Below are 121,896 nucleotides of genomic sequence, written 5' to 3'. Positions count from 1 at the left end.
AATCGAATACTACTCAAATTGTTTCTTGCCTATATTTTTTGGAATAGTTCGGAAGAAAAGATAATTGTCCTGCATATGAAAGCATAATCAATACAAAAACTAGATTGCGTTTATTTAGACAATAGGCTCCTAAAGTCCTATCGGGATTCTTGTTTTACACCATTATATATGGTTCAAGAGTACATATTTACTCATTTTTTGACGTTTTTATTAACCCATAGTTGAAAATATATAATTTTTATTTTTTTAACCTTTTGTCTCGTCCCTAGCTTATAACACATACTTTGAGTGATTTTTTTTCACCGTGTATGTCAGATAGGAACATTTTTGAAATCCCAGTGCGAAAAATGTCGAGCTCAGTCACACAAGGTTGACCTCAAATGTCAAAGTAGAACTATTCACCATTTTACTTATTTCGAATTTTCTCATTATTCCTTTGTTTTTCAAGTTCGAGTAAAGTACAATTCCGATTAGAATACCATGCTTGATCGTATTATTCAATATAAGCGAGAATTCGTCTTTAATTTTAGGACCCTATTAATTCACTTTTATCCTCATGGACTAAAAACCGTAAAATCACTACTGTCATGAAGATCTCACGCACGTGTCAGTTCTGTTTCAATTAAAACAAATATCAATATCTTTTTTTTTACTGCAACCCTTATCACCGATCGGTTGGTTGAGGCTGCCTTATTACGCCGCTCGGCACTTCTGCTCTAGCTGTCCGAGTCGGACGAAAGATTCGAACACACGTTATCGGTGCCGGTTGCCGCCAGATCGTTGTTGTGGTAGTGATGGTTAGTATCGTACTTCTGACCCCGGTAGATGACCGAGTTTTTGTCCGTTTCGTAGATCTTCACCTCGTACAGCAGGTCCGGCTTGGGCATTACCAGCTTTAAACTGTCCCAGATGAAGATGGCCACGTTTTCCGTTGTGCTGGCCTGTAAAGTGATGATAGGGGGATATAAAGATGCGACAATATTAAAAAAACATATTTGCAGTTTGTATTTCCCAATATTTTAAGATTGGATTGTATGATAAAGGTAACCTAAGTGTTTAAGATTCAACCTTGGCAACAAGTTGGCGATTCAAGGGACTTACGACCTGGAGAAGATATGCTCTCGATGCTTCAAAGCAAGCAAATTGATCCAAAAGGGAGTGGGTGTACGTTTCGGTAAACAAGGCTGTCGGATTATATCTGGAAACGAAGTTGCTGTTGTAGCCTTTAAGCATGGATCTCTACTGATTGATGGAACATGGTGAGCAAGCAAGCAATCGTCGGACATAACACTCTGGCACAGACGTTTCGGACATGGAGTGATCAGGTCAGACAACGGTGGTGAGTACACATGTGAAGCGTTGAAGTAATTCTATCGACATAACGGGATATTGGCGAAGTACACGACAAGCTATTTGCGTGTTGGCGGATGCTGAATTGAACGACAGATTCTGGGTCGAAGCCACAGTTGTATACCTGCAGAACGTTTTACCGTTAAAATCTGTATCGTCGACACCTCACGAAAGTTGGACTGGAAAAAAAACAGACATGCATCATATGCGTGTTTTCACATGTCCGACATTCGTCCACATACCGAAACAACAGAGAAAGGAGCTTAGTCCAGTATCAAGATCAAAACAACTTTCGTCGGATACTCCGATGATCGTAAAGGATGGCAGTTTAAGGACACGGTGACTGTTGATCGCGCCCATTGTGCGCTATCGCACCTTCCATCATCGTTACGTTGATCCGAGCTGTCATGCTGATATCGACAGGCAAATAATTGTGGGGACATTGTTTGAGAAGAGTGATAGGCAAAACACGTAGAACGTGAACAGACAGTTTAGCATTTATTTTTATAAGTAATTAGTTGATATATTATTCAAGTGAATTTATATCCAATCCTATACTGATTTATTGTCATGGTAAGAATTACAAATTATTTGAATTTATAAAGTCCGTAATCTGTAGGGCTTAACGATTGTAGGTTATAGCGAGCTATTAAGAGCAGCCAGCGAAGTCACCAGAATTAGCTAATTTCTGACTCGCTGAAGGTAACTGTATTTGTCAGAAACTGAATTATCAATCAATTATACTAATAATTATAATGTTACTAATAGGGTCTAAAAGTTGTTTACCCCCAAAGAAGTCGCCCGGGATTCGAATGCTAGAAACTCATAAACGTAAGTAGTTACAACATAACCTGAAGAAAATGGGTGACCTAGTAAAATCTGTATTTCAGGAAGTTTTTAATACTGTCTTCTTGATAAAGCATATTGAAAAACTATGGAGCTCGACTTTATTCGTTGTTAGAAACAACAATTTAAAAACTTCGTTTTCCGGACGACTCCAGGAGAAACCGTATGATGCCACCGCTTGCTCCACCTCCAGACCGCAGCTGCTCGATGTGCCAGTCGGAAGATGACAGCCAAATGATCTGCTGCGATAAGTGTCACAACTGGTTTCACTTTGATTGCGTTGGGGTGACCGGGGCCATTGCAGAGCATCCATGGATTTGCCCAAATTGTGTCAGTGCTAGTACAAAGGAGCTGCCTTCTGCGACTGGCGGATCAACGGCACTATCCTCCATGTTGAGGGAATCCACACCTCACGTAACCCCGTTAACACCAGCCCCGCACATTTCACCCGTTCCGTCTGCTCCACCCGCACTATCAGCTCTGACAGCGCATTCAGTTCAGCCCCCACCACCTCTGCAGTTACCTGTGGATCTGCAGCTGAAAATGCTTGAAGAGGAGCGGGAGATGGAACGAAGATACCTCCAGCGGAAATATCGTTTATTAATGGAAGCATCTGGAGGAGCTAATACTCAGCCATCAACATCCCATGCGGTACACGATTATAGCTTCCGTCAACCGCCTTGTCATTCGTCACCATTGCGACCAGTCCAACCTATTGTACCAGCTCTTCATCTCCTGGAAGGCACACACGGAGCGAACGATACAGTGGTGCTCAACTCGAGCCAAATCGCTGCTCGACATGCGATGGCGAAGGAGCTACCAATCTATGGCGGTGAACCAGAGGAATGGCCATTATTTATCGCTACATACGAGAATACCACGAGGCTATGCGGATATACACCAGAAGAAAATATGGTCCGACTGCAACGTTGCCTCCGGGGTAAAGCATTGGAAGCCGTTAAGTGTCAGCTGCTACATCCAGCCAATCTGGAATTCGCACTATCAACCCTAAAAATGCTTTTCGGTCGACCCGAAATCATAGTGCATACCCTCATCGAAAAGATAAATCGGATTCCAGCGCCCAAAGCAGATAAGCTTAGCACGCTCGTTGATTTCGCCCTAGCCGTCCGAAACATGGTAGCCACTGTAAGAGCCTGTAAACTAGAAGAGCATTTGTACAACATCACTCTTCTTCAAGGTTTAGTCGACCGACTGCCCCCGATGGTGAAGTTAAATTGGGCTACGTATCGAGTACAACTACCTCGAGTCTCGCTTCTAGAATTTAGCGACTGGCTGTATACCGTGGCTGAAGCAGCGAGCACCGTAACTCTGCCGACTCCTATTGCTTCCGATAACAAGCCTCCACGTAGCAGCTTTAAAGAAGACGGATTTCTTCATGTTCACTCCGAACAATCAAGATTCAGCTCATTGCAGCGACCAAGTGGCAGCTGTGTCATTTACCCAATAATAAGGCTATGGCCCTTAGGCGTCACCGCTGCCTCGTGAAGAGAATGAAACGTGAGCCGACGCTTGGTGAAACTTTAAGGAAGAAGATGACCGATTACATTCAAAAAGGGTTCATCCGCAAATTGACACCCGAGGAGCTGCGAATAGGCGGAAACCGCGTCTGGTATTTGCCTATTTTTCCAGTGTTCAACAAAAATAAACCAAACAAGGTTCGCATCGTCTGGGACGCTGCTGCATCCGTAGCAGGAACATCCCTAAACTCGGTTCTATTAAAAGGCCCAGACCAGTTTGTGGTGGATAAAGTGAGTACAATAAAAACTATAAAAAATGAGCCAATCACTTCTCTCCGTGCATATTCTTGGCGAGCTTTCCTTTTGACGTTTGTGCTACCGAAAGCTCACACTCGACGTCCTTCAGTGGAAGCGTATGATTGTGTTGGTGCAATCGAGAATGGAAAGCTGCACACATGCGCGTATGCCATGCATTTTCATGAACGGTGGATGGAAGCATGGAAAAGGAGGCATTAAATTGGCGCGCGACTTAGCTTGCGTGGAAGACTTGGTTGCATGAGTGTGAGTGAGATGGAAAATCTTGAACGAAGAGGAGACGGTTGAATGGAAATAATGCTTCAGTCTTGTAACTACTTTTGCGGCATACGGATGCTGTTGGGATTCAAAGTTGATTTTGGAAAAAAAAAAGTTTTTGATTTTCGGTTACCACACAGTTGAAACCTCTTCCGTCTGTACTCTACAAATTTCGAGAACGGCCCGTCGCTATATGCGGCGATATCGAAGAAATGTTCCACCAAGTTAGGATGAACGTAGAAGACCAGCAGAGCGAACGCTTTCTGTTTCAAGCTAACGCAGATGCAGCCGAACCGGACGAATACGTCATGACGGTGATGACATTCGGTGCTACTTGTTCACCAAGCAGTGCACAGTTCATCATCAACAAGAATGCGGCGCGCTTCGAGACTCAGTTGCCAGAAGCGGTGGAAGCAATTCGAGAAAATCATTATGTCGACGACATGCTTGCTAGTGTCAACACGGAAGCAGAAGCCATAAAGTTGGCCAAAGACGTCCACTTCATCCACCAGGAAGGCGGTTTCAAAATGAGAGGTTGGATCTCGAACTCTCCATCAGTAATGAAAGCACTCAACAGTACAGAAGTACCTGAAAGGAATTTGGACCTCGACGCAGAACACGCACTGGAAAAGGTACTAGGGATGTGGTGGGACATCAAGTGCGACGAGTTCCAGTACAAGCTATCCAAGGAACGGCATTCAGATCTTCTTTTCAACGGCAAGCACCCCACAAAACGAGAGTTACTCAGCGTGTTAATGTCTGTATATGACCCGCTGGGTTTGATTGCAAACTTTCTCATGCCATTGAAGCTACTGCTGCAAGAAGTGTGGCGGTCAGGGGCTGGCTGGGATGAGCCAATCGGTGCCCTACAATTGGAGAAGTGGAAGTCTTGGTTAACTAACCTTCCCCAGGCGAGTTTAGTAAGGATTCCTCGGTGCTACCATCTAACAGCAATTAACAACCAAATGGACATCGAACTACACACCTTTGTAGACGCTAGCGAGACTGGTTATTGTGCGGTGGCTTACTTGAGGTTCCAACTCGCAGATAACATTAGGTGTGTTCTGGTAGGGGCCAAAACTAGGGTGGCACCAATCACCTTTGTTTCTATTCCGCGACTGGAACTCCAGGCGGCCGTAGTGGGTACTCGCATGGCTAAGACTATCGAACAAGGACATTCAATCAAGATATGCCGACGATATTTCTGGACTGATGCTGTGGATGTTCTATGCTGGTTGCGATCGGATCACCGTGCGTACTCACCCTTTGTAGCGTACCGAGCTAGCGAAATCCTAGAATTGACCGACATTTCTGAATGGAAGTACGTACCAACCAAAGAAAATGTTGCAGACGAAGGAACGAAGTACCAGCGATCTCCAAGATTCGATTCGGACAGCCGATGGAATAAAGGACCAGGATTCCTCTGGAGGCAAGAAACGACTTGGCCTCTGGAACCGCACCGCAAGAAAACGACTAGCCTAGAAATGAGACCAAGCGTACTTCACCACTCTGTAACTCTAGCGAGCGACTATCTCCAAGCAGAAAGGTTTTCCAGTTGGCGACGGTTACTTAGAGTCACTGCATTAACTCCCAGATTTCCAACGAACATTCGCAGAAAAATAGCAGGTAAACCAATTGTAGTTGGCCCATTGACTAGTGAGGAGCTGTTCAGTGCAGAGCTTTTCCACTGTAGGCGAGCCCAAGAAGATATCTACAGCGACGAGTTGGCCCTACTGAAGTCATCGAACCGTTCTTCGAATAAACCAGCCCTTCCCAAAAGTAGCAGTCTGTATAAGCTCAATCCTAAAATTGACAACGACGGACTTCTACGTATTCATGGTCGCATTGATGCCTGTGACTATGTTGAGGAGTATACCAAACATCCCATTGTGCTGCCACGAGGACATCCCGTTACGAAACTGCTCCTTCAAGACATTCACGAACGATATCACCACCAATGTTTTGAAACATTTGTGAACGAAACACGTAAAAAGTACTATATTCCTAGGATTCGTTCAGAGTGCAAAAAGACTTTGTCCGACTGCCAGCGTTGCAAAATTCGACGAGCAAAACCAACTTCACCGCCAATGGGCGATCTTCCTTTCGCTCGCTTGGCAGCATTTGTTCGACCCTTTTCCTATCAAGTTGCACTTGGTCGTCGAGTTGAAAAGAGGTGGGGCATGTTAGTGACCTGCCTCACAGTCAGAGCCATCCATATTGAGTTGGTCAACTCCCTCAACACGGACTCCTGTATAATGGCTCTGCGTAATTGCTTCGCTCGACGGGGAGTTCCGGTACAGATCATAAGTGACCGTGGTACCAACTTCATTGCAGCAGAGAAAGAACTGAAGCGCTAATCGCGGTCGATCAAGATAGAATGATGAGGGAATTTACAACGCCCACCACGACCTGGGTATTCAACCCTCCTGCTACTCCTCATATGGGAGGGTCATGGGAGAGATTAATACAATCTGTGAAGAAAATACTTTCGGAAATGCAACTACCCCGTCTGCCGCGTGACGAAGTACTGAGAAGCAGCCTAATCGAAATTGAGAACATTGTCATCTCCAGCCCTAACACCCAACCACTTTCTGGTGGGGTCGTCTAATGGCCTGAAACCTCTAATTCCGTTCAACGATAGTGTCAAGGCATTACAACAGGCTCACAAGACGTCGCAGACACTAGTCAATATCTTCTGGAGACGATGGGTGTCCGAATACCTTCCGACGATTACTCGCCGGACAAAGTGGTTTGCACCAGTCAAGCCCATTTCCGTTGGTGATATAGTGATTATCGTGGACCCTAAACTCCCAAGGAACTGCTGGCCCAAAGGCAGAGTGTTGGATACGAAGGTTTCGAAAGACGGACAAGTTCGACAAGCGACCGTGCAAACGCCGACAGGTATCTTTCAACGATCTGCAGTAAACCTTGCAGTACTGGATGTTGGTGCAAAAGAAAGTAGACCGGAAATAGGTTCGGCTACCGGGGAGACTGTTGATCGCGCCCATTGTGCGCTATCGCACCTTCCATCATCGTTACGTTGATCCGAGCTGTCATGCTGACATCGACAGGCAAATAATTGTGGGGACATTGTTTGAGAAGAGTGATAGGCAAAACACGTAGAACGTGAACAGACAGTTTAGCATTTATTTTTATAAGTAATTAGTTGATATATTATTCAAGTGAATTTATATCCAATCCTATACTGATTTATTGTCATGGTAAGAATTACAAATTATTTGAATTTATAAAGTCCGTAATCTGTAGGGCTTAACGATTGTAGGTTATAGCGAGCTGTTAAGAGCAGCCAGCGAAGTCACCAGAATTAGCTAATTTCTGACTCGCTGAAGGTAACTGTATTAGCGTTAGCGTTAGCGTTAGCGTAGTTACGGTATACTTCGTAGATTGGATACTCACAACATTCATGTACCTTTTGCTAATCTTGCTTGGATTGCTTTTCGGAACAAGGCTGGGGAGTTAACTTCGCTCCAATCTTATACAAGAATACCAAAAGCACAAATGTCATTATTCCCGGCCACGCCCATCTTTACCGTAACTTGGGATAGGGGAAGGAAATGTTGATGTAGCACTTATATAAGAGGCCTCCGACTCAGTGACACTCCCATAAGTACTACGGAGTGGGTGGTTGGGAGATGTATTATGGTAGGTCAAGGATTCGCCTGAAAAGCTGGCGATGGACCCACGGCATTGGTTGTTTAGTTGGTTAAAATTTAATCTTTTGAAAGCCGGCAATCAAAAGAGATTTTTTTTCTTCTGTTTATTGTTTAAATAATTATGTTCCTGCTCAGTAAGCCCAAGCAGAACCGATCCCTCCAGGGTCATCGGAACATCACAGTAAATGTTGGAAATGCATGAAAAAAAAAAAAACAAATTTGGCGATCCGGGGAAAAAAAACTCAATTATATAAAAAAACGCGAAAACAACGAAAAAAAACATCTCAATTTATTAAAAAAAACGTAAAACGAGTTGAAGAAAATAAAATCAAAAGATATTTTTTCTGTTTATTGTATAAACAAGTATGTTTCGGCTCAGTGCGAGGCACAAGCAGAACCGATCCCTCCAGGGTCATCGGAACTTTGCAATAAATGTTTAAAACGCAAGGAAAAAAAAATTGGTGACTCGAAAAATAACAAAATAAAAGAAAAAAAATAACAAAAAATCGCGTTACACAACAACAAAAAACATCTCAATTTATCTAAAAAAATAAATAAAACAAGATCGCGTGAAACGAGTAAAAAAACCATGGTTGGCAATCCGAAAAAAAAAATCAATTTTTCTAAAAAAAAAAAAAAACGCGCCCACACCCGCGACATTACGACACTCGGCTCGAAGAAAGACGACGCGGACAACGTGGTCTACCCGCCACCGAATGATATGATCTTGACCCTTAAAAATAAGAAGGATGTTTCGTCGTCCCGACTGCAGGGTTGCCCGCTTGTACATCTGAAATAGAAAATAGTATTAAAAGGTGATAGGCTCACAACAGTTACATAAATTTCGAAAATAAATCTCTCTTTACATAGACAAAAATTACCTGAATCCTCCTGAAACAAATGGTTTATTAGCAATAAAAAAACATTATACAAAAAAAAAGTAGAACAAATTATGATCTTGGATTTTTTTTTGCATTTAAATTGACAAAGCTAAAAAATTACAAGATCAGAATTTGTTATGGTAGATCTTACACCGTAACGCACCATTATAAGGTGATCTACCCACGTTACGGGGAGACTCGCTGAAGGTAACTGTATTTGTCAGAAACTGAATTATCAATCAATTATACCAATAATTATAATGTTACTAATAGGGTCTAAAAGTTGTTTACCCCCAAAGAAGTCGCCCGGGATTCGAATGCTAGAAACTCATAAACGTAAGTAGTTACAACATAACCTGAAGAAAATGGGTGACCTAGTAAAATCTGTATTTCAGGAAGTTTTTAATACTGTCTTCTTAATAAAGCATATTGAAAAACTACGGAGCTCGACTTTATTCGTTGTTAGAAACAACAGTGACACTGAAGGTCAGCAGGGACTCAGCAGGGAAGCAAATTTCAATGAATTTCATCAGTCGAAGACCAGTAATAACAACCGAATATCGGATGCGCAAGACAAGCCTATTAAGAACATGCTGCAATACAAACTGAAGAGTTCCTGTAGTGAGAATTTTCCAGTAAGTAATCGCAATGAGCAACAACCAACCTGTTGAACAAATTTTGGACGAACATCAAGGAGAAATCCAAATCGAATCGTATAATGATAGTAAACAACTTTAGGGGAATTCGAATCAGCAGCGGATAATTCTTTCGAAACTACCTTGTTAGGCGAAGTTCATGATCTCAACAAGTATGGATCAAGTCGGAGATCAAAGCGTATCAACAAGGTGTGGCCTCTCTTCGTTACCAGGGGCAGCTGTGTATTTGGTGCACGAACCTTGCAACCGCAATGAAGCTATTAGCGAAGTGGAACGGCACCAATGGACAATCGCCATGCAGGAGGAGCTGAACTCGCTTGCGGAAAACGAAGCGTGGGAAATAACAACGTTACCACCTGACAAACGGTGGTGGAAAGCAGACAGATTTTCAAGAAGAAGACTGGCCAGATGACGCATTTGTTCGTCAGCAAGATTTGTTGCGTAGGAAGTTTTACAAGGGTACCGCACTGACTATGAAGAAGTCTTTGCTCCAGTAATTAAACAACCAGCATTCCGGGTACTGATGATCATAGCAATCCAAAGCAAGCTATTTTTGAAGCACGTCGATGTGAACTGCTACCCGCTCTGGATTGAAAGTAGATTCAAATAACGTTTGCTGGACAAACTCCTTTGAGATTCCTTTCAGAGATTCCTCCAAGAGTTTCCCCTAAGATTTATGAACATAACTGAACAATGCTCAAAAGTTTGCTTCGAAAATCCTTCCTTGATTTCTCCAGGGGCTCAATCAGCAATCCCATCAGAGTTTCCTTCAAGAATTCCTTCAGAGACTCCAGGATTTCGATTCTTTTTGGAATTTTTCCAAAAAAAAATCTCACAGGAAGTCATCTAGGGATTACTACAAGTATTTCTCCAGAGATTCCACTACGAAGTCCACCGGGAGCTCCTACTAAGACTCAACCTGGTATACCTGTAGAGATACTAATGGGAATTGTTTCAGAAGTTCTACTATGAGCTGATCAAGATATTTTGCCAAAAAATCCACCACAAATCCTCTATGAATTCCTCCATGAACTGATCATGAGTTTTTTCTTAAAAAAAATCTGCAAAAAATCTGCCAGGTGCTACTCTACTTCCAGGAATTCTTTCAGATATCCCATAAGTAATTTTTACAGAGATTCGTCTAGGAACTGCCAACTTCCTTCAGTAATTCATCCAGGAATTCTTCCACTCCTCTAGTAATTCCACCACGGAGTCCGACGGTATACTATAGTTCCTGCAAAGACTCCTCCTGGAATTCCCCCAGGGGTTCGTCCAAAGATGAAACAAGAAATTCACCCAGAAATTATTCTAGGAACTTACCCAGTGATTAAAAAAAAATTGAGCCAAATTTTTATTTGACCAGCGTTTTCTTTGAAATGTGTTTGAAAAACTCTTGCAGGTGTTACTTTAATTATCTTCCTAGAATTCTTTCAGATATTTTCTAAGAAACTCTGCAACAGCTCCAAAAAATCCTACTGAGGTTTCTCCAGGAATTCCTTCTGAGGTTGCCCCAATAACTCATCCAGAAATTCTTCCAAAAATTTCTCTTGAGATTTCTCTACAAAGTTCGTCAGGAGTTGCTCCCGCGATTCTACTAAGAATTTCTTTCAGGAGTTTCTGCCGGGTGGGATTGAGGAATTCTTCCATAAGTACTTCTAGGAGCTTACTCATTTCTCTACACATTTCTCAAACAAATGCTTCAGCAAATCTTCCAGAAACTACTTCAATTATTGTACCAGGAATTTTCGCAGATATTTCTCTAGGTCTCTAGTACAGATCTTACCAGGAATTCCTCCAGAAGTTCCTGTAATTGTTCTGTCAAGCATTCCTCTAGAGACTTCTCAAAGAGCTCTTTTAATGATTTCTCCAAATCTTCCCGAATGAATTTATAGTACTATTCTTGGAATCTCTGGATGAATTCTTGGAGAACCACTGAACAAAGTATTGTAGTAATTGTAGGAGGAAACGCTGGAATAATTTCTAAAGGAATTCCTGGCGGAAATCCTGAAGGAATTCTCTGGATACCTGGATAATTCCTGGAGGAAATTTGTGAATGAGTTGTTTGAGAATTATTGGATGAATTGCTGAATACGTTTTCAGGAGAAATCCATGAAGGATTCCTGGAGGAATCTTTGAAAAAATCTTGCAGGAATATCTAGAGTAATTCCTGAAAACATTTCTGGAGAAATTACTGAAGGTTACAGGGATATATCTCTATGTGGAAACTGAGGAGAAATTTTACGAGGTACTCTTGGACGAATTCTTGGAGGGACCCGATAAAAGTTTCATAATAAACGGATAACATTCTGTGTTAGCTGATATCAAAAATAATTATCTAAGTTTGTCCTCAACCTTTTGCACCCATGATATCATAAAAATATCTCCTTATTGATAACAAACTTTCGACGTTTTTGTCGATGAAAATGCTTCAGTATTAGACAGGTATGGTAACAATAAGTATCAATTTGATAACACAAAATTGTAAAATGTGTTTTGGAGCGAGCAATACTTATCGTTGTGTTATTTTACTTTGCTCGACGAGCTTTCGAGTAACATTCGGAAGAAGCTTTTGAGAAGCTTCTGGAAAAAAAATCAATGGAGCAATCTCTGTAAGAACTTTCGGATTAAACTTTGGATAATATACTGAACGAAACTTTCGAGAAATTTGTAGACTATTCTCTTCGGGGGAAACGTCTGGAGCAATTCTAATTACTCATAGAAGAATCTATCGAAAAATTCATTGAAGAGTGGTAGGAAGAATTTCTGGATATCTTGAAAGCATTATGAGTTCTGGGAATATCTTAATGAGTTCAAAGAAAAATTCGCACAAGAGTCCAATTGTGGAAGAATATCTGGATTGATTCCTGAATGTGGTTGTTAAGAGAAAACTCTTGAATTGCTTAGATAAAATTCTTGAAGGAAATCCGGTGGAATTCTTGGAAGAATTCATAGAAAAATCTCTTCTTGAGGTCCTAGCAGAATTTCTGGCATTTCCCTGAAGACATATGTTAAGGTGCTCTGGTAGAATCTAGGGGGAATCTTTGAAAGAAGTACTTGAGAGATGTCTTTCTGGACTTTGTGGAGTTTTATATCCTTCAAATGAAGAATAATAAATATGTTAACAAGTCCAAGGCTTATGCAGTCTCTCTTTGTGGTTCAATGCCCACCAGTATTTATACTACCTTAGGTAGACATAATAAATCATACCTAGACATTTAGGTACTGTAATGAATAGTATTCCATTTAGGTACAGTGTATCAAACAATTGTCCGACTCATATTTTTTGTAGTGAATATAAAACCTCAAACGAAGCTGCATATGAAAGCCTTAGGTGTAAGCTATAGCACAAAAAATATTGAAAAAGTTTCATCGTACTCGATGAGGTGGAACTTTTAGTAAAACTTATAAGATTTTTGATCTCATTTTAAAAAAATTATATCTCAATATGTACTCATATTGAGATATAATTTTTTAAAAATGTGTTCAAAAATCTTATAAGTTTTACTAAAAGTTTTATAACTTTCAGAAAACTTATTCGATCTTGCTCAAAGTTTTACCAATGGAGCTTTAATATATGGTTCATGATTGATCAAAATTTCAGCGTATTTGCTTGATGTATAAAAAAAGTTATGATCATTTGAATGATAAATTATTTCAACCAAAAAATTGCTGTACGGACAATTGTTCGATACACTGTAGATATTATACTGCCGCCACTCGCATAACAGTCCCATCTTTGCTAGGTTTCCTATTCATATGGGACTGTTTTGCGAATGGGGGCAGTATATGTACATAACCATTAGATAGACACTACAGAGTAATTCATTATTATTATTTTAAAGAAATTGATAGAGAAAACACAAATTGAGGAAGCTTTTAAAGCATTCCTTATAAAATCTTTGGAATAATTTCTAGAAACATCTATTTTTGGCTTCTATGAAGGGAAACCTGGCAAATTCTTTGGAATACTTCATTGAAGGATTGCTGCAAGAATTACTTTGGGAATCTCTACAAAGGTTTATCAGGAATTCATCCAGGAATTCTTTTAGAAACTCCTGCAAATCCTCCAGGAGTTCCTTCAACGATTTCTTTCAGGAGTATCACCCAAGTTACCTTCAAGAAGTTTTCCAGGAATACTTCTATGAACTTATGTCCCATGGGAATTCCTCCATATATTACTTAATAGTTTTTTTTCTATCAAATGTTTCAGCAAATCTAGTAGAAACTACTCCGGAGATTCTTCCAGGAGTTCTCCCAGATATCCCTATAGGATTTTTCCTGTTATTTCTCTGGAATTTAACTACATATCACATCAGGAATTCCTCTAGAAGTGCCTGTAATGATTCTACTAAAATTCCTTCAGAAATTTCTCGAGAAGCTTTTTTTGGAGATTCCTCCAAATGTTCCCGATAAAATCTATAGCAAAACTCTTGGAATCTTTTTGAAAAATTCTTGCAGAACCACTGAATGAAGTTTTGTAGCAATACTAGGAAGAATCTCAGTAGGAATTCCTTGAGAAATCTCTGTTTAAAATCCCGGAGGAATTCTCTGAAGGTCTGGAAAATTCCTAAAGCGAATTCTGAATTATTGTTTGAAAACTACTAGATAAATATCTGGATTAGATTCCAGAAGAATTCCCTGAAGGGTCCTGGGGGAACCTGTGAATTCTTGCTGGATTCTCGGGAGTAATTGCTCTAAGAACCCTCGGGTTAATCTTTGAAGCAAATATTGAAAGAATTTTTCGATGAATTTCAAACTAACTTTTGTAAGAGCTCCTGGATGAGCCTCTGGAACAACTCCTGGAAACATTTCTCGAGCAATTCCAGTAATACCTTGAAGAATCCATGGAGGATTTCCAGGTGGAATTTTCGAAGGAATCTATGGAGAAACTCTTAGAGGGATACCTGATAGACATCGTGGAAGAATAACTGTGGAAACACTAAAAAAAACACCAGAACAATATAAGGTGGAATTCTTAACGGAAACTCGGTGGAATTCTTGGAATAATATCTGAATGAGTTTCTAGCATATCTAAAGGCATCTATAAATAACCTCTGGAAGAATCTTGAGAAGAATTCCTGGAGGAATCTCTTAACCAACTTCTTAACCTTCCTTTTGCATCACGTTGGCAGCAGCTCGCTGACGGTTTGGGTCAAAAATGACCCTAATGCCAAAGGAGGGTTAAGAGATATCTAAAGGAATTTCTGGAAGAATTTCTAAGAAATTTTAGAGGAAACTTTGAAATTTATTGAGAAAATGCTAGGAAAATGGTGGTTGAATCTTTGAGATTGGCTTCTGTAGCGGTGTTGGGATAATTCCATCGGAAAATCTGTTTGAAATTGATTTTGGGTATTAATATGAAGTGTTGAAAATCTTATAAAAATTATAGTGCTCAGAAAAGGCACTGCTTCGTATAAAATTTAAAAAAATGTGTTTTTTTTTTAATTTAAAACCAAATTCCTCTAGAATTCTTTGAAATAATTTATAGAATCAATCTCTGGGATAATTTCTGCAATATCCTTAGAAAAACACCTACAGCAGGACGCCGTGGAAGACTCTGGAGGATATCAAAATTCCTACAGAATTCTCTGTAAGTTGTTGAGAGAATACTCTGGAGTAGCCTTTCTCAAACCTGTTTACCGACGCGTATTCCTTATGGTACTGGTAAGCCCATAGTTTAAGAAAGGTGGCTTTGGAGGGTTTCCTGAAGGATTCACTGGAAGCTATTTTGGGGAACTCGTGGAATATTCTTAAGAAAAATATCTGAATGAATCTCTGGACTCCAGAGTCTGTAGGTAATACTGCAGGAATTTGCGAAAGAATACATGAAAGAAGTTTTTAAAACTAAAAAAAAAGACTGAAAGTATATATGAATGAACCTCTGTAGAAATTATGGAAAATTTAGAAAATCTAAAACAATACTTGAAAGAGTTTGAACAGCGGATCGTAAACAAATCACAGAAAAAAATCCCAGATTATCATAATGATGGATTCTAAGACAAATATTTCTAGGAGTTCTGAAGGAATCTTTGAAGATGTCCTTAATGGAATCTCCAACAGAATCCCTGGAATCTCTATATTGTTAGCAGAGTGCTACACGTCTTAAAAAAACTGACCACAGAAGCACCAGTTTATTGCTTCAATCCTATCTGTTGTCGAAATATCCAATTCGTATTGAAATCATCAGCCAGAATCAGCAGCTTCTAAATGTTATTGTTTAGGTTTAATTTGGGAATTTTGACTAAGGTTTATTCTTCATTGAAATATGTGAGATCGAATCTTTCAATTCGGGATAGAATTCTAATTTTAACAACACTCTTTTGTATTTAGAAATGAAATAAAAATGAACACCAGATTTCAAAAATCTTATTTAGAAGAAAAATGTGCAAACTGTTCTTGTACCGACTTTTCGAACCCTCTAAGCAGAATACCCTCTTCGAATGAGTGTAATTGAAAGGTACAAAACTGATTAAACACATTCGAAGTGCAAACTGTGTTTGATTGGATTCAAAGGTAGAAGGTTTCATGAACTTCCAGAATATACGACCAATGCCCTAAAAATATGCACAAAATGCAACAATATCATTCTATGTAACACATACCAAATTCTTGAAATACGGAACGTCCTTATCCAAGTTCAGGTGGTCCAACTTTTTCATAATCGTTTGGTCCATGTATTGCTTCAAATCGGTGATGTTCATGACCATCCCGGTCTTATGATCGACCGGGCCTCGGACGGTGACCTCGACTGTAAAAGTTGCAATATGTTTTTTTAATGAAAATCATAAACTTAGCGACATGACAATAAGCATACCAGTATAGTTGTGACCATGACCATTCGGATTGTTGCACTTTCCGTACACCTGTCGATTCGCTTCCTCGCTTAGAAATGGGCTGCAAAATGCACGTATAGTTTTATAGAAGCTAGCTAGTACGCAACTAGTGGTTCTGGAACAACTGTTGATGTTTGTACATTCATTACCTATGCAAACGATGGCAAGCACTGAAGCACTCCTTTCTGGTCAGATACACAAAAGGTGAGGACATTTCGCGCGACTGTTCGAAATTCTTTGTGCCTATTCAATAACGTTTGGTCTTTGAAATTGTTAGGAATTTTGATTAATTTAATAATGCGTTCTAAATGGCACCTTGCTATCGATTCTTCAGTCTCAGAAATTTATATCGCTATCCAACTAACGTCAGTTTGTATTGTACCTTACACATACGCACGCAAACGCTTAAGAGTCCTATGTGCACCCAACCATACGTCTCCTCACGATTGGCTGGACAACAAACATTACCTTCAACGCATACTAGGGCCTGTGGACCGTGCAAAACATGCCTTTCCCCGCGGAATGGTGGTGTGGGTCGTTGATTGATTGCAGAACGCACATGGTAGCGCGGTTTGTGTTCGTTCGTCGCCATACGAATACATTGGTATGGTTGAGAATGCCGGTTTCGCTGAATTGCTTTCAATCTTCTTCACATACTTTGAGGCGCATGCGTTCATTTCGAGAATTCGAGAACGAGGGGTTTGTATATCTTGAAGTTTATTGAGGCTGGAAACAAGACTGAAAGACGAGGCTTTGATTGATAGAATAATCTGGAAAAAATGTGGATGAAGTAGAATTGTAATTGTCACGGAAATGAACTTTGAACTGTTAAATGCTACACTTAGCCTTTAAAATTTCTGTCACAAAAATGCACAATGGTCCACGAACCAGATTTACGAGGAAAGATGCATTCAACGCCTTCAAATGAGTTTTTAGGCAAATATGGTCTTCTACAAAGTTGTCCCTAATAATAAGGCCCTCTTTAAAATGTGCAAGAAAATAAGGGTGGTCCATATTTTCAAAGAAATTGGTAACCAAACTTTTTTATTTGCAAGAATAATTGTATACATTCTTCGGGAAAGTTGTAGATCTATCAATTTTAAGGAAGTTTGCTGAAGACACTTTTCATGTAGCTTTAAAATTGACCGATCTAGAGGTATTTTTCTGAATAAGCTTAGGGTGGTTCAAGAAAAACCGGTTTTCTGGCGTTAACTTTTTCAGTTTTGATTTTTTATCAAAGTCGCCCAAAAACACTTGTAGAGCATTTGAAGACGCGTCGTTTCGTGCGCTGAGATGGTCGTTATCTCTTTTGGTTCAAAAGTTACAGGCATTTTCCTCAAAAAATCATAGTTTTTTAAAAAGGTATTATGACGGGTTGGGGCAAACATAAAAAATATCTTCTGTCCGCATTCAAAAGAAGAAATATTGTTATAAAACATATCAAAAAATTAGAGGGGTGTTATTTTTGTAACTCAAGTGAAAAATACTTGAAAAGTGCCTATTTTTTCTAGAAAATTATCAATATCTGAACGGAATGACGTAGCAACATTCTCAGCGCACGAAAATGTGCGTTTTTTAAAGCTCTAAAAATGGTTCTTAGACAACTTTGATGAGAAATTTGAAACAAAAAAGATAAAGCGTTTAAACTGTTCTGAACAAATTTGGAGCATTTTCCCATAGTTTTCATAGGGTGACGCTAGAACAAATCGTTTTATTGCTTTATCATTTTTGTTTCAAATTTCTCATCAAAGCCGCCTAAGAACCACTTGTAGAGCTAATAACGCGCATTTTCGTGCGCTGAGAATGTTGCTACGTCATTCCGTTCAAATATATTGATGATTTTCTAGAAAACATAGGCACTTTTCAAGTATTTTTCACTAGAGTTACAAAAATAAATTTTGATATGTTTTATAACAATATTTCTTCTTTTGAATGCGGGCAAAAGATATGATTTATGTTTGCCCCAACCCGTCATAACACATTTTCAAAAAACTATGATTTTTCAAGGAAAATGCCTGTAACTTTTGAACCAAAAGAGATAACGATCATCTCAGCGCACGAAACGACGCGTCTTCAAATGCTCTACAAGTGTTTCTTGGGCGACTTTGATAAAAAATCGAAACTGAAAAAGTTAACGCCAGAAATCCGGTTTTTCTTGAACCACCTTAAGCGTATTCAGAAAAACATCTCTAGATCGGTCAATTTTAAAGCTACATAAAAATGGTCTTCAGGAAACTTACTCAAAATTGATAGATCTACAACTTTCCCGAAGAATGTATACAGTTATTCTTGCAAATAAAAAGATTGTTTCCCAAATTCTTTGAAAATATGGACCACCCTAATTTTTATGTACATTTAAAAGAGGGCCTTATTTTTGGGAACAACTTTGTAGAAGACCATATTTGTCCAAAAAATCATTTGAAGGCGCTGAATGCATCTTTCCTCGTAAATCTTCTTCGTGGACCATTGTGCACTGCAGCAACTTTCACGAAAAAAAGAGAGAAAATTGAACCGGAGATGCATGTCAAAAGAAAAATCGAGAAAAAATTCGGTGAATCACACACCACGTGCTAATTTGTGACATTTCTCGACGTCAAAACGTTGTCAGACTTGCTCATTTGAATAATAAAAAAAGACACGGACAACGTCTTCAACTTTCGGCTGTACAGACTGTTTTAAACTTAACATTAGACAACGGACAACGGAGCATGCACCAGTGGAAACGGGGAAGAAAATATTCTCACGAAAAGTTTCAACGCCCGAAGCGGGAATCGAACCCTCACCCCATAGCATGCTGCGATTATAAGCTTGGTGACCCTAACCGCACGGCTACGAGGCTCCATAAGCAATAAAAAATAATATTTTTTTTCTAATTCCATGAAATTTAGCCAAGTTTTACCAAAGCATTTGTAGGTTTTGAAATTTTGATAATTTTCAACATTTTTTTTCTGAAAATTGTTTTACCCCGTTATTCTCTCAAGAAAATAAAATAATATGTTATACAGCATCTATTCTTGAATAGAATAACGAACTCGAAAATTCGAGTCCGATCAGAGAACATCGTAGCAACGTTATTTCGAAAGGAGGTTGAGTTAGTCCATTTTACCCTACTTTCCCCAAATGAAAAAAATCCAATAATTGCATTTCTTGGTCATCATTTTTCTGTTGAATTATTATTGAAGAAAACCCCTTGAAAGTTAAATAACGTTGTCAGAATTTGCGAACACTTCTTTTTTTTATACAGGTAAAATATGGGGTAAAATGCATACCCCGAGAAAACAATTTTTTTTTCGAAATTTTTTAAGTTGGCGCATCTGGGTCACATATCAAATTAAAGCTCTTGGGTAATCCTTCAAAACGTAGTACTCAGTTTTTCGTCCTAGTTCTGTTGGTATGAAATCAGCCGCCCTGAAAATCGTCAATAAAAATATGAAAATAACCTATTTCTTCAAATTAAATATCAAAGAATATCCAACGCTTGGCTTAAATGGAAGTGCCATAGGAATAGAGTGTCCATGCAAAATTTCAGCTGAATCCGTTATCTTTTGCGGAAGTTATTGCTATTATAGTGAGTTTACCTATTTTTAGACATGAAATCTTTGAGGGCTATTTTACCCCACTTCCCTCTAACGGAAAAATCTGAAAATCGGTCAGATATCATCTTTTATATGGAAAACCATACCCTGAAAATTTCAGCTCAATCGGAGCACATCGATTCCACTTCCTTTGGAAAGGGGGTCGCGGTTCTGATTGATTGATTTGTCTTTATTAGAGAGACTTTCAGCCGGGTCGCGGTTCTCGCGAACTGGCTCTTAAATTAACACAAAAATTTAAAAAAAAAATCACACTGAACTGCGAACGCTTACGCACTTTTCGACGTTTTGTCCTTTTGACGTTTTGTCCCTTCGACGTTTTGTCTTTCGACTTTTTGTCACCCATTCGTACAAAATGCCTAAAACCACGTCTGTTTGTTTTTCATCCATAGTTAAAAGTAATGCATTGATTTTTATGAAATTTGGCACAAAGAATAAACATACACCAAAGAGTTCTCAGTCAATTATTTGGCCAGTTTCATCAATTCATTACAGAGCCACAACCGTACTCCTATTGCGGATACAGGCTTTACTGAAGAAATAAATTCAAGAACTCCTTTATAAAACTTTCGACGGATATGTTCCATGGATTTCTTCAGATTAATCCTCCAGGAATTCGTTTCAGATAGTTTTCTACAGATTGTTCTTTTGAACATCTTCCATGGATCGTTTTTTTGTTTCCAGAATATCTTTCACAATTTCCACTAGAGGATGCGTTTGGAATTTCTCCAAGAATTCCTCTTAAAAATGGGTTTCCTCAGAAATTTCTCCAAAGATTTTTTTTCAGAAAGCTTTACGAGAATTCTTTCTGGAGATCATTCATGGATTCCATCAGAAATGCTTTCATCGATTTCGCTAGGTATGAATAAAATAAAAATTACCTTCAGAAAATCAAAAGTTCAGAATTGTTCCAGAAACTTCTCCAAGTAATTCTTTAGGAAATCTTCTATTTACTTCTTCAAATTTTTTTTTCTGGGATTTCTTTAGAAAGTTCTAGAAGTTAGTTAAGTAAATCCTTTGAAAATTTCTTCAGGAATTCCTCCAGTATTTTCTACTGAAGCCCATCATAGATTTGTTCAGGAATTTCTCTAAGGATTCCAATTAAAATTTCCGCATGAATGTTTCCAAAAATATTTTCAGGGATTCATTAAGAAAATCTTGTAGTAATTGCTCTAGAGATTCTTCAATTATCACTTTAAATGATTCAGGCAGGAATTCCTCCAGAGATCTTCATTCCTTCAGGGTTTCAACCAGGTTATTCCTCCAAATTTCCCCCCAGAAATCTGGCATTTCTCTTAACCCACCATTTATCATTTGCATTAGGGATACGTCAGTGTGCTTTTCCCAACGTTATGCAATAGGAAGGCCAAGGGTAACTATAAAAATTTCTCCTCGAACTCCTTAAGGACTTGTTTGTGAAATATTTCCTTAGAACTTTTACAGATTTTTTTTACATACAAGGATCCTTAGGACCCTTACATATGGAAACTAGGTAAACCTACCTCAGATTTTTCCAGGAATAATTCGAAAATCCTCAAAGAACTTTATCGAAGGATTTCTCCAGATTTTTTAAAAATTTCTCAATAAACGTTTCTAAGAATTCCGCCAAGGGTTTCCCGTTTAGATGCTCTAGGACGTTCTCAGACATTCTTCCTGTGATTTCCTCTAGTTTTCTAGAGATACATTTAAGAGTTTTTTAAAACAATCCCTAAAGATTTCACTCCAAATTGTCATCACAAACAACTCGAATCCTGTGCGGATTAATTCTGATTGGATTAATTCTTCCAGGGATTCCACAGACAAACAGACGTAACACTCAACAAAACGGCTTGGCACATGCATTTAACGATCAGTTCAAATTTAATTTGATTTGCGCGATTCTTCCACCAGAGGCGTTAGTGTTCGATCGCTTTGACGTTTGCCAGTGTACACGTTGCTGAATGATGCTAACGAAAATTTCAGGCGCTTTGTTTAGTAGTGTGCGTGTCAGACAAACGTCAAATCACAGACAAACAGACGTGTCACTTGGAACAAAATGCGATAAAATCATCGTCACGCAAACATAATTGCCCAAATGCTAATTATGCTGTGGTACACAAATCCACTGAGTAGATGGTGGTAGTGTGCAAACGTCAAACATGAGTTAACGATGCGAGCGCCATGAGCAAGCGATTTGCGAACTACGGAATATTTGAATAATCCGTTAAAAAGTGAAACGATGGGAAGTGAGTAGAGTGAGACATCTGTTTGTCTGTGGTCAAATCGTAATCCATCATGGCCGACAGTGTCTCGCGCGGTTCTACCAACAGGTGGCAGTGTGCTTATGAAAAAGACACCGGGCAAAAGATTTTGAGGAATTTCCATTAAGAGTTACGTCTGTTTGTCTGTGCTTAAACTGTAGCAATCCTTGAAGGAATTTCTTAAACAATCCCAGGAGGAAATCCTGGCAAAATTTTCAAAGAAATACATGGATTGGAATACACTCTAAAGAGATGCTTGGAGAAATCTTGCTAGGAATTCTTACTGAAATCATTCTGGGAAATCCTAAGAATTTTCTTTTCATAAAACTTTCGGAAAAAGTTTGATAAATCCAGAAAGAATCTCTCAAGGAATTTCTGTCGCAATATTGAGGTCATTTCCATTGGAGCGTACCAGTATAGGGGGCGCTGATATTTGGAAATATTGAGTAACGAGCACTGATTTTACCATGACAATACTGATTTCGTGGAAAATGTTTTATATGGAAAAACGCAAGTAAATGTAAGATCACTTAGAGCAAGTCCAACTTTGTCCCGATTCACCAAAAGTGGAAACAACGAGGTGTGTGTGTTGATCTGCGGTTCACAGGAGTCCTTTAGTAGACAAGTAGAAGTGTTTCTTTTTTTTTTTTTTGTCTTTATTATCGAGACTTTCAGCCCGAGGCTGGTTCGTCTCCGGAATTTGAGTCAAAACAAATAACATATTGTGGAGTTTATTTGTGCTTACTTAATAACCGCTCAATGTTTTTTGCCTGTCTTCGGGACATCCGTTCTCGTTTATCGTTCCACGCTTTGATCTCTTCTGTAGTTGCAAGCTGGAAATCAAGCACCTCCAGATCGCTCTCGCTTTCGCTTTCCTGTTCTGCCTCCGGTTCCCCAATGTAGCTGCGGTTGCTCTGCATGTCATCATCAACGGTGATTATACTATCGCCGTCGTCGTCGCCTTCATTTACCGTCTCCGTTTTCTTTTTCTCCTGTGGCTGGTTATTGGAATCAGAGGAATGGGTAGACAATTGTCGTTTATCCGTCCTCTTTGCAATTTTTTCACCTTTGTTTTGCCGTTTGCGGGTACCAACATTCGCTGCGCCGGTGGTTACTGCCCCGTCCATTCCTGCATCTCCATCATTTATTGATTTGATTTTTGTTGCTGGTGCTGGTTGTTGTTCCCCCCGCCGCTTGAGTACTACTTCACTTTGCTGTGCCCGTTTATTCGGGCAGGCCTTCTTAAGGTGGGTTTCAGATTTACACAAGTAACATTTCGGTTTCATACCATCGAAATATATCCGCCCTTTTCGACCGCAGAAGATGAGCGCTTCTGGGATCTCTTTTTTGATGTCCACGTACAAGCCCCGGACGCCGGAAAACATGTTTAGGCCACTGTCCGCTGGAAAGCGCTCACGCACAACACGTTTCACCGTGCCATACACTCCCAACACAGCAGACAACTCGGCATCAGTTACCTCCGGTGGAAGATCGAAAACTCGAATGTAGCGAGTATTACCTGCCGCCACCGACATTTGCACCATCACTCTTTCACCATTCGTGTAGTAGAACGGCAGCTCGCAGCTATTGTTCTCCAGAACAAACCTCATTGCGTCTTCGCAATTAAAGCGAATGAAGACTGCTTTTTCATCGGATATTTTATAGGCAGTATCCATCTTTGACCGATCACTTTTGAGTCTTCACAAAACGTGCCATGTCCACGATAGTTGGCTGGGCAGCATTTCCAGGAAATTGAAAGGCTAGTGTGTTTTTTATCACAATTTCTTTTTCCATTTCGACGTTGATTTCTCAACCGCGCGCCCGTTAACAAACGAAATCTAGTGACCGTTGAAGAGCGTAGAAAAGCACAACCGATCCCAACAAAAGTTAGCTGTCGACTGAGAAGTGTTTCTTGTTTAAAATGAATGTGTATTGGGACAACGTCAAAAAGAACTTCGAGCACTGCCATGGGAGTTGAGGAGAACGCTACAGACATCGCAATTAAGCACATCCTTTGGAGATGGCCTAACTTTGTTTGGATTATTCTTACTTCGTCGTTTTGACAACATGACAACCATAGGCCAATATTGGTCGAACAACAGCTGTGTAAATCCATTTGATATACTTGGGTTTTAGATCCCAAGCTTTACCAAAAGTTCACCGGCATTTACCGAAATCCATACAAGCTTTCTTGATTCTGAACTCAATGGGGGGTGTCCAGGAAGGCTAGAAATCAATAATAACTCCAACGTACTTTACCTGTTCAGTGACATCGATTTCAGAATCAAGGAGACAAAAAGATCGAACGCCATTATGGTTTTGCCATTTTGTGAAAAGAACAATAGCTGTTTTACTCGGATTAATCGAAAGGACGAAAAGGATGCTGATGCACATACCGACTAACAATGTTAGGTAGTCGTTGGCAAAACCATAAGTAGTAAAACCACTATTATCGAGTTGCCTCAATAGCGTATCTGCTACTATATACCACAAAAGTGTTGCCAAGACACCCCCTTGAGGGCATCCACAAACTCTCAATGTCCTTATCACTGCTAGACGCAATGTCGAGAAGAGATGTCGTTTTTTGAGCATTTGGTATCCAATTGGAAATCATTGGAGATTTACCATGACTCCGTGCGGCTTCCAATATGGCATCGAAAGGCTCGTTCTCAAAGGCATCCTCGATATCTAAGGAAGCACCCAACCAGAATTGCTTTTGAGCAAATGCCTTCTCGATATCGTAAACAACCTTGTGTAAAAGAGTCACATTGGACTTTCCAGATTGGTAGGCATGTTGGTTCACATGAAGAGGCACGTTGGTCAGATGAACATCACAAATGTGATGATTCACAATGCGTTCTAAGCATTTCAGAAGAAAAGAGGTCTGAAACTCATTGCTTCATCATACGACGCTCGACCCACTTTCGGAATAAACTTTAGAGTAATATCCCGCCAGGAGTTGGGAATATACCCTGAACAGAAATCCTTGAACGCCTAAAAGTATGCAATGCCCTTGTTATTTCATGCTGTTTGAAACTGTCGTGTTGAAACAACCTGTTCAAGATGTTTTTCATATTTTTCAGGCATAAACCCTACGAATAGGAGCAGGACATTATAAAAATGACGCGAAAATATTTTTAGCCACCTGTTTGTATGGAGCCGCCCCATAGTGCATCGCTCTGGTTTGCGCAGTAAGGGCAAAATACTGTGGAGGGCGCCCTAGTACTGTACAGGCTCCGTTAGCGGTTGGATTTTTATTAGACACCCCTAGCCATTCATTCTAGGCACGGTAAGCATAACCACATCACACCATGAATTAGAGGTCATCTGTTCAATGGGCTCTTACCACCAGAACAGGCGATCCGTAGTGTTATTCTTAGCCAATTGAGACAATCGATACCGACATTACACAGCTATCTAGGCTGATCAAGAAAAGAAGTTAATATTGATGATCAACTTCATACGGGCTCGAACAGCCTTTGAATTGTTGTTGATCTATAACGCCATATGACGTAGAAGAATCAATGGATGTCATCATTATTTAATTTTTCGAAAAACAGAAGAAAAACATTTAGATTTACATTGCGCGTTGAATAAATATTTATTATTATTTTTTTTATAAATATACATTTATAATATAACAAATTTAAGAAACAATACCCAGCTATTGTTGATACTGGAAGCGCTTCATATCACTTTCCGATACTTGCTTCAATATCGTTTGGAGGAATTTCCTGTAAAATCCTGAGAATATGAAAAAAGTATGTTTTAGCATCAGTATTAGTATTTAAAAACAAAACTTTTAAAAGGCATGAAGTTTTTGATGCTGTCACAAATAGTGTCACCTGAATACATCTCGTACCTTGTTGGCCATCGTATCTTCAATGGATGGGTTAAGTCCACGGGTGTGTCTGGTTTGGTGTCTAGTTCTACCAGCCGTGATGACTAGATTTTGTAGTTGTGGTCGTTGGCTTTTTGGTGGTAGTGGTGGTAGGTTTCTTAGTTGTAGTGGTTGTAGGCTTCTTGGTTGTTGTTGTTCTTGGTTTTTTGGTGGTAGTGGTCGTGGGCATAGGAGTCGTCGTGCTAACCTTCACACAAATACACGTTGTTTCATTGTCTTCAGTCGTGGTGGTTTCTTCTGTTGTTGTGGTTTCTTCAGTAGTCGTTGTTTCCTCAGTTGTTGTAGTTTCTTCAGTAGTCGTGGTTTCTTCGGTAGTCGTAGTTTCTTCAGTCGTTGTGGTCTCCTCAGTCGTTGTTGTTTCTTCAGTGGTTGTAGTCTCTTCGGTTGTTGTGGTCTCTTCAGTAGTTGTGGTTTCTTCAGTAGTCGTGGTTTCTTCGGTCGTTGTCGTTTCCTCCGTCGTAGTGGTTTCCTCAGTAGTAGTAGTTTCTTCAGTAGTTGTGGTTTCTTCAGTTGTAGTAGTTTCTTCAGTAGTTGTGGTTTCTTCTGTCGTTGTGGTTTCTTCAGTAGTCGTGGTTTCTTCGGTCGTTGTCGTTTCCTCCGTCGTAGTGGTTTCCTCAGTGGTAGTAGTTTCTTCAGTAGTTGTGGTTTCTTCTGTCGTTGTCGTTTCCTCCGTCGTAGTGGTTTCCTCAGTGGTAGTGGTTTCTTCAGTAGTTGTGGTTTCTTCAGTAGTTGTGGTTTCTTCAGTAGTTGTGGTTTCTTCTGTCGTTGTGGTTTCTTCAGTAGTCGTGGTTTCTTCGGTCGTTGTCGTTTCCTCCGTCGTAGTGGTTTCCTCAGTGGTAGTAGTTTCTTCAGTAGTTGTGGTTTCTTCTGTCGTTGTCGTTTCCTCCGTCGTAGTGGTTTCCTCAGTGGTAGTGGTTTCTTCAGTAGTTGTGGTTTCTTCAGTAGTTGTGGTTTCTTCTGTCGTTGTGGTTTCTTCAGTGGTTGTAGTCTCCTCAGTCGTAGTGGTTTCTTCTGTCGTAGTGGTTTCTTCTGTTGTAGTGGTTTCTTCAGTAGTCGTGGTTTCTTCTGTCGTTGTCGTTTCCTCTGTCGTAGTTGTTTCTTCAGTAGTGGTAGTTTCTTCAGTGGTCGTAGTTTCTTCGGTAGTCGTAGTTTCTTCTGTCGTAGTTGTTTCTTCAGTAGTGGTAGTTTCTTCAGTAGTTGTGGTCTCTTCTGTCGTTGTTGTCTCTTCAGTAGTTGTAGTTTCTTCGATGGTCGTGGTTTCTTCTGTCGTTGTTGTCTCTTCAGTAGTTGTAGTTTCTTCAGTGGTCGTAGTTTCTTCGGTAGTCGTAGTTTCTTCTGTCGTAGTTGTTTCTTCAGTAGTGGTAGTTTCTTCAGTAGTTGTGGTCTCTTCTGTCGTTGTTGTCTCTTCAGTAGTTGTAGTTTCTTCAGTAGTCGTAGTTTCTTCGGTAGTCGTAGTTTCTTCTGTCGTTGTTGTCTCTTCAGTAGTCGTAGTTTCTTCGGTGGTCGTGGTTTCTTCTGTCGTTGTTGTCTCTTCAGTAGTTGTAGTTTCTTCAGTGGTCGTAGTTTCTTCGGTAGTCGTAGTTTCTTCTGTCGTTGTTGTCTCTTCAGTAGTCGTAGTTTCTTCGGTGGTCGTGGTTTCTTCTGTCGTTGTCGTTTCTTCTGTCGTAGTGGTCTCTTCTGTCGTTGTTGTCTCTTCAGTAGTCGTAGTTTCTTCGGTGGTCGTAGTTTCCTCGGTAGTTGTAGTTTCTTCGGTCGTCGTTGTCTCTTCAGTCGTTGTGGTTTCTTCAGTAGTCGTAGTTTCTTCAGTTGTCGTAGTTTCTTCGGTCGTTGTGGTTTCTTCAGTGGTAGTGGTTTCCTCTGTGGTGGTAGTTTCTTCTGTCGTTGTTGTCTCTTCAGTAGTCGTAGTTTCTTCGGTGGTCGTGGTTTCTTCAGTCGTTGTAGTTTCTTCAGTAGTCGTGGTTTCTTCTGTCGTTGTCGTTTCCTCAGTAGTTGTGGTTTCTTCGGTAGTCGTCGTTTCTTCCGTAGTCGTGGTCTCTTCAGTTGTCGTGGTTTCTTCAGTTGTTGTCGTCGTACCCTCGGTTGTGGTAGTTACTTTCACGCAAATGCATGTGGTTTCATCTTCTTCTGTTGTAGTTGTTGGTTTTGTTGTAGTAGTTCTTGGTCTTTTAGTTGTAGTAGTAGTTGGTTTTTTAGTAGTAGTTGTTGTTGGAGGGGTAGTAGTCGTAGTTGGAGCTGTAGTTGTAGTGGTTGGAGCTGTAGTTGTCGTGGTTGGAGCTGTAGTAGTCGTGGTTGGAGCTGTGGTAGTCGTGGTTGGAGCTGTGGTAGTCGTGGTTGGAGCTGTGGTAGTCGTGGTTGGAGCTGTAGTAGTCGTGGTTGGAGCTGTAGTAGTCGTGGTTGGAGCTGTGGTAGTCGTGGTTGGAGCTGTAGTAGTCGTGGTTGGAGCTGTGGTAGTCGTGGTTGGAGCTGTGGTAGTCGTAGTTGGAGCTGTAGTAGTCGTGGTTGGAGCTGTGGTAGTCGTGGTTGGAGCTGTAGTAGTCGTGGTTGGAGCTGTGGTAGTCGTGGTTGGAGCTGTAGTAGTCGTGGTTGGAGCTGTGGTAGTCGTGGTTGGAGGTGTGGTAGTCGTGGTTGGAGGTGTAGTAGTCGTGGTTGGTTTTGTAGTAGTTGTTGTTGGTTTAGTAGTCGTGGTTGTTGGTTTTTTAGTCGTAGTCGTAGTGGGTTTTTTAGTGGTAGTTGTGGTTGGTTTCTTAGTTGTAGTTGTCGTTGGTTTTTTGGTCGTAGTTGTTGTGGGTTTTTTGGTCGTAGTTGTTGTTGGTTTCTTGGTCGTAGTTGTTGTAGGTTTTTTGGTTGTAGTTGTCGTTGGCTTTTTAGTCGTAGTAGTTGTTGGTTTTTTAGTAGTCGTTGTAGTCCAATGTCTACCGAACGACTCTTCGTAAATTGGATTTTCAGCTCCCACAAATGGATCGTCGTAATATTCTCCGGAGTCACCCGGAGTTGTCTCTGGTGGTCCTGTAATTATGTCTATTACTGTTGTTTCTGGCGTTTCAGAATGAGTCACAGTTTCGGTTGTTGTTGTGTCAGTGGTGGTCTGAGAAGTTGTAGTTTCAGGTTCAGATGTAGTCGTTGTTGAAGGAGTTTCCGAATGAGTCGTAACTTCGGTTGTCGTGGTTGACGTAACAGTCGTGGTAGTAGTTGTAGGGGTTTCTGTCGTAGTAGTAGTAGTTGTAGGGGTTTCTGTCGTAGTAGTGGTTGTTGGACAAGGAGTACTTGTGGTAGTAGTTGTACTACAGGGAGCAGCAGTAGTTGTACTCATTGGACACGGAGTTTTCGTAACTGGCTTACTGCAGGCAAGGCAAGGACATGCTCCATGTACATGAGTGTGGCCACATGTATGATGAGTTTTGGCATCATGCTCATCTAGATAAGGGTATTTACGATCATTAAAAATAATAGCTAAATCGGTAATCTCTGACGATGACAATTGAAATGAAGGTTTATAACTTTCCATACCTGTCATACCGTGGGCAAAGTCAGTGTACGTACACGGATAATCCTCGATCCGCTGGCCTCGCGTTGTTAGAAATCCTTCACAGTGGTCCGACATCCACAATAGCTGGACGGATCTCGTTTTGCTCTGTCCCACAGGACAAGTCTTCAACTCTGCTACCCCATTGTAGACACACTGGAGATATTGTGGCAGGAAAGCGCCAAGCCCAACAAACTTGACGCCGTCCACACATTTGTCACAAGGCACCAGTTGTTTCGTCTGCCATGATCTGATTTCAGCCTCCGTTGCATACCGACAGCGGCCTTGCACCGGATCGAAGGCTATACCAAATGGACACTGGAACTCGTACGCCACACCAGAAACGCATCGATAGTATCGATCCACGTACTCGTCATGCCGGAACACCACTTCTAGGGTCCTGTCCTGTTGTGGGCAGTTGTGACTGGGCTTGGAGGGTTTTCGATCGCACCCACCATCTGATCGACCACCGGTGGCAAGTGACACCAGTAAAAGAACTGTTAACAGTAAACGTTTGATTCCGCACATTTCGGTCCGAACAAACTTTGCGGACTGTTTGCTGTTCGGTGTGCATCGGTGGGTTTAAAAAGCTGTTTTTCCCCTTGGTTTTTTGTGATGAAGAGCGTCTGGCGATTGCTAAGCAGTGCGTTAAGGATAGTTTTTACTCTGTCGGGAACTATAGACCGATAGTGGGCGGTTCTCGTGTTGAAATGTAAAGCATAATTTTCGGGGCAAGAAGTGTCCTTGCGTTGGGCTGTTGATAAGACGCTTCGGAAGTAATTGATATGGGCCAGCTTTGAACTTAGCGGTTCTTTTGTTTCTAAGTATATCTAGAATATGATGTGCAACAAAAAGAGACACTTTGGGACCTAAAACCAACCATGAGTGTGATATTTTTCACAGAAGAAAGCTGGCTATCAAAGCTTTACCAAATTTCTATATTTTTCAATCAATATTTGCAGACATCTCTCTCTCTCTCTCTCTCTTCTTGGCGTAACGTCCTCATTGGGACAAAGCCTGCTTCTCAGCTTAGTGTTCTATGAGCATTTCCACAGTTATTAACTGAGAGCTTCCTCTGCCAATGACCATTTTGCATGCGTATATCGTGTGGCAGGCACGAAGATACTCTATGCCCAAGGAAGTCAAGGAAATTTCCTTTACGAAAAGATCCTGGACCGACCGGGAATCGAACCCGTCACCCTCAGCATGGTCATGCTGAATACCCGTGCGTTTACCGCCTCGGCTATATGGGCCCATAAGGCAGACATCCTACATCCTAAATGTAATCTCAATTACTGTACGTGTATGTTGTATAACTGTAATTCGTTGTCTTTTTCTAGGGACATCTTAACCTTTTTATTGGAATTATTTTGCAACAAACTGGCTAAACATAAGCCTGCACAGTGATACATACCATTTGGGGGAGGGGAATTTGGAATTTACAATAAGTCCACGCACACTAAGGTCTTTTTTACACGTTTTTTACACGGATTCGCGAATTTACACGGGTTTTTCAACTTTCTCGCGCTAAGTGTCCAGAAGGGAACTCTTATTAAAAGGATGAAAGGGAATTTATGGGAAAGGGTTACAAGGGGGTTGAAGAGTGGTATGAGGTGGGGCGGATGATGATGTAAGAGGTCTGTAGGAAAGGAATGTAGGGAGGTGTGAGGGAGGTCTGTTTGGTGAAGTGTGGGGGGGGGGGGGGATTAAAGGTGTTTCCTGGAGTATGGTTCTGGTAAGAACAAAATTAAAAGATGTTTTAGGTTATCCAAGAACTTCCACGAGTAAAGGCCTTAAGATCTACAAGAGTATTCGATGGATTGTATTTACATTACTGATACGGTGCAACATCCTACAAGTCCATAGAGCATAGTTCTTTTGAGACGTAGTTTTCAAAGATATTCTAGGATCTGCAAGAGCTTCCGCGAGTAAAGGCCTGATAATCTACGAGCGTAATCAATTAATTGTTGTTATATTACTGATGCGGTGTAACATTCTATAGATCCATGGAGCATGGTTCTGTAGTTAGCTACATTCCATAGATGTTTTTGGTCAAACAAAAACTTCCGTGAGTGAAGAATTTAAGATCTATAAGCGTAATAAATGGATTTTTGTAACATTACTAATACGGTGCAACATTCTACAGGTCCATGGAGCATAGTCCAAGAACTTCCACGAGTAAAGGCCCTAAGATCTATATGCGGAATCAATGGGTATTGCTACATTACTGAAGCAGTGTATGATCCTATTGGTCCATGGAGCATGGATCTGTAAATAACTAGGCGCACGGTTCTGTAAACGTCTTCTAGATCATACAAGAACTTCTGCAAGTAAAGGCCTGAAGATCTACTAGCGTATTCAATCAAGTTTTGTTACATTACTGAAACGGTGTAAAATCATACAGATTTATGGAACACGGAGATGTAATTTGCAAAGATGTTCTAGGTCATCCAAGAACTTCCACGACTAATGGCCTTAAGATCATAATCAAGCATAATCAATTGATTATTGTAACATTATTGATGCGTTGCAACATCCTACAGGTCCATGGAGCACGGTTTTGTAGAGAACTACTTTTCAAAGATGTTCTATGTCATCTAGAATTTCCACGAGTACAGAGTTTTATATCTACAAGCGTAATCGATGGATTTTTTTACATTACAGTAGACGTTCTATAAGTGCAACATGTTTACGTTTCAGTTATCGAATGAAATTCGCTAACTGCAACGACCGACAGACGTCAAACGCTTGTCAATTGCAGCCAAAATGAACTCAAAAACATCGAAATGCAGCTACAGTGCATCCGTAAATCATCGCAGCTCTGTTGATGTTTTGATTTTGACAGATAGCGGTGCGATAACTGCTAAATTGTTGCACTTAGCGGACTTGCATTTAAAGCGTTTGCACCGAGCGAACGTCTACTGTACTAATACGGTGTAATATCCTACAGGTCCATGGTTTGCAGAGGACCATCCTAGAGGTCCTACAGCATTGTTCTGCAGAGAAGATAGTTTCAAAGCTGATCTGGTGCATCCAAGAACTTCCACGAGTAAAGATCTCAAGATCTATATGCAAAATCAATGCGTAATTGTTGCATTACTGATGCCGTGCAACATCCTATAGGTCCCTGAAGCATGGTTCTGTGGAGAACTATAAAAAAAACTATATCATCCAAGAACTTCCGTAAGTAAAAGCCTTAAGGCCCACAAGTATCATATTGAAATGTTGTTACATAACTGATGCTGTGAAACCATGGCGCATGGTTCTGTTAACGTGTTCTAGGTCATCCAGAACTTCCGCAAGTAAAGGCTTGAATCTACTAGCGTGATTAATCAATAACTTTTACATTACTTATACGCTGTAACATCATACAGATTTATGGGGCACGGTTCTATAGAGAATAAAAAGTAAATCGCGTTAAGTACTGTTCCTTTGAATTCCACTAAGAATTTGCATCCTTTGATAGATACGTATTTCGACCGGTTGTATACCATTTCACCGAAAACCACTTCGCGGAAATTTTTTTCGCGGTGTAACATTTCGCGGAATGCACCATTTCGCCGAATACCATTTCGCGGAACAACTTTTTGCGGAATGTACTGTTTCGCGGAATACCATTTCGCTGAATTGTACTTTGCAAATAATAATGGAATAACACATTATTTTCTCTGCTAAACTTTACTAGCCTCATCACTGATTCATGCGCAATCATAAACACCTCTGCTCTACGATTGTACAAATCGATGTTAAATCTGTTACTTTTCTGAACAAAATTTACCTTCTTTGATTTGTAGGCTGTTCTTAAGAGTTCTGAACGTCAGGTCAAAAGCCATTCGGCCGAATGTCTTTAGGTCGAATGGAAATTAGGCCAAAAAGACATTCGGCGCAATGACCAACAAGCCATCGTTGTCACATAAGGCGAAACTGGAAGCATTTTTTCATTTTTTTGGTTTTTGATTTTTCATTTAATAACGAAGCAATATTTTCAAAATCGGTTTTCGTACACATGTAGAATATGGATCAGGGTATCTTCTGAAATTTTTTGTGGTGGAAAATGTTTTCCATTTTTACAGAAGCCATTTTTTTTGTGAAATTTTGTTCAAAAATGGTTTCTGCAAAAACGAAAAACATTTTCCGCAACAAAATAAGAAAGAAGATACCCGGATCCATACTCTACATGTGTACGAAAGCCGATTTTGAAAATATTGCTTCGTTATTTAATAAAAAATCAAAAACCAAAAAGTGAGAAAAATGCTTCCAGTTCCCCCATCACGCATACCAGGAACCTAAATATTATCGAACTTGCATGAACCTAAAATCTTTTTCCATAGGGTTTCAGCTTATAGTCTTACCTTTCAGAAAAGCCTTTGTTCAGAATATTCTATCGGTAAAAATTGAAATAAATCAAGTTTGAAAATTTTCTATCAAATGAGGTACCTATATTCAGAGCATCGTGCGTAACCTGTCACATGCCCGATGGTCTCTTCTTAGTTTTATAAACATTATATTCACTTGTCATTTCTCCGGCATCTGTGTTATATGATCAGCCCAAGGAGGTCTGCCGTGGTTAATTAGCTCATTTTTTTTATTTTGTGGGCTTCATGGTCATGGGGTTAGTGGAGTTAAACGTTTAGGTGTATATGTAGTAAGTCATTGAGTAAGACTCTGATGAAATTTTTCGTGAAACGAAAAATTCCTAATTAGCTTCTGTGTGTTGTCTGTTATATGGTGGTTATATGGTGGTATTCTGTCTGTTCAGCGTCTGGCAGAAGACGGTGTGAAATGCCAAAAAAGAGTTCATGTAAGTTTGATAATACTTAGGTTCCTGGTATGCGTTTTTTTACGTTTCGGCAATGTTTCTTGTCATCTTCAAAGGAAAAATCTTTGTTCGTTCTGTGTCTGTTGAACTAACCAAATGATTTCTTGAAAGAGTTTATTGACTGCTTAGCCGAAAAATTCAACATTCAGTGCATCCAAAGAGTCGAACACTCAAACTGCCAGTTATACGATACGTTTATCAAAGCCTCCTCCAGAATCCCTATGTTAATACTTGGCGATTTACAATTTCGGATTTCGGCTTAAGCAGTCTTTGGGTTTAGCGTTGATTATTTCTTATCTTCGCCGACGTGTCGGTCCTCGGATCGGACCTTCCTCAGGGTTCGATAATAATAAACTGATCAATTTTTAAAAGCTTTTTAATAAAAATGGCCACAGCATGTTGAAACCCCATATTGGGAATTCATATTGTGTGTGACACCTTGATTCTATTTCGCAAGTTGGTGGGCATCACTTGGTAACGCATTGTAATATATAGTAACGCGTGTAACATTACTTGTTTGCTTACAGTTTTTAGAGTAGCCAACATTTGAAATTCATACACAAAACTTAAGTTGACAATAGTCCTGTTCAACGACGCAGGTTGAACTTGCTCGAGGTTGCTGCATCTTGCTCTTACCCATTAGTCAACAAACGGGTGAGAGTAGGATGCAACAACTTCGAGCAAGTTCAACCTACGTCGTTGAACAGGACTAATTATAGACAACTGTCTGTTCATTGACATATGTTTGTAACGGATTACGCGTAACACACTATGTGTTACGAGTGGGATGTCATATCATAAATAACTAATATACGGAAATTTGAGTAAACGCGTCATACAATATTAACTGTTTATTAAAAACTTAGAACTGAACATGGAACATGGAATTCGTTCCATTGACGTCGGCTTTTCTGCTGCACTGGTGCTTCAATATGGTCAATACGGAGTGAAAACTGTGGGCATCCAAATAAGTACTTCAAATTTGAAGATGGTTGTGGCCCAAATCACTGGATTACAATTATTCAAATTTCGACCACATCATTTCCTATATTTTCTGACGTTGCAGTGAAATTTTCATAAAGCAACTTCAATTTTTCACTAAAATGCGGGTTTTGGAAATAATATGTTCAAAAATGACTTTTTGAACGATCGATTGCTCCTCATCAATTTCATCCGAGTAAAAGGACGATCAGGATGACGTCACAAGTTGACGTCCAAAATTGGAGTTTACATTGTTAAATAGCGTGCCTCGTCTTCTGGTATACTGTGTGCCTCACCACACACACACACACATTGCTGCCCTCGTTAATGCTTCTTAGTTGTTTTCCACCCAATTGTTAGCAGGACGATGGCATAACTTAAGCTAACCACGTAAATGAAGTCTGATGGAAAAAGCTGCGATATTGCGGTAGGGGTAAAGAAGATGGCTGGTGTGGAAATCGCACCGGCGAATGTTCATGATACTTAAAATATTAAACAAATACGGCAATTCACACCGTCTTCATCCAGACGCTGAACAGACTGCATATTACTACCTATCATCATATAATCGACAACACACAGAAGCTAGTTAGGATTTTTTCGTTTCACGAAAAGTTTGTTTCCGAGTCTCACTCCATGACTTCCAACATATACACCTAAACGTTTACCACCACTAACCGCATGACCACGAAGCCCACAAAATAGAAAAAAAATGAACTAATTAACCACGGCAGACCCCCTTGGGCTGATCGTATAACACAAATGCCGGAGAAATGACAAGTGAATATAATACTTATATATATAATATTTATAATACTAAGAAGAGACCATCGGGTATGTGACAGGTCACGCACGATGCCTTGTTGTTTGCAATTCGGGATGATATACAAAATTATGCTCTAAATATACCTCACTTGATAGAAAATCTTCAAATTTCAATTTCAATTTTTACCGATAGAATATTTTGAACAAAGGCTTTTCTGAAAGGTAAGACCATAAGCTGAAACCCTATGAAAAAAGATTTTAGGTTCATGCAAGTTCGATAATATGTAGGTTCCTGGTATGCGTGCCCATAAGTTGTACTTCCAAGCGCTCATATAGCAAACTCTTTCAGAGATTTTTGATTTTCTTAAAAGTCTGTTCTTTCCAGTAACTTTGTTGTTTGGCGACTGAATTGTTAAATTTTTCATCATTTACCTTCTTTTTTCAAAGGCTGTTCATGTGGTGTGTAGTTTTTAATGATCAAATTGATAACTTTATAGGAGATTTGACCTTCTTCTGATAATAATAGGCTGTTCTTTCAAGTTAACTGTTAAAAATGTTGGCTAGTGACCAAACTGCTAACTTATCTGAGATTTTTCATTCTGTCAAAAATGGGCTGTTCTTTAGAGTAACACTGTTGGTGAGTTTTTTTGTGGCCAGGCTGCCGACGTTAGAGATTTATCCTTCTTTAAAATAAGGGCTGTTCATTCAAGTTGCGCTGGAGTTATCTATTGGCGGTCTTATTGCTAACTCTGAGGGAGATATGTTCTTTAGATCTTTCGAGGCCTTTTATCTTTTTTGTAACTAACTAACTAAAACTGTTGTAATAAATATTAGCAAAAATCTCATTTTTGTATCACAGGTTTTTCCATCTTTCAAACAATCACTGTTTTTAACATATATGCTGTTATGTTCAATACGAAACTTTTCCTTCTTTTGGTCAAATCTGTTCTTTCATAATTTGTGTGCATTATACTTATTTTGGCATAACTGCTAAATTAATATTATCAGAGAATTTCCCTTCTTTCATACAAAGGCTATTCTTTCACAGGATACTGCTACAAAAAAAATGAATTTTTGATATGAAATATTCCAGTTTTCATGTGCTGATTTGAATTTCGAATCACATCATGATGTTGTCTCTCGATAAGTTAAATTGTTTAAGGACTGTATCGGAAATTAACTATATATGTTCAAAACATCCTAAAAAATAATTTATTCAAGTTATAAATAATTTTATTTTTTGAGGTACTATATAAATCCTCAGAAAAAGGAATGGCACTTTTGCTTTTGTAAAAATAATCATTTTACATGGTCATCAATCTCAAAGTTTAAACGCATGATCTTGAAATTTTGGACACCTCTTAAAAATTTGAAATTGCGGAAAAAGATTTTTTTTTTGATTTTTGAAAATATTTTAGCGCAAATATATTATTTTCCAGATTGCTCATAATATAGGTAAAAAAAAATTTTCAAGAAAAAATTCGACTACATTTTAGCGCAATTCTTAAAAATGAAAAAAGGTCATTTTTCAGGGACCCTATTTTTTGATGCTTATTCAAAGCACGATTACGCAAATAAAAAATACATCAAATTGATGATTCATTTTTTTTAATTGGAAATGTTTTTAAACTCAACGACGAGGTAGCTTTAGTAGAGAACGGAATTGTATAACCTTTGAAGATATTTAAAACAGACTGTCAAAGTTCGACAAAAAATTAGTTTTTTTTAGGACAGGTCATTTTTTAAATGTTGAGGGTTTTTCGATCATAAATATTTTTTTTTTAAGTTGGTGTTCGGTGATATGTTATGTGTACATAACTGCTAACAATAATTAATATTTTTTGGATTTTTCGCCGTACAGGTTTTATTCGCTATAGGTTATTGAAACGCTGAAAAATCTTTGAAAAACAACAATTTGTCCAAAACTTTAATTTGTGAGATGTATTCATTCTACAATATTTTCAATAATGCTAAACATTTTTCAAATTTTTTCAGGCTGTTCTAAACTTGGCTGTATTGTGAAGATTTGATAGAAGAACCGAAATGATAAGACCAAACATGCTTCGAGATAGAGCACCCTGAACGTTTATAGTTAATTTCCGATACACTCCTTACTCTTATTAACGATTTTCCGCGAAACGATACATTCCGCCAAATGGTTTTCGGCGAAACGGTGCATTCCGCGAAATGGTTCATTCCGCCAAATGTCATTCTGCGACATGTTACACCGCGAAAAGGAATTCCGCTAAATGGTTTTCGGCGAAATGTTATACAATCGTTGAGGTCGAAATACGTATCTGTCAAAGGATGCAAATTCTTAGTGGAATTCAAAGGAACAGTACTTAACGCGATTTTCTTTTTATTTACAGATATTCCCCTAACAAGCCCAGGTAAATCATCATCTATAGAGAAGTTATTTTCGAAGATGTTCTAGGTAATCCAAGATCTTTCGCGAGTAAAGGCCTTAAGATCATTAAGCATAATCAATGGACTTTTGTTGCATTACTGATGCGATGTGACATCCTACAGCGCCATGGAAGACAGTTCTGTAGAATCTGGATTACCAAGGATGCTCTAGGTCTTCCAAGTACTCTTGTGAATATAGACCTTAACAAACAACTATTGACGGTTACATCACGCTTGTGATGTATGTAATAAACGTTATTTTGCAATCATGGATTACCACTACACGATATGCTGGCTTTGGGATTAAATTTTCAAATATTGCATTATGATAAACAATTGGACCGCAATTCCACATGTAGTATTACAACAATGCACCTTATGCATGCTTATGTTGTTATTTAACATTAATTGTTGTTTTAATACGCGTGTTGTTGTTGTTGCAAAAGGCAGCACTACCCGAGCAGAGGAGAATAGAAAATTGATAACTACAAAAACACATAACCTGTTTTTATAACTTGTTTTGTTATTATTAAATTATCAAGGGATAGCTTCTCTATAACAAGTTTTGTTGGGCAATCTTATTTTGTTTTTGATATACATTCAATAAACTGCATTTCAATAACATGTTTTGTTAAAGTACAAGTTTTGTTATTGTTGTACTATTGATCAAACGATCAGCAATAGCACAACAGTAACAAGTTTTGAAATCAAAGCAACATCATTCGAGATTAACTGAGTTCACGTTGTTTTCCATAATGAGGAGTATGTGTCATTTCTTCTTCTATTTCTAGCACTACATCTTAACTGGAGAATCCTTCAGAAGAACTCCTGATGAAATCCTCAAAAAAAATTTCAGAGAAATCTCAGGATGAACTTCTAGAGGAGTCTTTAAAAACCGGAAAAGATTCCGTGGAAGAGCTCTCGGAGAAATTTCTGGAAGATTTTTCGGAGTTATTTATGGACATTTTATGACGAAATCTGTCGAACATTTCTAGAAGAGTTATAGGAAAAAACCTTGAAAAAATCTTCAGAGAAGTCCCTTGATAAACATGGAAGGAATTTCTGACGGTGTCCTTAGAGAAATCAATAGATGAATTTTAGTAAAAAATGCTGAAGAAATTTCTGGTGGAATCATGGATGGAAAATTTTTACGTGCTGCGTTTTTGTCGTGCTGATTGTCAAAAGTTTTTATTCAATTCGACTGATAGTAAAGATTTTTGTTTGGAGAATTTCTTTTCTTTTTTTTGAGTTTTATAACTAATTGTGTCGGTCTTGTTGGCTTGGGTAGCGTATTTATTTCGCGAAGGTCGTCATGTGATCGGATGATTACGTTAACGGAAGTCGAATCGGCCGGGAGTGTTGGTGTGTGCGAGGAGGAAACTTTCAAAAGAGATAGAAATGATCGTGGATGTTGGTGCGACTAGGAGTGACTTGATGGTTCTGGAAAGTTGAAGAGCTGATGTGTTATATGTTCCATCCATGACAGCGATGCCAGTTCCAGCAAATGGGTGAGATCTGACCATTTTTTAATACACCATTATCGGCCATATACATTTTGCGCCCGCTTCGGGTTCGTGCAATGGATGCGTCGTTCGATGGTCATTTCCTATAAGGTGTTCTGCACCTCACTCCAACGGTTGGTAGGATCTTTGTCCAGCACTTCTGAAAGGCTAGCTTGGGGATTGGGGAGGGTCTTATTATTTGTTGTTTGTGGCATTTACCTTTTCGAGAATGACAAATAAAGCGTAGGGGGAAATGAGTGGTAGGGAAAGTGGTGAAGTTTGACCGGTAGTTGTAGATGTATAAACAGTCTCTTGTTCCTTATTAGAGATTGAAGGGAAGTACATAAATAATTGTTTGATTGTTTCTTTTTTATGTTGTGTGATTTACTTAAATCTGGCATTACTTCCAGTTTGTCGCATACTGTATGGATCCGTATGTTGCACGACAGGCATACTCCCCTCCGTTGGGTCTGGGACCTATTCTGGGGGCTTTCTGCTGTGGCTCAGTCAATTTCAAGACCTTTGACTTCATTGTTTGTACATGGGTAGATACTGTGCGTAATAAGTTCTCACTCAACACGTTATATTAGCAAGGCAGAATATTTCCAACAGTTTGATCGTTTGACGTTGATTATTATAAGAATCTTCTACTCCCCCATTTGATTGATAGAGTGACTCGTCAGCAGATTTTATATTTTCACTGCACGACTTTTTGCTACACTATATTTCACTATCATTTTTAATTGCTTATATGTATGTAATCTCATTTTAATATTAAATTTTATCTTTATATATTACTGGCTGAACTTTCATGTGAGGGAGGATGGGTGGATGCTTCTACCATTCAATTTATATTGATTCCAAAGAATTGTACCAACCCAAACATGATGGTAATTCAACAATTATCAGTTCATACACAGATGCAATCCGAGACTACCACAATGGAAAAAGTAAATATCATTCAATTAATTCGATTAATTCATCCTTATAATTGAAATTAAGCACTATTATACGCCAAAAATGGTAGAAACAAACTTCATAACGAATAAAATGAGTGTATTTACAGGTTTATTGTGCTTGGAAAGAAATTTATTGGTCCATTAATTTAAAACCTTCAGAATGTTTTATGTAATTTATGGATAACGTAGCATTCAAACTTAAATTTTGATCTGGCTGTTTCCAGAAAGAAATATTTGATCATAGCAGGATCAATATTTGATTGCTCTATTTTTGCGTTCTGTTTTACTACCTATAACGTTTTATTTCAGGAGGATTCAGGTAAATCTACCATTTTATACAGGAGGATTAAGGTAAATCTATAATTTTTCCTTTTCTATTTCAGATTTGAAGTCGAACACCCAACAAGGATCAAATTGGGAAATGAATCAAGCATCAACCAAAAATATTTGGTGCACCTGAACGTTGACCAAACGTTTCCTTTGAACTTTACCCTTCCCCTAACACCCAAATTCCCGTGACGCCTAGGCCTGAAAGAATGTAGAGGTCTCTATGTACTTTCATAGGTGTCCAACTAATCTTCCTTTCCCATCCCTCAGCTGTCGCAAGGACGTGGCCAGGACAGCACTCGACCGTTGGAGGATTGCGTCAATCTTGTCTAAGAGTCATAGATTAGTCCCAAATCTTTGCGCTTTGGTAACGGACAGGAAGGATGCAACCCTCATAACAGCGATCCAGGGCTGTACCACCTACGAATTTGTGCGACTTGCTTAATGCTAATGCTAATGCTAATGCTAAGAAATTTCTGGTGGAATCATCGGAGGATGTTCAGGAGAAATTCTAGCAAATTTTTTGGAGGAATCCTTGAGAATCTAGGAGAAATTTCCGTTCTAATTTTGGAATCCAGGAAAAAAACCGGAGCAATTAAAACGAACTTTTAAAAAAATTGTAATAATTTGTGAAATATTTTCAATACCACAAAAATGTTCTGTTGAAAATCATGCAGAAAAAAAAACGAAAATCACAAATTTCCAACGACGACCAATCTTTTTCAAGTATAATTACGTGTTGATTTCTAATTACAAAAATAAAAAAATAAAAATTACAACTGGAAGTCTAAGCTCGTATTATGTGAAAATATAGAAATTACTTAAGTTCAATTATCTTGCGTTGTACTGAACAAACTTCAAATTTATTAAAATTAACTTACAGTATTTTTCGATCATTTGAAAATATTTCTTACGGCAGAGTGACGAAACTCGTGTTATTGGCGGGCTTATGCTAGGGTTTATGAAACAAAATATTTTAACTTACTTAGTTACGAGTTTAATATCATAACAAATTTTGCTCTCCGATTATTATCAATAACATATTAATATCAAAATTTGTTATTGAAATCTTTTCCGAATTCACTGTTATTAAGTTGTTATTGAAACTAACAAAACTAGTTATTAAAATGGTTTTGCAGGAACATTTTTTTGTTATGATATTTGTTATTTGCCGCTTATGACAGACAAGTTTATAACATAATGTGTTATTTCCATAATTTAAAAATAATCGATTCTGTTATTTAGTTATTTTATCCAAATAACACAGCTTCTTATGTTATTCCCTTCTGCTCGGGTAGCCAACTTGAACACCAACAACATCAGCACCATCTTCTTGTTTTTGAAATGTGTATGTTGTTGTTTTACGTGTTTTTATACATTTTTAGTTGTTGTTTCACGTATGTTGATATTGTTTGTTTGCAGGGTTGCTGTAAAAATAGGTTGTCTGAGTTGATCATTTCAAAGACGAAGGAAGCGCGGGGGAGGGTGGTACGGGGGGTGGGTTGTTGCTGTTGTTTGTTGTTGTTGGAGTTGTTTGGTGTAGTTTAGTGTTGTTTTGGTGTTGTTTTGGTGTTGTTTGGTGTGGCAACCCAGGAACGCCAACAATATCACAACGTGAAAAGTGCCACAACACCACAACACCGCAACCCAGCAACGAGCAATACTGTGTTGCAACAACAACAAAATCCAAGATGGCAACCCGGCCAAATTGGCGATCTGGATAACCTATCCCTTTAAACTTACCTTGCGACTGCATCGATCGACACCATCGGTCGTGTTCACGGCGTGCTCCCCAGAAAGTAAACTCTAATTGAGTATAAACCAAAAAATAACTGGCAATATAGCGTCAGTCCGCTACGCCATTTTTCGCTCTTTGTTAATACTGAGAGCACTCAGAACCAAGAAGAAGAAGTTGCTTGTTGCATGGTTGCTGTATAGGTTGTCTGAGTTGATGTTTGAGTTGATCATTTTATAGGCAAGGGACGCGCGGGGGGAGGGTGGGGGGTTGCTAGATTGTTGGTGTTGTTTTTGTTGTTGTTGTTGGTTGTGTCTGGTGTTGTTGTTGTTGGTGTTGTTTTGGATTTTTTTGTTGTGGCAATACCACAACACCGCAACCCAGCAACGGGCAACGTTGTGTTGCAACAAAATCCAAGATGGCCGCCCGGCCAAACTGGTGATCTAGTTAACCTAGGTTAACCTATCTTCTTATACTTACCTTGTTATACACAGATAAAAATAATGAGATTTACACGTCGTGTAAATTTCATTTTAGTCATGTAAACTTAATGTTATGATGGTTTACATGATATATCATGTAAATTTGTGTTATATGTCATGTAAACTCTCAGAGTCATGCTGAATTACATGACATATAATGGAAGTTTACATGATATTTCATGAACTTTACATGATATGTCATGTAAACTTCTGTGATATCTCACGCTCCAATTATGTGCATCATATGTCACAGAATTTTACACTCTTTTTTCGATCTGTGTATATGTTGTCGTTGTCGCGCTATGTTGTTGTTCTTATGTTGTTATTGAACCTTAAATGTTGTTTTAATACGCGTGTTGTTGTTGCAAATGGAAGAACTAGCCAACTTGAACCGCAACAACACCAGCAGTTTTTGAAATATGTATGTTGTTGTTTTACATAGGGTCTTGTACCAATTGGGCAGGTGTACCTATTTTGGGCACTTGCGTTAGCGTTAGCGTAGTTACGGTATGGTCCACTGCACGAATTTGTGCTGGCCTGCTTACTCCCACACGAAATTTGACGTTTGAGCGGTGTCGGCACCGCTCAAACGTCAAATTTCCTGTGGGAGAAAGCAGGCCAGCACGAATTCGTGCAGTGGACCATACTTCGTAGATTGGATACTAACAACATTCATGTACCTTTTGCTAATCTTGCTCGGATTGCTTTTCGGAACAAGGCCGGCGAGTTAGCTTTGTTCCAATCTTATACAAGAATACCAAAAGCACAAATGTCATTATTCCCGGCCACGCCCATCTTTACCGTATCTTGGGATAGGGGAAGGAAATGATGATGTAGCACTTATTTAAGAGGCCTCCGACTCAGTGACACTCCCATAAGTACTACGGAGTGGGTGGTTGAGAGATGTATTGTGTAGGTCAAGGATTCGCCTGAAAAGCTGGCGATGGACTCAAGGCATTGGTTGTTTACTTGGTTAAGATTTAATCTTTTGGAAGCCGGCAATCAAAAGAGACTTTTTCTATTTATTGTTTAAATAATTATGTTTCTGCTCAGTGAGAGGCCCAAGCAGATCCGATCTCTCCAGGGCCATCGGAACATTACAATAAATATTTGAAACGTGTAAAAAAAACAGAAAACAAAGTTGGCGATCCGAGAAAAAAAACCTCAATTTACATAAAAAAACGCGAAAACGAAAAAAAAACATCTCAATTTTTTAAAAACAGAAAAAAATCACGTGAACCGAGTTGAACGAAAATAAAATCAAAAGATATTTTTTCTACTTATTGTATAAATAAGTATGCTTCAGCTCAGTGCGAGGCACAAGCAGAACCGATCCCTCCAGGGTCATCGGAACTTTGCAATAAATGTTTAAAACGCGAGGGAATAAAATGGGGGCTCGAAAAATAACAAAATAAAAAAAATAAACAAAAACTCGTGTTAAACAACAACAAAAACATCTTAATTTATCATAAAAAAATAAAATAAAACAAGATCGCGTAAAACGAATAAAAATAAACCTATTTTGGGCACTTGCCGCTATAACTAAGTCAATTTCAAACCGATTGATTTGAAATTTTGTATAGCGTTAGGCACGTACAGTATCCAACTCTGTACAAAATTTCAAATCAATCGGTTCGAAATTGATTTAGTTATAGCGGCAAGTGCTCAAAATAGGTACACCTGCCCAAATGGTACAATACCCTATGTTTTTGTACATTTTTAGTTGTTGTTTCACGTAGGTTGATGTTGTTTGTTTGATGTTGTTGTTGTTGATGATGTTTTTATTTGTTTACGTTGTTGTTGTTTTACGTATATTTTTGTTATCGTGCGTATGTTGTTGTTGTTGAACATTAGTTGTTGTTGTAATACGCGTGAATTTGTTGTTGCAAAAGGCAGCACCAGTCACCTTGAACACCAACTGCACCAGCAGTAGCTTCAGCAACTACAATAGCAACAGCACCTTGTTTTTGAAATATGTATGTTGGTGATGTTTTGCTTATGTTTTTGTATATTTTTAGTTGCTGTTTTACTGATGTTGATGTTGTTTGTTGTTATTGTTGTTGTTATTTGTTTACGTTGTTTGTGTTGTCGAGTTCCATCACGTCAGTGTTGACCTTAAATGTATAACTAGAACTATTTACCATTTTATTTATTTCGAATTTTCTTATTACTCCTTCGTTTTTCGAGTTCAAGTAAAGTACAATTCCGATCTGAATACCATGCTTGATCGTATTATTCAATAAAAGCGAGATTTCTTCTTTAGCTTTTGGACCCTATTGTTTGTTTTTGATTCGCTGCTGTGTTATTCTTAATTCTTGATCGAAAATAAATTCCAATATAAAAGCAGTGACAAAATTGAACATTTTTATATTTTTTGTAACAAGTGTCAGTGTAACACTGTAACGTCCAGTATTGATGTGATTTGTCGCGTGTAGTATTCGTTAAATTTTGTTAAAAAAAAGAAAACGTTTGTAGTTAGGTTAAGTGTAACGTCCCAATAATCCCACGAACGCAGCCACCACTACACTGCCCCAAGGACGACGGTAGTTCCTCTAGCCACCACCAGGCTGCACAGAACTGCACGAATGGGCGGCCATGGGAGGCGAACTGGGTGGCCATCATAAGGAGGATGTACGACGGGTCAATGGCCAAAGGTTCGGGGTCATCGAGCTCCATTACAACATTTCATTAGCCTGGTGATCTTCAGAGCCAACAGTCAAAGTTTTGAAAAGTTATTAGAAGCAAAAATTATTTGGAAAAAAGTCAAGTTGGAGAAATGAAAATAAGTTTTGGAAAGCTCGGAAAGTGGAAAGAAGGAGAAAAGGAAAGTGGAGAAATTGGAGTAATCTGGACATCCAGGTAAATCCCGTAACAATAACCCTGAACCTAGCCATCCGTACAGTGCCTAACCCGCCATTGCGATTCTCCCATTGTGCCCACAGGACCTCGCGGTTTTATATTAAACCCGAAATTTGCGGTATCGTTAGGAGCCACACCGCAGCGTAGATCCTACCTGCTGATTAGTAGTGTGTCCGCAGCATCTCTGTAACCCGATACAACCACCTAACGCGTCGACGAACCCAGGCTTTTTCCAGTGACTCTACGGATCACTGAAGCCTCGAGTCCGTCACCACACACGAGGGGCGCGCGGGACAAGAGGAAGGTCCGCGAGAAGCTGCAGCCAACGAGAAAGAGGAAAGGAGAAGAATTGCCCGCCCCCTGGCCCAGGAAGGAGAGAAGGAGCCAGTGGACAGGTGAAAGGAGCGGAGCGAAGGCAGTGTAGAAAGACCGAAGAAAAGTGAAGAACTTAAGGTAGGACTAGTCCGTAAGAAAGTGGGAGGCGTCGTCCGGTGTTGTTGAGGACGGACGCCAAGAAGTTAGAAGGAAGGCAGTTAGAAGGAGGAATAAAAGTGCACGAGACCCACAATACAGGGAGTTTTCTTAATTGAACCTATAAGTGTTTTCTTTCGCGGAGTGTCACGAGCGTCTTGCCGACCCTGAGGCTTGAAGACGGGGGTTTCATCCTTGCTGGGAGTAACACGGCTCTTGTTAAGTTATATTTTTGACACTTCGCTTGACTAATATAAATATAAAATTGTCTAGTTAGTCGTTGCTCGTATGGTAGAAATTGTTTTCGGTCCGTCAAAGATAAAAAAAGGTGAAGTGTATCATCGAATTACACACTGGTGGTGCGTGGTCTGACGGTAAATTTTTGATTCAGTTTTGTCATGATATGACGTTATAGTAAATAAATGAATGAAGGCAAAGTTGAAGACGTAAAATTTGTAATCATCCAGAAGCATGCCGGTTTCGGTTCAAAATTTTGCAACAGATTATCAGTCGCGGGGTCAACGTGTGTTATTAATTCCCATCGACCAAGCATTCCGCTGCTTAGCTCTGTTTAGTCGTTTCTTCGCGCTTCACTTGTGCGTTTTGTGTTTCTTCAGCAGCTCCAGACGGTTGCGCGCGCTGCGTCATATACCGCCAATGCACAGTGTGAGAGTCAATCATGTGGAAAATCGCTGCAACCCTGCTAATCGCACTCGATTGGTGCAGTCCGATTGACTCATTCTACGGATTCCCTCTGATAACGGAGCCGAGTGAGTATGCAAGCGCACTGGAAAGTGTTAAAGCGTACAACTGAGTTGGCACGCATTCATAAAGCCGTACGTTATTCGCAGAGGAAGTCTGGAACATCCTGAAGGAGAACTCAAGTGCTACGTCCAGGAAACGTGACCAGGAGACTCGAGTATATCCGGGTGAAGAATGTGACCGTCAGTGTACCGTTGGTGAACCGTCAAGGGTTTGCTACTTCCATTGGGTGCTGGAAAATTACTCTGCTATGGGATCGTAAGTACGGTTTTTAGGAAGACATTAAAAAAATGGTGATAAGAAAGGTCGTGGGTAGTTTGTTGACTGTGCCCACATGGGACAGATTGTCGAAAAAAAATCTAACGACACACTGTTGACGGACGTGTATTTACAAGCATACGGAATTTATTCTATTATCACTGTTTGGTTGTAGCGGACCGTATCTTCCAAGGTTTGTTTTTGTGTATTATTAGAAAGTCTAGGATTTGTTTTTGTCTATTATGTTTATAATTGGAAAGCGGCATATGTGCAGACATTGTCCAGACAAGATAAGTAGAACAAGGCCAACGTGCCAGTTATCCCAAAACATGCAGAGGAGTAAAAAGCAGAAAAATCTTCGAAAAAACTATCATACCGGATAGAAAGCTGCAGGCTTTATAAGGTGGCATTCATTTCGCTTGTGGAGAGTACGCCTTGATATTTGTATACATTGTGTGAGCATTTTGTTTTTGCTGTTGGAAAACTGTATCACTTCAACACCTACGTGATTGGTCATTTTCGTTCTGATCAGAGGTAGAACCTAGGGCAGAACGCTTTGTGACATAAATATTTAGGTCAGTCGGTAACCTAGCAGCTACGACGCAAGAAACCCCAGAATTTCATGTTTGGGTCACTGAATACGGTTTATAGTTGTTTGCATGCGTCGCTCGTAAACTCCGTGTGCTTGCAGGTTTTGCTCAAGCATGGCCCAAATTTGGTGTTCGTTGAGGACCAACGGGTTTATAACAGTTTTGTTCATGTGAATTCTTCTCTTTCAGTCCTAGGCACCCGGTGGTGCAGAGGGCCGAATTGAAAGATTTCCATCCTGGGCGATTGCCAGCCATCGCATCGCCTTGACGGGCTGCAGGTACGTAGAGTGTGGTCGACCCACCTCCACTTTCGCCAGGTTTCATTGGCGTAAAGCAGCACAGATCTCACGTTCGAGTTGAAAATTCGGATCTTGGTGCGGGGTCAGCTTTGAGCATCTCAGCTGATATGCGATCGTCCCCTGGGGCCCTGTTCGATTTCATGCTACGGATAGCTGTTTCCATCCTGATCTGATGGAGATTCGGTGTTGACACGGGTAATGCGTCGAACCCTTGGCGGATCACGCTGAGGTGTTGATGGCGTGACCGACACTTGAAAAAGGTTTCCAAAGTGCTCGAACCAGCGTTTCAACTGGTCAGCTGGGTTGGTCAGTAACTGTTCAGACGTGTCTCACGGGCATCGTAGCATTCATCTTAGTCCCACTAAGGCGACGTGAAACATCGTAGAGGAGACGGATGTCACCGGTGTTTGCGGGTTTCTAGCCTTCGTCGCCCACGCTCTTTTGTCCCGTCTACATGAGCGTTTCGACTTCTTCTCGAGAGCCGAATAGCGCTGACGGGCTACGGCTTTGGCTCCTCGTGTTTTCGCTCTCTCTAGCGCGGCTATGGCGTTCCTTCGCTCCTCTGTCTTCCTCCAGGTAGCATCTGTGATCCACTGCTTTCTTCGCGTGCGTAGGTCACACAAATTATTCTCGCCGGTGGCGATGATGGCGTTCTTGATGGCGCTCTATTCGTCTTCTACGCTTCCACCTGCTGGAATATCCACAGCACGGTTCTCTAGCTCCTCGACGAAGGACATTTTCACCGCAGCGTCTTCCGGTCGACGGATGTTGAACCGGCGCCCGATTTTCTCCTCCTGTCGATGGATCCTCAGAATGCGCAGCCGGATCTCGCCGGAGATGACGTTCGGGCGCAGTGTCGGCGATACGTTTATTCCTCACATCAAGAATGTTCCGTCTACATTTTTGGCTTATGTAGATGTGGTCGGTTTGATTTTCCGTGATGCCATCACAGGAAATCCATGTCACTTTGTGCACTAATGGATGGGTAAAAAGCGATCGCCCAATCACCTTGTTATTGTTGCCACAAAACTCTGCAAACAGCTCACCGTTCTCGCTCATTTCTTCGAGACCATGGCGTCCCATATATTGTCTATAGTCCGAGTTGTCGGAAACATCCTTCGCGTTGAAGTTGCCTATGAAGATCTTGAAATCACCTTTTGGAATCTTATTCACGACAAATCAGTTAACTGTAAAAGTTCTTTGTCTGGCAATTGGGTTTTTAAATTAAGAAAAATGTATTGATTTTTTGATTTTATACGAAAGAGCACCTTTTTCTGAACCACTATGATTTTTTTCAGATGTTTAGAACATTATTTTGGTACCTAAAATCAATTTTGAAGAGATGTTTCGAAATCACCTTTTGACAGCTGGGCAACTGCTTGACAGCTCCGCCCAGTACAAAATGCGACGAGGGGTGTTTCGACAAATCGTTCCCATACAAACTTCAAACTGATTTTTAAATAGGTTCCCGGGCACCAAAATTCATGAAAATTTGGATTTCGGCTTAGTTTTGCATGCAGATTCAGAATATGAAATTATCTTAACAACGCTAAAGAAGCCAATTCGATAGCATCGGTTGGCGCGTAACATTGAATCAGGGTAAGGTTTCGAACCCGTGTTCTGAATCTGAGTACAATTACCCTCTCCATCATAGGTTCCCACTTCATGAGCGCAGCGTGGGCGTGAGCGCTGAGCACAGAAGCAACTCCACGGAGGCGAGGAGAGTGTTCACCTCGTAGGCCTGAGTATTGCAGAATTTGACCAGATGCCAATTTGTGTTCACAAAAGTTCGGCCAATGATCTTTGTTCAGTCCTAGGATCTCAAGTTTCAAACAATATGCCTTATTAGCTAGTTGTGCCAGTTTACCATGCTGGGCTAGGGTTTATACATGGCTAAGTTCCAGTTCTTGTCCGTTGTTTCGCGCTAAAAGTCGTTGCCGTTGAATCAGTTCGTAATCTTTTATTTTCGATTTCTGGATTTCGAGAACAGTAGGTTGTTGGCTTAAAGTCCGTGGTGGGGCTGCCATCTTACAATTAGATTAGCTCAAAAAATATACACTGAATGTGATTTGATCATTAATATAAGTGAATGGTGTCAAGATAAGGTGTCAAGAAATCATTGGAATTCCCAATAAACATTGACAACTTCCGGTTTTTCGTGTTTGCAAATTAAGGTTTTCTGGTGATTTTATTCGTCAGAAAAATTCTAGAAACCCATTCAGTAGTTTGAGGATTTTTCGTGAACGTTAGCAAAGGATTCTTCCTTGGAATATTTTTTCATAAATTAAACTAGAACTTTAAAAAAAAATCGGCGATTCATTCGAAAATTCTTCCAATAGCTCCTTCAGGAATCCCTTGGAAAATTTTGTCAGTGGTTACTGAATAAAATTCTAGAAGTTTCCTTTTTCGTACTGTTCCTGTGGGTTCTTCAGGAATATCTTCAGAGATTCCTTCAGAATTTGGGGATTTTTTCTTAAGAAATTACGGGAAATTCCTGGAGATTCCAAGATTTTTTTTCCTGAAGAGATTCATAAAAAAAATCTTTGAAGTAATATTCAGAGGAGTTTTTGCAGAAGTCTTTGGGAAATACATGGAGGAACTCCTTAAGATGACTCTGGGAGAAATCCTAGAATAACTTTATGAGAAAACATCTGCAGTAATTTTTGGAGGAGTTTCTGAAGAAACTCCTGGGGAATACCTAGAGGAATCTCTTCAGATTGCAAGAAGATTTTGATGAGAAACTTTCGGAGGAGTTCAAGAAAAAATTCCTGGAGGGGGACTAAAAAAATCTAAAGAGATGTTCAATGGTCACTCATGAGAAATTTCTGTGAGAAACCTAGTAAAAACTTGTGGAGGAATCCGATAATTTCTGCAGGGAATCTAGCTGACAAAGGTATTGGAGGAGTTCTTGAATAAATCCATCAATAAATTTCTGAAGGGATTCTTGGAAGATTTTGTGAAGCCAACTCTGGAAGAACTGATGGAGATACTTCAGGAGGAGTTCTTAAAAGAATGTCTTGCAAAATGTCGGAAGAAATAAGTGGACAAAAATCCCTGAAACATTTTTTTAATAATCGCTACAGTAATTTTAGGAGGAAACCCAGCAGAGATTAGAAATAAATCTAGAAACTTGACGAAATTACTACTACAGTTCTGAAGAAATTGAATTTTTGTAGGGATGCCTTGGAAATACCAAGAAATAAACTGGAAGTTATTTCTGATAGAATCTCTAAAGCGATTCCTTAAGGGTTCCCGTCAAAAAAAGTCTGACACAATCCCTGAAGAAAGGTCTGAAGTAATATCTGAGAGGAATTGTTCCGGAGATTCTCTAAAAGAGCTGCTATTAAAGTGTTAGAAAGCATTCCTGAAAAAAAAAACCTTAAAGACTACTTAGCTTCTTTTCAGAGGTTACCTCATTTGTTTTTGGCCACCAAACAAGTGAAGCATAAGTAATCTTAGGCTGGATAGATCCAGTGAATCATGTTAGGTCTAAGACCCCAGGTTTTTGGCTGAACGGGCTCGTTTAGAAGTCAACCATCAATGTTAAGTTCTTTTCCCGATCAACCTAGATAGCTGTGTAGTGTCGGTAGCGGTTGTCTTAATTGGCTAAGAATAACACTACGGACCTCCTGTTTCGGGGGCAAAAGTCCACTAAACAGGGAACCCCAATCCAATGCACAGTGGGAAAAATCGACCCAAAAAACGGATCTTTTAACGCCGCTGGTTTCAGTACATGAAGTTGACCGTTTCTGACGTAAAAAAATACGAGAAATCGATTGGTGCTAAATTAATTCACCGCACGGCACGGGAAGTGGTCCATTTTGCCCTTTTTTATACAAGAAGAGATTCAAAATGTACTTTCAAACAACAAGCACGACTGTAGATCGTTGAAAATAGCTGCAGGTATAATAAGAAATTCATAACAATCATAAAAATATAATAAAGATCCTTTCAAATGCTTATTCTGCCCCATATGCCCCCACAACTGCTGGAAATTCACACTTTTACCTAATTATGAATGGATTTTTAATGTAACTGATTTGAAGTTGATTTTTTTGGTATAAACAAAAAGCACTGAATCTATTATCACCAGAATCATCTTCGGGAGTTGTCCAATTTGCCCCATTTTGCCCTATTTTCATAGAAAAAGGAGATTTAAAACGTATTTATAAGAAACAGATACTGCTAAGGAACGTTAAAATTAGTTTTAGGTGCAATTGGCAGCTAACAGTAATCATACTCGTATATGAAAGATCTTTTCCCTATTTTACCCTACAAGCCCCAAAAACTGCTGGATAACATTTTTTTGTGTTGTTTTGTAACATCACTCTACATCATGGTTGCAACATGTAGTAATTTTTAATACATACAAATACGGTTTATCGATTAGCTTTAGAATCACGAGAGGGTAAAAACAGCTGTCCATTTTACCCCGATTCGCCCTGATTTTTTGTCGTCTCATGAATAAATTGATTTCTCGTGTTTGCTTGTGTTCCGAATTCATCGCTTCTGGTACTGAAACCAATGTAATCAAAAGGACAGTTATAATATACCGCATTTAGTTCACTGCTGGACTGCGAACTGCGACTTTATAAGTGCGAAAACGTAAATAAAAGTGCGCGATTGCAAATCAGGTTGATGTCTTCGGCGCACTATTTCTTCAATCTATGGAGAACAAGTGCTCTGAAGACACCGAGTTGATTTGATGCAATCGCGAACTTTAATTAGCGTTTTCGCACTCATGAAAACTAGTGCGATAGTCCAGTGGTAAACTAAATGCGCTATATATAACTTTTTTTTCCAATTCTTGCTTTTGGTGGGAAACTGAGGGCAAAATAAGCATTAATCTTAATCTTAATATGTGGCAAATATGCTCAGAATTGATTAAATGTAGCATCTTTAATATATACATATTGGTACTTTAAGACGGCCTATTTAATCAGTTTTGTTTATATTTGGCACATTTTATAAAATACTTATTATACCCTAATTCCCCAAGAGAAGCTAAAATTATAGAAAAAGTCGTATATATGACTGTATTTTCGTTTACGTTGGTTTCAGCACCAATGAAAATGAGGGAAACTAATTTATTAATTTAATGAATTTATACAGGGTGTTAGGTTCCCGAGTGCAAACTTTTTAAAGGGTGATAGAGGACCATAAATGGAGAAAAAAATTGTTCTACGCATATGGTCAAATCTCAACCGTTACGTAGTTATTGCACTTCCCATGTTTATGACTCTTATTGCCTTAACTGTCAATAACTTGTAAATGGTCAAACATATCGAAGTTTTTTTACCCTTATTCGAAAGATTATTGAATTTTCTAACAAATGGCATCTTTGAATCGATTGGTTTAGTTAAATAACTAAGTTTTCTAGAGCAAAATGTCTAAAAATAGTGTATTTTTATTGGTTGTTGTCAATTATCTTTGAAACCTGCGTAATAAATAAAAATTCTTTCTTTGGCAAAGTTGTGGCCCCTGTTCCACTCTACAATTCGTTCTTTGACGCCAAACTTCTAACTCTTATCGTTTTCTTGCAATTTTGATTTAAATGTGCGGCACAATGCGCAAAAAAGTGCTTTCCATGATAGTTGCAAATTTATGATCTGAAATGCGATGGTCAAATCGAAATTGCAACAAAACGATAAGAGATAGAAGTTTAGTGTCAAAGAACGAATTGTAGAGTGTAACAGGGGCCACAACTTTGCCAAAGAAAGAATTTTAATTTATTACGCATGTTTCAAAGATAATTGACAAAAACCAATAAAAATACACTATTTTTAGCTATTTTGCTCTAGAAAACTTAGTCATTTAACCAAACCAATCGATTCAAAGATGCCATTTGTTAGAAAATTCAATAATCTTTCGAATAGGGGTAAAAAAACTTCGATAAGTTTGACTATTTCCAAGTTATTGCCAGTTAAGGCAATAAGAGTCATAAACATGGGAAGTTCAATAACTACGTAACGATTGAGATTTGATCATATGCGTAGAACAATTTTTTTCTCCATTTATGGTCCTCTATCACCCTTTAAAAAGTTTGCACTCGGGAACCTAACACCCTGTATATTAGCTTATAATTCATTACATAAAAAAAGCATGGCGAATTGGGGTAAAATGGACAGCTGTTTGTACCATTCCGAGAATGATTTTAGTATTAATCGATAAACCGCATTCGTATATATCAAAAATGATCTCATTTATGTTTTGCAATCAGTGACATTGCAAACCCATACAAAATATGGTATTATTCAGCAAGTTTTGGGGCATGTAGGGTAAAATAGGGAAAAGATCTTTCATATACGCACATAATTATTGTTAGCTGCCAATTGCACCTAAAACTAATGTTAACGTTCCTTAGTAGTATCTGTTTCTTATAAATACATTTTAAATCTCCTTATATGAAAATAGGGCAAAATGGGGCAAATTGGACAACTCCCGAAGATGATTCTGGTGATAATAGATTTATCGCTTTTGGTTTATGCCAAAAAAATCAACTTCAAATCAGTAACATTAAAAATCTATCCATAATTTGGTAAAAGTTTGAATTTCCGGCCGTTGTTAGGGCATATGGAGCAAAATAAGCACTTGAAAGGATCTTTATTGTATTTTTATGATTGCTATGAACCACTAATTATATATGCAGCTATTTTCAACGATCTACAGTTGTGCTTGTTGTTTGAAAGTACATTTTGATTCTATTATTGTATGAAAGAAGAGCAAAATGGGGCAAAATGGACCACTTCCCGTGCCGTGCGGTAAATGAATTTAGCACCAATCGTTTTCTCATATTTTTTACGTCAGAAACGGTCAACTTCACGTACCGAAACCAGCGACGATAAAAGATCCGTTTTTTGGGTCGATTTTGCCCACTGTGCAATGTGTCAGGCGACCCGTGCTGATGGATAAATGGTTGAGGGGGTTTAAAATATGCTCGATCTTTAACGGAGCCCGTAACGTTGGTAGATCGCCTTTATGTGTTGCGTTACGGTTCAAGATCTACCAAACCCTTCTGGAATCTCAGAAACCAGCGGGGATATCGCAATTTTGAGCACAAATTTTGTCCAATTGGGTTCTAGAATCACCGATTTAGTCTAGAAATGTTATGTTTAAAAATTAATTTTGAAATGTTTTTTGAAGGTTTGTTCTAGCAAAAATTTCACTTAAATTCTTTGCGCCACCCCTAAATATCAATCGAAATCGCTCATTTTTGTACAAATCACATATTTCGACTAGTAGATACTTTCCACATGGGAAATCATATCCCGGAGAGATTTTTTGAAATTAGCCCCACCCTATCCGGAGATTATCTAAAAGAGCTTCTATAGGGCACTACATGAAATTCTCCCCTTCTCTTTTACTCTTAGAGAAATTTTGCAAACAACAAGGCCACGAAACGTCAAAATCCCATACAAAATCAAAACAGTGCAGTGCCCTATAAAAGTGTCAGAAAGCATTCCTGCAAAAGAAAAACTTGAAGAATGATTGGGGATGAATACTCGGAGGAACCTCTGCAAAATTTCCTGCAAACATCTTTTGAGGAATTACTGAAAAAAAAAACATTGGGGTAACTTTTGAAAGATTTGCATTTCTGCAGGAATTGTTTAATTAAGGAATGGTGGGTTGAAAACGGAGGAATATCCTGAAGAATTTCAGGAAAATTTCTAGATGAATTCATGGGAAAATTCCAAAAATAATCCTGAAAAAAAATCATAAGGAATTCCTGAAAGTATTCTTGGAGAAATTCTTGCAGAAATTATGAAAACGATTCCTGAAATGATCTCAGAATGCTTTGAGAAATGATTAGCAAAATTTCAATAGGAATCTCTAAGCAACTCCTAGAGATAGATTCTATTTTCATTAAACAATGAATTTTGAGCTGCCGGACGAAGGCAGCACATGGTCTTCTAGAAATTTTCCCGTGTCAGAATAATAGAATGGTTGGTCCATACACTACTAGCTGGTACTTGAATTGGATTAAAAAAAACTATCGGTAGAAATTTACAAAATAGAAATTAAAAAATTCACGCTAATTACGCCGAAGCCACCGACGAATAGGGTGTACGGCGTCGCCGCCGCCGCTGCCTTAAATTATTATATACGCTGCCGCCGGTGTAATGTGCTGCGGTGCACACGTACTGTAATACATACATTTATTTGTTCAACATCATTAACACAAGACATAATCAACAATAGTACGCCACAATACTCGGTTTGTGACTGCCGCTCTCCATCCTCGGTCGCGCCCAATGCTCGCCAGGTCACGCTCCACCTGGTCCGCCCATCGTGCTCTCTGCGCTCCACGCCTTCTTGTGCCAACCGGATCACTTGCAAACACCAGCTTTGCAGGGTTGTTGTCCGGCATTCTTGCAACATGCCCTGCCCACCGTATCCTTCCGGCTTTGGTCACCTTCTGGATACTGGGTTCGCCGTAAAGTGCAGCGAGCTCGTGGTTCATCCACACCGCTGAAGATCGTCCTTAGCACGCGTCGCTCAAAAACTCCGAGTGCTTGCAGATCTTCCTCGAGCATGGCCCATGTCTCGTGCCTGTGGAGGACCACCGGTCTTATTAGCGTTTTGTACATGGTGCATTTGGTGCGTGGGTGAATCTTTTTTGACCGTAGTTTCTTCTGGAGCCCATAGTAGGCACGACTTCCACTAATGATGCGCCTTCGTATTTCACGGCTCACGTTATTGTCAGCCGTTAGCAAGGAACCGAGATAGACGAATTCTTCTACCACCTCGAAAGTATCCCCGTCTATCGTAACATCACTACCCAGACGGATCCGGTCGTGTTCGGTTCCGCCTACCAGCATGTACTTTGTTTTTGAGGCATTCACCACCAGTCCGACTTTTACTGCTTCGCGTTTCAGGCGGGTGTACAGCGTTCCAAATGTTCTGGCAATAATGTTCATGTCGTCCGCAAAGCACACAAATTGTTCGGATTTTGTGAAAATCGTTCCCCGGATGTTCAGCCCGGCTCGTCGCATCACACCTTCCAGAGCGATGTTGAAGAGTAGGCATGAGAGTCCATCACCTTGTTGCAGTCCCCGGCGAGATTCGAATGAACTGGATAGTTCACCCGAAACCCTTATGCAGTTTTGCACACCGTCCATCGTTGCTTTAATCAGTCTAGTCAGCTTCCCAGGAAAGCCGTTTTCGTCCATGATTCTCCATAGCTCTGCGCGGTCGATACTGTCGTATGCCGCTTTGAAGTCGATTCGGCATTTCGGCATTTCTGGAGGATTTGCCGTACGGTGAAGATCTGGCCGGTGTCGACCGGCCGTCGATGAAGCCAGCCTGATAACTTCCCACGAACTCATTCGTTTTAGGTGACAGACGACGGAAGATGATCTGGGATAGCACTTTGTAGGCAGCATTCAAAATAGTGATCGCCCTGAAGTTCTCACATTCCAAATGGTCGCCTTTCTTGTGAATGGGGCAGATTACCCCTTCCTTCCACTCCTCCGGTAGCTGTTCGGTTTCCCAGATCCTGACTATCAGCCGATGCAGACAGGTGGCCAACTTTTCTGGGCCCATCTTGATGAGTTCAGCTGCGATACCATCCTTACCAGCTGCTTTGTTGGTTTTGAGCTGGTGAATGGCATCCTTAACTTCCGTCAGCGTAGGAGTTGGTTCATTTCCGTCCTCCGCTGCACTGGCGTCGTCGTTTCCTCCGTTACCGTGAGCTGCCGTTCAGGTGCTGATCGAAGTGCTGCTTCCACCTTTCGATCACCTCACGTCTTTATCCCTGCATATTTCGGCTCGCGGCACGAAGCCGTTGCGGGATGCGTTGAGCTTCTGATAGAACTTCCGTGTTTCTTGGGAACGGCACAACAGTTCCATTTCTTCACACTCCGCTTCTTCCAGACGGCGCTTTTTCTCCCGAAAGAGGCGGGTCTGCTGTTTCCGCTTCTGTTTATAACGTTCCACGTTCTGTCGAGTCCCTTGCTGCAGCATTACCGCCCTCGCCGCGTTCTTCTCCTCCAAAACCGTTCTGCACTCTTCGTCGAACCATTCGTTCCGTCGATTCCGTTTCACGTACCCGATGCGTCGCTATGGTGCTCTCAGCTGCGTCGTTGATGGCTGCTTTCACGGTACTCCAGCAGTCTTCTAGAGGGGCCTCATCGAGCTCACCCTCGTCTGGCAACGCGGCCTCGAGATTCTGCGCGTTTGCTGAGGTGACATCCGGTTGGTTCAGTCGCTAGGTTGTACCGTGGCGGTCGCCGGTACCGTACATTGTTGATGACGGAGAGTTTTGGGCGCAGCTTGACCATCACCAGATAGTGGTCGGAGTCGATGTTGGCGTCACGATAGGTCCTGACGTCGATAATGTCGGAGAAGTGCCGTCTGTCAATCAGAACGTGGTCGATTTGAGATTCCGTCTGCTGTGGTGATCTCTAGGTGTAACGATAAGGGAGGCTGTGTTGCAAAAAGGTGCTACGTATGGCCATATTTTTGGAGGCGGCGAAATCAATGAGTCGTAGGCCGTTTTCGTTCGTTTGCTGGTGGGCGCTGAACTTACCAATCGTCGGTCTGAATTCCTCCTCCTGGCCTACCTGAGCGTTCAAATCTCCTATGATGATCATGACGTCGTGGCTTGGGCAGCGATCGTACTCGCGTTCGAGTGGCGCGTAAAATGCGTCCTTGTCATCATCAGTAGGGTCAAGTGGGGTAAAATGCCATTTTTCAAACTTTCATCGTTTTCAATGATAATTAGTCTCATTTGTTAGGCTTTCAAAGTGGTAACAGCAACTAGACAATATTTGCTCGATACTTCAGCAAAAATATTCACTAAGTTATTGTATTTTCATAGATTTTTAGCGACTTGAAAAACTGATTCGTAAAACGGAAGTGGTGCAAAACGACCATCTGCCGTGGGGTAAGATGCCACTTCATGAAAACATTCAAAAATTACGTCCATCTGTTTTCGGGCATTTCCGACTCCTTTTCCCCCCTCTGTCCCGCTTTTTCGTATACTCAATAAATGGAGTGTTACCCCCCTCCCCGCAAAACGATGGTCGTAATATTTGAATGACCCCTAACATGAAAAGCGTGGACATCAACAACCATGCGTCTCCATACGTGCCTCAATCTCGTTGGAAACATTTGGCTGGTAATAAAATCACCAGAAAACCTTAATTGCAAGCACGAAAAACCGGGAGTTGCCAGTTTTCATTGGGAAATCAAAAGATTTTTCGTGGGTTTCGTGGCCTAGCTTCTAGAAGAATGTTCGATGCAAACGTATCTTGACACCATTCACCAATACTAATGATCTAGTCCCATTCAGGAATGATTTTATGAGTTGGGCCATTTTACCCCATCTTGGCATTTTGGGCTCTGTTCCCCTACTTCTGGATTGTGGGCTGTGCACGTGTATTATGCTGAAGTTGATGAATCGGCCATTGATCCTCAACCTGCACATTCTTTCGTCGATCGGCCACTAACCGATCACGCTCCTCTGCTTATCACCCATCACGATGAAAGCTGTTCCCAGATCGCGTGTGTGGCCGCAGCTCTGGTAGATGGTATGATTACCTCTAAACGTTCGCACCATGGATCCTGTCCAACACACCTCCTGGAGCGCTACGATGCCAAATCCGCGGTCCTTCAGTAGTTCGGCGAGAATGCGGGTGTTCCCAATGAAGTTGAGAGATCGGCAGTTCCATGTACCGAGTTTCTAATCGCAAGTCCTTTTTGTTCGCTGGGGTCGTTGCCGTTGATCTCGGTTCGTATTATTCTGTTGCTGATTTTCCGTTACAATGGTTTTTTTTACGGCTGGCTCGTAGGGCCTGACACCAACCCCCTACTTTCCGGAGGACCATAGTGCACAGTTGAGCTTAGAGTCCTTCCCTGGCACTCGGACGTAGATCAGCCGCCCCTAACATGGGGATCAGACGCTGTTGTGAGCCGCTCCTCCTGGAGAACAGACGCTCAAGTTTTGCCGAAACAAACCCCTCTTTCCCTGATAGTCTATGACCAAAGTTCCCACCGGGGTTGGTTACCCGATCTCCCTTAAGGTTGCTCATAGTTTCCGGCCGGTACCACGAGGAGGTAGGGATAGGAGTTGCTGGGCAGAGGCTAGTGGATCACAATGGGACCTGAATTGCGCAGCATACCCAGCCTTCACCGTGCCGCACACGTACTGTAGTCCTTCTTCTTCTTCTTCTTCTTGGCGTAACGTCCTAACTGGGACAAAGCCTGCTTCTCAGCTTAGTGTTCTATGACCACTTCCACAGTTATTAACTGAGAGCTTCCTCTGCCAATGAGCATTTTGCATGTGTATATCGTGTGGCAGGCACGAAGATACTCTATGCCCTAGGAAGTCAAGGAAATTTCCTTTACGAAAAGATCCTGGACCGACCGGGAATCGAACCCGTCACCCTCAGCATGGTCATGCTGAATACCCGTGCGTTTACCGCCTCGGCTATACTGTAGTCCTCTTGAAACTGAAACACCGAAATAAGATATTCATTTTTAGACCAAAGTTGATTAGAGTTAGTAATTTGTAAGGTTCCAATATTTTTTAACTATGTATAAAACTCAAAATGTTATTTCAATAAAATAGACCCTGAAAAAGGTCCGATCCATGGACCGAAACGTCGGTGACGATGAGGTAGGATCAACGCTTTCTGTACAACCGAAAAACAGAATGTGAAAAGTTATCTAGAAATAAATAGGTTGTTATTTTGAATATATTTTGTACATTATAGAATAATTATTGAAAAATTGAAACATTGATAATGAATAAAAAAGAAATAAACAGATAATGCACAAACAAATTGTTCGTTTTAATAAATTGAACTGTCTTTATTATGTGTTGAAAATATGAATTATGAATTTCCCACAATGGTGCTCTCAAGTAGGTTAATTCCATGCCATAGATTTCGTGTTTTAGGAAATGAAAATTGTAAAACTGACATTTTTGATATGTTGAGATTTTTTTTCCGAAAACTTTCGTCAGAAGTTTCGAATAAACTGTTAGTTTTTGTAATTGAATAAGCTTGCATTATCTGACATCTGAAAATTCAACGACTCTTAATCTAAAAGTTCATAAGAAAAAACAGCTAACGTACATTCAACGAAGCCCCCGCTTTCAGTGCGTGCTGGGATTGCCTCCGAGGGAACCGCGCCCACTGCTTCCACTCGCAATGCATCACCGCCAGTGGAATGGAGCGCGCTATGGTTGCTATCAACCGGAAGATGCCCGGTCCTCCGATAGTGGTCTGTCGAGGTGATACCATCGTGGTTGATGTTTCCAACGAAATGGAAGGCATGTCGAATACAATCCACTGGCATGGCTTTCACCAGGTGGAGTCACCCTGGATGGATGGAGTCCCGATGTTAACGCAGTGTCCAATAGCACCCGGTACCAGCTTTCGGTACTCGTTCCGAGCGGATGATCCGGGGACGCAGTGGTACCACTCGCACTCGGGCTACCACATGGCCAATGGTCACCTTGGGGTGGCCGTGGTGAGAAACCCGCTGGATGTCAATGCGGATTTGTACGATTATGACCTGTCGGAGCATGTGATGCTGCTGTCGGATTGGACGTTGGATTCGGTCGAACGGTGGGTTCCCGGTCAGCAGAGCACGCAGATGAAGGTGGACTCCATTCTGATTAACGGTCGTGGCAGGTATTCTAATGTAAGTCAATTAATTGCACGGTGGATTTAGTTAGCCAAATTATGTGAATAATGTTTTCTACTTGGCGTCATGATGTTTATCAATTCATCAATTATTTCTACTTGGTTTTCGGGGATGAACCAGCATCTGGCTGAATTTCTCCATAACTAAAAGTCAAGGTTTTAACTTTAAAATGGAAGACAGAAGCGTTGGTATTATAAACGAATGACAAGCGCGTGCACACTAATTTCGAAGATTACTGAAAACTACCGTGATTAGTGAACTGGACCACCGTGCAGTATCATATTATGTAAACCACAACTGGGATCAGAAATTAATTACCCGTTTTTTTAGGAAGCAACGGGTGACAAAGTTGATTACGTTCCATTGACGGTATTCCGGGTAGAACACGGCAAACGCTATCGGTTCCGCCTAATTAGCGGTGGCAGTCAGTATTGCCCCTTCCAGCTGCAGGTACTTCTCATCTCATTCCGGTTGAACACATGCCATTCAAACATGCAAATTTTGTGATTCATTTGTTCGCCTTTTTTCCAGATCGAAAAACATCAAAAGACGATAATTTCCACGGACGGAGGTGCTGTGAAACCCCACGCGGTCGACACGCTTATATCGATTTCCGGCGAGCGGTACGATTTCGTACTGACGGCAAATCAACCACCAGGTGAGTGTGTACTCCTCGGGAATGGGTCATTTCACGTGAATTGCCTTCAGCACTTGTGGTGAAATCCATCATTGCTGAATAGGAGGCAATCAGTGAAGTACTAGATTGAAAGTAGTGAGCTGGATTTTTGTATGGTGAGATGATCAATTCTCCATTTCTGCAATGAAATGGTGCAAACAGCGTAGGTTATATGATTTATTGGCTAATTTGATGCTATTTGAGCAAAAGTTTGAATAACTGTGTTGTTGTATTACTTTTTCCTGCAACTTCAACAACACAGTTATCCAAACTTTTGCTCAAACAGCATCAAATTAGTCAATAAATCATATAACCCACGCTGTTTGCACCATTTCATTGCAGAAATGGAGAATTGATCATCTCGCCATACAAAAATCCAGCTCACTACTTTCAATCTAGTACTTCACTGATTGCCTCCTATTGAACGAACTGTCATCCAAATATTTTTTATTGCAAATATCAAACGAAAGCTCATCGTCAGACACAGTAAAATACATACAACGGTACTTTGCTCATGGATTCATGTCAATCGATCAACTGACAAACAGAAACGGACTATGACATCGCCGTGTCCAAGAATATTACAATTCGTAGCAACGTCATTAAAAAAAAACTCCGAAATCGAGCAGATTCTGATTGATGGACGGCACTTCTCTCCGACATTATCGACTTTGATTCCGACCACTGCCTAAAACTCTCCGTTATCAGCAATGTCCGATGCAGCGTTGTCAGATGAGGACGAACCCGATAAGGTTCCTGTGTAGGCTTACTTGCCTTACCGGTCAGACTAAGGCCTGAGTGGCCTTTGCTGCACATAGTAGCCGTTTCCATTCCACTTGGTCCATGGCTGTGTGTTTCCAGCTCCGCACCCTGCGAAGGATCCGCAGATCGTCCTCCACTTGGTACGCAGCTTGCTGCGCACCACGTCTTCTTGTACCGGTCGGCTTCGATAGTCAGCCAATTTGTCATTTTTGTCGGGTTGCTATCCGACATACTGATGACACCCGGTTTTCGCGGTGTGGACGATGATTGGTTCTCTCAGCAGCTGATGCAGCTTGTGGTTCATTCGCCGTCTCCAAGTCCCGTCATCCATCTGCACTTCACCGTAGATGGTACGCAACACCTTCCGTTCGAAAACTCCAAGGGCGCGTTGGTCCTCTGCACGTAGGGTCCATGCTTCGTGCCCATAAAGGACTACCGGTCTAATCAGCGTTTTGTAGATAGTAAACTTCGTGTAACGGTGAACTTTGTTCGATCGTAGAGTTCAAAGTTAGTTCGATTTCCAGCCACAATGCGTATCTGTATTTCTCTGTTGGTGTCGTTGTCGACAGTAAACCCAAGAACACGAATTGTTCAACCGCCTCGATTTTATCACCGTTGATAGAAATTTGGAGTGGCGGGCGCGGTGAATCCTCCCTGGAGCCCTTTGCCATCATGTACTTTGTCTTCGACACATTAATGACTAATCCGATTCGCCTGGCTTCACTCTTTAGTCGGATGTACGTTTACGCCATCGTCTCAAATTTTCTAGCTATAACATCAATATTATCAGTGAAACCAAGCAGCTGAACGGACTTCGTGAATATCGTTCCACTCGTGTTTATCCCCGCTCTCCTTATTACACCCTCTAACGCAATGTTGAATAGCAAGAACGATAGACCATCACCTTGCCGTAACCCTCTGCGAGATTCGAAGGGACTCGAGAGTGTCCCTGATACTCGAACTACGCACATCACTCAATCTATCGTCGCCTTGATCAATCGTATCAGTTTATCCGGGAATCCGTATTCGTGCATAATCTGCCGTAGCTGTTCTCGATCGCATATGTATCATATGCCGATTTGAAATAGATGGACAAGTGATGTGTGGCCACGTTGTATTTGCGGCATTTCTGCCGGATGGCGAACATCATATCCGTTGTAGGGCGTTCATCTATATATCCATCCTGATATTGCCCCACGAATTCTCTTGCACAAGTTCCTATTTCACGCTTCCACGGGTCAAACGATGACAAAGACTGCCAGCTAAGAGTTGTGTGCTTAGCTGCTAGTGTAGTCTGGGAGCTGTTGTCCTTCTGACTTCAGCTAGATTAAGGAAGTACGTCCCGAGCGTCTGTTCACCAAGGAGGTGCGGCTCAAACAGCGTCTGTTCAACGCAATGTAGGCAGCGTGGCCCCGGTAAGGTAGCCTTCTGAAAACCTTCAAGCATCCAGAAAATCAATAGTAGAGTAAACGGATTGATTCAACGGCAACAGACCCGGGAACGAATAATAAAGCACAACGATTGGAAAGTCGGATCTTGGAACGTGAGAACTTTGATTGAACCCGCACGTGTTGGGCTCCTGGCTCGTGAATTGCAGAATGTCGGCGTTAATGTGGCTGCTGGTACGTTGGCCCAAAACTGGAGAACGCTAATTCCAAGCGGTGGATCCCATCGCCAACACTTCATTCAAGTACCACATCTACTACAGCGGCGGCGATAAGGCAGAAAGCGGAGTTGGCTTCATAGTGATCGGGAAGCAGATGAAGTGAGTTATTCGGTGGAAGCCGATTAGCGATCGAATCTGTGTGTTGAGGATGAAGAGCATACCCAGTCAACCAGTGATCGTATAAGATGTAGCATAAGATGTTAAAATGGAGGCAATATGCGTACATTTTACATGCGCCTAGATGGAGGCATGTACGCATATGGCCTCCACTTTATCATCTTCTGCAACATCTTATACGATTACTGGTTGTCTGGGAATTCTTCAACTACAGCCTGATCGGCATCTATGCGCCAACGAACGACAAACACGATGACATGAAGAATGGGTTCTATGAGAGCCTTGATAAGGCCTACGGAGAGTGCCCAAAACAAGATGTCAAAATAGTCATCGGAGATGCAAATGCGCAGAGAAAGTTTCATTCGGCCTGTCATTGGATCGAAAAGCCTTCATTCTGTTACCAACGATAATGGTCTGCGCCTTGTGACATGCACTGCTGCTTGAGGGATGACAATCAGCAGTACCTTCATCGTACGTAAGAATATCGGAAAACACACAAGGCGACACCCGTGTTTGACGAGGACTGCTAACGAGAGACGAACGAAAAGAATGCCGCCAGAAGTCGAATGCTAGTGACCTGTACCCGGCAGAACAGGCAGCGGTACAGGGTGGTAGGAGTAGAAGAGAAACGAATCTACCGCAGAAAAAAACGGCAGCATGAAGAGAGTGTTATTGCTGAAGCGCAGGAAAGTATGGACAGGAACGATATGCGGAGGTTTTATGCAACTGTCAATGGCGCGCGGCACAAGACTGCGCCAGTGCCCGCCATGAGCAATGACAGGGAAGAAAATTCACTAACAGGCAAAACAATGGAGGCAGCCAGGTGAAAGGAGCACTTAGAAGATTTGTTGAATGGTAGCAGCGAAGGAGCACCCAGGAACAGGATTAACATAATGGATGAGGATCATGCAGTGGAGTCATCAACACTGGATGAGGTTAAAAAGGCCCTTAAGGAGCTAAAAAACAGCAAGGCTGCTGGAAAAGACGAGTTCCCGGTCGAACTTCTTAAGCACGGGAGCGAGCAGCAATCAATCCACCAGATTATTATAAAGATTTGGGAGGATGAAGAATTGCCCACCAGCTGGTTGGATGCCTCATATGCCCAATCTACAAGAAAGGGCACAGACTGGAGTGTGCCAATTACAGAGGGATTACCCTTTTAAATTCGGCGTGTAAGATACTGTCGCGTGTCCTGTTCAACAGACTGCAACCTCTTGCGGAGTCCTTCGTCGGCGAATACCAGGCTGGTTTTCGTGAGGGCCGATCAACGACGGATCAAATGTTTATCCTGCGGATGATCCTAGATAAATTTCGGAAATATAACTTGCAGACTCAACATCTGTTCATTAATCTTAAAGCAGCGTACGATTCAGTGAAAAGAAATGAGCTTTGGCAGATAATGTCAGAACATGGTTTTCCGGCGAAACTAATTAGGCTGATACGCGCAACGCTGGATGGATCAAAATCAAGTATTCGGATCGCGGACGAAGTGTCTACGTCGTTTGTGACCTTGGATGGAATGAAGTAGGGGGGTGCTCTTTCAAATTTATCGTTCAACATTGCACTCGAATGAGCGATTAGGAGGTCAGGCGTGCAGAGGAATGGCTGTATAATCACACGGTCGCACATGCTCCTTGGTTTTGCGGACGATATTTATCTCAGCTTATGCTCCTCTGAAGAGACAGTACCAAGACAAAGTACATGATAGCGGGTACAGACAGAAGCAGGCCTAGTGGTGTTAAAGGAAGTAGACCGAAAAGCTTTTGGAGTTTTTGAGCGCAAAGTGCTGCGGACAATTCTCAGTGTAAAACAAGAAAAAGGAGTGTGGCGCAGACGCATGAATCACGAGTTGTATCAAGTGTACGAAGATGCGAATATTGTGAAACGTATAAAATACGACAGACTTCAGTGACACGTAGTGCGAATGTCGGAAGAAAGAATAGCGAAAACAATATTCAGCAGAGAACCCGGTTGAGGTAGGTGACTTCGTGGGCGGCCGCGAACTCGCTGGGTACACGCGGTTGAAGAAGATCTACGCTCGGCCGTGGAATAAAGTTACTTTGTAGCCAACAAGGTATCAAGGTAGGCAACCTCCTCCTCAATCTCTTGGAGGTTAGGGGCTGGAAATGTTTTGTCTTGCGCACGTACTCCTAGATCCGTTACCGCGCCACCTTCGGTGCTTCCAACGCCGCCATGGAGGTGCTAATAGTACAGCTCTTCCATCGCTTCGCGATCTCGTGCTTCCTGCTGGCGCTTCTTCCTCCGGAAGACTGAGTTCTGCTTGTTCCGTGCCTGTCTATAACGTGCCTCATTCGATCTTGTACGGTGCTGCAGCATTGTCGCTCATGCTGCATTCTTCTCCTTTTTCAACTGTTCACATTCTCCGTCGTATCGGTCGTTTCTGTCATTCGGAGTCGCGAAGCCTAGTGCTGTAGCCGAGGTACTACCTATAGCGGATCGGATGTCCCTCCAGCCATCTTCAAGTGTAGCTGCGCCAAGCTGCTCTTCCGTTGGTAGGACCATTGCTAACTGCTGCGCGTAGTCTTGAGCCACTTCTACGTTACGCAACTGCTCGATGTTTAGCCGCGGCGTTCGTCTCCGACGCGTGATAATAACTGTCAAAAGTTTTGAGCGCATGCATACAACGGCTAAGTTGTGATCCGAGTCTATATTCGCACTGCGGTATGTGCGGACGTTGGTTAAATATATCCGAGAAGAATTTACCGTCGACAAGAACGTGGTCGATTTGGTTTTCTGTTTGATGATCTCCAGGTGGCTTTGTGGATATCTTTGCGGGGGAAAAAGGTGCTTCGAACAACCATACCACGGGAGGCTTCAAAGTTTACGCATCGCTGGCCGTTATCATTCGATACCTGCGCGTTCATGTCGCCGACAACGATTTTCACGTCACGCGGCGAGCAACCATCGTATGTTTGCTCTAACTGCGCGTAGAACGCTTGATGATGCTGTAGTTGAAGAAACGGCCCCTAACTCTTAACATGCACATCCTTGCGTTGATCGGCTGTCACCCGGTCACACGTTGTCGCATCTTGCCCAACACTATAAATCCTGTTCCCAGTTCATTGGTGGTGCCACAGCTTTGGTAGAAGGTAGCCGCTCGATGCCCGCTTTTACACACTTTCTGTCCAGTCCAACAAAGTTCCTGCAACGCCACGATGTCGAAGTTGCGGGGATGTAGTTCGTCGTAAATTATCCTGTCACATCCTGCGAAACCAAGTGACTTGCAATTCCATGTTCCAAGTTTCCAATCGTAGTCCTTATTTCGTGGCGTGGGTCTTTGCCGATTGTATCGAGTCGTATTTTCTCCTATGTTATTCGCAATGGGGATTTTTACGGGTGGCTTATTGGGCCTACGCCAACACTCCTGTCTCGCCGGAGGGCCATCGTGCCAGTTCTGTTTAACGTCCCAACCAAAATTGGGACGACCACGCTGATGGGGCTACCACCTTTGATCAAGCTGGGCGTGATGCAGCCTTTACATTCGATTTAAAAATATCAACTTTTTTCCGAATGCACTGTAAAATTACCCATTAAAAATGTACATATAATCGAGGGTCTATATAATCTAGGGTTAACTAGATCGATGCATACCTGTATATCTCAGGTTTCTTGGGAAATTCCTCCCAGAAGTCTAAGTGAATCTTACTCAGGATTCTGGAGGAGTCCTGCTTATGGTCTAGAGTCCCTTTCAGGGTTCTAGCGCTTCCTTCTTAGGATTCTTGACCAGTCCATCTCTGTATTCCGAACATTTTTTTTTTAGAATCCTTCTCAGGATTTTAGATGATTTTCTCTTAATAATGTGGAAGATCCCTCTCAGGGTTCTGGAGCAATCTCTTTCAGGACACTAATGGGATGCCTTTCGTCACTGCAGGAGAATTTCTCTCAGGATTCTAGGAGAATCGCTCTCAGGATTCTGGAAGATTTCGCCAGGGAGTTCTGGGGATATCCGTCTAAGCATTCTGCGAGAATCCCAAGGAAAAACTTCTCTCAGGATTTTGAGGCAATCCGTCACAGGAATTAGGGAGAATTTATTTCGGGAATCCGAAGAAATCCCTCAGGATACTGGAAGAATTCCTCTTAACATTCTGAGAGAATCCATCTCAAAAATTTCTCCCAGGATTGTAGAATAGAATTTTAGGTGAATTCCTATTGGATTATTCTTGCTCTCTTTTCTGGGATAAGGTCTCTCAGGATGCTGGTGTGATCATTTTCAGCATTTTGAAGGAATCTCTCACAAAGTTTTAGAGGAATCCTCTTAGTTATGGAAGAGTCCCATTAAAACTGTTGGAAGAATTTTTCCCAGCAATATTGTATGAAAATTCCTGTCAGTATTCTTGATTCTAAGAGAATTAATTTCACGATGTTGGGGTATTTCCTACCAGGGTTCCCTACCAAGGGATTCTAAGAAATTTCTGGATAATGTGGGTTGATTTCTTTAAGGATTCTGGAGGATCCTCACTTAGGATCCCGCTCAGAATTCTGAGCAAAATTTTTCTCAGTATTCTCAGGAACTTCTCTTAGACTTCTTGGAGAATCATACTCAGAATTCTCAGAATTGTGGTGAAATTCCTCTAAGAGTTCTGGAAAAGTATTTCTTAGGATTCTAGTGGTATCTTTCCTAGGATTCTGCGTTAGATTCTTTTACGATTCTGGGGGAATATGACTATGTATTCTGCGGGTACTCTTCCCAAGATTCTCTGAAAATTCGGCTCCAGATTCTGGGGAATTTGTCTCATGATTCTGAGAAAATCCTTGGGATTCTGGGGCTATATTTTTCAAGATTCAAGGCACTTTATTCCAGAATTATTAATTATTGATGAAACTCTTACGAGATTCTGGGCAGAATTTTCTAGATAAATTCGGATTTTGGGAAATCCTTCGAATAGATTTTGTGTATCCTCTTAGAATTCGGAAGAAGTCCTTCTCAGCAGTCAGCATTCTACGAGAATCCCAGTAGAATCCTATTTTCTGTATTCTGGAGCAGTTGCTCCCATAAATCCCTTCCAGATTGCTGGGAGAGTTCCTCTTAGTAATCATGGAAAATCCCTAATAAGGTAATAAGATTCTCTTTAGATTCTTGTGTAACAATTTGAAGTATTCTGCAGGAATCACTCTCAGATATCTGGGACAATTCGTTTCAGGATTTTAATGAAGTCCTTTGAATTATTCTGGGCAATGTCTTTCAGGAATCTGCGGTAATTTTCCAAAGAATTTTCTCAGAATTTTCTTAGATTTTTCTCAGAATTCCAGAGAATCCTTCTTAGGATGCCGGGGTAATCCATTCTAGAAGTTTTCGAAATCCCTTTCAGGGAGAAACCTAATCAGATTTTCGAAAAAATCCTTCTTAGTTTTCTAGATGAAATTCTCTTAAGAATCTGAAAGAACCTCTCTTATGATCCCCCTCAGGATTCTAGGGGAATCACTCGTAGAATTCTGGGGCATACCTTTCGGGATTCTGGCAGAATTATTCTCACCATTCTAAAGGATTCCACCAAGGTTATTAGGGGAATTCTGGGAAAATACTTAAAAGGATTCTAGAGGAATTCTTCTCAGGGAATCCTATCTTTCGGATTTCTGAGAGAGTATGTCTCAGGTTCCTTTGGCAATCTCGTCCAACATTTTGAGGGAACCTTTCTCATGATTCTGGAGTAATCTTTCTTAGGGTTATTAGCTATCCTTTTCAGAATTCTGGGTCATATTTCTTGAAAAATCCAGCATAGAATTCTGAAAATCTTTTGTGAGAATCTCTCTTAGTATTCTAAATGAATTTATCTCAAGAATGTGAAAGAACCGCTCTTGGATTTCCTAACAGGGCTCTGCGAGAATTCATTTTAGCATTCTGGGATAATCCTTCTTGAGATTCTGGAACATTTTGGTAGCATTCCATGGGAAAGCTTCTCTTAGGATTCTGTGGCAAGCTGTCACAGGATTCTGGGAGAATTCCTCTCGGGATTCTGAGACAATTCGTCTCATAGATATAGAGTAATCTTTCTCAGGATTCTAGGAAAATCCATAGTTCAGATAGAATTCCTACCAAGATACCGGAAAAGTCTTGCTTTCTTTTCTAGCTAATGATACTCAGGACTCTGGTGTAATGATTCTCAGCATTCTGAAGAAATCTCTCACATAAGTCTAGAGGAGCTCCTTTCAGAATACTGGAAGAGTCTCTTTAAAGATTTGATTCAACAACATCAAATTTCATTTTTTTTCAGAATGCACTGTATCAACGTTTTATCCACATCAATTTTCAAATCAGTGTCGCGAAATGTTCGATGTGCAATCTCAACCATGAACTTGAACTACATGCAGCAAACTAATCATTTATAGTTTTATATTATTTTATAATATCGAATCGATGTGAAAACATCGATTCAAAGCATTCGATTAAATCAGTGAATCGATTCTGCTGATCCGATTCCAATCGATTCACAAAAATCGATGTCTCAGCCAGATTTGCCCATCCTCAATCTAGCTGAAGTCAGAAGGACAACAGTGCCCAGGCTGCACTACCAGCTAAGCACACAAGCTGGCGGTCTTTGTCATCGCTTGACCCGTGGAAGCATGAGGTAGGAACTTGTGAGGACCAGAGCTATGTTGAACGCTCTCCTTATCGACTCACCGTTTTGCAGCTTAAAAGTTTTTTTGACTTATTATCTTTTAAATGAGATCTAAATAGTTTTTTTTTAATCTGACGTAAATAGCGGAAATATTGGCCTAAAAATATGACATGTTCTTGAGGGGTGACCCAAAACTTTTGATCGGCGTAAAGCTTTGAACTTTATCTAGTTTCAATTTGCATTAATGCCATCTACGGAGAACATTTTGAATCGGAATTTTAAATTAAATTTTTATAGTTACGCAAATTTACAACATTAACTATTCTCTACAGGCAACTACTGGATCCGCGTCCGTGGCATCGGCTTCTGCAACATTCAACGTGTGGAAGGCTTTGCCATCCTATCCTATGCCGACTCGAGCGTTTCCACCGAGAAACTGATGTTCCCGGAGCAGGCACCACCTTTGTACGACAGCCCGTATCCGCTTGGTCGCACACTGAACCACCACATGACGGAATGCTATACGGAGGGGGATGACTTCGCTTGTGCAGCAGATCTGGAATCGCACGAAGTTCATCGAGATCGAGAGCTTATAGAATCTAAGCCCGATGTGCGGTTGTTTTTGGGGTTCAAAGTAATTGAAGCTGACAATAGCATGCTGTTCAAGCCACCTTATACTAAATTTGCTAGTAAGTATCCTTACCTAGATCCTTACTTTTCATCACTTTTATAAGTCTCTCAATACTAACCATTAATTTTTCCAGCCGTGCGAAATAAGTTCAACACGATTGGAGTGGCAAACAACATAAGCTTCATATCTCCCAGTTTTCCACTGCTTGTACAACCAGAGCTGATCGTCGATGAAAATACACAATTTTGCAACAATACTCATCTACCGGCAGGATGTGACCAATCACACACATGTTATTGTACCCATCGGCTTCAAGTCCGGTACAACGATCTCGTCGAGTTCGTCCTTTATGATACTGCATTTGGTAAGTGGTGCATCCATTTCAATCATTACATAATCAATAACTTCAAAGAATAACTCATTCATTACAATTCTGGCTGGAACCAGGCCACTTTATATAGTAATACAGAAATTTTGGAAGAAACACCGCCAGAAATTCTTCAAAAGGTTACTCCAGTTCACCCTGACTCTGTCACTAAATTTGTCCAGTATTTTTTGTTTAGCAATTGTTTTTCAATCGTCACACTAAAAACTAACTCAAATGGATAAAAGCCAGCGTACATAGGTGTAACGTGGGTGAAAATATGCGCTCTAAGGGTACCGATTGTACTTGTGACCTGTTCGGTGGCGTAGTTGGTTAACGCACCATGTCTAGCGAATTAGGAAGTCATGGGTTCAAATCCCCCCAGAATTGCGTAAATTGTTAGCTGAACTTTTTTTTTAATTTAAAAACGTATGCCTTTGCTTCACATACGTTTGTAACATGCTCTCATTAATCTTTATTGTTACTAATTTGCAGAAAAGCAAGACTTCTACCATCCCTTCCACCTGCACGGGCATCGATTCATCATCACAGACATGGGCAAGCTGCCCGTCGAAGCGACCAAAACCCGGCGGCTAAAGTTCCTTCAGGAACGGGAATTCATTCGAAGGCCGAACAGTCACAATCCACCCTACAAGGACACGATATCGATCCCGAACGAGGGCTACGTGAAGGTGCGCTTCCGGGCAAATAACGCGGGTAAGTGCGGATGAGAATTCTCACTTTTGACGAACAGTAGCTGTAACTCTAGAACATATTTCATTAAATTCTGCTCTTTTCGAAACGAATTACCCACATGTTTCCCTCCCGCAGGATTCTGGTTGGTACACTGCCACTTTGAGTGGCATCTCGGCACCGGAATGGGACTGGTTCTACAGGTGGGCGAAACGCATCAAATGTTGAAAGCCCCTCGGGATTTTCCCCGATGTGGCAACTACGGAACGGAATTGCAAGGACCGGGCAATTTCTGAAGGTGGGCTGCACGTGGTACAGTGACGTTGCAACATTGCTGCATTGGTTTTGCTTACGTGGGTTGGTACTTAAATAACGGGTGGATGACGTTTGTTCGTTCGTTGGAAGGCGAAGGTGAAATACACATGTATAAATAGGGACCATGTTCTATTATAGTTCTGGTTGAATTAATGATTGATGACATGCCCAAAAATAGCAATCACATTAACATTTTCCGTAGGCGTATACCTATTACAGTTTTTTTTAAAACGAGTATGTTTATTTGGTAAAATTTTTGATTATTACTAAAAATACATAACATAATTTCATTCATGCATGCATCATGCATCGAAAAGATTTCCATTTAATTCCTTTATAAATTTGGAGCCCTTCTAAGATTCCTTCATTGATTCCTCTCGAGATTCATTAAGGTATTTCTACCGGGATTCTTTCATGGATTGTAACCGAGATTGCGTTAAGGATTATTACAGGATTCTTACTGGGTTTTCTCCCGGGATTCATCCCAAACTTTCTTTAGGGGTTTTTTACGAGATTCATTCAGGACCCCTGGTTGGAATTCTTCGCAAGTTTCTTTTTAGGATTCTTCCAGATATTTATTCAAGGATTCTTCCAAGAATTCTTCCCGGGTATCCTTTATGGATTCTCTCCAAGATTAATTTGGAAATTCTTTAAAGAATTCTTCCGGAAATAACTTAAGAGATTTCTCCCAGAATTTTCACCGATTTTTTCCGGGATTCCTTTAAGACGTCTCCTGTGACTCCTTTCGGCATTTTTTCAGGTATTCCACTTGAGGTTCATTTAGTAATTCCTCCTAGATGTCTTTAGAGATTTCTCTCTGGATTCCTTAAGAGATACTGAGATTTCTTCATTGATTTCTATTGCGGTTATTTCAAAGATATTTTCGGCATTTTCCAGAGATTCTTTCAGCGATTTCGCTGGGATTTCTTTCGATTTTTTTCGGTATTACTTCATTCAGTATTTGAAGAGCACATTCCGAGATTTTTCCTGAGATTCCTCTAGGACACTGTCAAAGTCTCGTCCAGGAATTCTTCCTTGAATTCTTTCTGGAATTCACATTGAGATTCCTTTATTGATTCCTCTCGGGATTCCCTTTGGAATTCCAAAGGGATTCTTTCAGGAAATTCCCCTTGGATTCCTTCAGGGATATTTTCCGGCACTACATCATGGAGCCCTTAAAGGCTTCTTTCACGGATTGTTCCCGAGATTCCTCCAGAATTCTTCCTGGGTTTTCTCTCGGGATTATTCCCGGATTTTCATTCGAGATTCCTTCAAAGAATCATTCCGGGACTCCTCTAGGAATTCTTCCAAGGTTTTCTCTAACTCTCCAATTATTTTGGGATTCTTTCAATGATTCTTTCCAGGATTCTTCCGTGGATTTCTTAAGGGACTTCTGGCCCAGACAACCTGTAGTCGTATAAGATGTTGCATAAGATGGTAAAGTGTACGCATATCGCCTCAACTTTATCATCTTACGCAACAACATCTTATACGATTTGAAGCGAACCAACTAAGGGTTGAAAACCTCATTAATAAAGACAATAATAATAATCTTATACGATCACTGGTTGACTGGAGGGATTCTTCATAAGATTCCGTAATTGATTTCTCCCGGGATTCTGCTGAAATACTTTTCGGTATTTCTTTTGAGATTCATGTAGGGACATTGGCGGAATCAGCATTTTTTTTCTTACTCAATCTCCTAAACATACACGGGATGAAAGAGGAGACAAGCTGCCTTCTCTTCTAACTTTTTGGATTCGACTGTGATAGATTTTAGCTTGAAAATGGCTCTTCCAGTCTTGACAAAATTCAAATACAGCTATTTAATCTTGTCCGACGTTTCGGCCTCATTTTGGACCTTCTTCAGGGACTCAATTAATGCCGATTTTTCGTCCAGTGTTGTTTTATCGAACAATGATTGTCGGACGGATGGAGTTTTCCCGCACAGCAGTTAACGGTTGGGATTCGGTAACTGTGGAAAAACCCTTCCGGAATTTTACCGCTCTGGAACTTGACACCTTGCGCTTGATCGATCACCATTCCTTTCTAACTTTCTCTTTCTTGTGTATGTTTAGGAGAGTGAGTAAGAAAAAAAGAATATGCTGGCTCCGCCAATGCCTATGGGGTTTTAGCTTGGGCATGTGCCTGAGATGTCTTCTTACGTATAATAAAAACACTTGTTTCGCTGAGGGTTAGATCAAAACTGGTTTGTGTATTTCGTTCAAGGGGTTTTATAGGGATCAACTACAAAAGCTTATAATACAACAATAGGTATTTCACCAGTATATGAACTCTAGCATGGTATTGTATATCCTTCGTGTAACGGCCGAAATCCGAAGACTGACTTTAATTCACTAGAAAGATAATTGAAACATACATAACACCTTTCCTGTTAAGGCGAAACTGGATCCATTTCCTCACTTTTTGGTTTTTGATTTTTTATTAAATAACGAAGCGATATTTTCAAAATCGGTTTTCGTGCACATGTAGAGTATGGATCAGGGTTTCTTCTGATTTTTTTACGCGAGAGAAAATGATTATCGTTTTTGCAGAAACCATTTTTGAACAAAATTTCACTAAAAAATCCTTTCTGCAAAAACGAAAAACAATTTCCACAGCATAAAAAAATCAGAAGATACCCTGATCCATACTCCACGTGTGCACGAAACCCGATTTTGAAAATATTGCTTCGTTATTTAATAAAAAATCAAAAACCAAAAAAACGAGGAAATGCTTCCAGTTTCGCCTTAAGCTTAAATTTCATGCTAATTCTAATTCCAAAACATTACATATGTGTTGTTTCAAATTGTTAAATTTTTTTACTAGCTTACTAATTCACTTTATAATCCCACTTTTGGAAGTATATGTAGCTGTTGTCTGTCTTCTTCTTTATTCGATTTGATCGTCTTGCCACCGATTGATCTTGAGTAATTTCGCTTTGCTGAGAAGACGAACATAGAGCCCTTGGATGAATTTCGCTAACGCTAACGTCAGAGGTACTACCCAGGTAACCACTAAGCATTTGAATAAGCCGTGTATCAGCCCGTATTACGCATTTAAACTGCTTGCTGCCCTACATAAGCAGTTCGAATGCATAGCTGCCTTGAGTTAGCATAAGCTGTGCTACTCAAAAGCTTTCGGCTGTTAATTAGCATTTCAACTGCTTGAAGTGGTTTCACTTGGGAGCATACAGAATGCTTTTCAACTGCTCTTTAAATGCTAGGAGCAAAAAGGTTGGGAGATATGTTACGCATTTGGCAACACGTTTTGTCTCTTTCTTACAGAGCCTATGTTTCTGTTTACAAATTTGTGCATCTTATTTGTTTCTTCATTTTCCCCTACTCATTCAAAAGCACCAAAGAAAACATTACTGCAACTGGATTGGATTGGGAACTTGTCCATCAAAAAATCACCAATTATTTATCATTTCGTCGGAAAATATGTGCCGAATAGATGGATGCTTTGGTGGATCATATGATTGTTTGAAAGAGGGAAGAAACAATCATAATCCACAGATATTTAAAAGAAGGGATCGTAATGCTCTACCACAATGAAATATCCCAATGAAAACAAGTTTTGGATGTTGAATCTGAAGCTGTTATCGAATCATTCTTTATATTGGCGATTAAATCAACGCACGCCACCGGGACAGCTTTAGCATCGTGGATCAGGAGCAACAGAATCCGAAGCAGATATGATCAATCAATCTCCGGATCGTAAGTTCAAACCTACATCACTACAAAAATCAGCAAAAAAGTACCACCTAGCACCGGCTGGAATATGGAAGGACGATGAAGTGGGGAAGCTAGCTGAGAGAACGAGAAGTAGACGTCAATCTATTTTTGTTTTTTTTTGCTCGACGAGGCGTTACGCTTCTTTGACATTTCGCCACGACGTTCCTGAAGGGATAGCACTAAGACAGCCCGTTATTTTGCCAAAACCTGCTGTGAGGTAGCACTATAGGCGCATATACGGCTAATTAGCATTAAACGCCTTGTCGTAAAGGCTACTATAATGCTGAAGGAATGCTATTTTAAATGCTCACTGGTTACTTGGGTACTTCTTCCTCCAATTCCTCGTATCGCCTTTTTCTTCCGTGCCTCGAAACCGATTGTAACGCCATCCTACGTTGTTAAGGCTTCACTGGCATCCTCATTTGCCCCTTGTGGGCTGAAACTGGGTGAGACCCTAATGCGATCTGGAACATATTTTTGGAGAAATCCGAGTTTCCCATTTTCCCAGATGGTCTGTATATAATGTCGAAGTCATAAACGGTTAACTCCATGATATAACGTTGGAGCCTAGTGACAAATATTGAATTTCTGCCAGGTTTTCCCAGGATTCCAATTAAAGGTTTATGGTCCGTAAATACAGTGAACTTCTGTCCGTAGAGGAACTTACGAATTTTTTTTATTGATGAAACAACCGTCAACGCTTCCAAGTGTAGAATAGGATATGACTTCTGAGCACTGTTCAGTGAAAAGGACACAAAACTAAATGGTTTCTCTTCTCCGTTGATAATATGAGAAATCACCCCTCCAAGACCATAAGATGATGCATCACTACTGACCACTATTGGTTTCAAAGGGTCATAAAAGGTTAAAATGTTTGCATTTAGAAGCATTTGTTTACATTCTTGAAAGGCTGCATTGCATTGCTGATTCCACTCGAATTTTGTATCTTTTTGCAATAGGTGATACAAGGGATTTAGGACTGATGATAGATTTTGAAGAAACTTACCATAAAAGTTGATAAGCCCTAGAAATGCCTTCAATTCGGTTACGTTAGTTGGAGCTCTGGCTTTAGAAATAGTTTGGACTTTCTCAGGATTTGGTAGATGGCCGTCTTTCGTAGAAAATTGTCCCAAATAAGGCAACTCCTCAACAAAAAACTTACATTTCTTATAATTGACCTTTATATTGGCTTTATCCAAACGATGCAAAACAATCATCAACTTTTTATAGCAGTCGTCAAAATCTTTCCCTGCAACAAGCACATCGTCAAGATAACAGAACACAAAATCGAGGTCCTTTAAAATAGTGTCCATAACCTGTTGGAAAATTGCAGCGCTAGACGACGCACCTTGTGGTAACCGATTGTACGAATATAATCCTTTAATTGTGTTCATAACGACGAACTGTCTAGATTTGGTGGATAAATTGAGCTGTGTATACGCAGTTGTCAAATCGAGTGCGCAGAAAATTTTGCAACCAGCTAGAGAAGCAAACAAATCTTGGGAAGTAGGTAGTGGATAAGTGTTTGGAATCAATGGATGCTTTACAGTCTATAACCAAACGTATATCATTATCTTTTTTAATTACCACCACCACAGGTGAAGCTCACAAACTCGTCTTTATTGGTGTAATAATACCGTCATTTTCAAGAATATTTAGATGTTCCAACACTTTTTCCTTCAGCCGATAAGGCACATCATAGGCCTTCTTAAATATTGGCCTGTCCTCCCGTATGACCAAATCTGCTTCAAATCCAATAATTGGCTTAGAGAAATCACGGGAAAAGACGTTCGCATATTTAGATTTACAATCATTTAATAATTTATCTTTGTTGGTATGCACACAGTGATATGAACTGAAAAATGATCAATGAATTTGTTTCTCCATCCACGACAAAACACGTCTAACCAGTCTCTACCTATCAGAGGTATGCACTTACACTCAGCGAAAAAAACTAGCGAAATTCATCGAAATACCTTATGAAAATTTGCTATAACTAATTCTTATGGATGCCATAAGAATACCTTATGAAAATTGATCGTGCTTGCTATGACAAATTTCATAAGATAGACTCATGAAAAGAACAAAAAAATTTTAAAATGATGCAGACTGGATTCGATCCATGAACGTCGGGATCACCGAGCCCGTGTTTTATCCACGCGGCTACCGACGCTTGAGTATACCATGTTGCTAAACATGAATAAAAGCCAAGCTGTGAGACGATTTTACGTCATAGAGTGACCTTATGAAATTCATCCGAATCATTATGAATTATGTAAAGGCCGTTTCATAAGTTGGGCCTTATGGAAATCTTAAGGTTATTTGGCTGAGTGTATGATTTCCATCCAAAATTATCAACTCGACTTGCTCTTTGATTCCGTTCAAAGTCACGGTTATTCCTACTTTGCCAAAAATTTCTAAGCTAGAACCGTTGATTACTAACAACTTCTTCATGCAACTTCTCACTGTCAAGTAATCAAACTTCCTTGAAAACTCAGCCCTGCTTATCACGGATACTGCTGAGCCACTGTCGATTTCCATCGAAACTATTTTGTTCTCAATATTTGCTTCAAGGAGACAAGGTTTACTAATATTGTTAATCGACTTTACCATTAAACAAGGATAATCACCTGATTCATCACTTTTACTGCAGCTGTAGTTATCCTTAAGACGTTTGAAATGCTCTTGAACCTTGTCTGTCTTCGAAGCGTCGTCCACAAATTTCTCCGTTGTCCTCTGGCTATTGTTGTAGCGGTAACAATTTTTTTTGTATATGGCCTCTTCTGTTGCAAAAAATGACAGGTGAAATTCGCGTACCTACCCTTGGTGGCTGATCTGTCGCCCGACCGAGACCTATCTCGAAATGTACGGCGTTTTTCATAAAACTCGCGACTTCTACTTCCAGTGTTACCTTGACCACGCTCCCCCTTAAATTTGTCAAATCGGCTATCTCTACTGCCCAATCGATGCTTTACTGAATTTACTCCTACTTCTGAGTTAATTACCTGTGCCTGAGAGACAGTTATCTCGCTGTTCTTAATTAAACGCTCCGCTATTCTAGCTGTTAGATTTTCTTCGTTCAATAGACGCTTCTGTAAATCACGATCGAAAACACCGAACACTAATTGGTCGCGAATAGCGTCGTCGCGATGGGTACCAAAATCGCAGGATTCCGCCATCAACTTAATTGTAAGAACAAAATTTTCCCCTGACTCTGATGGACCCTGCTTACGACATCTGAACTTGTATCTAAGAACAATGGTGGAATTTATTTTGTCATATCTTTCCTTTAGCTTCTTTGTGATATCAGCATACGACAAAGTTCTCAAATCTGTAGCTGGATATAACAACTTCAATTCCTCAAATACTGTAATACCAGCCAATCTAATAAAAATATCTTTTCTACGTTCCACTTCAATGTTGTTAGACGAAAAAAAATATTCCACCATTTCGACATAGTTTGAGAAAGATGTGCCAGGAACATAAGGGTCAACAGCACCAATCAAAGCCATTTTGCACTGCACCTAATAAAATAATCGTGGGGTGCACAATAGTCAGTACAACAATAGACAAAATGAAAGTAACCAAAAAAAAAAACACGTACCTTTATTACTCCAACGTTTCGTAAGTCCTTCGAATTCCAATGGCGGCCTTGGAAATTTGGCGCCAGGCCCTTGGTAGCGTAGACTATTGGTCACACTTCTCAAAATTACCTTTTTCCTTTAGCGCGATCGCTTCTCACTGGTACTCCTTTTTCCCAATCTTCACGAAGCCTTTTGATCACTTATCCACGATTTCTACCCAATGCGTCCTTTTTTTTTTTTTTTTTTTTCAATTTCGGGTATCCTTTACGACGCCGCACTACTTGCGCAACCGAACACTTTTTACTTATTTTATCTCCTGACGACGCTCCAACAGCGCAACCGTACAAGGTACAATCTGCCCAGCAGCACACAGCACTACCGACCCCAACAGCAACAGCAACTAGCAACACTCTCCAACAGCAACAGCAAACCAGCACTTTCTTCTCCGCAATCTTCAAATTTCCTTTACAAAATCTTTTTGATACCGATCTTCCTAATTTTCATGCACTTTCTGTAGGCACTACAATTTTTCTCTTCCAGCCCAGCAGAATAAAAATCTCCAAGCGATCTGCGTAACACAATCACCCGTACGTTTCACTTTCGCCGGTGCAATAGAAATAGCCTACTGCAGCGAACAACCCGTATTCACTATTGTTGCTAGTCACACAATACTCTATACAAGACTCACTATTGCCTATATTCCAATTTTTCCTCGTCGACTGCCGAACAGCTGGACGAGCTGATCGGCTACACGGCGGGAGGGTTACCATCAGCATGGACCTGAAACAGGCCCTGCTGAAGCTCCGTAAAACGCTGGTTCAAGCCAAAAAAGAGTATGATCTCCTGGTTGAAAAGCAGAGTGCGGCTGATGCGAGCAGAGAGGAGCGGTTCATCCAAACAGCTTCCTCTTTGCTGGCAACGCGACGATGCAGCACAAAACCATGCAGCAAGCCGGGCTTGATCTGCATGGTCGAAACCTGCTGAGGAGACACGGCGGCAGAGGCGGGCGAAAAGATAAAGAGGAAAAAAGGGACCCAAGCTACCAAGTCGGTTGCGAAACGCGCAAGGGGCAGGGAAATCAAGTCCCACGAGACCAACTCTAAGAGAAAGGGTGCCCAACCGGACCAAGGGAGAACCCTTGGATTACGGTTGGAAAGAAGAAGGCGCTAGAAAAGTGAACTCAGTCCGAAAACGCGAACAGAGCGACGCGCTGGTCTTCAAAATCGAGGCAGACATTTTCACCGAGGTGCTGAGGGCCATGCGAGGCGAAAATTGTCTCTCACCGCTGGACGCGGACGTAAAAAGCATCCGGTGCACCCAGGGCTGGAGAGAAAGGCATCTCCTACAAAGCTCTAGCTCAAGAAGTATTGGGCGAAAAAGTGCAGGGAAGAGCCCTCCGGTGAAGGCGACTCTCAAGTGCAAAAACCTGGACGAGATCTCCGACACAGAAGAGTTCGCAGGCGCAAACAGCAGTGCAAGGTAGATGCACCAAGTACATCGATCCGCAGGTAAGCAGATTGCCACGATCAAGCTCCCCGTAGGGGAGGTGAACAAGGCGACTGCAGTCAGCAAGATAAGGATAGGCTGGTTAGCGAGCCCGCTCAGCTTATACACGCCACCAGTGGCGTGCTTCAAGTGCTTTGAGCAATGGAATCGGCGTGTAAAGGCCCCGAAAAGAGTAAGCGCTGCAGGAAGTGTGGAGTGGAGGGCCATATCGCCTGGGAGTGCACCTCGGCACCAAAATGCCTGATTTGCAGGCGAACAAGGGTCACGGGCAGGCGGGCCTAAATGCCCAGGCACGCGAGGAGGTCGAACCAACCGACGATAATGCAGGTTACACAGCTAAACCTGAACTACTGAGAAGCACTGTGGCAGTCAGTCTCGGAGTTAAGTAAAGACATTGCCCAACTTACGGACCCATGCCGCATCCCTCCCGATAACGGGAACTGGGTAGCGGATAGGACCAAGCTAGTGGCGTTCTGTACAATCGATCCTTTTCTGGTCCAAGATATTGTTTCCACGTCGCACGAGGGCTTTACAATATCGAAGATCAACGCAGTGTACTGCTGCAGTGTTATGTCGCTCGCAGGTGGTCGATTGACCAGTTCTCGTCTAAGCTGGATTTGCTATCACGCGCACTAGTCATTGCTAGAGACTTCAACGCCTGGGCGATTGAGTGGGGTATTCGGTTGACTAACGCGAAAGGTTGGGCTCTACTCGAAGCTGGCTAGACTGAACGTGGATGTCCTGAACGTAGGCGACAGAAAAACCTACAGTAGGAACGGTGCATAGTCCATCATGTGACATTCTGGAAATCGGGTCCTTATTATTATTATTAGCTTTATTAAGGAGATATTTCGGGTCCTAACCCTAGCTCAGAGAATGGAGGGTTGACGATGGATACACGCACAGTGACCATCTGGCGATTCGATACTGGTTGGAACACGGAGAAAGACGCCCACAGCCGAAGGTCGTCGACCGTCATCGGGGATGGCTGACCTCGCGCTTTGATAAGCCGGCACTTGTGGAGCGATTGCTTATGAAGGGTAACACCAACGATTTGTCCAGCGATGATCTAGACGAAACCGTAAGCCGTGCATGTAACGCCGCAATGCCAAGGCGATCGCTACCCAGAAATGGATGCAAATCGGTATACTGGCGGTGTCCAGAAATCGCAGAACTCCACGCATACAGAGATAGAAGGAGGATGCAAAGAGCTTGCACCATTGAGGGTAGAATGGAACGAAGTGAGGCCTACAGGGTGGCTAAACTGGCACTGAACAAAGAGATTAGAGCACGTAAGCGAGTGTGCTTTGAAAAAATCTGCCAGGCAGCCAACACGATCCCTTGGGGTTATCCCTACAGAATAATCATGGGCAAAACGAAGGGCGCGTCAGCACGCCCAGAACGCTCCCCCGAGATGCTGCAGAAGATCGTGAAAACGTTGTTCTCGCACCACGATACAAGACCATGGGTCCCCGTTCCCTATAGTCAAAACAGTCAAAGCGATATCGCTCTGGTAACAAACGACGAACTCATCGCAATAGCGAAGTCGCTTAAGTTGAACAAGGCTTCGGGTGCGGACGGTATCCCGATAGAATGTTCAGAATAGCTATGCAGATGTGCCTAGACAGAGGGCAGCAGGGACGGATGTCCTGGGGCCTGACGCACCCCCCCCCCTTGCGAGTCAGCCACGTAGTTGCCGGCTAAGAATAGGACTACTAACCCCAATTCAAGGTGTCACGCGACCCGTGCCGAGGAATGAGGGGGTGAAAAAGATGCTCGATCTTTAACGGAGCCTGTAACAGTAAGTGTTACAGTGCACCCCCCACAGTAAGCTGTCCCTTACCGCGTTAATGCAGAGCTCTGGCGTGGTGGACATTCTTTCTCGTGCAACTCGTGGGAATACATTATGAGCAAAAATTCTAAAAATATCAACATAGGTGGAAGTAGTGATGCGATCAACCCCTTCGCAAGAAGCGGGTTGATGAGGTCTCCGACAAGGACAAGTGAGGAGTCAGGTGCTGGAAGCTGCTTACGTAGCTCAAGCGGGAGCTCCTGTCCACTCCACGGCAAGCCAGCCGGCGGAGGTCATGGACGGAGCGTGGTTGCTGAGGGCCATCAGCCAAGAAGTAGGAAAAGGACGGCCCGCATTAGAGGTTGCTGAGCACCAGCTTGGCAAAATCATCGACTTTGCGACAACTAAGTCGAATATAAGCAATGACCTGAAAACGGCCTTGCTTAGACTTAGAGTGTCTGTCGATGAGGCCAAGCAGGAGCACGCGGTCGCGTTGCTGGCTGCTGCAGCGGCGGAACCCGCAAAGGAGAAGGCGTCGAAGTTTACACAAACGGAGGCCTTCTCCTTTGCAGGTAGTCCGAAGAGTGTGGAAGCGAATGCTCGTGACAAACGTGACAAGCATTCGCAGAAGCGGGCGAGGCAGCCGTCAGGTGAGGAGCTGTCTGGCGGCGCCCGCAAGGCCAGGCGTATAATAACCCCGAAAGCCGGTGGTAATGCCGGAAAGTCGGACCCTAGCCAGGGTTCCCGGAAAGCTGGGAAGGGTGGGCCTGAAAAGGCTGGCCCGTCCCGGAACGATGGGAACAAGGGGTTGCGACCATTGGTGGGCCCTCAGCAGCCACAGAGCAGGGCGATCCAAGGAGAGGACCCTCCTTGGACAAAGGTAGAGCGGAAGAGGAAGAAGAAGGTGAATCCGCAGGTAGAAGTGCAGGACGCCAAGCCAAGGCGTAGGAGGGCAGGTGCCAGGCGCGAGAAAGGCGACGCTATCGTCATCAAGACGGAACAGTCTAAGTACTCGGACGTCTTGAAGACGATGCGAAGCGACGCCAAGCTTGAGGGTCTTGGAGCCGACGTGCGCAGTATTAGACGTACTCGTACGGGCGAGATGATCCTGGAGCTGAAGTGCCAGAAGGAACACAAGGGCGCCACCTACAAGAGGCTGGCAGAAGAGGTCCTTGGTGAGGGTGTGCAGGTGAGGGCTCTGACACATGAGGCGACTCTGAAGGTCAAAGACATTGACGAGATCACCGAAGTGGAAGAGCTCGTCACGGCACTGCGGCAACAGTGCGATGTGCAGGTGGCCGCCGCAGCCGTTAAGCTACGGAGAGGGCCAGCAGGGACACAGATAGCCTTGGTTCAGCTACCTGTGGCGGATGTTAAAAAGTCCGTTAACCCTTATGTGGCCGACAGGGTACCCGGGTACCCAGCGCCCATTTAAAAAGCACGGTGTAGAAAAAAGCAAAAAAATTGTCGGACACATAACGGTTAAAGTAGGAAGTATAAAGGTGGGCTGGTGTGTATGTCACCTGACATTCCACGAGCCACCAGAGGTTTGCTTCAGGTGTCTGGAACCAGGACACAAGTCGTGGGACTGTAAAGGCCCCGATAGGCGCAAACTGTGTAGGCGATGCGGCGCTGAAGGTCATAAGGCCCAAAGCTGCACGAGTCCGCCCATCTGCATGATCTGTACCGGGAAAACCTCGAAAAACAGACATCCGATGGGTGGTCCAGGGTGCCCGGCCTTTAAGAAAGCCGCAGTGAACAACAAATCACAGTGCAGGTAACGCAGCTGAACCTGAACCACTGTGATGCGGCTCAGCAACTGCTTTGTCAGGCGGTTTCTGAGTGGGAGACGGATATCGCCATCATTTCGGACCCATACCGAGTACCCGCCGGCAACGGCAACTGGGCCTCAGATGGGACCAGAAAAATGGCGGCGATATGGACGACGGGTAAATACCCCGTTCAGGAGTTGGTGTCCACTACCTATGAGGGCTTCGTGGTCGCCAAAGTAAACGGGGTCTTCTTCTGTAGCTGTTATGCGCCTCCGCGGCGGCCGATCGAGCAGTTCACGCAAATGCTGGACCGCTTAACGACCGTGCTAACAGGGCGAAGGCCGGTGGTAATAGCGGGCGACTTTAATGCCTAGGCCGTGGAATGGGGAAGCCGTTTCACGAACCAGCGGGGTCAGATCCTGCTAGAAACACTGGCCATCTTAGATGTCGACTTGGCTAATGTCGGTACCAAGAGTACCTTTAGTCGAAACGGAGCGGAGTCAATTATTGACATGACCTTTTGTAGTCCTGGTCTAACAAGTAGTTCGAACTGGAGAGTAGATGATGGCTACACTCACAGCGACCACCTGGCGGTTCGCTACAGTATCGACTACAACAACAGCAGACAGCGGATAGAAGAAGAGGCGGCTAGGCCAAGGCCAAGCCCTCGCAGGTGGAAGACATCATACTTCGACGAAGGGGTATTTAGGGAGGCGCTCCGCCGTGAGCGAAACTTAATCGGTTTAGACGGCGACGAGCTGGTAGCGGTGCTCTCACGTGCGTGTGATGCGACCATGCCTAGGCGAGTCCACCCTAGAAATGGGAGGCCACCGGCTTACTGGTGGACCGACGCGATTGCGGACCTGCGCCGCCCCTGCCTACGGGCTAGGCGGCGGATGCAGCGAGCACGATCAGAGGAAGAGCGAAACGAACGGCGGGTGGTGTTCGCCGCTGCAAAAGCCGCGCTCAAGACCGAGATAAGAGCAAGCAAAAAGGCCTGCTTTGAGGGTCTCTGACAGAATGCCAATACGAACCCGTGGGGTGACGCCTACAGGATCGTTATGGCCAAGACGAGAGGTGTGATGGCTCCCACAGAGCAATCTCCAGAGATGTTGAAGGGGATCATTGGAGGACTTTTTCCGCGTCATGATCCTAATCCTTGGCCTCCTTTCGTAGGACAGCCGGGGACTGGGGCTGGCGATGAGGAAAGGGTCACCGATGTGGAACTTGCGGGGATAGCTAAGTCCCTTAGCGTAGGTAAGGCCCCAGGTCCGGACGGAGTTCCGAACCTGGCCCTAAAAGTAGCTATTGCAGAGGCTCCCGAGATGTTCAGGTCTGCTATGCAGAAATGCCTGGACGAGGGAGTTTTCCCAGAAGCTTGGAAGAGGCAGAGTCTGGTACTATTGCCAAAGGCGGGGAAACCACCCGGAGACCCGTCGGCATATAGACCAATATGCTTGATTGACACGGCGGGGAAGGTGCTCGAAAAGATCATCCTCAATAGAATGTTGCGGTTCACCGAGGGCGAAAATGGTCTTTCGAGTAACCAGTACGGCTTCCGGAAGGGGAGGTCCACCGTAGACGCTATCTAGTCGGTTACAAAAACCGCCGAGAAAGCACTCTAGCCTAAGAGGAGGGGAATTCGCTTTTGCGCGGTAGTGACTCTGGATGTAAGGAATGCGTTTAATAGCGCCAGCTGGTCTGCTATTGCCGATGCGCTCTTGCGTCAGGGGATACCGGAGTACCTGTACAAGATTCTCGGAAGTTACTTTCAGAATCGTGTACTAGTCTACGACACGGAGGTGGGTCGGAAGTGCTTTCACATAACCTCAGGAGTCCCGCAAGGTTCCATCCTGGGTCCGGTGTTATGGAATGTCATGTACGACGAGGTGTTGAGGTTAGAGTATCCAGTGGGAGTGGTGATTGTCGGATTTGCCGACGACATTACGCTCGAAGTCTACGGTGAAACGATCGAGGAGGTAAAGTTGACTACCAACCACTCGATCAAGGTTGTGGAGGCGTGGATGCGGTCCAGGAAACTGGAGCTGGCTCACCACAAGACAGAGGTGACGGTTGTTAACAACCTGAAGTCGGAGCAGCAGACGGAGATCAGTGTAGGAGAGTGTACTATCCTGTCAATGCGTTCCGTCAAACACTTGGGCGTGATGATCGACGATAAGCTTACCTTCGGTAGCCACGTCGATTATGCTTGTAAAAGAGCCTCCACAGCTATTGCGGCACTGCCCCGGATGATGTCCAATAGATCGGCGGTGTACGCCAGTAAGCGCAAGCTTCTGGCTAGTGTTGCTACGTCCATACTTAGGTATGGCGGCCCGGCGTGGGGCACCGCGCTAAGTACTAAATGCTACCGACGGAAGCTGGAAAGTACTTACAGGCTTATGTGCCTGAGGGTTGCGAGCGCGTACCGTACCGTGTCACACGACGCTCTCTGCGTCATTACTGGTATGGTGCCTATCAGCATTCTTATCAGTGAGGACATGGAGTGCTTCGAAGTGCGCGGCACAAGAGGCATACGCAGGACTGCCAGGATGGCCTCTATGGTCAAATGGCAGGAAGGTGGACCCATAGGTTGATACCGAGGGTAGATAGTTGGATTAATAGGCGCCATGGGGAAGTTACATTCCACCTGACACAGGTCCTTACAGGTCATGGTTGCTTCCGACAGTATCTACACCGTTTCGGGCATGCGGATTCTCCCGAATACCCAGCGTGCAATGGTTTAGAGGAAACGGCGGAACACGTTTTGTTCGTGTGCCCGCGTTTTCGCACAATGCGTGACTGCATGCTTGCCACATGCGGGGAGGACACAAACCCCGACAACTTGGTCCAGAGGATGTGTAGGGATGATTTTGGCTGGAACGCCGTTTCAACGGCTATCACCCATATCGTCTGGGAGCTACAGAGGAGGTGGCACGTGGACTCGGAGAGTGGCTAGTCCAGATGAGGTGGTCCAGGGGTTCGGAGTCGGCTTCGTAGGTCATACCGGTGCCCTGCGGTCCAGATCGACCCTTACAACGATTAAGTGGCCGCGGAGAGGAAGTCCCGGTAGCGGTGCTGTCGTGGCGTCGGTCTACTGGGTAGGATCCGAGCCCGCGGTTGGAAAGGGGTCCCCGGCAAGGGTCGGGGTAGGTGAGATCCTGCTGTCTGCAACCTACGGGTGCATCTGATAGGGCCTGAAGGGTAGTGATACCCGTCCTTACGGGCAGGTCAGATCGGGTTGCACATGGGCATCAGTTCTTGATGTCCGCTCAGCAGTAGGGCGCGGGCGGGGTTGACCCTGCCCGCCTTCCGAGGACAAAGGGAGTGGCGAGGACCACTCAGGAAACTGGCTAAGCGCCAGCATGCTACCGTGATGGACTCTCCAAAGCGAGTCATCGATGTTCGTTGCTGCAGGCTACGCAGCTAACTTTGTGGGTGCGATGTGCACTAGCCCTTCTCTGAAGCAATACCTTCTTGGTGGTTCCGGAGAGACGTAGGGTTTGGCGACCATACACCCAAAACAAAGCGCGCATATTCCGTGCATAAACGCTCACGCTGTAAGCGCAAAAGTAGCTTGTCGGCGGTAGAAGCACTTTTCCGCGCTTATTTGATGGTGCGCCTGCGCGCACAAAAATTCGAGTAGTATTTTTGACCACACATTGACAAGCTGCAATGTGTGGGTGTCATCGGTTGCTACGTTGCTGTGAATGTATTGGTGTTCACATACTTTCGCGTCACCAATACATGCAAAACGTGCATCTGTATTGGTTGGTAAAAATGTTGAGAATGTGTGGGTGTCCTACCGTGATCGGTGGTTTGTTTTCGTTCCGATCGAACGATGGACACGGGTGCGATTATCGGTCCTCGTAGGCGAACGGCATTGCGGATTCTTTGCCGTTTATGAGACATTTGGGAAAGTTCGTCTCCCCATTTCGCTCCCATTATCCTATTCAGTTCAAACCTGTGACAGCAAGATGAGCGAACCAAACAATGATACGACAGAAGGGGTGGCGGGTGGGCGCCTGTAGCAGTCGGATGCGATGCAGAAAGGTACCGGCGTAACGGGCTCAGACGCACCGCGATGACAGCAGCAGGAAACAGCGGTGTTGGCTTACCCGGGTTTTGTACTTTTCGTCGTCTGCAACTATTTATTAGTACTATAATAAATATGAATATGGTAGACGTTTAGAAGCAAAACTCCTTCGGCAACTCGGACAATATTTTATTTAAAATTTATCGGCAAACTTATTTCTGGATTCTTTAAGAAGTTTATTAAAAAATTCTCGAAATCTTTTTTTTGGTTTTTACTTTATGTTAGGTATTTTAACTAAATGCTCATTCTACGCTCAAATCTATTTTTGGGAAATTTCTTTGGCATTACTTTGAGCATTTCTTTGTCAATTTTTAAGGAAATGTCTGCGGTAGTGTTTTGAGGAATTATTCGTAGTTCCTTATATAAGTTTCTTTGGCAAATAATTAAATTATTGCTACAGCAATATACTGGCAGTTTAGTCAGCGTTTCTCAAGAGTTTCTTCAGGAATTTCTCCAAGGATTTCTCCAGGAATTTCTCCAGGGCTACTTCCAGGGTTTCCTCCAGAAATTTCTCCAGGAATTCCTCCAGGAATTTCCTCAGGGATTCCGCCAGAAATTTCTACAGGGATTCCTCCAGAAACTTCTACAGGGATTCCTCCAGAAATTTCTCCAGGGATGCCTACAGTATTTCTCCAGGAATTCCTCCAGGAATTTCTTCAGGGATTCCGCCAGGAATTTCTCCAGTGGTTCCTCCAGTAATTTCTCCAGGGGTTCCTCCAGTATTTCTCCAGGGATTACTCCAGGAATTTCTCCAGGGGTCCTTCCAGTATTTCTCCAGGAGTTCCTCCAGAAACTTCTTCAGGGATTCCGCCAGGAATTTCTCCAGTGGTTCCTCCAGTAATTTCTCCAGGGATTCCTCCAGGAATTTGTCCAGGGATTCCTCCGGTATTTCTCCAGGAATTCCTCCAGGAATGTCCCTCAGGGATTCCGCCAGGAATTTCTCCAGGGATTCCTACAGAAATTTCTCCAGGGATTCCTCCAGAAATTTCTACAGGGATTCCTCCAAGAATTTCTAAAGGGATTCGTCCAGTATTTCTCCAGGAATTTCCTCAGGCATTCCGCCAGAAATTTCTACAGGGATTCCTCCAGAAATTTCTACAGGGATTCCTCCAGAAATTTCTACAGGGATTCCTCCAGGAATTTCTTCAGGGATTCCGCCAGGAATTTTTCCAGAAGTTCCTCCAGCAATTTCTCCAGAAATTCCTCCGGAAATTTCTACAGGGATTCCTCCAAGAATTTCTCCAGGGATTCGTCCAGTATTTCTCCAGGAATTTCCTCAGGGATTCCGCCAGAAATTTCTACAGGGAGTCCTCCAGAAATTTCTAATGGGATTCCTCCAGAAATTTCTCCAGGGATGCCTCCAGTATTTCTCCAGGAATTCCTCCAGGAATTTCTTCAGGGATTCCGCCAGGAATTTCTTCAGTGGTTCCTCCAGTAATTTCTCCAGGGGTTCCTCCATTATTTCTCCAGGGATTACTCCAGGAATTTCTCCAGGAATTCCTCCAGGAATTTCTCCAGGGATTCCTCCAGTATTTCTCCAGGAGTTCCTCCAGAAATTTCTTCAGGGATTCCTCCAGGAATTTCTCCAGGGATTCCTCCAGTATTTCTCCAGTGGTTCCTCCAGTAATTTCTCCAGGGATTCCTTCAGGAATTTGTCCAGGGATTCCCCCGGTATTTCTCCAGGAATTCCTCCAGGAATGTCCCTCAGGGATTCCGCCAGGAATTTCTCCAGGGATTCCTCCAAGAATTTCTAAAGGGATTCGTCCAGTATTTCTCCAGGAATTTCCTCAGGGATTCCGCCAGAAATTTCTACAGGGATTCCTCCAGAAATTTCTACAGGGATTCCTCCAAGAATTTCTCCAGGGATTCGTCCAGTATTTCTCCAGGAAATTCCTCAGGGATTCCGCTAGAAATTTCTACAGGGATTCCTCCAGAAATTTCTACAGGGATTCCTCCAGAAATTTCTCCAGGGATGCCTCCAGTATTTCTCCAGGAGTTCCTCCAGAAATTTCTTCAGGGTTTCCGCCAGGAATTTCTCCAGTGGTTCCTCCAGTAATTTCTCCAGGAATTTCTCCAAGGATTCCTCCAGTATTTCTCCAGGAATTCCTTCAGGAATTTTCCTCAGCGATTCCGCCAGGAACTTCTCCAGAAGTTCCTCCAGTAATTCTCCAGGGATTCATCTAGTAATTTCTCCAGGAATTTCTCCAGGGATTCCTCCAGGAATTTCTCCAGGGATTCCTCCAGGAATTTCTCCAGGGATTCCTCCAGGGATTCCTCCAAAAATTTCTCCAGGGATTCCTCCAGGAATTTCTCCAGGAATTCCTCCAGGAATTTTCCTTAGGGATTCCGCCAGGAATTTCTCCAGAAGTTCCTCCAGTAATTTCTCCAGGGATTCATCTAGTAATTTCCACAGGGATTTCTCCAGGAATTTCTCCAGGGATTCCTCCAGGAATTTCTACAGGGATTCCTCCAGAAATTTCTACAGGGATTCCTCCAGTAATTTCTGCAGGGATTCCTCCAGTATTTCTCCAGGAAATCCTCAAGGAACTTCTTCAGGGATTCCGCCAGGAATTTATCAAGGAGTTCCTCCAGTAATTTCTCCAGAAATTCCTCCAGAAATTTCTACAGGGATTTCTCCAAGAATTTCTCCAGGGATTCCTCCAGTATTTCTCCAGGAATTTCCTCAGGGATTCCGCCAGAGATTTCTCCAGGGATTCCTCCAGAAATTTCTACAGGGATTCCTCCAGAAATTTCTCCAGGGATGCCTCCAGTATTTCTCCAGGAATTCCTCCAGTATTACTCCAGGAATTCCTCCAGGAATTTCTTCAGGGATTCCGCCAGGAATTTCTCCAGTGGTTCCTCCAGTAATTTCTCCAGGGATTCCTCTAGTATTTCTCCGGGAATTCCTCCAGGAATATCTTCAGGGATTCCGCCAGGAATTTCTCCAGGGATTCCTCCAGAAATTTCTCCAGGGGTTCCTCCAGGGATTTCTCCAGGAATTTCTCCAGGGACTCCTCCAGTATTTCTCCAGAAATTCCTCCAAATATTTCCTCAGGGATTCCGCCATGAATTTCTCCAGGGGTTCCTCCAGTAATTTCTCCAGGGATTCCTTCAGAAATTTCTGCAGGGATTCCTCCAGTATTTCTCCGGGAATTCCTCCAGGAATTTCTCCAGAGGCTCCTCCAGTAATTTCTCCAGGGGCTCCTCCAGTAATTTCTCCAGTGGTTCCTCCAGTAATTTCTCCCAGAATTCCTCCAGTGTTTCTCCAGGGATTCCTCCAGGAATTTCTCCAGGGATTCCTTCAGGAATTTCTCCAGGGATTCCTCCAGTATTTCTCCAGGAATTCCTCCAGCAATTTCATCAGGGATTCCGCCAGTCTTTCTCCAGGAATTCCTCCAGGAATTTTCTCAGGGATTCCGCCAGGAATTTCTCCAGGGGTTCCTCCAGTAACTTCTCCAGGGATTCCTCCAGTATTTCTCCAGGAATTTCTCCAGTGGTTCCTCCAGTAATTTGTCCAGGGATTCCTCCAGGAATTTATCCAGGGATTCCTCCAGTATTTCTTCAGGAATTTCTCCAGTGGTTCCTCCAGTAATTTCTCCAGGGATTCCTCCAGTATTTCTCCGGGAATTCCTCCACGATTTTTTTCAGGGATGTAGCCAGGAATTTCTCCAGTATTTCTCCAGGGATTCCTCCAGGAATTTCTCCAGGGATTCCTCCAGTCTTTCTTCAAGAATTTCCCCAGGAATTTCCTCAGGGATTCCGCCAGGAATTTCTCCAGGGGTTCCTCCAGTAATTTTTCCAGGGATTCCTCCAGAAATTTCTCCAGGGATTCCGCCAGGAATTTCTCCAGGAATTCCTCCAGGAATTCTTCCAGGGATTCCGCCAGGAATTTCTCCAGTGGTTCCTCCAGTATTTCTCCAGGGATTCCTCCAGGAATTTCTCCAGGGATTCCTCCAGAAATTTCTCCAGGGATTCCTCTCGTAATTCCTCCAAGGATGCCTGTAGTTATTTCTACAGGATTTCCTCCAGGAAGTGATCCTGGAATTCCTCCAAGAATTATTCCAGGAATTCCTCCAGGGATTCTTTCAGGGATTCCTTCATAAATTCCTCCACGGATTCCTTCAGAAATTCATCCAGGGATTTCTCCAGGAATTCCTCCACAGATTCCTTCAGGAAGTTCCCCTTAGAGATTCCACCAAGAATTCCTCCAGGATTTCCTCCACAAATTCCTCAAGGGATTCCTTCAAAAATTACATCAGGAATTTCTCCAGGAATTCCTTCGGGAATCCCTCCGGAAATTACTCTAGAAATTTTCACGAATTCCTACAAGAATTCCTCAAGAGATTCCCCCAAGGCTTCGTCCAAGAGCTTCTCCAGGTATTCCTTTAGGAATTGCTCCAGGGATTAATCTAAAAATTGCAGATAAAGGAATTGCTCCAGAAATTCCTGCAGGAATATTTCCAGGGATTCCTCCAGAGACTCTTACAGGAATTCCTTCAAAGATGCCTTCAGTAATTGATCTAGGGATTCCTTCAGAAATTTCCCCAGGGATTCCATCAGGAATACCTCCACGGATTTATTGAGGAACTCCTCCCGGGGATCCTCAAGGAATTTCTCCAAGAACTCCGGCAGAAATTCCACATGGGATTTCTCCAGGGATTTCTTAAGGATTTCCTTCAGGGATTGCTCCAGGAATTGCTCCTGGAATTCCTCCAGGAGTTGCTCCAGAGATTCATTAAAAAATTTCTCCACGGATTACTACAAGGATTCCTTCAGAATTTCTTCAAGGGATTCCTTTAATTTTTTTCCTGGAATTATTTTAGAAATTTCTTCGACGATTCCTCAAGGAATTCCTCCTGTGATTCCTCAGGATATTCCTCCAGGAATTCCTTTTAGGATTTGTACAGGGGTTCCTCAAGGATTTCCATTAGAGATTTCTCAAGGAATTCCTCCAGGGAATCCTCCAGGAATTGCTCTAAGTATTTCTCCAGAGATTCCTTTAGAAATTTCTCCAAGGCTGGTTGCAGGAATTCCTCCAAGGATTTCTTCAGAAATTTCTTCAAGGGATTCCTTAAGGAATTTCTCCAGAAATTCCTCCAGGGATTCCTCCAGAGATTCCTTCTAAAATTTTCCCCAGAGATTCGATCAGGAATTCCTCCAGGAATTCCTTGAGGGATTTCTTCAAGAATAACTTCAAGAATTTCTACAGGAATTCCTTCAGGAATCCCTCCGGAGATTCCTCCAAAAATTCTACCAGGGATTCCTTCAGGAAATTCCCCTGGATTTTTTTAGAAATTTCTCAGCGTTTCCTTGCTTAAGGAACTCCTCAAGAAATTCCTCCAGGGATTTCTTAAGGATTTCCTCCAGGGATTACTCTAGGAATTTCTCCAGGGATTCCTCCAGGAATTGCTCCTGGAGTTCCTTCAGGAATTGCTCCAAAGAATCATTTAGAAATTTCTCCACGGAATACTACAAGGATTCCTTCAAAAATTCTTCAAGGGATTCCTTTAGATTTTTTTCCTGGAATTCCTTCAGATCTTTTTTCGACGATTCCTTAAGAAATTCCTTCAGGGATATTTCCAGGAGTTCCTTCACGAAGTCTCTCTAGAATTACTTCAGGAATTCTTCCAAGAATTCCTCAAGAGATTCCTCCAGAAATTTCCACGGTGATTCCGTTAGGAATTTCACCACGGATTCCTTCAGGAATTCCTCCAGGAATTTCAGATCTCAGAATTCCTGTAGAAATTCCTTCTTGGATTCCTCCAGTAATTCCTCCAAGGATCCTCGAGGAATTATTCCAAGAATTTCTCCAGAAATTCCGCCAGGGTTTCCTTTAGGATTGCTTTCAAGGATTCCTTCATGGATTCCTCCAGAAATTTCTCCACGGATACCTCCAGAGATTCCTTCTAAAATTTTCCCCAGGGATTCCTTCAGGAATTCCTCCAGGGATTCCTTCAGGAATTCCTCCAGGGATTCCTTCAGGAATTCCTCCAGGAATTCCTCGAGGGATTTCTTCAAGAATTACTTCAAGAATTTCTCCAGGAATTGCTTCAGGAATCCCTCCGGAGATACCTCCAGAAATTCTACCAGGGATTCTTCAGGAAATTCCCCTGGAATTTTTAAGGAATTTCTCCACGGATTCCTTCAGAAATTCCTCCATAGATTTCTTCAGGAATTCCTCCACTATTTAATTTAGGAATATCCTCATATCAGATCCAGGAATTCTTACATGACTTCCTTCACAAATTCCTTCTGAATTTCTTCAGGAATTTTTCAGGATTTTTTCCACGGATTCCTTCAGGAATGCCTCCACGGATTTCTTCAGGAATCCCTCCACGGATTAATTCAGGAATTTCTTCAGATCACCAGATCCAGGAATTCTTCTAATTCTTTCACAAATTTCTTCTGGAATTCCTCCAGGGATTCCTCAAGGAATTCCTCCAGGGATCCCTTCAATAATTACTTCACGGATTTATCCAGGAATTTCTCCGAGAAATCCTCCAGAGATTCCTCCAGGGATTCTTCCAGAAACTTTCCCAGGGATTGCTTCAGAAATTCCTCTACGGATTCGTTCAGGAGTTCTTCCAGGACTCCACATCCAGGAATTCCTTCTGGAATTCTTCCAGAAATTTCTCCAAGAATTGCTGCATGAATTCATCCAGAAACTCCATCATAAATTCCTCCACGAATTCCTTCAGAAACATCTCAAGGGATTCCTCCAGGAATTCATCCAGGGATTCCTCCAGGGAGTCTCCTAGGAATTCTTCCAGGGCAGTATTTCCCAGTTTTCCCCAAATTCCAGGGATTTCGTGCGGTATTGACCCAGAGATTCCTCCTGGGACATCTCAAGGCATTCCTGTAGGAAGTCCCCCAGGAAGTCTTCCAGGGATTCCTTCAGGAACTCATCCAGGGATTAATTCAGGAAGACCTCTACGGTTTTTCCGGAATTTCTCCAGGGAATCCTCCAGGAACTCCTCCAGCGATTCCTCAAGGGATTTCCGACTAGAAAAATATAACATTATTATAACAAACCCTGATATTTATAACTCATTGTGATATAATCAAGTTTTAATATCTTTGGGGTTTAAAAAAATGATATCCCAATTATATTATATTATGATATAAAAGTTGTTTTATAACTCATTGTTAAATAATTAAGTTTCAGTTACTTGACATTCAGAAAATCATTTTGTACAATTGTATCAAAATATGATAGGAACTTGTTTTCTTGAAGCTTAAACTTATATCATATTTTGTTATAATATTGATCAGATCATAACAAAATAGGTTATTATTTTGATTAGACCGGTGTACTTTTTGTTACAATTTTAATTATTTTAACATCATCCTGCACCTAGTTTATAACATAATAAGTTATAGAAAATTTTTATAACAACACAAAGTGTTATAAACTTGATAGATTTTTCTAGTCGGGTTCCTCTATCAATTCCTCTTGGGATTTCTCCAGGGATTCTTCCTGGGATTTCCCTAGAGATTCCTTCTGGAATTTCTCCAAGGATTTCACCAGGAATTCATCTAGTAATTTCTCCAGGAGTTCTTCCAGGAGTTCCTCCAGAAATTCCTCTAGGGATTCTTCCAAGAACTTCTATAGGAGTTCCTACAGGAATTTCTCCAGGGATTCCTTCTGCAAATCCTCCATGGATTTCTTTAGGTTTTTTTTAATAGGGATTTATTCAGGAATTTCACCAGGGAGTTCTTCTAGAAGTTCCTTCTAGAATTACTCCCGGGATTCCTCCAAGAATTTCTCCAATGGTATCTTCGGTATTCCTCCAGAAATTTCTCCAGGAATACCTCCACGAATTCCTCCAGAAATTCAACCAGGGATTGCTTCAGGAATTTCCCCAGTGAAACCTTCAGGAACTTCTCCGCGGATTTCTTTAGGAATTCTTCCAGTGATTCCTCAAGGAATTCCTCCATGGTTGCCTACAGGAATTTCTCCAGGGATTGCACCAGAAATTCTTTCAAAAATTCTTTCAAGGTTTGCTTCAGGATGTCCTCCAGTAATTGCTTCAAATTACTAAAGGAATTTCTCCAGAAATTCCTCTCGGGATTCCTCCAGCAATTGCTACAAAGATTCCTCCTGGAATTTTTTTAGGGATTCCCTCAGGAATTCCTACAGGGATTCCTTCAGAAATTTTTCCAGGAACATCTACAAAAATTTTATCAAAAAATTTCTCGAGGAATTCCTTTGGAAATTCCTTCAGGAATTCCTTTGGAAATTCCTTCAGGAATTCTTTTTGAAATTCCTGTAGGGGTTACTCTAGATTTTTTTTTCAAGGATTCCTCCAGGAATATTTTGGGGATTTATAAAGGAACTCCTTCAGGGAATCTTCCAGGCATTCCTTTTGGGACTCCTCAAGGAATTTCTCTAGATAATCCTCTTGGAGTTACTCCAGGAATTTATCCAAGGAATCCTTCAGGGATTTCTCCAGAAATTCCTCCAGTAGTTCTTCCTGGAATTCCTCCTGTGTTTTTCTACAAATTAAGACAGGAGTACCTTCAGAAATTGTAGAAATCGTTGCATTATCTTTTTCAGGGATGCACTCAAGGATTTCTAGAGGACACATTCAGCGATTTGTCTTGGAATGTTTATGATACTTTCATGGGTGCATTTAGACAGGATTGGTGGTCCAGTTTTTACCGCCTCTGATAACTTTTCAGAAGGTCTTGGGCTCAATCCCTGGCCCGTCCCTTACCTTCTGCTTTGTATCTCTCTATCAACTTTTTCTCTCTTTTCTATAAACAAAACTCATGTACTTTTATATGTTTATAGACATTGCTATAACGGTTTGAAAAAAAAAATGGTTCTGCTCGAATGCGCAAGAAATTTTGCACAGCAAGCCCCATTTTATATAACTTTTTTTTCAGCTCCGTATTGGGAAAATACAAAGCTTGCTATATATTTCGAGAATTAGTAATTGCCACAAAAATTCTCTAAAAATATTAGTGAATTCCAAGTTGGCACTAGAAATACTTATGACATATTGCAAGAGCCAACTATTGTAACAAAAATTGTAAAAAAATCTGTGAATTCCCTGTCAGCACAAGAAGTCCTCAATATATATTCTGAGAAGCTGCTTTGCCAAAAAGATTCTAAAAAATCTGTAAATTCTTAGTTCAGCCAATGGCAGAATGATTCGAAAAATAACACTAGTTTACAGCATTTTTGAACTCGGTAAGCTGATGATCATTTTTGGTGTAGAATCATGCCCTGAGTTCGAAAACGCGAAAGAAAAAAATTACAGTAGAGCGGAAATTTTTTCGACTTTTCATACAAGGTTGATTATTTGAAATCGATTTTTGTTCTATTTTTAAGCAAAGTCGTTCACTTCAAACATCTCATTCTCCGTAATCAATGCTCCGATTGAGCTGAAATTTTTACTGTAACTTGCCTACATATGATATGTCAAATAAACGTCGAGAAAGATTTTTTAGTTGTTTTTTTCTTATTGAAAAAAATACATTTCTTCAAAAAATTTTGGGAATTTTGCTAAAATTTAAGAAGATCGTCCCTAAAACTCGCCAATATCTTGAATTTCATCAATCTGACGCAAAACCTGTATTCAGATGATCGAATGGTATTGTATTCAGCTTTTAATTTATGGAAAAAGATTTGAAATTTGTTGAACAAAACGCAATATATTTGAATTTTAGTAAATTCCATATTTTCAAAAGTTGCAAAACTCGATATTGAGCTAAAACTCAAAAACTGTTCTACTTCAAATTTGTTGAAGGTCGGTTTCGAAATCAGCACTAAATTGTGCTTCAAAAATTTTGGTCGTTGACAGAAGTTCACGACTTTCATTTTATTTTGTAAACTTGTGTAATCTGTGAACTCGAAGTTGGCACGAGAAATCCTTAAAATATATTTCGAGGATTAGCCATTGTCGCAGACTTTATATGATCAATAATTAATATAATATAATCTGTGAATTCTCAGTTGGCATCAGAACTCCTCAAAATTTCTAGGATCAGCTATTACTACAAAGGTTTATAAACAATCAGTGAATGCTCAGTTGGCACCAGAAATCTATGAAATATATTCCAAGGATCAGCTAATACCACAAAGATTTACAAGGAATCCTTAAAATAAATTCCGAGCATTGCCCCAATGATTCTAAAAATAATCTGCGTATTTTCAGTTTGCACCAGAAATCCTTAAAATATTTTCCGAGGATCAGCCTTTGCCGCAGGTTTTAAAAATAATCAGTAAACTCCCAGTTTGCACCAGAAATTCTTAAAATATATTCCAAGGATTAGCCATTGCCGCAGACTTTATATGATCAATAATTAATATAATATAATCTGTGAATTCTCAGTAATCACCAGAAATTCCTAACCTATATTCCGAAAATCAGCTATTACCACAAAGATTTACAAAAAAAAAAGTTAATTCCCAGTTTGAACCAGAAATGCTTCAAATATTTTCCGAGGATCAGCCATTGCCGCAGGTTTTAAAAAAAAACTGTGAATTCTCAGTTGGAATCAGAAATCCTTAGAATATATTCCGAAAATTAGCTATTTCCACAACGATTTATAAAAAATCAGTGAACTCCCAGTTTGCTCCAGAAATTCTTAAAATATATTCCAAGGATTAGCCATTGCCGCAGACTTTATATGATCAATAATTAATATAATATAATCTGTGAATTCTCAGTAAGCACCAGAAATTCCCAAAATATATTCAAAAAATCACCACAAAGATTTACAAAAAAATCGGTTAATTCCCAGTTTGAACCAGAAATCCTTATAATATTTGCCGAGGGTAAGATATTGCGACAAGAATTCTAAAAATATTCTGTGAATTCCCAGGTGACACCAGAAATCCTTGAAATTTATTCCGAGAATCAGCCATTGCCGCAAAGATTCTAAAAAAAATCTGTGAATTTGCAGTTGGTACCAGAAATCCTTAAAATATATTCCGCTATATATAGCAACACAAAAAAGTATAAAAAATCAGTGAATTCCCAGTTTGCACCAGGAATCCTCAAAATGGGTTCAAGGATCAGCCATTGCCGCAGACTTTAAATATAATTAGTAAATTCTCAGTTTTCACCAGAAATCCTTAGAATATATTCCGAGGATCAGCCATAGCCGCAGACTTTAAAAAGAATCTGTGAATTCTCAGTTGGCACCAGAAGTCCTTACCCAGCCAACACATGATCGCATATGATGTTGAATAGGATGCTATGGCCTTCAACTTAGCAATCTTATCCTTCATCGTATACGACATTATGTTGACTGGGTAACAAATATGTATAACAAAAATCAGTCATTGCCACAAAAATTTAAACAAAATTAATGAATTCCCAGTTTGCATCAGAAACCCCTAAAATATTCATTCCGAGGATCAGCCATTACCGCATTAAATTAAATTATATTTAAAAAAATGCATTGATCTTTTGATTTTATACGAAAGAGCTTCGTTTTATGAGCCACTATGTTTTTATCCAGATTTTTAGAACATTATTTTGGTACCTAAAATCAATTTCAAAGAGATTTTTTGAAATTACCTAAACTGCTTGACAGCTCCGCCTAGTACAAAATGCGATGAGGGGTGGTTCGACATATCGCTCCCATAAAAACTTCAAATTGATGTTCAAATAGGTTCCCGGGCTCCAAAATTCACGAAAATTTGGATTTCGCCTCAGTTTCTTATGCACACTCAGATTATAGAATTGCCTCAACACCCACAAAGAAGTCAATTGTTCAAAGGAATTAAATAAGAATATTTATTTTACAACAATTCTTAACATATGCCAAATTTCTAAAATAATTGCAATAAATTAATCAGAATTTTTCCAAGGAGTTCCATAAGAACTGTGATCTTTCGTGAACAATTTTTAACATAAGCCAAATTTTTAAAACAATTGTAAAAAAATGACCAGAATTTATTCAAAGAGTTCCATAAGAATTGTGATTTTACTACAACAATTCTTAACATAAGCCAAATCAATAAAAAAATGCCAGAAATTTTCCAAAGATTTCTATAAGAACTGTGGACTTACGACAGAAATTCTCAAAAAAAATATGAAAAAAAAATAGCAGGATTAATGCAAAGAGTTCCATAAGTGCTGGGGTTTTACGACAATATTAAATATAAGCCAAAGTTTTAGAATTATGTATATGAAATAAATAATCAGAATTACTCCAAGGAGTGCCATAATCCACTGTGCCACTGTGATCTTTCGAAAACAATGTGTTTGTCTTCAAAACCTTGTCAAGCTGAGAAAATTAAAGTTAATGAACAATGCATTACCATTACAAGGTTCGAATTGCCATAGAATGATATCATTTATTCGCACTTACAACACCATAAGAAATAATATCACATTGTCTGATTACAGTACAAACGCGAGAGACCTCACTTTTTCCCCTGCCCTATCCGCAACCCGGGGAACGCCCTGTTGGATTTCGAAAGCCTCGGAGAATACTATATATGTACCTTCAATGGCATTCCCACACTCTAACCTACATTGCCCATTCAGGGGTCTGACTGGGACTATTACACTCCCTCAATTTGTAATATTCTCACCAACTCTGAATTATATTTTCCCGGCACATAAATGGCTTCGACAAATGTCCGATACACTATGCAGCAGCATGATCAGTATAACTAACTAATCAGATGATTTTAAGATCAGTTTATTATTGATTGGCATGATATGTTTAATAGTTTAATAGTTTATTTAATCGATTACGCAAACCTGTTACATTAAATGTTTAGGAGAGGTCAAGTGGGATTAATGGGATTATATAGGTTGTAATTGTATATTGCGGCAAAGACTTACAAAAAACAGTGACCTCTTAGCGACTTAGCCGAAAACAAAGTCCTAATCGCTAAACAAGACTTGTGACTTACTACATACCATATCTGCATTGCATATCGGGATAAGAATTCTTATTTACCTTTGAATTCGATGAATCCGCAACGAATTAAACTTTGACCATCATCGCTTCGCCCATCTCGCTCGCACTGTGCACTTTGGATTGTTCGGAACGTAAATTCTTCGGGTCACACACGCCGAGATACTCTGCTTGGTTGCGGCATCTGCTCTGGAGCCCAAGAAAGACGGGATTCAGCACAAATGTAGGTTAGGTTGTTGCCCCTGTTTATTTTAAACCACAATTCTCAATCACTTTCCCCTTTCGAGGAAGCACAGCTTTTCCCTCAACAAATCCGGATCACACATTTCCACGCACCACGTAAAAATAGAAACTTACGCCGAATTTTTCGTGGCATACACCGGAACAGGGAATCACTATCGCTGAGGCTGCTAGACGATGACGACGACGGCAGACCAGAAAACTACGTTGCGCCAATCACTTCCCCACAACCACCCATCACTTCCTGTGGCAATTTTCCACACTACCTGGTGCCCGCCAGCAAACTCATCCGGAAAACCGAGCGTTCGCTTTCACTTAGCTGACGAGGCCCCAGCGGCAGTGAATGTCGGGGTCAGAACCCTCTGAATTCTGTACACTTCCGCACGCGTGATGCAAAACGGTTCCGCCAGGATTGATCAAACTGTAACTTTTTTTTCTCGTGACGACTGCGCGACGACGTGCTTCTCCTTGCGCTGCTGCTCGGGGGCTTTCACAATAAACAAACACGATTGCATAAATGGCTTCGAAACCCATATTTGTCACAGCTCTGCACAATTTCCACAATGTATACGCCCACTGGAGCTGCGTCTTCACGTATATTTTTAATAATTCGACCGAGCCAACGACCATAATAAATTATTATTTTACGCGATAACTGCATAAACGAAAACACAACTTTTTGCGAGTCGCGGATCACGTCGGAGATGGCTCGCATAAGCGAGAGTACGACACACTGATCTTGTATGGACACAACGCACACCATACTGTGACTATTTTCCATACGGTATGTGTGTGCGTGTACCCATTACATTCGAGTACCACTATGTTGAGTATACGAATAGTCGAGCAGATAATTCTCTAAAACCACGCATGAGCGCTTGCGCGCCACGGACTGTGAGCAAAACGCGCATGGAACGTGAGTGTTTAGCGCTTGCAACGTTGTGCACTAAAACGCGCACAAGTCCTTGTTTTGGGTGTAGGAATGGCTTAGTGGGTACGAGGAGAGAGTAGTCCTGGATTTTACTTTTTTGTAGAAGACGGCCTGTCAGACCTACACTACCCTAACCTTCTGTTAGGGTGTCTGTTGAGCAGATTATCCCCCTATGGTTTAGAAGGAAAAAAAGAGGCGAATTTCCGGAGAGGTGGAAAAGGCAAAGATTGCTTTTACTACCCGAACCCGGGAAGCCACTTGGCAACCCGTCGCGTCGGCATAGAGACCAATCTGCCTTCTGGACACCGCTAGGAAACTGTTGGAACGAATAATTCTGTGGATGCTGATGGTCTGTACCGAGAACCCGGATGACTCTGGCCTCTTGGATAACCAGTTCGGCTTCCGGAAGGTTCGATGCTTTTAGAGCAGTAACTAAAACGGCTGAGATAGCGCTCCTGGGGTGCTAATCTATGACACCGGTGAAGGCGAGAGGAGCTACAACATCACCGCAGGGGTACCTCACCGCTCCATCCTGGGCCCGGTACTATGGAACGCCACGTATGATGGCGTATTGAGGTTTAAACTTACTTAGGTACGATTCGAAGACAACTTGTCACTTTTGTCATCTTGACAAGTGAGGGGTTCGCCGATTCAACCCAACCAAAGTGGTTTTAACTTTTTTATTATGTTCTAGAATAAGCAAGAAAAACAAAAATAATCCAGTCTTTTTGTAAATGGCCGCCTGGTTTTAGCGAGCATTATTCATATGTTAAGCTAGTTTGTGTTTGTTAGGGTTTAAGTAACCTTCTTCAGCCTATGCCCCTATGTTTATCCTATTCCAGAGCACCCATCTTGCTGTTATCATCCAGTCTCATTCCTAACAAAAAAATCTAAAATAACAAACAGAACAAGTAGCGCTTATGAGCTTTGTTTTCGATTGGATGAAAATAGGGGTACTTTGCTGGGTTTCGTTCCCCCATAAGAAAAAAATAAACTTCACCATAGACGGTTCAATATGTTTTTTGGATTCTTCCTCTATCACCAATCACTTTCTTGCATTGAAAAACAGAAAACAAACCATTATCATCACCCTCACGTGAGAAAATATGTTTACTATGAGAAAAAGCCATCTCAATCATTCTGTAACTGGAAACTGATAATTCTTCGGATCGGAAGTGATTGGGTGCAACGCAACGAGCGGATGAAACATTATGCTGTTAGTCTGGTTTAATCCGTTTTCCCGCATAGTAGTGAAGATTTAACATTTCCCGCCAGTTTAAATTGCAATCAATCATGTGGAGAAGTGCAATCTGGTTCGTTGCCATTTTTGGGTGTGATATATGTGTTTCATTTTATGGATTTCCGTTGATAACGGATCCCAGTAAGTTTGTAAACGGATAACATGGTGAGGTGGTGCACATGGTGATTGATGGGGTTGTTATCATTGCAGAAATGATATGGGATATACTTGGGAATAATTCTGCTGCATTTCGACAGGAGCAGAGCCAAGAGCACGAAATGAGAGTGTATCCTGGGGAGGAGTGTGATAGGAAGTGCAGTGTTGATGAACCTCCTAGAATCTGCCATTACCAGTGGGTGCTGGAAAACTACTCCGCCATGGGATCGTAAGTGACGTAGGGGTAATAGGTTTAATGACGAGCATTACCAAAGGTTCTCATGTCTTTCAATGGCCTCAAATCTCAAATCTGAATTGTTTAAATGAACTTCACCGATAACCGTTCTTTTCCAGTGCATGTTGGGACTGCATTCGGGGAAATCGTTCTCACTGTTTCCATCCACAGTGCGTTACCGCCAACGGGATGGAACGGGGTATTGTGTCCATCAATCGAAAGATGCCCGGACCGTCGATATTTGTCTGCCAAGGGGACACGATTGTGGTTGACGTATCGAACGAAATGGAAGGCATGTCGGCCACAATTCATTGGCACGGCTTTCGTCAGACACGTTCACCATGGATGGATGGAGTACCGATGGTGACACAGTGCCCGATAGAAGCCGATACCACCTTCCGCTACCGGTTCGAAGCGGAAGAGGCCGGTACGCACTGGTACCACTCGCACTCGGGATACCACATGGCAAATGGACACCTTGGAGCGGCCGTAGTGAGAACTCCGCTGGACGTCAATGCGGCATTGTATGACTTTGATCTGTCGGAACACGTGATGCTGATATCGGATTGGACGCTGGATTCGGTCGAACGATGGGTTCCCGGACAGCAGAGCTCTCAAATGACGGTTGACTCGATTCTGATCAATGGACGGGGGTGGTACGTCAAGGTAGGAAAGGCTATTGAAGACTAGGTATTCGAAATCAATAGTTGTTTTAGTAACGTTTCTTTCTTGTGTGCATGCAATTTATTTAAATAAGGTGATATGTTAATTATAGAGTTTTAAGCAGCCTTTCAGAATGAAACTCATAGAGTGGATTACTAAAGTTATGTTCAGGTTATTCAAATAATTTGTCTTCTAATAGATAACGTCCTTGGCCTCATTTCAACCAATCTCGGTATCCGTGCGAGCTCCGCCACATGATCTGTTCGTTTCTATTCGATTCCATTTCATTCTTAAATATTCTTTTATATTCTCTTTTATTAATTTTCTTCACAAGATTTCTTCAATTTTCTTATACATTATTTTATTCTTTTATATTTTCTGATATTCTCTTCTCTTCTGTTCTTTCCTATTATTTCCTTTTTGTCCTCTGTTCTATCCTGTTATCTTGTATTTTCTTCTATTCTTTATAATTTTATTCTCGACTTTTCTGGTCTTTTCTAGTTTATTATAGTCTATTCTTGCATATTCTAGTTTGTCGTAGTCTATTCTGGTATGTTATGGTCAATTTATTATAATCGATATCTAAGAAGATAGCTCAGGTAGAGTGGGGGTTGAGCTCCTGTTCGACCCACTAATCCTACTACAAACTAAGAGTAAATTCCCTCTGGCTATTTGTCGGCTACTGTCGTTGTTTCTGTTTTTTTTTCGTTTAACTCTGCGCTGTCTCTTGTCGATTACATCACAACTTCTTCCCGAAGTTGAATTTTATTTAATTTAGACGAACGAAATTGAATACCGTAAACCGGGGTCAAATTGATCAGCGGGGTGAAATTGATCATTCGGGTACTAGATTGTAATTCCATACCAGGAACTCTTAAGCGTCGTAATAATCTTAAACTTTTTACGTCATCTGGTTCGTAGCTGTCTAGAGATGCGCGCAGACTTTTAAATTTTTAGAATAAAGTTAGTTTTGCCTTATTTTTTCAAGGAATTTGCAATGTATTTCTCATTTAGCTGAAATCATCGCTACTAAACAATTGATTGCTAATAGGACTTCCCGTAAATTTTCTGTTTTAACATTTTTGTGGAGCCTTGGTTGGTAAGTTATGTAGCTAATCAGAACATGAAATAGTTATAAAAAAGTTCATTTTATGATAAAATAGTCATTTAGTGTGATAGAAAACACTTATTTCCAATGAAATTGCCTACCTTTAGGCGTTTAATGGGAAATTTTAAAATTTATTTTTGCTTTTTAGGTATTAAATTCACTAGTTATAAGATTTTAAACACTTTATTCGGGTTTAGAAGAGCATAATTAAGCGGAGAAGGAAATTTTCCTTTCCAACCGATGCTTAATTGTGTACTGATCAATTTCGCCCCAAAGTGACTTTTTCAATTTTTTGATATTTGGAGTTATTTAACTTAAAGTTTAAATTTGTTGAACAAAATTCTGTCACATGGTTCCATGGAGATCCACAGGGTACTGGTTTAACAGAAATTCTTTTGGCAATATTTGAATTGGCACTGATGTTATCCGCGAAAGTTGTTTTAAAGTGATCAATTTGACCCCGGATTACGGTACTACAAACATGCATGTTTCTATATCATACATTTTTCCATTACATAAGTGTTGTATTATGTTTAGATTCCAATTTATAATCTTCCAGGAAGAAGCGGGTATCAAAGCGAACCATGCGCCATTGACGGTGTTCCGCGTGCAGCGTAATTATCGTTATCGATTTCGACTAATTAGCGGCGGCAGTCAATATTGTCCTTTTCAGTTGCAGGTTAGTTCTTGGAAGCATGATTGATAGATAGCTTGATGATAACGCGTATGTAAAGTATTCTAATGAATGCTTCCCCGCAACCGCAGATTGAAAACCATCGGATGCTAGTCATTTCCACGGATGGCGGTGCGGTGAAACCACTTTCGGTCGATACACTGATATCCATATCCGGCGAGAGGTACGATTTTGTGATTGATGCCGATCAACCAGAAGGTGGGTTTTGAGAATTGTTTGTTGATTGATGCAGTCTTTGTGGGTAATTTCCAAATAGGCAATTCAGATTCTAGCAATAACAGTTTTAGAATTCTGGGAAGCGAAGATTGCCTTTCTCCGGTTAAGTTCTATTCCGACAGGATTCTCGTCAGAATCCCGACAGGATTCTCGTCAGAATCCTGACAGGATTCTCGTTAGAATCCCGACAGGATTCCCGTCAGAATCCCGACAGGATTCTCGTCAGAATCCCGACTGGATTCTCGTCAGAATCCCGACAGGATTCTCGTCAGAATCCCGACAGGATTCTCGTCAGAACCCCAACAGGATTCTCGTCAGAATCCCGACAGGATTCTCGTCAGAATCCCGACAGGATTCTCGTCAGAATCCCGACAGGATTCTCGTCAGAATCCCGACAGGATTCTGGTCAGAATCCCGACAGGATTCTGGTCAGAATCCCGACAGGATTCTCGTCAGAATCCCGACAGGATTCTGGTCAGAATCCCGACAGGATTCTGGTCAGAATCCCGACAGGATTCTGGTCAGAATCCCGACAGGATTCTGGTCAGAATCCCGACAGGATTCTGGTCAGAATCCCGACAGGATTCTGGTCAGAATCCCGACAGGATTCTGGTCAGAATCCCGACAGGATTCTGGTCAGAATCCCTACAGGATTCTCGTCAGAATCCCGACAGGATTCTCGTCAGAATCCCGACAGGATTCTCGTCAGAATCCCGACAGGATTCTCGTCAGAATCCCGACAGGATTCTCGTCAGAATCCCGACAGGATTCTCGTCAGAATCCCGACAGGATTCTCGTCAGAACCCCAACAGGATTCTCGTCAGAATCCCGACAGGATTCTCGTCAGAATCCCGACAGGATTCTCGTCAGAATCCCGACAGGATTCTCGTCAGAATCCCGACAGGATTCTCGTCAGAATCCCGACAGGATTCTGGTCAGAATCCCGACAGGATTCTGGTCAGAATCCCGACAGGATTCTCGTCAGAATCCCGACAGGATTCTGGTCAGAATCCCGACAGGATTCTGGTCAGAATCCCTACAGGATTCTCGTCAGAATCCCGACAGGATTCTCGTCAGAATCCCGACAGGATTCTCGTCAGAATCCCGACAGGATTCTCGTCAGAATCCCGACAGGATTCTCGTCAGAATCCCGACAGGATTCTCGACAGAATCCCGACAGGATTCTCGACAGAATCCCGACAGGATACTCGACAGAATCCCGACAGGATACTGGTCAGAATCCCGACAGGATTCTGGTCAGAATCCCGACAGGATTCTGGTCAGAATCCCGACAGGATTCTGGTCAGAATCCCGACAGGATTCTCGTCAGAATCCCGACAGGATTCTCGTCAGAATCCCGACAGGATTCTCGTCAGAATCCCGACAGGATTCTCGTCAGAATCCCGACAGGATTCTCGTCAGAATCCCGACAGGATTCTCGTCAGAATCCCGACAGGATTCTCGTCAGAATCCCGACAGGATTCTCGACAGAATCCCGACAGGATTCTCGTCAGAATCCCGACAGGATTCTCGACAGAATCCCGACAGGATTCTCGTCAGAATCCCGACAGGATTCTCGTCAGAATCCCGACAGGATTCTCGACAGAATCCCGACAGGATTCTCGACAGAATCCCGACAGGATTCTCGACAGAATCCCGACAGGATTCTCGACAGAATCCCGACAGGATTCTCGACAGAATCCCGACAGGATTCTCGACAGAATCCCGACAGGATTCTCGACAGAATCCCGACAGGATTCTCGACAGAATCCCGACAGGATTCTCGACAGAATCCCGACAGGATTCTCGACAGAATCCCGACAGGATTCTCGACAGAATCCCGACAGGATTCTCGACAGAATCCCGACAGGATTCTCGACAGAATCCCGACAGGATTCTCGACAGAATCCCGACAGGATTCTCGACAGAATCCCGACAGGATTCTCGACAGAATCCCGACAGGATTCTCGACAGAATCCCGACAGGATTCTCGACAGAATCCCGACAGGATTCTCGACAGAATCCCGACAGGATTCTCGACAGAATCCCGACAGGATTCTCGACAGAATCCCGACAGGATTCTCGACAGAATCCCGACAGGATTCTCGACAGAATCCCGACAGGATTCTCGACAGAATCCCGACAGGATTCTCGACAGAATCCCGACAGGATTCTCGACAGAATCCCGACAGGATTCTCGACAGAATCCCGACAGGATTCTCGACAGAATCCCGACAGGATTCTCGACAGAATCCCGACAGGATTCTCGACAGAATCCCGACAGGATTCTCGACAGAATCCCGACAGGATTCTCGACAGAATCCCGACAGGATTCTCGACAGAATCCCGACAGGATTCTCGACAGAATCCCGACAGGATTCTCGACAGAATCCCGACAGGATTCTCGACAGAATCCCGACAGGATTCTCGACAGAATCCCGACAGGATTCTCGACAGAATCCCGACAGGATTCTCGACAGAATCCCGACAGGATTCTCGACAGAATCCCGACAGGATTCTCCACAGAATCCCGACAGGATTCTCGACAGAATCCCGACAGGATTCTCGACAGAATCCCGACAGGATTCTCGACAGAATCCCGACAGGATTCTCGACAGAATCCCGACAGGATTCTCGACAGAATCCCGACAGGATTCTCGACAGAATCCCGACAGGATTCTCGACAGAATCCCGACAGGATTCTCGACAGAATCCCGACAGGATTCTCGACAGAATCCCGACAGGATTCTCGACAGAATCCCGACAGGATTCTCGACAGAATCCCGACAGGATTCTGGTCAGAATCCCGACAGGATTCTCGTCAGAATCCCGACAGGATTCTCGTCAGAATCCCGACAGGATTCTCGTCAGAATCCCGACAGGATTCTCGCCAGAATCCCGACAGGATTCTCGTCCGAATCCCGACAGGATTTTGTTTCGAATCCTGACAGATTCTGTTTAGTAAGAGTAAACGTATATTTTGAAAGTTTTGCGAAAATATTTTTTTTGTAATTGCGTTGCGTTTTCCCCTACTTTTCACTTGCGGTTGTGACGTTAAAACGGCCTACTTTTCTTCACTAAAACAAAAGTGCCGAAAAGTACTACTTTTCGGCACTCTTAAGAGTGTCGAAAAGTAGCACTTTTCGACACCTTTGCCAGCACTCACTTTTCGATAACTTTCGAGGCTACCGTAGACACAGCTGCTACTTCTACATCCTCTGATGAGCTCGAATCAAGACTATCCAGATTCAGATTAGGACTGCAGAACAGTCGTAGAAGCAGCAACTGAAGCTACTTTTGCTCCTGCCATGGTGCGGTTGCGGTATGACGACGACGAGAGCTTGCAAATTTCTGACACCTACCCTATCATAGCCTACCTGATCAAACAAAAGCACCACGCTGACGCGCATGAATGCTGCCACGTGGTTCGACTTGAAAGTACGTGTAGCAAGATTATACCAAGGATTATACTGAATGGGAATTTTTTGCAATTACAAAAAACTTTGTATGCAACTCGTTGCAAAACTCGATTTTTTCAGCACTTGTCGTATTTATCCAACTCGGCAAGCCTCGTTGGATAAATGTACGACTCGTGCTGAAAAAATCATCATTTTGCCACTTGTTGCATAAATAACTATTTTCGAATTTTATTGTACATATTAACACTATGACTATGAGTTTTCTTCAGGCACCTACTGGATACGGGTTCGTGGTGTTGGATTTTGCAACCTGTTTCCAAAGGAAGGATTTGCACTGCTTTCCTATGCTGACCCTTCCGTTGCAACTGAAGAGCTGATGTTTCCAAACCATGCTCCACCCGAGTACAACAATCCGTACCCGATGGGTCAAACGCTGAACGACCATAGGGCCATGTGCTACAATTCGGAAGATGAGATGACTTGTGCCGCAGATTTGGAGACCCACGAAGCTCACCGGGATGATGAGTTGGTAGCTGCTGTTCCTGACGTTCGGCTGTTCCTTGGATTCAAAATGATGCATCCGGATAATGAGTGGTTATTTTCCGGCAGATATAAACCGTTCATTAGTAAGTTGCTATAAACAACAGTAGTTAGAATTCTCTTAAAACTTCATATTTGATATGAATTAGCCGTACGCGAGGACTTCAACACTATCGCAGTTGCTAACAACATTAGTTTCATCTATCCCAGTTTCCCTCTGCTGTCACAACCGGATCTTATTATCAACGAAGACGAACTTTTCTGCAATAACACTCATCTTCCTGCCGGATGTGATAAACTGCATTTATGCTTTTGTACGCATCGGATAAAAGTAAACTTGAATGACGTCGTTGAGCTGACTTTGTATGACACAGCTTACAGTGAGTAGATATAAGGTCAACCATTTCAGTAGTAGAAACACTTCTAAAACTGCTTTATTGTCCGCAGAACCACAAGACTTCTACCATCCTTTCCACATTCACGGATATCGATTAATCATAACGGATATGGGAAGACTACCGGAGAGTGCCATCAACTCGCGTCTGAAGTATCTGCAAGAGCGTAACGTCACTCGTAGGCCCGACAGCCATAATCCACCCTTCAAAGATACGGTGTCGATACCGAACGAGGGCTTCGTCATAACCCGCTTCAGGGCCAATAATCCAGGTTGTTCTCACTGTATCGCGATGATTACTGACTGACGCATGATGTGTTTGATTCTTACTTTTATTAATCCAGGTTTTTGGTTCGTGCACTGCCACCTCGAATGGCATCTTGGAAGTGGAATGGGACTAGTGCTGCAGGTCGGTGAAGTTGATCAAATGTTGAAAGCACCTGCCGAATTTCCCCGCTGCGCCGACTTCAAACCAAGTCTACACGGGAAGCACTGATTTGTTCATACATGGAAACAATACCAAAACGTAGTATTTACCTGTATACAGTACAGCTTCTTTAGGTTAACAATAGATGGTTTATTGATGAATAATAAAGCATTAATAAAGCAAATTGTTGAATTCGTAGGGTAAAAAAATATAATTTGGACATGTATATAATTTGGACATGCACGGCGATGTATGCCTTGTTCCGGAGAGCTAATAAAAGTAGATACTTCTCAATATCGATTATTGTATCAAATAGACCCTATTTTGATGACTTACGTTGAAAATACGCTTAACAATTAAGAATTTACTTCAAAATTATCGAAAATGTAGATTATTTCCCTAAAACCCCTCAAATGCACAGTGTATGCAAGACGACATACACTTCATAGAATAGAAATACACTAGAACTTCAATGGCGCTGTAGTCACTTTTTCTATTTAATTTAATTAATAACTTTTATTGTAATAATTGATTGTTATTTAGTGCCCAGCTTGAAGACCATTATTTGTTTTGGTGAACAAAATTTATTTGAGATTTCTAGTACCGCTACTGACGCTGTAAGGGCGTGGCAAACTAGATGTTAGTCACACGAACAGCCATGACATTAGACTTCTGTGGCTTGTTATTCTAATCTTTATAGTCACATGCAATATTCATCTCAAAATGGTTAAATTAATAATTGTAAGAAACTTAAAAGCCTTTTTGCAATGAAAAATGTTCAATAAAGAAGCATTAGGCAGCCAATCTCTTAACATTCATATAGAACGCTTAAAATAGGAGGTGTCCAAAATACATTGCATGGTTTCTACTGTTAATATATTTTGGTCATCTGACGAACTACATGGGGATGCTGTGCGATTGCATACATGGAGGCGTATTCTGTGGGTCTGGCGATATTTCCTCGATTTTAACAAAAACTGTAATAGTTATTAAAATAGATGCCTGTTAAGCGGAGAAATTTGATTATTTGTAAGAAAATATTTGTTAATTTATGCTACTTCCATGATCTAGCAGTATTCATGGCTAAACATTGAGATAATTCCCCTGTCCAAATTATATATACCTGAGGGTGTCCAAAACATATATTCGGTGTCCAAAATGCGATTCATACAGGCGATCGGAAATTGTGATTTTCTCAGCTTAAATGCTTTCGTTAAGGTTTTTGTGACCAGGAACGCAAAGTACAATCATATTATAAGCGTATTGGTAACTTTGCAAAATAATCAATTGCTTTCTAAGGAAGCTAGGGGACGATTTTTTCAACGTTGTCCTCAGCCTGTCCAAAATACATGAATTACCCTACATTCTGTATACGTAGAGACGCATTGTTGCAGGAAATCCCCAAATTGTAACAATTGGTTCAGAATTGGCTGGGTTTTAGCAGAAAAGTGCCCAAAATAGGACCCCTGCCGAGATGGTTCCGCTTCTCTAAGCTTTCCGGGTAAGCTATTCTTGTCATTGATTTTCCTTAGATGTGAGCGGTCGATACTGTCGTATGCCGCCTTGAAGTCGATGAACAGGTGACGCGTTAGGACTTGGTTTTCACGGCATTCCTGGACAATTTGCCGTACTACAGTGAAGATCTGGTCCGTTGTCGACCGGACGTCGATGAAACTGGCTTGGTAACTTCCCACGAACTCATTTACTTAAGGTGTTAGACGATGGAAGGTGATCTGGGATAGCACTTTGTGGGCGGTATTCAAAATGGTGTCGCTCTTCGGAGTGCTGGTTAGATGCCCACTTCGGTTGGTGATTCTTTCACAAATTCTTTATAAGGTTCATCCAGAAATATATCGAAGGGATCATTTAGAAAACCATCCATGGACATCTGGAAAAACTGCACCGTGTACGCCTGTGAAAACCCTTCAGATTTTTCAACAGAAGTTCATCCGATTCCTTCAATATTTTTCAAGAAATTAAAATAAAAATCTGCCAGGAATGATTTCAGAGATATCTTTGAGATTTTTTCCAGGCACTGCTTAAGAAAATTAGTAGCTTACTTTATAATTTCTTCCAGAGTTATCCAATGCTTATCTTAGAAATTAATTGAAGGGCTTCTTCAGAAAACCTTTCTTGAATTCCTTCCGAACTACTCCATGCATTCCTTTAGAAAATCCTTCAGGAGCTCTATTTCAGAAAATCTTCTATAGACTCCATTGAAAGTTTTTTTTAGAATATCTTCCATGAATTGATTGCTTTAGAAATTACTTTCAAAATTTTCTTCATGGGATTCTCTTTTCCAAGAATTTCTCTAGAAAAGCTTCCATGGGTTTCCTCAGAAATTCCTAGATCTCTTTCAGAAAGCCGTACTAGAATTCTTTGACAAAATTATCCACAAATGCTTTCAGCGATTTCTTCAGAAAATCAAAGGATCAGAGTTCAAAGGTTCTTCCTGGGATCTAAAGATACCTTCAGAAATTCTTTATTGGATTTGTTTCGGGCTGCAAAACGGTGAGTCGATAAGGAGAGCGTCCAATATAGCTCTGGTCCTCACAAGTTCCTACCTCATGCTTCCACGGGTCAAGCGATGACAAAGATCGCCAGCTAAGAGTTGTGTGCTTAGCTGGTAGTGCAGCCTGGGCACTGTTGTCCTTCTAACTTCAGCTAGATTGAGGAGGTACGATCCGAGTGTCTGTTCACCAAGGAGGTGCGGCTCAAACAGCGTCTGTTTTGGCATCCAGCGGCTGAGTAAGAAACGCTGCACCACGCCCAGCTAGATCCAAGGTGGTAGCCCCATCAGCGTGGTCGTCCCAGTGTTGGTTGGGACGTTAAACAGAACTGGCACGATGGCCCTCCGGCGAGACAGGAGTGTTGGCGTAGGCCCAATAAGCCACCCGTAAAAATCCCCATTGCGAATAACATAGGAGAAAATACGACTCGATACAATCGGCAAAGACCCACGCGACGAAATAAGGACTACGATTGGAAACTTGGAACATGGAATTGCAAGTCACTTGGTTTCGCAGGATGTGACAGGATAATCTACGACGAACTACATCCCGGCAACTTCGACATCGTGGCGTTGCAGGAACTTTGTTGGACTGGACAGAAAGTGTGGAAAAGCGGGCATCGAGCGGCTACCTTCTACCAAAGCTGTGGCATCACCAATGAACTGGGAACAGGATTTATAGTGTTGGGCAAGATGCGACAACGTGTGATCGGGTGGCAGCCGATCAACGCAAGGATGTGCATGTTGAGAGTTAAGGGCCGTTTCTTCAACTACAGCATCATCAACGTCCACTGCCCACACGAAGGGAGACCCGATGACGAGAAAGAAGCGTTCTACGCGCAGTTAGAGCAAACATACGATGGTTGCTCGCCGCGTGACGTGAAAATCGTTGTCGGCGACATGAACGCGCAGGTAGGAAGGGAGGAAATGTACAGACCGGTAATCGGGCGAAACAGCCTGCACGCCGTATCGAATGATAACGGCCAGCGATGCGTAAACTTTGCAGCCTCCCGTGGTATGGTAGTCCGAAGCACCTTCTTCCCCCGCAAAGACATCCACAAAGCCACCTGGAGATCACCCGACCATCAAACAGAAAACCAAATCGACCACGTTCTAATCGACGGTAAATTCTTCTCAGATATAACCAACGTCCGCACATACCGCAGTGCGAATATAGATTCGGATCACTACTTAGTCGCTGTATGCATGCGCTCAAAACTTTCGACAGTTATCACCACGCGTCGAAGTCGAACGCCGCGGCTCAACATCGAGCAACTTCGTAACGTAGAAGTGGCTCAAGACTACGCGCAGCAGTTAGCAGTGGCCCTACCAACGGAAGAGCAGCTTGGCGCAGCTACACTTGAAGATGGCTGGAGGGACATCCGATCCGCCATAGGTAGTACCTCGGCTACAGCACTAGGCTTCGCGACTCCGAATCACAGAAACGACTGGTACGACGGCGAATGTGAACAGTTGAAAAACGAGAAGAATGCAGCCTGGGCGAGAATGCTGCAACACCGTACGAGAGCGAATGAGGCACATTACAAACAGTCGCGGAACAGGCAGAACTCAGTCTTCCGGATGAAGAAGCGCCAGCAGGAAGAACGAGATCGCGAAGCGATGGAAGAGCTGTACCGCGCTAAGGACACACGAAAGTTCTACGAGAAGCTGAACCGCTCGCGCAGAGGCTTTGTGCCACAAGCCGACATGTGCCGAGATAATCACGGGAATATTCTCACGAGCGAGCGTGAGGTGGTCGAGAGGTGGCGGCAGCATTACGATGAGCACCTCAATGGCGACGTTGCAAGTACCGAAGGTGGCGTGGTAACAGATCTAGGAGTATGTGCACAGGACGAAAGACTTCCGGCCCCTGACCTTCAAGAGATTGAGGAGGAGGTTGGCCGGTTGAAAAACAACAAAGCCGCTGGAGCAGATCAACTACCAAGCGAGCTTCTAAAATACGGTGGAGAAGTACTGGTGAGAGCACGACACTGGGTCATTACCAAGATTTGGGAGGAGGAAGTATTACCGGAGGAATGGATGGAAGGTATCGTGTGTCCCATCCTAGGGTCCCATCTACAAAAAGGGCGACAAGTTGGATTGCGGGAACTACCGCGCGATCACACTACTGAGCGCTGCCTACAAGATACTCTCTCAAATTTTATGCCGCCGTCTATCACCGATTGCAAGAGAGTTCGTGGGGCAATATCAGGCTGGATTTATGGGTGAACGCGCTACAACGGACCAGATGTTCGCCATCCGCCAGGTGTTGCAGAAATGCCGCGAATACAACGTGCCCACACATTCCTTTAAGATGCATTTGAACGCGTTCTGTTCATGTTCTGTTCAAAAACTTTGCTCACGTGAGCCGTGTTCAAGTTCAAACAATGATGGACGTGTGAACACAGTGTACTGTGTAGCTAATAGCAACAGAAAACTTTGTTGTCACTCGGTCATCATCGCTGAGAAGCGCCTGTCGATCGAGATTTTTACAAGGTGTTTGGAACACTGTTGGATATGTTGGATACGATATATTTGCTAATTTTACGAAACTATCTGCCATGTATGGATGCAGTCAGGAATGGTCTCTTATTAGAGGTTTCCGCTTACTTTCCATACATCTCTAAACACGTAGGGGCGTAGGGTACAATGTACTTGGTAGAACCTCAACCAGTTCCCGGGTTGGAAATGCTTTTTGCTTGTTCGATCGATGCCCATCTGGCAGCGTTGGAAAGAAATCCATGTCCAAGGCTTAGTCTGTTCCCGACTCGGTGTAATGGGGATAGTCCCAAGGATAGTCCTTATCTCGGCCACCAATGACGTACACCCAACAATTCAAAATCCAACTCAAAGTTTGCTGAACCGGTTGGAAAATTATGAATAAATGCGGTGGGTAATTTATTAAAATGATGCATTTGTAAATATTCAGCAGAGGTTCCATTAGGCACTCACCGACAAAGCAGAAATCGGACGGCAGACGACAGACGAATTATTCGGCCCTTCTTCTTCTTCTTTGTTTGAGCAGAGGTGCTCGGGAGGGCCAGTGGCTGAGACTATATGCCCTATATTTCGGCCCTAGGTCTGGACCGTCTGGACTGTCAAGTTTGAACACAGTTGCGTGAGCAATCTAGTTACCTCGATTATGTTCAGAAGTGTGAACACGCTCTTAACCCTCTAATACCCAAATTTTTTATTTTGATCTAAATATCATTTTTCGTCATCTAAAATCGATTTAAATATGTTTTGGAAGATGATTCTTTTTAATTCTCGATTTCGTGAATTTCAGTTTTTGATTTTTCTAATTTTTATTTTTGAACATCCCCACACTTTTATATTTTTCCTGGAAGCCAATTTGGGGGACGGATTTTTTGAGATGAAAACATTTTGAGATTTTATGATTATTGTTGAATTATTATTATTTTAAAATTTTTTCACAGAAAATTTTGTTTTCCGTGTAATTTTAAGGAAAATAATTTTAGAGTGTATTCGATTCCCTTAAACTATTAAACAAGGATAGAATGATTTGGGAAAAAATTAAAATATGTTAATTGTAGCGATTCAATACAAAATAAACAATGACTTCTAAAAGGTGACTAAAACATCAATTTTTCAATGATTTTGAAAAAATGTAAATACGCTTTAAAATACACCAAAAACCGTTTTGAGATATACAGAACAGTCCCAAATATCAGCCAAAAATATAAAGAATTCAATTTTCCACGAAACAAAAATTACAAAAATGCTCAAACTATACCCCGTCTAAAGGCGGGATTGGGTATTAGAGGGTTAAGAGCAATCAGGGAACACTTTCGGCACGCTCACAGAACATGTGTGTTCAAAATGCATCTCTGTGCGTAGTTCGAGTATCAGGGACACTCTCGAGTCCCTTCGAATCTCGCAGAGGGTTACGGCAAGGTGATGGTCTTTCGTGCTTGCTGTTCAACATTGCTTTGGAGGGTGTAATACGAAGAGCGGGGATAAACACGAGTGGGACGATTTTTACGAAGTCCGTTCAGCTGCTTGGTTTCGCCGATGATATTGATATTATTGCTCGTAAATTTGAGACGATGGCGGAAACGTACATCCGACTAAAGAGTGAAGCGAGGCGAATCGGATTAGTCATTAATGTGTCGAAGACAAAGTACTTGATGGCAAAGGGCTCCAGGGAGGAATCACCGCGCCCGCCACCCCGAATTCATATCGACGGTGATGAAATCGAGGCGGTTGAAGAATTCGTGTACTTGGGCTTACTGGTGACCGACGACAACGACACCAGCAAAGAAATTCAGAGACGCATTGTGGCAGGAAATCGTGCCTACTTTGGACTCCGCAGAACTCTACGATCGAATAAAGTTCGCCGTAACACGAAGTTAACCATCTACAAAATGTTGATTAGACCGGTCGTCCTCTATGGGCACGAAACATGGACCCTACGTGCAGAGGACCAACGCGCCCTTGGAGTTTTCGAACGGAAGGTGTTGCGTACCATCTACGGCGGAGTGCAGATGGAAGACGGGACTTGGAGAAGGCGAATGAACCCCGAGCTGCATCAGCTGCTGAGAGAACCAACCATCGTCCATACCGCGAAAATCGGGAGGCTACGGTGGGCGGGTCACGTCATCAGGATGTCGGATAGCAACCCGACTAAAATGGTTCTCGAGAGTCATCCGACCGGTACAAGAAGACGTGAAGCGCAGCGAGCTAGGTGGGTCGACCAAGTGGAGGACCCAGATATTAGAATATCTGTCTTCCAACAATATAGACATTTGCAATAATGGTGATAAACCTACTTTCTCAAATGTAATCAGACAAGAGGTCTTGGATCTAACACTGTGCAATGCTGCAATCTTTGACAGGATCACAAACTGGCACGTGTCAGATGAGATTTCTCTATCTGATCATAAACACATAATCTTCAATTGGAGTGGTGGAGATTATTCTAGAACCGCATTTAGAAATCCCAGGAGGACAAACTGGGATCAATATGTAGAATTGTTGAATACGCATTCATTTACAATCGGAGAAACTATTGATTCAACTCAAAAGTTGGAATCATTTTCTCAAAGGGTAAATGAAAGTATCATCAATTCCTTTAACGGAAGTTGTCCCACCATACAATCGTCTTCTACTAGAGACGTGCCATGGTGGAACTTTAAACTGGATCGCCTTAGAAAATTTTCTCGTAAAATGTTCAATAGAGCGAAACAAACGGGAGATTGGACTCAGTACAGGAAAGTCCTGACTGAGTACAACAACGAAATACGAAAATCTAAAAGAAAGTCTTGGATGCTGACATGTGAAAACATAAACAGCACTCCTGTAGTTGCAAGACTACAGAAAACGCTCGCAAAAGATTATTCAAATGAATTGGGAAACCTAAAGCGCGACGATGGAGCTTTTACCAAAACTCCTCATGAAACTTTGGATTTAATGATGGAAACCCATTTTCCGGGTTCGGTTCTAAGTGTGGATTCCAATGATACTATATCTCTGGAAGGTGCAGGATGTCCTAGTATGAACTCTTCGGAGTCAAC

The 121,896-nt window shown here is 41.9% G+C and overlaps 5 protein-coding genes across 5 annotated transcripts; 2 read left to right on the top strand and 3 right to left on the bottom strand.

Moving 5' to 3' along the window:
- Positions 1-587: 587 nt before the first annotated feature.
- Positions 588-16,688, bottom strand: LOC109419076 (6-pyruvoyl tetrahydrobiopterin synthase). The gene is made up of 4 exons (XM_019693286.3): positions 16,441-16,688; positions 16,273-16,352; positions 16,061-16,206; positions 588-941 (listed from the first exon to the last, which is right to left on the bottom strand). Exons 1-4 carry the CDS (start codon positions 16,503-16,505, stop codon positions 717-719), a joined length of 516 nt encoding a protein of 171 aa, XP_019548831.3. The 5' UTR covers positions 16,506-16,688; the 3' UTR covers positions 588-716.
- A 6,167-nt stretch (positions 16,689-22,855) lies between these two features.
- Positions 22,856-23,734, bottom strand: LOC134286294 (uncharacterized). The gene has a single exon (XM_062847899.1). It carries the CDS (start codon positions 23,732-23,734, stop codon positions 22,856-22,858), a length of 879 nt encoding a protein of 292 aa, XP_062703883.1.
- A 2,319-nt stretch (positions 23,735-26,053) lies between these two features.
- Positions 26,054-30,323, bottom strand: LOC109408142 (mucin-2). Its single transcript, XM_062847898.1, has one exon. The coding sequence runs from the start codon at positions 30,074-30,076 to the stop codon at positions 26,054-26,056; it is 4,023 nt and encodes a 1,340-aa protein (XP_062703882.1). The 5' UTR covers positions 30,077-30,323.
- A 16,992-nt stretch (positions 30,324-47,315) lies between these two features.
- On the top strand, positions 47,316-74,337 carry LOC109408101 (uncharacterized). The gene is made up of 9 exons (XM_029873544.2): positions 47,316-47,624; positions 47,706-47,874; positions 61,867-62,413; positions 62,747-62,866; positions 62,948-63,074; positions 72,548-72,904; positions 72,980-73,210; positions 73,706-73,927; positions 74,042-74,337. The coding sequence occupies exons 1-9, from the start codon at positions 47,534-47,536 to the stop codon at positions 74,197-74,199; spliced, it is 2,022 nt and encodes a 673-aa protein (XP_029729404.2). The 5' UTR covers positions 47,316-47,533; the 3' UTR covers positions 74,200-74,337.
- A 31,172-nt stretch (positions 74,338-105,509) lies between these two features.
- On the top strand, positions 105,510-113,952 carry LOC109419033 (uncharacterized). Its single transcript, XM_019693253.3, has 9 exons — positions 105,510-106,142; positions 106,212-106,386; positions 106,512-107,058; positions 108,723-108,842; positions 108,929-109,055; positions 112,762-113,118; positions 113,182-113,412; positions 113,480-113,698; positions 113,771-113,952. The coding sequence occupies exons 1-9, from the start codon at positions 106,055-106,057 to the stop codon at positions 113,920-113,922; spliced, it is 2,016 nt and encodes a 671-aa protein (XP_019548798.3). The 5' UTR covers positions 105,510-106,054; the 3' UTR covers positions 113,923-113,952.
- The last annotated feature ends 7,944 nt before the right edge of the window (positions 113,953-121,896 follow it).

Source organism: Aedes albopictus, chromosome 2 (assembly GCF_035046485.1).
Source record: "Aedes albopictus strain Foshan chromosome 2, AalbF5, whole genome shotgun sequence".
Lineage (NCBI taxonomy): Eukaryota > Metazoa > Arthropoda > Insecta > Diptera > Culicidae > Aedes > Aedes albopictus.
The sequence above is the reverse complement of the archived record's forward strand: the minus strand, read 5'-3'. Positions and strand labels throughout refer to the sequence as shown.

Excerpts from the sequence above, each read along its gene's own strand:
- LOC109408101 (XM_029873544.2), top strand. The coding sequence starts at position 47,534 with ATGTGGAAAATCGCTGCAACCCTGCTAATCGCACTCGATTGGTGCAGT. Across the intron at positions 47,875-61,866 it reads AATTACTCTGCTATGGGATC|TGCGTGCTGGGATTGCCTCC; the intron begins GTAAGTACGGTT and ends CCCCGCTTTCAG. Across the intron at positions 73,211-73,705 it reads CCTTTATGATACTGCATTTG|AAAAGCAAGACTTCTACCAT; the intron begins GTAAGTGGTGCA and ends ACTAATTTGCAG.
- LOC109419033 (XM_019693253.3), top strand. The coding sequence starts at position 106,055 with ATGTGGAGAAGTGCAATCTGGTTCGTTGCCATTTTTGGGTGTGATATA. Across the intron at positions 106,143-106,211 it reads TCCGTTGATAACGGATCCCA|AAATGATATGGGATATACTT; the intron begins GTAAGTTTGTAA and ends TTATCATTGCAG. Across the intron at positions 113,699-113,770 it reads CTTCAGGGCCAATAATCCAG|GTTTTTGGTTCGTGCACTGC; the intron begins GTTGTTCTCACT and ends TTATTAATCCAG.
- LOC109419076 (XM_019693286.3), bottom strand. The coding sequence starts at position 16,505 with ATGTCCTCACCTTTTGTGTATCTGACCAGAAAGGAGTGCTTCAGTGCT. Across the intron at positions 16,207-16,272 it reads TCATGGTCACAACTATACTG|TCGAGGTCACCGTCCGAGGC; the intron begins GTATGCTTATTG and ends CAACTTTTACAG. Across the intron at positions 942-16,060 it reads TTCCGTATTTCAAGAATTTG|GCCAGCACAACGGAAAACGT; the intron begins GTATGTGTTACA and ends ATCACTTTACAG.
- LOC109408142 (XM_062847898.1), bottom strand. The coding sequence starts at position 30,076 with ATGTGCGGAATCAAACGTTTACTGTTAACAGTTCTTTTACTGGTGTCA.
- LOC134286294 (XM_062847899.1), bottom strand. The coding sequence starts at position 23,734 with ATGAGGTTTGTTCTGGAGAACAATAGCTGCGAGCTGCCGTTCTACTAC.